Source organism: Haemaphysalis longicornis, unplaced genomic scaffold (assembly GCF_048455015.1).
Source record: "Haemaphysalis longicornis isolate Haplotype H1 unplaced genomic scaffold, Haemaphysalis longicornis Haplotype H1 scaffold_6, whole genome shotgun sequence".
In the NCBI taxonomy this organism is placed as follows: Eukaryota; Metazoa; Arthropoda; class Arachnida; order Ixodida; family Ixodidae; genus Haemaphysalis; species Haemaphysalis longicornis.
In genome coordinates, this window is record NW_027526407.1 from 119,313,763 (window position 1) to 119,457,941 (window position 144,179).

The following is a 144,179-nucleotide window of genomic DNA, read 5'->3' on the forward strand; positions in this document are numbered from 1 at the left end:
CTAGACAGTGGGCATATTTGTGAGGGTAGGGGGTGGCATCAGTTTATGGTGTGCATGTTGATAGTGGGTATAGTTTAGCGTGGGCGTTGGCTCGTGCTAATCGGCGGGCTGCATGGAAAGTTGGGTGCAGCTTGCGAGGAATTGGGCAGATTCGGATGCTGTTACGGATGTGAGGTGGAATGGGGAGTCGCGGGGTTGGGATGGTTGGTGGTAGTAGGTTTATAGAGTTGAGATGATAGTGTCCTTTAGTGGAGGATGGGAGGCGCGTGAGTTGGGAGACGCGGTGGGCGTCTAGGGGCTCCCGTATGGTGTTGTGTATGTCGAGGTCGAGTAGGCGATGCGTTGGTGCGTATGGGGGAAGCAGGAGTGCATGCCTATACATTGAGTATATGTAAAGTTAAGGTATGGTAGGTGGTATAAGATATCGTTGAGAAGAAACCTGCACGAGACGGAGGCGGTCCTGTTCTGTGATGCCGTGGTGTTTGCTGTCGATTCGTCTAATGAGATGCGTGGTTTCGGTAACGTATTTTTTTACGTGTTGGAAAGCGAGTGCGTGTGATCTGTTGTGTGTTAGTGTGAGGTCTAAGACTCTAAGTTGCTGTGTGTGGGGTATTTGGTCAGAGTGTATAAAAAGTTGGATGGGGGGGGTGTTCGAGGGGGCTTCGTGTGAGGGGGCGTGAAAGTTAGGAGAGCAGACTTTTCTGGAGAGCACTGGAGCGTTAAAGGTTCGATGTGGTATATGACTTGGCTGAGGCCGTGTTGGCGTGTGCACTCAATATGTTGGTCGGAACCAGAGTGAACCCACAGGGCAACCCAGGCGGCACAGAAAGTGTGTCCCAAGACCGGCCCGTCTACGGCCGTTTCTGGAATGTTCGGCCAGCATCCACTTTCTGGCAGCCACTGATCATACGATGAGCGGCCAGCATTCGGCAACCAGCACTTCGGTATTTCTCCGGCCACCCTTGTTCAGACGCACAACGGCAGCTACCCAGCTGCCAGATATTCAGTTCACTTTCGGCTGCCGATTTTGAGAAAGAGAACGGCCGAAGTACGGCTTGAGGGCATCCGTTTTTCCTTTTGCAAGCGGCGTTCAGCCGAAGCGCGGCAAGCGGCCGGCCACAGAATATCCGTATTCTTGTGGCAGTTGGTGTTCGAAAGGAGACCGGCCGAAGCGCGGCTGCCTCACCTTTGCTCTTTCAATGGTGAACCACGCGTCCAGCGGCAGAATATTTGTTTTCTCCGGGCAACCGGTGTTATACAGGAGAACGGCCGACGCACGGCCCCAGAATGTACATTTTTCATTCATTGAGCGGTCCTCGGCCAAATTAAGGCAAGCGGACGGCCACAGAATTTTCAGCAACCGGTGTTCAACAGGGGATAGGCCTACGTAAGGTCTCAGGTTATACGTCATTCTTTCGGTAAGCGGCATACAGCCGAACAACGGCGCGGGTCTGGGCACCGAGAATTCATGCACAGACGTGTTTGGAAGAAGACCCGCCGGTGTAGGACAGTTTGTTCCTGGGTGAATAAAGAACCGTTAGGGAGCCGGTTGAAGCAGACGCTTTTTTTATCCGCTCGGTGTTTCTACGTTTGAAATGAACGAACTTAGTTTGTCAAACAGTGCTGAGTGTTCTAGGTGAACGGGCAAGCTGCAAGGACTCTCTTGACATTAGCAGGGAACCTTTTAGGCCATCGGAATGTAATTTGTTGTCACAAGAAGACTATGCCACACCGCCGGGTGAGCTAAGCCTCGCCAGTCATAGCCGCTATTATGCCTCGCCAGCCGGCTTCGCCGACGCATCCCCTCGAGGCTATTCGCCCCCTCAAGAAATGGTGCCATGCCCTGATATTTGAAGAAGCGGCGTGGGTTTAGCACGTAGGGTCGGAGCGGACATCAAGATTATGTGCTTTGTTGGTTCTATTTGGTCAATTCGGCGTAAGGTGGATTCTGGAAGGCCCTTGAGCATTTCTGCTTCAGTCTCATTTACTAGATCCCTATCCAAGATTACGCCCTAACAAGTATTGAGGCTGCGATGCGGCATGATCTTCATGTCAACATCGACCATGCGCGTTTGCTTGAGGAGGTTATTGGATGGTTGTTTGTATTATGCTGCAATCAATACTTCTCCCGATGTGAGTTTCTTAGCCTTCTACGACTTTCCGATAAGGCTTTCGAAAAACTTGGAGATTAGAAACATCGACTGGTAAATGAGGGGCTTTGTTTTACTGAGACAGTGAAGAGACCGACACCCGCGTTACCAGATGGAACACCTCCTGGTTCTGCTTTTTCTTTTATTGCGTGCTCACGCGCATACCGCGCTGCCCGCCCTCTTCGTCCTCTTCTCTAGATTCGGTTGCGAGGCGCATGGCGCTTCCCGCAACTGCTTTCCTGTGGGAAATTCAGCATCCTCCCGGGCCCACGGAGCGGTCGTCCACCTCCAAAGGGTATAAACGCTGAGCAGCCCGCCATACTTGTTGGCCATTTGGGAAGGTGACTGTAAAGTATATGTCGATGCCATCCCTACTAGTAAACGCCTCAACCACTCTGCCAAGCTTCCATTGCAGCACCAGCACGTTGTCGTCCCTGACAATCCGCAAGTCGCCAACACGTAGTCAGGATCATGACGAAGGCGGGCAGTGATGAGCGGAGCGTAGAAGAAACAAATATTCTTCCTTACAACGCTTCCATAGTCGGCGCAGAAGCTCATCTCTGTACTTCACTCTTCATCGCAAGTCATGCGCGGTGGAGCTATGCAAACAGTCGGCAGTTCGTGGTGGTAGTCCCACAGTGCGCCTGCCGGTTAAAAAGTGCGACGGCGTCAGTGCAACTGCATCATCGCTATCCTCGCAGAGTTGTGTTAGAGGGCGGCAGTTGACAATCGCTTCTACCTTGGTCAATACAGTGATCAACTCTTCCTAACTCAGGCTGCTTCGTCCAAGGCAGCCCTTCAACGCATCCTTGACTGTCTGGATGATGCGCTCCCAGAAGCCACGCCACCACGAAGCTCGTTCAGCGATAAATTTCTAGTGGATGCGGTGAGCACCTGCATGGCCCCGGACGGTTTCCGAGAGCAGCGAGCGCAACTGTTTCGAACAGCTGCGGAATGCCTTGGCGGTATCAGAATAAATCGTAGACGGGATGCCTCGTCTGGACGTAAAACGACGAAAGGTGAGGATGAATGCTTGTGCCGTCATGTCTGAAGTTATTTCTAAATGAAGTGCTCGCGTCACTGCACAGGAGAAAACGGCAATGTACAGCTTCACAGACTGTTGTGTAGAGCGGCAGTAAAGGGGTCCGCCGAAGTCTACTCCCACGACGTCGAACGGTGACGTCTCTGCTATGCGGTCTTTCGGTAATAGTGCCACATGGGACAGACGCGGGAAGTAAACGTCGACAGCGACACGGTAGGCACGACAGCAGCACCTTCTTGACGGTTAGCCTTCCCTTTAAGATCCAAAACCTTGATCCAAGGTCCAGAAGCGTAACTTGAACTCCAGCGTGCAGAAGACGGACATGTGTCGCGGCTAGCAAGAGTCGCGTAAACCCGTGTTCACTTGGCAAAAGGATTGGATGCTTAACTTCCTCTGACCCATCAAGTTCCTAAGCAAGCCATCTAAGCAAGCCAAACTCTAAGCAAGCCATCCAGGCCAACATCTGGCCGTAGGGTCAGAACGCTGGAGCATAAGGGCAACGGCTGGCCAGCTTTACGTGCAGCGATCTCGGATGGGAAGACGGTTTTTCTGAACCAGCTGGAGCCAATACCGCTCCGCCTTATGTAGTTCAAGTGACGTCAGTGGCCCAAAAAAGATTGGTTACCTTCGGGTAGCATTGCAAACAAACCTCAAAATCCAGGTGGTTACTTTGAGGAGCCTGGAGAGTGAGCCGTAGTTCTTGATATCCAGCAGTGGAGTGGGCGGACATGCAGATTGCTGCGAGATTGCGGTTGGGCACACGGACGCAAGTTCGGTGGTCAGCTCACTCACTGCTATCGCAGCGCAAGAGGTCGAACGCCAGTTGTGTTCTGGTTCCGCCAACCACAGAGGTCCAGTCCACCACGTCGGTTTTTGTGTTAGAACTACTGCTGTTACTCCGCGCGTCAAAAGGTACGCCATGTTGTCCGCACTCGAACAGTGCCGCCATTGGGTCAACTGCTGAATTTCACGAACATGGTTCCTCACAAAGGTCTTCCAGCGGTTTTCGTCGCCAGCAATCCAATGCAATGCTATGGTTGAGTCAGTCCAAAATAGGCGACACAGGATGATAACTCTGGCATTTTACGAATGTAGTGCCATAACCTCGCCGCAAGAAGGCATGCCAGAAGTTCTGAACGCGGTAGAGAAACTGGCTTCAGTGGGGCAATTCGAGTCTCGCTGATAAGTAGCCGAACGGTAACGCTGCCATCGACTACTGGCTGATGTACGAACACTGCGACGCCGTATGCATGAGGGCTCGCATCACCGAACAAATGTATCGTCGGACTATCATGACCTTGCGATGCCAGTAACAAACAACGTGGAATGCACACGGCGGATAGGACCGGGAGCACTGATACCCATTCCGTCGATGTCTGGTGGGAGAGACTCGTCCAGAGAGACTCGATGTCTGGTGGGAGAGACTCGTCCCAAGCAATTCACTGTCGCCAGAGCCATTGGAACAGCAGTCTAGCTCTCACGTGAAACGGAGCGATGAAGACCAACGGATCGAAGAGCCTGGCAAAGGCTTGGAAAACGGTTCGCTTCGTCGATGGTTGGGTGGAAAGCTACGACAGAACGCCTTGCGTGGTGATTAAGATCTCATATGATGAGCGGTCCCATAGCAAACCAAGGACTTTGGATTTGGAGCTCCGGTATGTAACGTTCTCAAGTGAGAGCCCGTCGTTCAAGAATTGGGTGCAGAGCAACGGTGAATTCGAGCACCATTTTCTAAGCTCCATTCCTGCATCGGTATTAATGGCATTTGCTTCACGGTAAAGCTCCAATGCCTCCTCTTCGGAAGACGCGCCTATTACTGAGTCGTCCACGTAGAATGACCGTTGTAGTCGAGCTGCAATGTCCGGGTGTGTGGTCATCCACGTATCCAGTCGGTGCTGCAGAGTGGATGTCAGGAAAAACGAGCTAGACGACGCTCCAAAAGGAACCGGGGTCATGCGCCATTCGACAATTGTCGGGATGGTATGGTCACAGGTCGGTAATCGGTTAATCCACAGGAAACGGAGAGCGTCTCGGTTTTCCGGTTGAATGCTTATCTGGAGGAAGGCCTTTAGGATATCCGCGGTAAGAACGATGGGGCTGCACCTAAACTCCAGAAGGAGCTGTAGGAGATCAGGACCAAGCTTCATGCCCTTATCAAGCATTTCGTTTGAAGACGGTTTCCCGTACTCATGCGATGAGGGATCAAACACGACGCGGACATTGGTAGTCACGGCTTCCCGTCGGACTACCGCATGATGATGGAGGTAGTAGACAGTCTGTCCGGTGGTTTCAGATGGTACTACTCTCTCAGCATGGCCTTCCTTGAAGTACTCGCTAATGGCGGCGTCCTACTCCTGCAGCAGTTCTGGCTGATGCTCACACCGCTGAACCTGCCTTTTCAGCCTGCATTCGGCTACAATTTGTTTCATGGATAACGTGAGCCCAGGTGTCCTAATCATGAGCGGTACTACGTAGCGACCTTGGCTCTTGTGTACTGCGCTACTAAACTGTAGGAGTGCCCGGTGTTTGTGGACGTCGTGCTTCTCTCCTGCATTGCTTATACCGATGGCGTCCAACCGACACATATCCGACGGGTCTCCCGGTTGCAACTCCTTGCGCATATAGTAAGTACAAGCCAGGAATAATTTTGTCGCACTGGTGGTACGTGGTGTCAGACGATGGCAGACGTCATTGTAGGTTCCTTGAACGACCCAACATAATATTGCCTCCACGGCACACAGGGTGTCGGTGAAGCGGTCGACACGTCTGGTTACAATCCTCCAGTAAATGTCAGAACCGATCAACAAGCTTATCACGGAGTCCTGAGGTTTATCGTCTTGGGGATCGTCGGCTAAGGGTAACTTTCGGTCACGCAGCGTTGCAATAACGGTGCTCTATATGGCCGGGCCCCTCACTGTACACACCTCTGGCACTTCCAGAGCTTGGAGGGTCAGGTCATTTGATTCAAATCGACGACAGAGAGTAATGTTCACCCTTCGGCATTTGTACTGGCGTGGGCGGTTGAACTTGCAAAATGTGAACACTGCCAAATCCTCAGTTTCAGTGCTGGGTAGAGAAGTTGCTGCGAAACATCTTGACGGATGAAGGACCGTTGGCTTCCGGTATCAAGCAATATCCGTACCTGCACGCGGTCGCGGTTTCCTGACGCACACACCGTGGCGGTTTGGAGCAATACGGGTGACGAGGACGTGCTGGTTGCAGGAGCTGTTGTCACCTGCCTTCCTCGCTGTGTTTCCACCTCTCGGTTTTTAGCTCCGATAGGATTAGGTGGTCGTGGAGTCCCCGTTGCTGCTCGTCCCCAAATGTAGCACGGTGTAGAAATATGGCGCCATGAGCAGTGGTCGCACCTGAGCCCTGCTGCGGCTCGGCAATTACGCGCAGTGTGGCCCCGTTTCCCACACTTGAAACAGCAATGCTTCCTCGACAGCCATCGGCGCTTTTCCTCCGCTGACAGTGTGGCCTGGCACCTACGTGTCGCGTGTCCTGGAACGTCACAGAGGGAGCACTTAGTCTGCGAAGCCATGAACGGATCGGCACCTGGCGATGTGGACCGTGCTGCCAGTGCTAGTGCGGATGGTATTCGAGGCGGTGTCACGTCGCGGTTAGCTGGCAACCTCCTTGAAGTGGGTTTCTCGTGTGACACTCGACAGTACTCTCTGCTTTCAACCTCCACTTGCAGGAACTTCATGATGGCCTTGACTTGCTGTTCTCGTGATTCCGCTAAAGCCTTCGCTCCGGCCTTGTCGGTCTTCGTGCGCTTGCTGTACAGGATTGCCAGATCCTATGGCAATGAGAGCATCAGCACCCGGTGCAGAACAACCGCGTACTCTGCAGACGCCATGCCAAGGCTATCCAAACAGCCGGTCCGGAATTGGATTTGCTCATAGAGGTCTCTAAGACGTGAAACTTGAGACGATTATCCGATTGGCTCGATAGAAAGCAGGCTGTCTATGTGGTCATCGATGAGGACATCCTTTAGGCCATAGCCTTCAGTGAGCACCTTGACGGTAATCCTTTAACTTGCGTCAGTCAGGCGTATACCTTCGATTGCCCGATTTGCAGCGCCGGCCAGGCCGGAGGTACTTCCAAATACTGGAACTTTTCAATATCGGTGAGATCGGGGTGAGCGTGTATGGTGGCCTCATAGTGCTCCCAAGCGGCCTGCAATTCATGGGTCTCACCGGCAAAGACGGGTATTTGAAGCTTTGGCAAATTGACGCGCAGACCCGGTGCTCGCGGCCTACCATGAGCGGCGGCATTTTCGCTGATGAGCTCCGTGTGAGCAGATCCGATGGCGTTGCTGGACTCGTTGCTAGTCCCCGCTGCCTCTGTAGCTGGCCTTCACCGACAGGAGCACCAGCCGTAGCGTGCGCGTTCATGGCGAACCGAAGCCTGCTCATCGCGTTGACGATCTTCTCACCGTAATCTATGGCACCCGCGACTTCTTCATCAAACGCCTCACCGTCAAGGGAGTAGGCGATCTGGCTGTCCATCTCAGCGAGCGCGGACTCTTTAGAGCGGAGCCCGTCGATAATTTCCTGAAGGTCGCCCACTGACGGTTGAGTGTCCTCCCGCAGAATATCGCTGGCCACGGTCAGAAGTCGGGTGGTAGAACCACGAAGGATGCTTCGCTGCCTGCGCAGCTTCTCCATGCTCGGCAACGTATCGGTGCGATAGATGCCGGCCGTCTCCCGGGTTTAACGGCACCAGAAATATTGAGACAGCGAAGAGACCGACACCCGCGTTACCTCATGATTCTCCTCTTTCTTTTATAGCGTGCTCGCGCGCATACCCCGCTACCCGCCCTCTTCGTCCTCTTCTCTAGTTTCGGCTGCGAGGCGCATGGCGCATCCCGCAACTACTTTTCTGCGGGAAATTCAACAGTCTTGTCAAGAGATTCTATGATCAAAAGCGCGAGAAATTATCGGGCTTTGGGACCGAGATTGATGACAAAGGAGGAAAAGAAACTTCAGTGCGGCCCCTTTTCAGGGACCGATCACGTTTGGAGGGGAGGAGGCGTTCAAAATATCATATGCAATAGTATACAGGCAGGGGACGGGGGTACTTTCTTCGCTCGGGTTACCGGTCACCCTGATACCGAGAGAGGTCCCGGAGCTCCCTTCCCAGTAGACAGACAGGGAGCCCATACGCCAGAACTTGACCTGCACTCTGACGGCCACCGTTTGTGGTTTCCTGCCCTTCACTTTTAAACCCATCACTACGGTAGGTTACGGCTTAAGTTGGGGGTTCGGGGTCCGCGGTGTCGCCAATACATGCCTTGCAAGTGACGTCACGCAAGGAAAGGGGCGGCGCCTCTTTCCACTTTCGCCATGCTGGTGGTTGGCTCCGCCGTGTTGACGCACGCGGCACGCGGTTGCGCTACGGCCTAGCACATCGCTCGAACCCCGCGCGTCTGTAGAAATTCATTGAAACAACGTGTCCATGCGAATCAACGATGTTGAGCGAGTACGCGCGGAAGTTGCCGGCGTCGGTGCGGTCGCGCTACGCGGAGAAGGTGCTTATGTGCGGCGGCAAGGATCCGCTCTCGCTGTCAGTCGACGAGACCGTGACAGACACGAGCGCGTACCCCAAAGTGGAGGAGTGCGACGTGAAGGACTATCTTGTCGGCAAGACAAGCTTCATCACGCGAGAGCAGTTCAAGGCGCACAAGTCACTGGAATCACACAATTATTTGACAAGTGGATGGGTTCAAGAACCGCGACTGAAAGTCCTTCAAAACAGCGACGTTGTCGTGATTGGCAAGGTAAGAGACTTCCAGCCTAACCATAAGTAAATTGCATGTTGCGGGTGGTTGTTCGCGAAGGCCTGTCAGGCATTCACTGGAGGTTGTAGAACGACTTGGGCAATCCGTCAAACGAGGTAGAAGGGGAGGGGGGGCGGCGGCGGGCAAGTTTTGTACATTCAAGAAGATTTTCAGATGCGGGAGCAGGTTCGACTGGTACATCGGGAGCCGCTCATTGCACACTAGAATATCTGCATGCAGTATCTACATTGAAAGGTTGCTAGATGTAGTAAAATATTTCTCTGTATATTTTGTAGGTGAACCACTCCCAAAGTACAAGGGAAGCCTGCCTGCAGCCATGGGCACTAGTGAAGCAAGACGGTGAAGTTGTTGTGGCTCATTGTACCTGTATGGCTGGTCTCGGGGAGGCGTGCTCTCACATTGGTGCAATCCCGTTCTACCTTCAAGTGTGGGTGAAGCACAGAGACATGCTAACTTGCACCGACAAAGATAATCAGTGGCTTCCAGCATACTGCAAGAACCTCACGTGCGTTCCGATAGCAAAGGTTGACTTCTCGTCTGCAGTAACTAAGAAAAGGCGAATGGATGAGGGAAGGCCATCAACAACTCTGGCACTGCGCCGGCAAGCATCACAGTTAAAACCAGCTTTCCTTTCGTTTGTTGATGGCTATGCAGAGTCCTACATCCCGACAGCTGCAAAGTACAAGTCCGCACTTCTGTGCACCTTGTTCAACGACTGTGCAGCCCCGTCATGGCAAGACGTCTCCGAGGAATGCGACAAATTGGCAAGCGGAATCACAGTTGAACAAGAGGTATGATCTATGGGAATGTGATGTTGGTGACTCTTTCCAAGTTTTTCTCTTTGTGCAGGTTCTGCACCTTATCGACGAAGAAACGAGAGCCCAGTCTTCATGCAGGAAGTGGTTTTCGTTTCGTGCCGGAAGGGTGACAGCTGCATGTGCGAAAGCGGCCTGCTCCACATCAATCGAAGACCCTTCACCAAGCCTGGTGCAAAGAATATGTTATCCCAGTCAAGGTACCTTCACCACAGTAGCGACAACTTGGGGCATCGACAATGAACCCCGTGCAAGAGCACAGTATGTCGAAGCAATGACTAGTCAGCATGAAAATTTCAAGTGTAACGAATCAGGCGTGCACATCAGCTTCGATCACCTGTTCCTTGCAGCTACACCTGATGGAGTTGTGAGTTGTGATTGCTGTGGCACAGGAGTACTCGAGGTGAAGTGCCCATATAGTCTGCGAGACTGTACTATCATAGACCTCACTTGCTGTAAGAGTAGCAGTATCACTCTACCCGATGGAGATGCCCTTCAACTGAAGCGAAAGCATGCACATTTCTGGCAAGTACAAATGCAGATGTTTGTGTGCCAGGTGAAGTATGCAGACTATGTTGTCTGGACAACAAAGGAGATCTTTATTGAAAGAATCCTTCTAGACGATGACTTTTGTGCCAGAATGTTGCTGAAGAGCACTCATTTTTTCAAGCGTGTACTGTTGCCACAGCTGCGATACAAATATACGTCGCATCCTGTACAGCACCAGACAAATGAGAACGTGGAAAATGAGGATGTCTACTGTCTCTGCGATGGGCCAGAGTATGGCAAGATGGTGATGTGCGACAATCCGCAATGCAAACGAAAATGGTACCACTTTGCATGCATCGGCATGAAGAAAGCACCACAGGGTCAGTGGCTATGCAAAGATTGCAAATAAACAAACTGCGTGCAAAACAAAGAAGCAAAATGTTTATTTACACATCATAATTAGGGCTCCCCACTCAAACTCAAAACTGATTTGTTGCTACGAGTTCAGGGGCATTTGTTTCTGTCCAAATACCGTGTTAATTCTCAACATGCATTGATAGGAACACTTAAAGCGTTTTTAGAAGAAAATTGTACCTAATAAGAAACATACCTTTATTGCAAAATAGGGCAATAGAAACAATTGAGACCATGCAATAATTACTCGCCCACAAAAATTAAAACATCACATAAAACACATCATGCCAGTCGTAGCAATCGTGTAAGTGGCCCATGGTGCACATCAACGAGCAATTACTTAAGTTTGTCGAAAATAATTGCGATAAGCAACACATTGTCAATAACTAGTGCGCATATAAGAGCTGCAGCGCGCCTTGAAGAGCACATGAAGTCTGACAGTGTTTCTTTCATATTCACTGAAAATGTCACTGAAACTGCTGTGGGAATACAATACACTGCATAAAAAAAGATTGAATTTTAAAAGAGCCACCAAAACAAGTATGCCAAACTTTGAGAAAATAAACACCGAAAACTTCGAACCCCACATATAAGGCGTTCATTACAGCTCGAAATAAAAAAAAGCGAAAACAAACTATCCACATGCCACATTCACTCTCAAAACAGGCATACACAGCATAGAAATCTGGAGAAGGAATACGGTTCTCGACAAAAAAGAGAGCCGCGCAGATACTTAAGTGAAACCAATCTTCCAAGTCGCACACATGCCCAGAGTTAGTCAAATTGTACAACAGAGCCACAAGCACTCATCAAAGCACAACAAACAAAAACTATCTTGTCAAGTGTGGTTGCATCATCTTCATGAACTGGAGAGAGAATGTCTACAGGCACGATACTCTTAGTTATCATATATTTGTTTCTGAGGAGTCCTATCACTCTTTTCACATGAATACGCACGTTGGCCAGCTTCCTTGTGGCCTCCACTTGCCAAGGAGTTAGCTGGGCTTGTCCCCTGGTGAATGCTGGCATCTTGAGTCGAGCAGAGCAGAGGCCAACTGACTCCGCGATGGTGAACCCTCTGTCAGCAAGGATCAAATCGCCAGGCTGCAGGTTACCGAGAATCCCACAGCTTTCAGTGATGAGCTTGTCACTGGATCGTCCGCACCACCCCCTTGAAATATAAGTGACTGTTCCTTGAGGAGCAACCCCAATTAAGTATTTCACTGTGTTGTGATGCTTGTACTGGCTCCATGTGAGGCATCGGGCATGGTGTGAGGTCGGACGCTCGATGAAAATCTCGAAGCAGTCGAGGATGACTGCGACATCTGTTCCGAAGGCAACGCGGAAGCACATGGGCATGGTCCGCTTCAGCTGCTCCCTTGTCGACCACCTGACCAGCCTCTCCAAGCCGAAGTAGAGGCCGTCAATCCACTTCATCACGATCCTTGAGACAGTCGCTTCGGAGACGTCAAACCTATAATACAGGTCGTTACACATAATTTGAACATGCTTTCTACAAGTAACCAAAATACGTTACCGGAATGCCAAGTCCCGGAGAGGCACATTCAGTCGGAGGCGGATCAGGGTCACCACATGCTCCTGGAACTGAGGCAAGGCGTTAACGGAGCTGTGCCTCACCAGTCCCTTCACAAGCGTAAAAACGGCATCCAAGAGTTGGAAGTTTGGCAGCCCAGTATAGAACTTGGTTAGTTCGTCGTCCCTCTAGAACGCAGCATACGTTAGGCACCGTGCGTTCTGGCTTTCTCGCAGGGAATAGAGTTCCACCCGCAGTCGGTTGACCTCCTGTTTTAGACGGTCAACAATTTCCCGCGAGCCGTCATCTGCCTGCGTTCCTGGAGAATAATCGTCTATTACTTGGACTGTTGCAGGAAGGTTTGGGGAGCACAAGTTAGTGAATGCTATGGTGGTTTGAAACATCCCAACAGTTTGCTGGCAGGCTATCATCCATACCCATCTCGTCCACCTGGTGGCCAAGGGCACTCAGCCATGTGAGGGGCACCCCGTCTTTTTTTAAAAACCAGCATAAAAGGTATGTGAAGGGTTTTTCAGGTGGTGGCGTGCGACAATAACGCCACTTAATGACTGTGCTGAACCGGTGTGCCACGTCGTTCTCCGAGGCAGGCTGCAATAAATGAAATCGAACGCCACTCTACATTTGGCACTGCTGTTGGCTTTTCCTTTCAGCTACCCAGCTCGTAGAACAACACAATGAACTGGTTCAACCCGGTCATGATGGTCACGGCTGTTTGCCACAACCCAAAAAGCCTCTACCCCCCCCCACCTTAGCACTGGCCTTTCATGAAAAAGGCGGAGCGCCTCTTGCATGACTGAGTGCCATTGGCCACTTTCAAATGTGATGGTCAGAAATGCTTAACGTGCAGGCAGCCTGGTCGGACGTTTCATACAACCAGAGTAGCCACAATCTTGATTTCCAACAGGAAACATACCTCTAGGTTGCACAAGCTGCTCAACTTGGCCGTTCGATGGAGCAGGGTTACCGCCCTGTTGACTTTCGACGTCCTCAGCAGGGAGGCCATCTTCAGCAGAAAGGCTGCCCTCAACAAGGGGGCCGTCTTCAGCAGGAGGGTGGTCTTGAGCAGCCGAAGTTCCAGAGCCGCTAGCTGCCGTGTCATCAAAGGAGAAATCCGAACCAATTAACGGGAATTATAAGAGGTGAATTTGAACACTCTCTCAGGAAAGTGAGGTGGCAACATACTTTGCAGCGTCCTCTCACTTGCAGCAGCTCTTCTCGCCTTGCGACGGTTGCATCTGCTTGCGGAGTAAACAGAAACATCTTACTTCGTGCTAATCTTCTTTTAACCGGGATCCATCCTTTTAACTCGCAGCATGTTTATGTACCTGCCATTTTTGTCAGGATCCTTTCCCTTGTACCCTAAATTCAGGCTGGGGGCCCAGTCAGGATGGTCGACGTCAAACAATGCTGAAGGTTTGCCTGAAATTTCCAAACAAATCATTTTTAGATGTTTGAAGCCAAAATGTAAACTTTGTCATTCAGTCTTTAGACAGCGTGAGGAGCCTGCCAGAGATTTTGGTGATATGGCTCACGTGCAGTACATAAGCGATTTATCCAGCACGTAGGACTGCTAGCCTGGGCTGTTTAACGTGCACCACGCAGTAGTGATACAGGACCGCACGCCGCCCCGACGCTCGTTTCCATCGCAAGGGGTAGAGGAGAGTTCAATGTTGAGACCTGGATGAGTATCCTCCCAGCGTGCGGGCGATACTCACTCCTGCCTGTGCCGTCTGGATGAGCATCATGCGTCGTGCGGTTTTGCACCACTGGGTTGCGGGTCCTGCGGTTGCGTTCTCAATGTGACGGCACAAAACGGCGACGAGCAGCGAGATTTGCCATCGCGCTCTGTCACGCGTCTCGTCGCTCCTTTCTAAATTTCCACAACACGGCGCCCGTCATCGCTGCTCATCGCGACGTGCGTCGCTTGGTTTCCACGGTCCGAGCGACAGCCGGTTCTGTCGCGTCGCATTGCGGCTCTTCCGTGCGATTTACGAAGTCTAATATCTTTAACCTGTAGCGCGTCGCAAAGCTTGCACGAACATAAACATGTTATAAAAGGGGCCATAGCACTCACCGCTGACGAAATGCATCCCGCAAACTCGATAGTGCGTGGCCGCATCGTCGAGGTCGACTCTCTTCAGCCTGCTCTGCCACTCCCGCCTTCGCTTTTTCGACAGACGCTCTGCCTCCGGGCTCTCCGACGTCACTATCGCCGGGATACGGTAGAAGCCGCCCTTGAAGCTGCCGGTGTCGTTCTTTTTGTTGCGCGAGCGGTTGTTGCAGCCGAACGCGGCGCAGTTTACCATGGCGAAATGGCGGTCAACACGGCCAACTCAACCACCAACATGGGCGTCCCCTGCGGGTGACGTCAGCCTATGACGTACGTGCAAGGCATGTATACCGTCACCAAAATTGCTCAAGTTGCCCTGTGCGGGGGTGTGGCAAAAGTGTGAAAGATAGCGAAGTATGCTGAGCCCGCACCATACGCTCCTCTGCCGTGACGCATGGTGAATATGTGAGGAGAGGAGGATGAGACATGCTGGGTGTTGGCAATGTGCTGCGAGATGACGCCATATCAGTGCGTGCCGTTGTTCGCTCGACAATAATGTGTGTTTACTTCCTGAGATGCAGTTCGCCGTGCCTTCCTGAGACGCAGTTTCCTGCGCCGACGCAGAGGCTTACCATCGCTGCAGTCGAGAGAACCCCCGAGTGAGTGCTGAACAACGAGTGATGCAAATGCTGAACGTTCTTCGCGCCCTCCTCATTGCGTGGCTCATCCCAACTACGTAACATTTCCGAGGGAGTTTCAAACACGGTTTACGGCATGATCGGCGGCGGCGGCGGCTTGCGGCGAGCTAATGGCAAAGTAGCTTGTGCCGTCGTGCGTTAGCTGAAGACGCGAGCACTTTTTGAGACGCAGCGGTTCTGCGACGTAACTGCAGTTCGCGCTGCACAACAATTTTGCATTAGGGAGTATAGAAATTGTCAGACGTTTTAGGGCGCAGCCCTTTAGCGGCCGTCTCTGGGCTGAGCCGCGCTGTCGGCGTAAACGAGTGAACGGCGGCAAGACCACCCAATGAGCTAAAAAAAACTGTGGTTGATTCCTCTGTCATAGGAATCGGTAAAACACGAAAGTGGAATGTACAGCAAGCTCTGCAGCTGATCATAATTTGCGGTTCGGCGGCTGTAATGTGGGTGTGTTGGTGTGTTGGCGAGTGACCTCCTGCTGGCAGATCGCTTCCGCAAAGGTGTGCTGGCGTCATTTCTGTGACGGATATGACGTGAGTGAAAAGTTGGTGTATTCCGGCATAAAACCTTTTCATGTTAAAATATAAAACCCGAAAATGAACAAGCGTAAGTATAACTTACTCTTTAATAATAAAGGTTGCTTCCCCGCAAGATGATCCTCAGTGCAGGGGTGCACGCTTTGATGGCCGCTTGCTTCATTGTATTGCCGTCAATTTCGTGACTAATATGACGTCGGCGAAATATTTGTGCATCCAGGAATAAAATACTTTCGTGTTAAAAAGCGAAGAATGAAATAACGCAAAGGAGAGAGTGTCGCGAAATTAGGAGGGGCGGGCGGTTCGCCGTGGCGCCGGGTGGCAGAACTCTGAAAAATTGCGGTGGAGGACGATGGACGCAGTATGCTGTCCCCGCACGAGGCGCTGTACGGCGCGGCGTGCGCGTGAGTACAATGTGCGTTCTCTTAAGACGCAGTTAGCGGTCGCTTCCTAAGACGCACTTCGCGCCGCCGACGCTGAGGTTCATCATCGCTCCCGTCGAGGCAACCCACGAGTGAGTGCTGCCTGAGAGCACTGCTGCTTCCCCCAAATATCGCCTCAGAAAGAATCGTAATTGCCAGCCCATTTTTTTATATATTTCTACGTAGTCTCTTACAGCCGTAATGCCTAATGGGTGTAACATTACGCAGTATGGCAGTAATCTTCAAGTATTAATAATTATTTAAAAATTGTTTTAGAAGGCTTGGTCTCAAGCTCGTGTACGATAAAATTGTTGGCTGTGGACGCACGATTTTATTACAGCGAACAGCCCTGAAACGAAAGGACCCTGCGTGTTTGGGGGAGTTGTATGTTTCGCTTTTACCGCTTCATTTTTCGGCGTCCTATGAAAAGGCCGCGCGCTCACCATTAATTGCCAGCTGACGGGATCAGCATAAACATATTACGCGTTATCAGCTGTTGCTTGTTGCGTACGCGAACTTGCAAATGTGTAAACACATGTGTGTTGGAGCTGCTGTATAGGTCCTTCACTGGTCGAAAGTGCACATATTGGTCACATTTGGCGGGAAAAGCGTTCGTCCGTAAATCGCTAGTAATAGTTAGCCGGTGCACTGAAGTTGCTAAACGCTCAAATCAAGCAAGCAAGCTTCTAATACTGGAACTGTTTAGGCACAGCAATAACTGTCCGTCCCACTAGAAAAGCTTGAAATGTGATGGAAAGTCGCGAAGAGGAAAGGAGCCCACAACCTGGTGCTGGAAGTGCGCGCTGCAAGAAAAACAGTGTGGTTGGAGCGCTCCCGGGAATCATACCTGTGATCTTTACGCCGCGAAAACGGCAACCTAACCACTCGGCCACACCCGAGGCCCGAGCGGTACGCGATTAACAGAGGAGGAGAAGAGCACAATAGCATCAGCGGTCAATTGGGAAGACAAAGAAAACGCTTCCCGCGGTTGGAATAGAACTTGGGTCCCCCGGGTTATAAAAGCGGCGTCTATCTGATCGAGCTGTTATCATATTCCGGGCGCGCAGCATTTCCTTAGGGTTCGCAGTGCGTGTGTTTGCTTTGGACTTGCCCGGGGGTTCTTGCGCTTGTTAACGCGGTCCAGTTTAGGAGAGATGCAAAATCCTGCGGATGAAACGATCCGCGCCTGCAAAATTATGCAAAATTATGGAGAACTTTCCGCGGCAAGTTGGGAAATCTATGTGACGTGCAACAGCTGTCCCTCCGACTAAGAGAGACGGGGCCGCCAGTTCTGCTGTTTCTCCAGCTTTAGACCACTCGTGCAAGCTGCGCAAGTTTTTTTTTTTTTTTGAGCGCGGGCAAATAATGCTGTATACGTGAATTTCTTTTCCATTCGGCATTGAAGAAATTGATTTCCTAACATAAGGAACGTGACAATTTTCGCTCGTCCTTCAATTTGTTTTTCATTCTATTTTCATGCAGTAATTTTTGTCGGATTTCCAGCATCAAGTTTCAACCACCCCTGGCCTAATGGCTAAACTTCGATAACCACGCATGCATACCGCCGATTGGAGCCCATACGTAGAATTTAATTACAGAAAGCTGAGGGGCTAACATCCGTTTTGTGGCAGCTTTTCAGTTGTGGCGCTGCCTTAGTCTTCACTGAAAATGTAACGGATAATCCGATTCGACGCTAGCAAGACTTGCGGAACGAGGTGTATCGAGCCATATATCACAGGTAAGGGTGTCCCCGAGGGTGGCTTTCGCAAGCTCGGTTTTGCTCGCTGAGCGCGCAAAAAAAGAACATTGTTTCTGACACAGTTGTAACCGATAAATGCAAACATTTTTCGTTACTTTTCCCCACATCGTCTAACTTGTACCTAACACGACACGCCTGCTCTATGGAGGTCATCGAAACTGTTAGACCTGAAGCTACACTATAGTGGTGCTGGGCCAGAAGGGAATTTGCATGATTTCGTACATTAAAGCGCTTCCGCGAATGTCCTGTTTCATGTCGCGGTGACCCACATGAGCTACGACTGTGTCTAGAGTACTAAATGAGGGCTACCTTCAAAAGTTCCACACGACACACTTCTCAGCGAACAATAGCAGTCTAGCAGTGTCGAAACACTGTCGCAACCCAATAGCAGAGCCCAAACAATGCACTACCCAGCAAGCTATGTCGAAACACTGTAGCGAGTCGACTTGTTTTTATGCAGTGCAGCAAGTAAATGGGACACTACATTGTTTGTATGTTTAGCACATTAAAGTTTTCTGCTATATACAACAACTCCACAACTTGCACACGGACCAGGCCAGTTACGTAGATCGCTGTGTAGCTATGTGGCCCACTTTTTACGAATTCCTGTTTCACTTCATCTCTTCCATTTCTAGGTTTTCCTAATATATCAGAAACAAGATTAGCCGCACACCAAACATTGGTAAACCGATTTGTTTCATAAGGGTATACAATCAATATCCTTGATGCACTTAACAAAGAGCATGATACAAATTTAAGAAATTTCCCTCCAAAGCGAATTGCACACAGTCGTTCACACCGTCTTTATGCTTCCAGTTATCTCGCCTAACAAAACGTTTTAATAGAAAACGAAGCACTTCATTTTTAGGAAACCTGCTACAAGGGCAAATGTGCGTACGTTACGTATGATTACAAAAGCACGATACCTCCGGTGTTTTACATGTCCATTTCATGTGCGTGTCTCAATCGCGCTGTTTCTTCTTTTTGAAATTTCCAGGAGGTTACTCAATTGCATTATCAACCTTCTAAACCATGCAAGTTTGCACGCAAGTAGCCTTATATTGGTAAGGAAACTCCGTGCAGGAGTACACCATTTCAGTTCATAACCTCCCTAACCGCGCACGTTTGCGCGCGAGTAGCCTCCTGTTGCTAAGAAAACCACGCTTTTGAATAACGTGGGAAGGCATTGCACCCGACTTGTTCATAGCGAAAAGAAATTGTTCGGGTAACAATGCCTATGCAATTAAAAGCTAATGAAAACCATGCGAATATGGCTGGGCGGAAATGAAATATTAGGCCGAGCTGGATTAATTAATGCCGGCTACTATCTCAGCAAACCCTCTGGCCCGTATTCACGTCCCTTGACTAACTTCTGACTAGCGGGTGCCTAGCCTACGTCATTGATACAGCATGACACACGACAATCCTTAGTAGCGGTAAATAGCGTTCCTTCTATCCAGAGGTCATGATGAGGGTCTAGTAACGCTGAATAAATATTGCGAGACTAGCAAAATTTTAGCCCGGATCGGGGCTTGTTTTGGTAGTGACTAAATATAGCTTCCGTCTGTGAATATTACAGGGCATGGTAAAGCGCTACCTAGCTCAGCCAATTTTTAAGCGAATTTCTGCACAGCAACGCGCACTACATCCTCCGTGAATGTCTCAATCTACCTAAATTTTCAAATGGCCGTACGTATGACCCCATATGCAGGCTAAGAAACCCCGACAAAAGTACGTTTTGAGGCCGAAGCACCGCTGCGAGCGATGGAGCACAACCAGCGCTGTCAGCATCAGTACTCATTTCTTGACGTGTGCACTGCGATCCAACCTACTAAATCAGGTATCGTACGCAAACCAGTGTTGCACTGAGAGAAAGGTACCACCATCAATGCAGCTTTCATCCAATCGGTGAATTCAGAGGAATGTGTCATCTGCGCCACTACAGCCCCGCGGAATGGGGCTGCACCCTACAGTCAAATAAGGATCTACGCAATCAACCGAATGCTTTCTTTTTGTAACTGGGAGAAAACTCGTCACGGTTCAGGTAAGAGTTTTGACAATTTCAGGGAACAAAATACACACGACACGTTTTCACGGTACGAAAACTCTTTACTGCTTTTGTTGGGTGATTAGGAAAGCAGACGATAACACTCTGACGTCGTTACGGCATATTGATTGATCATTTCAAAGCATAAAACACATCACAAAACTCTACACCAAACGTGAACTCCACCAAACATCATAAAACTCTACACCAAACGTGAACAATTTTTCCTCACCCTCATTGCAAATTTGTTCCACATGGGAATGCCACTGAAATTTGTGTGCACACTGCTTGGCCTTAGATACACACATTGCAGTAATAAAGAGAAAAATTCCGCCAAACTAAATTAATTGTACACTACCTACACATAAGAAAACCTTAGAGACGACAGGTACCGGTATAAGGAGCAATCAATATATAACTCTATATTAACGGCCGCAGTTAGCTCAGAAACACTGACGATGCTCGAAAACAACACGACATCGTTCGTATTACTTTTCACCACCCTGAATTGTCGCGTAAATATCCAAATGTTCCAAACATAAACGAGTCCAGTATTAGCTGTCAAGACCAGGTTATTTGCACAGCAACCTGTTCTACCCACACACCACTGTATCCGAACACTTGCTCAAAGGGAAATGTTCTTCTTCCGCAATAAAACCGTCGGCTGGCGCTTGTTTCAGCTGGACCAACGCGCTAGGAGGTACGTGTTTATACAACGATCTTTGCTCCAACTACTGGTTCTTACTGACTGCAAACAGCATACGCTGAAGCAACACGGTAACTCGTGACACCGCAATAAAAGCAGCAATGGGGCTGCTGAAATGAGAGCATAGAAAAAAATTAAAGCCGTTTCATTCAACGTGAAAGTGACGGAAGTGCAGAGCAGTGATTCGCCATAATGGGCTGCACCGCTGTTACCCGCTCACGGCTACCACCCAGTGCAATTCAAATTTCCCGCCTCTGAAGGGCTCGTGCTCCCCCTACCTGAAACAACGGCAGCGGTAGTTCTGGTCTTTTTGTGCTTGTCCCCCCCCCCCCCCCCTCCCCAAACGTGCCGGCGTTGCACTGCCACTTTTTTGTAGTGTAAGCTGTACTGACAGAGGTTCAACAGTTTCGCGTGGCTCCTGGAGAGTCGTGCTGCGCATGCGCGAGGAGCACTGATGCCTCACGGCGCAGAGCTGGCGCGCCGGAGCCGCCGCCGCCGCGACTGGATCGAATAAAATTGGGTGAAATCGGATGAAAGCGCTTTACCAGCTGTAAGTATTATAATCGGCTAGTCCTAGACAACCAGAAAACCTGAGAATAACCAGCTGAACCTGAACTCACGCCACGTATATCATGGCATAGCCGAGCTATGCCACTGGTAATGTTTTCGCTTACTATCACCAAAACCAACCCAATGAGCGTTCCGTTCTGAACGCCAGTGCTGCCGGTTAATTATATATTTTGCGTCAAATGTACCTGCAGTTGTTTTATGCTAAACAACGGACGATGTACCGCCAAGCCAGCGCTTCACGAGTTTACAACGGTTTTGACTATTAAAACCCGGAAGCCTCGGCGGGACGCCTTACGACGTAACGCCAGGCTCCACTTCGGTTCGTTATCTCGCTGAGCCGCCTGATTCCGGCTGCCGCTTGACATCGAGCGTTACACCGAGCTACGACGACGACGCGAGCCCCTAAAGTGCTCTGCACATAAAACTTCCTTTCCTTCGGCAACAATGCACGAGTCACGGACCTAACGGTCGCCCCATACAGCTCCGTCAGCGATACTCTCAGGCCGAGCAGCGCAGCCCCTGCACTCGAATATGGACTCTCTCTTGGATTACAACAAAAGGGAAAAACGGAGGCTCAATCCACAGAATAAATGGCAGGTCGGTCAGGTCGTGATAGCTGAGAGATACAGAGAGAGGGGGGGGAGCAAGAGGAGCGGGTGACGGAGTCTTCGCCCTTTCTTTTCCTTTGTAGTTTTGTCCGTCCTCAGGCGAAGCGCTATTGGTCGCGGCAACGGAGGGAGTAAAATAAAAAAAATGGCCGTGCATCGGCTTTTTTCGTTTTAAATGTCGACGCAAGACGATAGACTACTGGCGTCCCTTGCAAGTAAATACACCCCTTCCCTCTCTCGCTCACTTCTCATTCTGTTCCTCTCCCGTCTCGTTCCTTCCAAGATAACAGGCAAGAGGTTGAAAAAAAGTGAATCAAAATTTACCGCGTTTCACTGCTCCAAGTCGGGTGCCTCAATGCCAGCGCTGCTGTACGGCGGAGACGCGCGTTAGTTGTGGCCCTTGGTTCCGACGTTTGTAGAACCACGTTGGCCCACTCCGCGACTGTACCGATCGGAACGGGGAATGTCTAGTGGAACCTTTTGTTGGTGGTGCCGTCTGATTTTTTCTGATTCAACCAGGTAGCGCGTGCAACAGCCGGCGATGATTAGTATTTTATTTGCAATGGCGACAATCAAGCACTCGTAATATTTTAATAAAGGAACACTGCAAATACTACTCATGTGTTAATTTTCTGCCCTATATTTGCCGAATGTCTTGTTATTGTGCAGCAATGTTCACATTTATGAACATTTTAAGCGAGCTGAGACGTTCAGATTCTTCCGTGAGTATATAAGACTATTGCGCAGCATGCCTTCACTTTTGGCCGGCTGGCTGAATCGACTGACAAACATACCGACAGACAGACCAAACTTTTCCCGTTCAGGTCGCCCGAGAAAGGCTATCGTCTTTAAAATACACGTTTTTATTGGCGCGTGTACCAAGCAAGCGTAAATTCAATGGGCCTGCCTTTCGTATACAGTGTGTCAGCGCTGATCACTTGCAAAATGCACTCAGCACACGTCATCAGCTAGCCATTTCATTGCAAATTCGAGCGATATAGGCAGGGGTGATTTGGATGGTTTCAAACGGCCAGTTTTAAACTGCAAACGGCCAGTGTGTTCAAAGATTGCGCCGACCATAGAGGCACTCAGAGCCGCAGGCAGGCAAGCACCCCGATTGGAGTTGACGGGAAGCAGACAAGGCAGCCACAGCTGCTGTCTCGTTGCTAGGGGGAAATCTATTTAGCAAATGCGCAGCGTTTGCTTACTACGTCACAGTCACGACTACCACGTGACTACTTAGTCAACACACTTAAGTGGTGACGTGAATATGTTTTCGGATAGTCCGGGCCAACTCAGCGCTGGTTTGCGTAATACTTAATTAAGTAGTGGCGGCTACTAAGTTTAGTCAGCCCCAAGTTATTGACTGACGGTGAATATGGGCCTCTGCCTTTAAATAAGTGCGGAAAAACACATTCCCATGCCGCACATATTATATCAATACGTTATTTCGCGCTGACAAACGACACACTGGGACCACAGTAACCACGAGTGAAAGCATTACTATGCTTGCATTAACAAGTAGGTGGATGACCTGCGCTACGACAAATTTCACTTCAAGTGCACTACCGGTACCAATCTGCACAAAAAGTGGGCTTGTGCAATACTCGCGAGACACAAAACGAACAGAGCCATTCGGTACTAACAAAAAAAGGTGATCACCTGGGCCTTCTTGGCGCAAGAAAACGCCTGGTACACGCCCACACGGGCACTAGGCATTTATTTGGTTTAGTGAACCGCTGAGCGGTCGCCGCAAGGCCCGCGCTTACGTGCGCGGATTCGGCAATTTCTTCCATTTTGAAATTCCGGTGCTAAAAATTACGATTTTCTAAACAGTTTTGCTGTTTAAATACCAACCACCCGTGGAAGTGCGCCTCGTGAGGAGCGCCTGGCATCATCCAGACTTGCGCTTGTGTATGCGCGTAGTGAGCAGCTCGCAAAACACCTACCAAACCTATTGAGTGCATGTTTGCGTGCGCTCGTGAGGAGCACGCGGCGTCTTCCAGCTAGGCCTTCCAGAACACTACGCCCAGCGTTTCCTGCGTGGCGTGATGTCTCGCCTGCTTTTCTGCTCACCTGTTCATGTTCGTTCGCGCTTCAAGGGGGAAGCATAGAGCAGCTGGGTCTAAAGACCTAGAGTTCGCGAAGACGGTTGGCGTCGGTTCTAGCACATTCTAACATGGTCCATTTTGTGCTAAATGTGAAAGACTGAGAACGAAATGATCCATGACTGCTAGTCATTGACACCTTCAGCTGAAAGTTCGAAACCCTCATATCAGGTGCTACAACCACGTCTTTGATGAAGGGTGAGATGGCCCAGCTCTCGTGTTTATGCGGTCTTCCGCTACTAGTGCAGGCTGCGCGAATTTTTTCTTGCCTAAATGGCTACACGCCTTGCATTTTCGATGAATAGCAGTTCGAGATTGCTCCACCGCACTTTGTATTATTTATTGCAGTTTTATTGTTTAATAACGCTGCAAGTGCATTAAGGGGCCGAGCACAGTGCATCCTGTTCCCTCTGTAGTCATCGGGTGGCGTTTAATAAGTTCCTGGGAATTTTGTGCTGTCGAGCTGTGCGGACGTACAGAGTGCGACGGAGGCATCGACGACGAGAACGGTTAAGTGTTTGAACTTTAATATTCTTTTGTTAGAGTGACCACACTTTAGAGAGAGATGTAGATTTCACTAATAGGGTTAGTGGAAAGGAGCGGTAGTTGTTAGCGTAGGGAAGTGACCGAATCAGATGTGTCGCGTGGGGGTCGCACGTGGCGGTTTCAAAGCGTGATAGTTGATGTCTCAAGTCAGTAATTCGTGAAAGAAGAATTGATGCCGTAGGAAAGAATCACACATTACGTTTTACCTTTAGATTAGAGGGGGCGCGCGAGAACGCGGCAGTGAAGTTAGTCAGAGTTGGGCACGCTTTGGACGGGCAGTACCATGCCTCCGAAAAAGAAGCCGGGTGTGGTGTGCACGGGGTGAGAGCATGAATACCTGCTCGATGAGAAGAGGCTGGAGTAGTTCGAGGACGCGGAAGGGCAGGACTTCAGGTGCAAAGTGTGTGTACTATAGTTGATGACAGGGTAAGAGTGCAGCTCCGCCCACAAGCGTTGTTTGGCCGCTAGCTGACTCTCCGCGGTTAGAAAAAATAGTTCGTTTTATTGCAGCTGTTTATACCTAAGATTACTAATATGAGCGGCTGACAGTATAACCATCTGATTATGATGTCGTTTATATATGTTTCATTCCGAAGAATGAACGATTTTCACGGGAAAAAGAAAAAGTCGTCCTCATTTGAAACTGGCTCAGGAGAAAAAATATATTACTCACTAAAACAAAGGTTATTCTTGATAGAAACTATTTCTGGTGTATTTCATACCTAAATCAAAGCTATCTGTAATTGCTTTACTGTTAGACAACAGAAATAAACATATAAACAACGCGCACACGATTTTTTTTGGGGTCTCAATAGTTCAGAATTTCGACCGCTGCACGTCGCTTAGCCGTCGTCTGCTTGGAAAAACATAATCAACATAATGGTCGTCGTTATATTTTCTCGGGCTCGTCGCAGTTCGACTATTTCTTCACTTCGCGTGTCCAATCATTGTCAAGAAATGTAGTCGGTACAATATCTTCCACAGCCATCATCACTGCTAAATCAAGCGTCGTAAACGCAGGGTGGAAGAATAGGGCGGTTCGTCGCCGCAATGGCTGGATGCAGTGCACAGACTGTGTAAGCCCAGGGTGAAGAGGAAACCAGCGGCGAAAATTCATTGGTGTCTTTCAGAAATCGGCCGCGATATCAACGGGCCAGGCATTGTTCTATGCGACTGTTTCGAACGTAGTGACGCACTGCAAACACCTATCGCGGCGACGCACGCAACCGTGGAGGTCGCGATGCCGCATAAGGTGTCCTGTCTTGCGAAATCAGCTGTAGGTGCGAAGAAACAAGCGTTATTTTATTCCGCTTAAACGAGACGACAACACCGTATGGCGCAAGGAGAGAACTGCTGGATGTGAAACGTTACAAGACTAATCATTTCTATTCACGAGACACGCGAGTGGCAAAACGCTCTACGTCAGTTGGTTAGATTGACAGTATACAGTGTCATGCTTTCAATCTATGCGACCATTTCCGAGGTGTTTCCCGGCGATGTAATAAAAGAGCTGCCGGCGTTTCTTTAGTGTCATATCACCACGGCGCAGTTTACAGTGGAATGATAACGCAGAGAACCCCAACTGACGGTGAAAATTGATAGAAAAACACCCTAAAGCACTAGCAGCCGCCTGAAAAAATTACTGTTGCGAGCTTTTATGGAAAAAAAACGAATAGTGACCTTCAAATGCATCCGCCCGAAGTTCGTTTCCAAGTTGTGCTACATTCAACTTTAATTGGCTTTACACTTATGTGCAGCAGCCTACCGTGAAGATATTTTTACTGTTGATGATGCTTTTGAAATAGCACACATAAAGAAAATATTCGGTTCAACATGTAGTTGCTTTGCAGCCATGTCATGTCAAGCTTTTGTGGAAGCATTTTCATTTCTGATAATCTTCCCGAAGCCAATAATCTTCCCCTAAGTACACAAAACAGTGACGTCGAACACTGACTGCAACATACGAAACTTGAACGAACAGCTATACAAGTGGACTCAATTCTTGCTGCACCTATTTAGACAACCACACTCAACAGGTCAAAAAATATGAGTATGAACGTGAGATCTAAGTGAATTATTTAAAAATGTGTCGACATCTCCATGCAAGCATTTCCATTTTATCCACTTCTGCAACCAATCAGAGCACCGAACTGGAACAGGGAGAAGAAATATATAATTCTGACTGCCCCTTGTCAAGGTGTCATGGACTACTGCACAAGCATTTTCTATTCTTACCACACTTTCAAGCCAGCAGCAGCAAAGTGGCACCCTCAAAGCCTGACATTAGATCCATTTTGATTTGCTGCACCAGTGTTTTCAATGCCTAACGCAGCTTTAAAGCCAAAAGCAACAGTGAGTACGTAAAAAGCAGTGACTTCACAGCGTGAAGGTGTGGCATGAATTCATCCTAGAAATTACATAAGCTTCTTCAACTCTCACCACAACTTCATGGCCAGAAACTACAATGTGTGTGCGAGAGAAGCAGCGATTTCATAGCCTGAAAGTGTGGCATGAATTTATCCTAACGTACTATGTTAGTGTCTTCAACCCTCACCACAACTTCATGGCTAGAAGCTACAATGTGTGCATAAAAAGCAGCGACATCACAGCTTGAAGGCCTGGCATAAGCACATTTCAACGTATTTTATTAGAGCTTTCACTTCTTACCATAGCTTTCTAGTCAGAATCAACAGCTCAACCTTGCAAAGCAGTTACATATCATTTTGAAGAAGTGACGTAAAATCATTGCGACCTGCTGAGCACGTTTTTCCAATTTTTACTACGTCTGAAACAGCCTAAAACAGGTGTGCTCAAAACGCAGTGACATGACACTCTGGAGGCCTCAAGTTAAACCATTTGGATATTCCCCATCGCTGTTTTCTATTATTCTTGCAGCTGTATAACTAGAAGCAACAGTGCATGCTTGAAAAGTATGAACATACAATTCTCAAGGGGTGACATACCTCATTTCTACCTTATACACAAGTGTTAGCAATTATTACTGCAGCTGTTCAACCTGAACCACCTTCAGTCACTGTTTGAAGGCTCTCCACAGTTGCTCGAACAATAAAAACATCTAAAAGTGGGAAGCGGTGTTGAATCTAAATTAAAGTATGCTCCATGATAAGACGCTAAAACATGTCCTCCACTCTGTATAATAGTCTATCATGACAGAGACACTGGAAATCTGAATGTCTGCCAATACACTGTAACCCCTTTGCTGAAACTTAAACTGCACAAGCATCAAAATGCAATCGTTAAACTCAGCCACCACTATGAAACACAGCTGCAATAGACAAATTTTTATAACTCATAAAGCCCATCACACAAACTGCATGAAAATAAAGGGAAGATAAACTATTGGTTCATTCTTACTAAACACATTCAGCTATTTCAAAACAACTTTAACAGCTCACGAAACTTATGAGAAATTCCACACTGCACACGAAATACGCAGCCTCAGTACATGCATAGTCAGTTTCTCTGATGCCACTTAGTGTAGCCATGGGAACATACGCACCATAATTTTAGCAGGCATAATAAAAAGCTGCGCGCGTGTGTATTTTTGGCAATGTATAACAAACTACGTGGTCATGTTGCGGGGCCACACATTTCCGGCTTCCTTCAACGGCGTGGTTCAAAATCCACCAATCATGCAGTTTCGATGTTTATTTAGCCCTCTTATACGTTTCAAAAATGCTACTGATGATTACGACCAACCAATGACAGTCAAGAAACGAAACGCAACCACATTTGATTACCTCAACAATACTCGCACTCGTTCATAGTTTTGTATGTTCGATAATGTGCCCATTGGCACAAACAGAACGCCATAGGCACCTGTCTCTCGCAGGAAGGCAGGTTCATACCGATTTTCTTAAAGCTACCCAACCCAGTCTCGGATAATTGTGCACAAACGTTTACTTCTTCGCGAGTCTCTGCAATATTGGTTTAATCATACCTGTTTACGCCAGGGGGAAAAAAACGCCACACCGCTGCTCCGTTCGTACCCCGACATGCTAAAGCAATGCGCGAATCGGTAAGAAAAGATACCTTACATTGTAAGATTTGGCAATCGTCTTAATAACGTGTTCGGCTGTACGAGCGGCCGTATCCAGCCAAAAAACACGCCGCACACGTTTGACGATCCGCGTCGGGCCGGACGGACACCACGTAGGCCTGCGCTCAACATCGGGCGCAGCCTACGCTCACAGCAACAAACGAAAACGCTTGCAACTTGTCACCGGTACTGCCGTAGACGGAAGCAAATCGCACTATTTCTTCACAAAGGTTGCGTTACACCGACACAATTTCCACAATCACTCCAGCAACAGATGCAGCTTCGACGCTTTGTCGTTCTCAGTTCGAGTTCGTTGACGACGTTCCGAGTACGTAAAACAGCCCACCAGTGCCACCACGATTTCCTCACGTACGTACAAACCACGACGCGTCAAGACACACACGGGACAGGTAACGATAAGCGGCTTCTTGATGCACTACAGCACATTCGTAACACAAATCACCTACAGAGCTGTTGGTTCTCGGCAACCTCGTTGTCGCTCGACAGCGCAGCTAGGGTGGCACCCTAGCGCAGCCGCGGTGGGGTAGCGAGCGCGGCCATATTGGAAGTAGTTCTCCTTTCAAACGTACGTCGCAGGCGTCATACAAACGGCGAGACGCCATTGGTTGCGGATGAACACAAAATCCCTTTGATCTTGAAAAGCCGCTGCAGAGTTAAGCTATCACCAACTATAGCGTCGCACCTCAACCGGCTCGAGGAAGAAAAGGAGCAGCTCAGAGTGTAGGTACGCGAGCTACAGGAGGAGCTGAAAGGTGAATAAAAGCAGGGGAAGGCACTCGAAGGAAAGTTGGCGCAAATGGAGGTCAAGCTGGCGACAGAGGGTGACATCCCGAGAAAGAATGACGTAGGTGACGAGCACGTGTGTCGACAGTGTTTGACCCCGAGACGGGAAAGCCGGAGGACAAAGACGCCACGCCGGAAAACGATCCCGGACTAGCGCTACTCAGGCGGTGCGGGAGCAGGTGGCCGCACCAGGAAAAGGAAGAAAGGCGCATGGTGATCGTGGCGGGGGACTCCAGCATGCGCTACTCAGAGATGGAGATTAGAGGACGGGTGCGAGAGGAAGAGAGAGTGCAGATTGGCGTGTTCCTGGGGCAGACGGTCAGGGGGTCAGGGTAGTATAGAACAGTCAAAGGACAATATGTGGGAAACCATGCAGGGGCAGAACCTAGTGATTATCGCAGGAGGACCCAATGACGTTCTGCAGGGAAGGGGCGCTTACGTGCGCCTGCAACTAGAAAAGGGGGTGAAGGAACTTCGGGCTGTGCCCACATCTGCAGGTCGCCGTGAGCACAGTACCCGAGATCATTGGAAGAGGGGTGCATGTGGAAAGTGATGTTGTAGCGATAAACCAAGACATACGGGAGCTGATCAAGGAGCTCAGTTTCGCTGTCGTAGACATCAATAGGTATGTCCGATGGGTGAGCCGGAAGAGGGCGTTCTAGCGTGACGGATTTCATTTCAGCGAGCAGGTGGGAGGAGCCGTCACAAGACGACACGCGGCGCGAACTGTGGCTTTTGAAGGAGGCCACAGGCGTTTGCGAAGATGGTGTAGACAAATGTAAAAACCAAAGGAACATAGCGGGGTCGGTGCACATTGTTGCACGCAAACAAAAGGGACGACGACGGCGTATAAAGAGAGGGGGGAAATTGAAGATCGCATACATAAACATGCAGGGTGGCAGGAAAAGAGAGAAGTGGATATAGATTAGTAAGAAGCTAGAAGAGGAAGATATCGAGGTATACGCTGTGAACGAGACGCACCTACTGGACTTGGAGGAGCCTCCGGTAATTGGAGGGTATGTATGGGAAGGTTGTAAAAGGACGGCTGGATTGATAACAGGCGGAGGAAAAGGTATGTTTATAGGGAAGGGGGCTAATTGGAAGAGAGTGAAAGAAGACTAAAGAACAAGTGTGGGTGAAAGGAATAGTTGTGGGTAGGGAGATGGCTTTAGGTGTGTCGTATTCGTGAATGGGTAAGGATAGCAAAGATCAAAACGAAAAACTAGTGGCGTGTCTAAACAGGACATCGAGGATTTTAAACGTTCCGGAGGGGTCATATTGTTAGGGGACATGAACGGAGATTGAAGATCTAGACGGGTACACAGACTTCAACGGAAATCTAATGCCAGATATGTGTGAGCACCTAAAGCTGATCATAGTACATAGGGAACCGGTCGCCCCGTTATTCATCCATGAGTGAAGGGTGCTCAAGCGAAGGCTTTGGGTGCACGCGCGGCCTGGCTGGACGCGCATTTTATTTACATGTCACTAGTTATTTCGCAGTGAAGTTGTAAACGTTTCTGAGTACCCGTCTGCTGTCACTACATCGTCATCTACGCGAAGGAAAATTTGACATCCACCTCAACTGCAGCCATAGGGCTACATATTAGGTGTATGCCAAATTTGTGTTGGCAGAAACTCACCCTGCGTTACTGATTTCTCCTCAATCTGATCCATGGCCGCCTACTAAGGAAATATGTTTACCGAGAATGGCTGTGGCTTGGTTTAACAAAACTACCCCATATGAAATTGTTTAATCGGGCTGCTGAGACAATGGTAACATCACATAATTTCATCTACTATTCGTAAGTAGGTGTTTTAGAGATGTTTTAAATTTAACTGAACTTGAGTCTAGTCAGTGCATGGCCTTTTAAGGGAGATGAAGGGATCACCCCACTATTCTCTGCAGAAACAAAACCACAAATATTTCACATAATTTCATATTTCGAATAATTCTGCAAAATAACTAAATAGTATAGTCAAGCGGTAATTACAAACGTGTTTTGCTTCGTCTACCTTTGAACACCAACCAGCTTCGCCTATAGTGTTTAAGAGAGTGGACAATCCCCAAATTTTTCTTTCATTCCTCTTGATAATTGTAGCGTTTAACGCGCCGACGCAATGAAGGTGACGAGGCACTCCGTAGTGGAGGGCTCTAGATTAATTTTTACTATCTGGGATGTTTAACTTGGGCAAAAATCTCGTACACACGGGCGTTTTTGCTTTTTGTATCTCTCAGAAAAGCTGCTGCCGCGACCGGAAATCGAACCCGTGACCTCGTGCTCAGCAGCGCAACACCTTAACCACTGAGCCACCGAGGTGGGTTCTTTCATTCCTCTTTATTCACTTCATTTCACTTTGTTTACTGCTAATAAATTATGGCATAGCTAAATTCACTTAGTCCTACATTTAGGTGTGTTACAAGAAAACAGAGTGGTGCAGGCGTTGGGCGAACCCTTCCACAGGAGGATACAAGATGCGGAGATGGCGCTGTGGTAACTCACTCAGATTCCGGCTTGGAGTCTCGAAAGCCACTTCTATAAAAACTCCGATATATATCAAGCCTTCTTGAATGAGATCTAAAGTTTTTGTATAATAGGTGTGTAGCACCTGTTTCGCTAAATGCCTACACTGAGTGGCAAAACATCAGATTTCGCCATAATAAATGCAAATATTGCATTCAATTTTTATATGAAAATATTGCCTGTTTATTTAATTCTACTTCAGTCCCACTTTAATATTTGAACCACGTACATTGCGTTGTAGTTCCGAATTCGCATCACTGAAGTGTATTTTTTTTGGACAATCTATACAAAAAATATTTAACATAAAATTTAAGTATTGCTGTATGCCTGGTGCAGAGAGCGCGTTCTTCAATAAAGTAATTTTTTCTTTCGTTTTGCCCTCTTACTACAGACATTGTTTTCTATTGCCAGTAACATTTATTTTTACTGTTACAGTGTATTTTTTGTCATATAAGCTGCATGCTCGCAGCTAGTTTTGACAAAGGGACCCGATACACACTGAGACATCCCCGTCGTACAAGGCGTGCGCCCTCTGCCACTACTCTTTCCACGCGTGTTAGCACATAATATATTACGCTGTAGCCGAATAAACAAGTACCACGTTGCGAAGAATAGACTTACTCAACAATCATCTAAAAGACATAAAATTGCAAGACGATGTGATGGCATCAACTCATATGATAAATATACACCCTTGAAAATAGCTGGAATTTTCAAAAATCTACATCAGAAAGAGCATAATGAACAATGCTTCAAAGATTTAGCGTGGCTCTGATCAAAAGGGCACACATCATGATTACAAGGCAATGGTGAAGATAAGAGCTCCTAGAAAAGTGGCCCTACAAAGAGGAAAAGTGCCCACTAACGACGGCCCAAGAAAATCGACATGTACCTCGGCAGCCGCCAATTGTACATTGCAGAGTGGTACTGCCCAGTGAATACTGAAGTATAGGCAGCAGCTGTAAAATAAATGGGATGATTCTAGAAGCGATAAATGCCTCCTTGTGTATCACAGAACACTGTGCTGAGCAGTGGGGAGACAAAAAAACCAAAGTTGCTTGTCAAGGCAGTGAAGCAGCAACACGCAAAGCAGCATATTCTGCATCGACTGAAGAGTTACTTGACCACTAGTTTTTGGAACAGGTGTTATAAAATTACAATGCTGGTAACAAATTGTTACAATTCCTAAAATTTCTTCCATTTCAATGGCGCGGCTTTTTAATTACCGGTGCACATCGTTTCGCCAGACACGAAAGCAAACTGCCTAATAGAGGTCTTGGTTGCTAAACCACCAAACTTGGAACCTCAATATTTCATAACTCATCTGTTGAAGCAGAATTCCTTTCCTCCACACAGCTGGTGTTTGGCTGGCAGCACAAGTAAAGGGCTACATTTGTGTTTCAAAAACAAAATGTGATGCCCACCCAACCACTTCATTGATAGATGCCTCAGCTGCATAGCAAATGATATTTCGATAGACCGATGCGTTTTAATGGTAGTGTGTTGCTTTTGTGATGTTACGTTCAAAACAAGCTCTTAATAGTGACGTTGAGTGATTACTCTTTACCGAATAAATCACCTTTACCCTTGAAGACTAAAAATTTTTACTCAAACTTAGCAAAACGTTGCACGCACGACAGGAGACATTTTATCACAAATTTTATTCCCAAACTATTAGATGACAACACAATTATGCTTGCATTTGCTAGATTGGAGATTTTTTCTAGAAAATAAAAAGTTTACCAAAGCACGCGATGCTTTTCACAAGTTGTACAAATGTATCATCAACAGAAGAGACAAAAGGGTACTTTGCTTGAAGAATAGGAAGCAGCTGTACCTGCCGACTTGGTTGCAAAAATTTTAAATACCCTGAACAGTACACCCAAAGTTGCTCGACTGTTGAGCGCATTACTTTAAAAAATGAAAACGTCACTTCAAATCTGCGATGTTCTGCATAAGTTGTCCAAATGGCCCATGAAACACTCCATTCGCTTCTTCCAATTTTGCCAGTCTTCTTTCCAGCTCTGGTTCTTTCCTTGGAGCCAAAAATCTTTTCTTCAGATCCTGTGAAAACGAAAGGAAATACTACATGTAAGCTTTATGTAAGGCCAAATCAGGCCACATTTGAAGGGAATGGTGCATTTTATGGTATTGAGCTTTGCATTGCCTACTTCCAGCGGTGACTGCCGTAACGTCTATGAGAATTTTGACACCAAAGCTCTTTCAACTTATTTACCAGTCACACTATGAATTCATTAACAGGCATTCATGAGAATGTGACAGACGCCTTGGTGGGAAAACGTGTGGGAACAGGGAATAAAAGGAGGTTGTAAAATAGCTTATCGATTTTTGAAGCCCTATTTACTATGCCCGAGTTGGAAAAACACACAAGCACAATAACCATTCTCTAATTTCGAAACATTTACATAGCGTTTAACAAGAAGTAAAACTTAGGGAGTCGTTCAGGCGTAAGACGAAAGTAAAGGCCATTTTTGAGGAAATGTGCTTCATTCATTGTAGTAGTTATGCGTCCCACTAACCTCTTTGTGTGTCATATATTATAAGGCATGGTGATGTAAAGTCATCTACCCGCAGCGTAGCCAGACGTACATTTCTGGGGTTGTTATATGCAACCGAGAAAATAAAAATCTCAGACTGCGCCCCAAGCGAAAACAATATGCCATTTCTCTGTATGCGTAGGATTCGTGGGCTATTCTATGAACCCCTCCCCCTGCTCTGCCGCTGACATGCACAAAAACATACAGCTCTTGCCGTGGCCGTGGGACAGATTGCCAAAACATGTTCTTTGGGCAAACATCTAGTATTCAAATGCCTCAGCTCTTATTAACAGCGATACCGGCACTCATAAAAACACCTCCCTAAATTTCAAAAACGGCCTTAGGTTCCCCTAACTGTTAGATTTATTGATAAATTTAGGTGTCGCCCTAAGAAAATGCGCTGCTTAGGTTTTGGCAGTTTGAACAGTTCTAGTTTTAAACATGAAAACAGTCTTTCCCAATTTTCTTGAAAATTGCACACCTCTGTCGTCGCGATAATTAGAAATAAAATAATAAGAACTTTCTATTGTGCTGTTTTTGTTCTTGCTGATTTCTGAAATGTTACGGCCCGTAATATATTTTGTATCGTTAGAGAAATGACTGGTTTCACTGTTTTAGCACTGCTTGTACAAACACTACATTACCACCGAACGTTCAAATTTACTTAGTTATGTTTTTCTGTGTATCCTATTTGTCAACAAAATACACATCATTTTCGATGTCTATACATGACTATGAACTTAAATTTTTCTCGTCCTTGTATTGCTTTCTTGCGACAAATTTTCAAGTGCAACCTTCGTTTACATAACCCTTTGATGCACAAAACTAATTTACTTGATTAAGGTCGTGACAATATTTTTTATGTACAAGGGCTCCGCACATCCCAAATACAAAGCCATACGTAAATTTTTCTCATTCGGACCGACAAATTGAGGTGTTAAATCTGAGAAACACTGGGCACTTCATGCTGGTTATATCGGTAGAACGAAAATGCTACTTTAACTCTTTCGAGCATGCTGATCCTCCAGGTAACCAACTTTTGATTATTTTTCTCCATAAAGTGTACTTTTTGATAAGTTTTTAGCATGGGATAATATGTTGTATAAGTAGCTCGTACTAAGCAACCTGGAAATGAAGTGGCGCAATAAATAGGACAGAGTGCCATGGCACTTGTATTGGCCACCTTGCCCACCGTCCAGTAAAAACGGGCAGTATGTGCAGGTGCGGTGTGTGCAGTACAATACCCCAGCTTTGAAGACTAACATTGATGCGTGAAACGTGCAAAATCCCCTTGTGCCTATGGGGAAACAAGAACTGTTTTGTGGCCTTCATCCGAAAACGAATGGTAGACCCCTAATGCATGGTGGTTACGTGAGGTGACCACCTCATATTTTCTGAACCAAAACTGCCAACGTTTTTTTTCTTGTGAGGAATGCAATTTCTGACCAAAAGACATCTATTAGAAAAACGTTTTCCCTCCCAAAATGATGTACTGCACATAAAAAAGTCAATCAGCATGATTTATGATTCAAGGGAATACTATTAATGCAAAGTTGGTATTGATATCAATTGAAATAACGAAATTGCACAAATTCGCTTAACTGTCACGAGCCCATCGAGCCGCCAGGCGCGATGTCACAGACTTGTAAACAAGTGCGATTTCTTATCGGCAAAACTACGTGCTTCCCTGGCTTTTTTCCATTTTGAAGGTGCGGGTTCAACTCCACAAATCCCAGGAGCAAAAACATTGGTTCGCTACTTCAGACCTATGAAAGCTAGGTATAAATGATTAACAAGACGCAACAAATGCTTATGCTGAAGAACGAGAGTTATGCCTCCATTGCACCTAAATATTTGAGGACGTTTAATGACTCTTCATTCTGTATTTAATAGAAAACCAATATTGTTGAAGGGCAGAACGTATATGCTGGTATCCTCTGCACGAGACTTCGTTCCCTTGCGGGTACAAGTGCTTTATTTCTTGTACGCACCCAGTCGCAGCTACGGCTTCGCTAGCAAAACTGCTCTCCTTTTATACGACTGCTGAAAGAGCCCCGCCGCCCTGCAGCAGTACGCTAGGGGATACAACCGTGTTTTTCGTAACAAAAAACTATGGTGTAGCTACCCAACGGCAGTATTTTCAAAACCTGATATTTTTATTGCGAACTATTTTCTTAGCACAATTTCGCAACTTCTTTCAGCAAATAAAAGTGAACTGGTATCTCATCAAGGCAATTTGAAGGCACTCTATACCACTTCCCATTGCATAACTAGTGCGGGGGTTGTACCAAACTTAGACAGGAATGCCACATCGTCTTCACTGGACGTTTAAGAGCTGCTTTGACGTGGATTGTCCGCAGCCCATATCACCAGATACACTGCACTGATAGAATTTGTAGAATAAGTATAGCGTAGAAGGGAGCACGTTCCTGCTTTGTTTGGTGATGGCAGGCTGCCTGTGGGGTGTTAATGGCGCGCCTGCGTCATCTCATTACAACCACTCATTCCAAAGGAAGTGTTTTGTGGGTACAAAGGCAAAGCAGCTTTACCAATTGTCGCTGCTAGCCGTAACTGCCTATGATTAGCGTTAAAGTGCTTCGCTATTTATGTGTATGGTACTAGTGTAATTACCTTGCCGAATTTCTCCTGTAGTACTGATTACATGTCGAAAACGTGGAAGTACACAATCCATTGACTACGTTTGTCCTTACTCAGCAAGAATTCTCACCTAAGGTGGTCTTTACATTCCGAACTCATCTTGCATTTCCGAATATCCTCGTTTGTATCCCATCCGGTGCGACATTTCGTATATTTTTTATAATATGAAATACTTGGTTTATGCGAGCCTCACAGAAGAAGGTTGTGTGATGGTTCTATTCGGTGCATTCTTGAATATTCCTTGAGCACTTGGCCAGTTTGCACATTATCGTTAGGCCATTTTGTGAACCATCGGTCAGTCATTTTGCATGCCATTAACGCCAATTTTGCGCCTGAAGTTTTTAACTGTGCTTTCATTGTAAAACGACTAAGTCTCTCAACAGAATTGAGTACAAGGTCAAACGGTAGTATCTTGTATTTCCAACAATACGCGTATAGGCACACAAACTAAACTGCACTAACGGTTGATTATTACGTTTTGACGCTGCTAAAATAGTGTTTACAGTGAATGAATAGGTTACTTATGGCAGCAAATTCAAATAAAACGTCTCTTATAAAATCTTGCCCAAATGTTTTTTCTGAATAAAAATCTAGTTCAAGACCACATAGGTACTTAGTGGTGATTCTCTATTATACACACCTTTATCTCTTCGCTGAGGTCGTCAGTGGTAGACTCTGCATTGAGTCGTAAAAATGCTTCCTCTTTCTGCAAAGAAAATTACATTATTTGAAACAATCCCATCAGAATTATTCACACAAATATTTTTTTAGAATACCACGATTTAGCTGGCTGATAGAGGCATAAGTAGGAAAGAGCTTTCTAGAGAACAATTACGGCAACCGTTACCAGAGCCACTTTAAGGTGCATAATACTCTACTATGAAAAGTGGATGCAGAATAATTTTTTTATATCCGGCCTTAACCTCACGGCTGTAACACGAAACGTAATACAAGTATGGCAGTGTTAGCCCATGGAGTCTTTATACCGATACCCTCACAACACCCTTTAAGTCTGTTCAATGCAACCATCATATGAATCTAATTTCATACACCGAAGCTGTTAAGCAGTCGTTGGTTGGAAAAGTTTCAGACCTAAACAAAAAAACTGAGCCAGGGCCCAGCAAATCTATCCTAAGATGCCAATCGTATGCGTCAGGATAATGAGGCATGCAGCACCGAGCTCACTATTCGTGTAAAGAAAAAACTGCAAAACATGCATCGAAACCGCAAGATAGATAAGGCGCTGGCAAACAATAGAAACCCCCCTTCCATACATTCTCCTAAGGGTTAGGTTTCCATCTTCTCACAAAAAGGGGGGGGGGTTTGAAATGTTCGCCAAATCATTTGGTCCTCGTAGCACAATAGAATGGAATAATCTACCGTCAAACATTGTTACTGAACCGAATACAAGAAATTTACTAATGCTCTGAGCAAAAATATCAATGTGTAATTTCTATCATCTCACTGCATCCTTTAACTCAGTTCTTGCGCTGTCAAATGACGTGTGGTAATATTCCGTGTAGTAATACTCAGCGTAGTTCCTTTTAGAGACTGCACCAATAACTGTTTTTATTGTTTCTACTGATTTTTTTGTATTTGTTTCCTCTCTAGCGATGTAAATTATTTTTACCTTTTTTAGTTATGTTTATTTGGTTTTTGTTTTACTTTCTGTCACACTAGTGCAACCCCCTTTACCATATGTAATACCCTCCCCAGAGGGCAGTTTAGAGTTGTTTGAAATAAAATATGAAAACTCATTCGAGGGCTAGCGCATGCATCAGGCTAGACAGGACCCAGCAGTTCCCCCTGAAGACGCTAATCGCATGCGTCATAAACAAGCAATGGCACCCAGAGAAGCCGAATCCAACCAACCAGCCCCCAAGACAATGAGAAACATTTCATAATCTCGCCCGCCAGCATGAGTAGTGGTTTACAAGATCTGAGCGGGACATCCACTTTCGCAGGGCCGGGGAGCGTCCATTCTTTTTCTATCAGAAATTATGTGAGTAATGCGCTTGGTGCTTGCCCTCAATCAAGAATACACGGCACTCTTTTACAGACCACTGCACAGAACTGCCTATTTGTTTAAGACAGATAGAAGAGTAAATATTTTAGTTAAAGATACAAATGTTATAATTTCACAATTTTTACTAAGATGGTGGTACGCTTACTCAACTAACCAAAAAAAAAAGGATTTAAAGCCCCAAACCACAAACTCCCTTATACAGGCAGACAGCGGTCGAGGCGAGCGTTTCAAAAAAATTCATGCTATTACAGGAACTTCCCCACAAACCACGCGTATCTATTAAAAGTTGCACATACTAAGAAACAAAGGCAACAACAAAGCTTTTATATTTGCCAAGTGTGATAGAAACCGGTACAGGCTCACTAAAGGCCTAATCGATTTCACCAGTTTGTGCAAGCTTTCTCCGATAAAAGATAATTGCAAAAGCCGTGTTCTCAGCAGTTGTGACAGACCTTTTTTTAAAGGGAAAAGAGGTGTAAGAGATTTAACTGGCACTTGTGAATTTTCGCTTTTGCGTTTCAAAACTTTATAACGGTTAGAACTAACTATATATTCGATACACTTACTTTTGATACCCGCACTCGATACCGCCCTCCATTGCTGAAACCCGGGGATATACAGACGAAAGATCGTTTTTTTGGCACCACAGCAAATATTACTGCTCTGTGATAATGACATACTATTTGACCACAGTGTAGTTTGTATTTGGCGATATAAGGTGTCTGCAAATTGTGAAGAATGGCGTATTCTAACGTACCTGCTTGTCTTCCAGGCTCTGAAGCCTCTGCTCCAGCCGTTTTTTGTCTTCAGTCAATTGCTGAAAGAAATTCAACAATAATAATTCACACTTCCGTAGACCAATGATTTACTACTGCCCGACGCAAAGACAGCTGAACTGCTGGCATGTTCAAAATTTGACGTAAAACCTAAAAGGTGCACTGGGTGATTCCACAAGAGCACGAACATGCGTGTACACGCGCAATATTTTTTCTGTATTATATAAGTTATGCTCAAGACACAGATTAGCTTAAAACAGCAATTCCTTTTTGTGTAGTGTGCGTACTTCGCAGGAAAAACATTTGCAAAGGTGGGGTGGCTGACGCGCTGTTTTCGGCAACTGCGGTTTTCTTTTTCAAATTTGGGGATTTCCGCTCGGCGAGGTTTAATTGTTCTGACTAAACTTTGTTTTAAAACAAAAACTACCCCAAAATTACAAACAGGTGATAACAAATTTTGCGTTCTGCAGTAAAGAAAAAATCGAAATTGTGAAATCGTGTGAGACGCTAGATTTTCGCTAACTTCGATGCCTCTTATCTCCGTATCTCAACTTGTTAGCGACAGATAATGCTGAGCACAAATTTGTAAAGATATCTAACATATCGCTTGTAGAGAAAAATATAAATGTACCTCAACTGACATTGACTGCTGTGCTTCTTCCCAATATCCGTAAATAAAAAAACGGTCTCGATTTTATTCATCAAAGTTAGAGAACGAGACTCCTCAAGAGGGTCAACAGTAATGCTGAAATACATTTTGCGTAATTTTGTTTGCACTGAAGTTATCAACGGCTGAAAATCACGCGTTCCAGAGACAGCTCCATGCCGTGTGTCCGCTACTGCTGCTGCTTTCCTGGCTTCGCGCTTTGATAAAAAAGTATCTGTTCGCATCCTGCGGCCGCACTAAGTACATTTCAAATTTTGGTTCGTTGTTAAGAGAAATCCACGTTTTCTGTTTTTAACCTTTTATATAAGCGATGTCTCACTAAATGAAGCTAGCACTACTATGTTGGTGGCGAAGACGAGCGAGTAAACGCGCCTTTGTGTGCTTAACGTTTCTGTTAGGAAAAACAAAGAGCGGGGTAACAAATGAAGGAGTTTTGTTGGAGTGACGACTGCCGTAACTGACTTACTTGTGGGTGGGTTCAACAAAGAGGGTGTATTGATCTCCGTATTTGTAAGTAGAGCGAAAAACTCACGGTTCCTTCCCAACGGGTGAATTCCGGCAGGCGAGGCAAGTTGGGTGCCCTCACATAAAGAAATATCATTTCTCTTCCCCGAGATTACAGGTATGTCGAGAATTGCAATAAGCAATGAACCTGCGCGTGGACAACCACGTGGCCAGCAGCGGCGTTGGCGCGGCCATCCAGGAACACGCCTCTAGCGCGAGAAATTATCGTGAGGCTAGCTAAAGAGTTGGTATTAATAAAAGGCCTAACATGTTGAGCTACCTAAAACAATTGTAGTCTTTATGATGCAGCCCCGTTTATTTTTCGGTTACATAGCACAGCAGCAAGGAGGGCGTTTCATATGGCCCTTTCGAGAATTTTTGTGCGCCGCGTTTAAATGTGCGAACATCGAAGTAGTAACGAAATTTTAAGCATTGCACTTTAATTGTACGGTTAGGATCACGGCTTCAGAGAGGCTTAAAAAGAAAAAAAATATTTGAAATCTCAGCCACGTCATCCAGCAAATTACCACGTTTTCCCGGTTTGTCACTTTAAACGTACCAAAAGGCTCAAGCCTAGGACTTTTTCTGTCAGTTTTCTTGTGCTGTGACCGGAACTCTGTTATAACTACATTGCACAGTGGGCTTTTCCCCGCTTCAGGCGTGTCCTGGCAAATATCGGTGTGCATCCGACATCGAAATCAATTGGAACTTTTTTTCCTAATATTTAAACAAGTGCTAAATTTTTAAGCAAGTGCTCCATTTTAACAAGTGGCCGGCACGGGGTTAGTTGCGGCAGTCAACACACCAAGACAACACTTTTCTTATTACCCTGCTCTTTGTTTTTGCCGAAAAAACATTACGCCCACAAATGCGCACTTCTTGGAGCGTCTTCGCCGCATCCATAGCTGTGTGAGCGCTTATTCAGTAAAACACCGCAAATCAATAAGGGTAAAAGCGTAAGTTTCTCTTTATAAGGACGTCAAAAGTTTAAAACTACCCATAAAGCACCTAGAAAATCAGAGGCAGTTAAGAAGCACACGGCATGGAGTCGCTTGTCGAACGCATAATTTCAGCGGTTTATAACTTTCATACACAAAAATGAATCCAGACGTTTTAACAGTAGTGTTGACCCTCTTGAGCATTATTTTTTAAGCAACTTTTAAGAAATCGGCACGGCCATTTTATTTTGATTTTTAAATTTACGCACCTTTAGAAAAAGCATGGCCGTCAATCTTCTTGTGTACATTTTTTATAGACAAATACTCTTTTACAGATGTGTTTTCATTTGTCTGGTCGACATTACGTACTACAATGTGCTCACATGTACAGATACGGAGATAGCGGGCACCGAAATTTGCGATAATCAAGCGTCTGACGTGAGTTCACATTTTTTTCTAATTTATTTCTTCGCAGAACAATGCAAAATTTGTTTTCGCCTGTTTGTCATGTTGGTATAGGTTGTTTTGAAAAATTTTTGTGAGAACTATCAAACTTTGCCGAGAGAAAAGCCCCAAATTTCGAAAAACAACTACCGTCGCCGAAAATTGTGCGTTACCCGCCCCACCTCTCCAAATGTTTTTCTCGCGAAGGACGCACACTAGAGGAAAATGGATTGCAGTTTCAGGCTATTCTCTGGCTTGCTCATAACTCAATAAACACGAAAAACCGTGCGCGTGTACACGCATATTTGTTCTCTCGTGGAATCACGCAACTTGCATTACAACGCTTGTCTAGCACCCCACAAACCAATACAGGCTTCACAGTGTCCCAATTCGGTGCTTTTCTTGTACAAATACGTAAGCATGTACAACTGCTGATATATACAACAGAAGTGATTGCTAAATTACCAGTTCAAAGATTTGTCCAACAAAATCGCAGACACTCCCCATGGGGAACTCTGGGATAGTGGATTGTGCAATTGCATAGCTTCAAACGTCATCCCTGAGCATGCACTTCAAACCAGGATTGATCCCTATAACCAAGGCGCCAATCCACATAAGAGAGCTCTTTTCAAAATAAGCACCCCCAACTAAGCAGCGCAGGCACAGGGTTGTACAGCACCACACAGTCTAACTGAGCGATGTCGCCGACACATCAACGAATGTGCTCTGGCGGAGTGCAACTTATAGGGTGGCTTCAAATGTCATGTAAATGCACCTGCATACTACCCATGCACCACATCAATTAAGGCCACGTTTGTATAAATGCATCGAGTCAACCACACTTAATAATAAGACTACGATGCTTTCTGTTTTGTTCTGAAGCTTTACGTGCCAAGCGGTAATGCGATGCTATAAGGGAAAAAAAGCGAATGGGCAATGGGACAAAATTAGGGAAGGCCGTAAAACAATGCTTGCTCAAAGCCTAACAAACCAGCTTTATCAACCCAGCGGTAACTTAGTTGGCCATATATTTTCATTGGAGGCTTGCTCTTGAATGTGAGCAAACAGCCAATGAGCCTCAAATTTTCCACGCACTGCAGCTAAATTTTTAATCAATCAGTGCTATCTACATTCCAATACGAAACACTATCACAGCCACCATGTATAATCACTTTCACTAATGACATCAAAACACACAGGTGCACCAAGTACCACCACATGGTAGGAACTCATCGGGGTTATTTTATTTTAAAGCAACATCTACCACTTGGTTTTTAGGTTAGTCTAGTATTTGTGAGGCAACGCACCTTCATATCTTTCGCGGGAAAAGAAACTATATTTTCTCGCCATTGCGCTTCACCTAGCAGTTCTCGAAGGTGCTATCCCTTTAAGCCCAGATTTTATTGAGAAGAATGCTTTCTGAGTGTTTGTTAAAGTTTTGTGTCCCCATCAGCACAAAAGGACGTGGTAGTACACGTAATGTTACTTATTGATGAGGCAAATACTTAGGACATCTGGCAAACAAAAGTTTTGTGTGAAACGAAAACGGCTTTTTGCAAGTTTTTTTAAGTTTATATCTACGTGAGCCTTCAAACAAAACATGAGCTTTGTAGTGCACATATATGTAGATTTACATAATTCGCGCTAAATCTAGAACCTCAATTTTTTACCATAAATGACAGTTTTATCTCCACCGGAACTTTAATTTTGCAGACTCCAGCTAGCGCTATGATGATAATTGTAATGACGCAAAGCAAACGAGGGCAAATAGCGCTAGAGAAGATTTATTTAATGAAGAGAAGTAATTAACACAAAAAATAAGTATGAAAACGTGTAAACCGAACATAGTAAAATCAATTAGAGAGAACGGTGATGGCTGGTGTATAGGGCCACATTTTATTATGCATGATAGAGAACGAGGTTTATAAAACCCAACGTCTGACATATACATATACACGCTTTTCACAGAAACCATGGCATCGTCACCCAGAAAAAACGATGGGTGTAGTGGAATATGTTGTCTGTAGAGTTCTCTGGAATGTTTGTGTCGTGTGGTGTCAAGTGCCTTGCATCGAATGAGTATGTGAACTACGGATAGGGCCCCTCTGCACTTGCTGCACTGGGGTGTTGAAGATCCCGTCAGCACTAATATGCAACAACGATGATGCCTTTCGAAATAGGCATCCTTAAACAATTCCACAGCAAACTAGCAGTTTTGGCTTTGTTCTCTACGCATTATAGGAGCTTTTATGTGCTGAGGTCAATAGACACTGCCAGGGCAAAACTGTTAAACGAAAGAAAATTGTTGCTATTATTAAACATGGTGCTTATGGATGTGCTACAACGTGTTCCCCATTCTATGCTACCCAAAACAGATCCCCAATTTTGTTTGCGTAAAGAACGCATTTACCCACCAAAAAACGCTGAAATGCACTGTGCACTCTGTCCGCGCGCAGATCACTCCAGGTAGCTTGCAGTCAAGTCTTTAAAAGCCCTTTCCCCAACTGCCAATCGCCAGGTCTGGCTGGCTCGGAGGCCTGTTTAAGCTTCCTAATGCAGAAAAGTCTTGCTTTCAAAAAACGACACTGTCGAAATAGATCAGGTGCGGTAACGCAAAATCTTTACTCACAGGTAAAGAAAAATTGTAGTGCCTGTGAGCCATGGTTACTGTTGCGAGTTTACACGCTTCTTCCTCGACTGTATTTTACCGTTGGCAGCTGCATCCGCGCATGGTTTTGTATCTACTACACTTAGCTACTAGGCCCCAGGGCGCGAAAAGATGCACGATGGTTGCCCATAAAAAAACCCGTTGAAATGCTCCTTTTGCATAGAATGCTCCCCGCGTGCATCTTTGTTTCAGAAAACCAGCCTGACAGTCTTTGGTTTCCACTATGTTTCAATATACACCACAATGAAAGCGAATACCTAGTTAAAAATGACCTAATAGAACGTTCAAAAAACATAACACACAAGCATACTATTCGTTCCATAATCAAAAAAGCAGTGCTCTGGAATTACGAGCTTTTTTCAGTTACTGTTGAAGTTTGAAACCCCTCCTCCAAATCCAATACAATCCAATAGTAAAGTACCTATTGTTGCATTACCAACTAAATCGTCCAGGGAACATTTTCTGATACTTTTTACTCAAACTCGTCTTCTAACAGAGACATCTGCAAGCCTAAAATCTTATCCATGAATATTTCTAAACAGTGTCATTGATAAATCATGTTAAACCCCAAAAATGCTATGACGGCATAATAAAATTGAAGCACAGCTGTCATAGTATAGTTCACAGCTGTTTTCGTTTATTAAGCAAACCACTGAAAAATGCTACATGAGGAGAAAAGAAAGCACAAGGAAAGTCACTGGACTCGTCTGTCTCTGTACTCGGCTGCCTTGTGCCTTTGTTTCTTCATGTAGCGGTTTTTCACTGCTTGTTTATCAAGAACTGATTGCTTGATTGTGCATTTTAACGCGCCGGTGCAGCCCAGGCGATGCGGCGTGCCATACTGGAGAGCTCAAGATTAATTATGGCCTGCTAGGGATTTTTGACGTGCTTCAAAATATTTGTTATCAAACATACACCCCCAGTCCCACCTTTATTCTCATTACATTCGTTTTCTCTTGTATGGTAATGGTAACGTTCGTAAGCAGTGTTTCTCAGCACTCATTCGAATGGCAGGTTTTTCATATACAGGGTGCCATCCCGTGAAGGCAAAATACAGGTTACCATGTACATGACAATTTTTTTAAAAATCAATTACTCCTTATTATTAAATTATTGCTTCTTATTAAAGTAAGGACAAGTAAAATTACTCAGTTAAATTAGAGCACAGTTTCGAAGGTTTACATAGTGTGGTCACATTTCCTGGGACAATGTCTGTAGAAATCGCGAAAAATTAAATATAATATGCTTTGTTACCCAGATAAGTACCTCATAGGTTGTTTAAAAATGCCTAAAATATGTTCTTACCTCCACTTTTTCCAACAGGGTGGCAATTGTCTCTATGAGGAGTCTTGCATCGGCGCTACAACTGACGTGCTTCTGCACATCCACTGCTACTCCCTTGAATAAAAATTATAAAAAAGTACAAAAGGAAGATTGTCACACATCACCTGTATGTTCATTGTTTGCTTCCCATTCGGGCATTATTAAAATGACCGCAAAGCCAACACCATGACTGTTCATTTTAAAAAAGTGGACAGCGTAATACGCAGCTCTATTCTGGCCAAAAATGACTAGTTTACACAAAAAAGCAGGAAATTTTTTTCAGATACATCAAAGTCAGGCAATCCGGCAACTACGAAGAATTTGGGCAATGTTCTAGCGCTAACTGCATAGCTAGCAGTGTATTAAGCGTTTGCGTTTTGGTGACATTTCCACCAGAACTAAACATTTCACCACAACCTCAAAGATATCTGTCTTGTCAGTAGCTTTGGTCGGTGGTCATTATTTACACAAACAAGACTCTGACGCAAGAGAAACCGCCGATACATGGATCGGCGTCACCAGTGCTCGATATGTACGCTTTATTTTCTTCTGTATTTTTTGAAATTTGTGCTAAAACTAATATCAGTGTTATCATGACAAAGCAGGTTTTCAGTAAAAGAAACTTTTGCTTCATCACCCTGGCGCCATTTTGAATAAGACAATACCTGGAACTTGCAGCCGAGTTTTTCATAGGGGCATTTCTCCGGCCTTCGACTGCAGACATCCAGGTGCTGGTCTCTGAGCTTAAATGGGTGAGAATAAGAATACAAATTGTTTGTTTTATTATTTCTGTTCTAAATAATGCCTGCAAATCTGAGAACGGCCTCACTAGAGCCATTATCTTGTGATTTTGCTGCCCATTTAAAATAGCATGCTCCATCCAACGAAGTATATTTGCTTGTGCAGACAAATTAATAACCACAAAATAAAAGCTCACAAGCACCTCTGTTAGACATCATTACGTACACTTCCCTGTTTCTAATAAATTCACGAAAAATTTAGAATTCGAAAAACTGAAAGTTGCAACCTATCGAGGAAAACATAGTGCCGTATACTTCGAAGAGTTTTGCCTCTTGTGCACAACCTTTACGTACCGACAACTAATTACGCGAAGGCTTTTTTTAGTGGGACTGATGGCATCCTGTCAACACATGCATTTCCCTACAGACGGGTTGGTTTTATAAAAAGCTTTGATAATGTTTCTGGACACACGGGCTTGTTTGAAAGCTTGCTTTCAATCCTTCGAAATGGTGACTCAAAAATCGCGTAAAAGGAATGGTTTTGCAGATACGACATTACAGGTGTCGATCACGAACGAGGACTACAATAATATACCTTGACATCATAAACGCGACCTCGGTATGCATTTAGGTCGTCGTAGACGTGTTTACTTTGTGCTCCCGATGTCGTCGCATGGGTTTCTTTTTTGTTTGCGGTTTGTCTTTGAAGGTTTGATGATCAATAAAACGCGCTTTCACCAAACGGTGGACGAATTTTACCCGAGGTTTTGAAGCAATTTTAACGCAGCCATGATGTCACAAAGTTTCGCGCTTAAGTGAACTTTCTTTAGGAAGCGGTGATAAAGTTTTTAACGGCAATTCATACTTGTATGCTTTCTCTCTCTTCTCTATGTTAGAAAGTGCATCTGCTGCTGTACCAGCGATCAATACATACTTTTGATATGGTCCTAAAAACAAGCTTCAAACAAAACTATTATGAAAATTTTTATGAAAATGGCTATTTCTAGGTAGCGCAAACTGCACTTCAATATAAATATTTAGGCAATAGGGGCTGTTTAATATGCCTCTTTGCTGATCCCCGGCATCAGCCCTGTTATTATTAGCGGTCGAAAAAGCTGTGCGAAAACCGTTCTGCTGCCAACATTGCACTAAATGTACCCTCCAAAGCACTGATTGGGTTCTGAATGTGTGCTTAAACGTGCCGACGCAACGCACGCGATGAGGCGTACGGTAGTGAAGGGCTCCAGATTAATTTTGACCACCTGGGGATCTTTAACGTCCACCGAAATCTCGCACACACGTGCATTTTTTTCTATTTCATTGGTTTTCCTGCCCTGAATAAGACAAATGGTTGGTACAACGGTTGGGATGAATTCCCAAGAATACATCACTAGCAATGATAGGACTTCGATATAGCTGCCTAAATTTGCGTTTCTAGAACCAAATATAGCGTAAGAAATACTGATTAGTGTGGAATATATAAGTAAATATCTACACTGAGAACAAATTTTACAAACCCAAAAAATGATCATCGCGGAAACAGTAATTTTATTTCGCAGATAAGCCTTAAGCATTCTTTCGTGCCCCTGTCTTCCTCAGGAAATCGTATTTGGAGAACCCTTTAAAATTTCTGCTTGCCAGAATTCCTCTATGATAGGGGAAGGTGAAAGCTTACTTCCAAAAAGGTGTCGAAGTCTTCATCGCAATGCTCACAAGTGGCTGGTCTGTGCTCGCAGTTGTCGAGGTGCTCCTGAAAAATCAATCACCCGAAAATCTGGAATGGTACTGTAATATTATTTAATCAGAATGTGCTTCGTCGAAACTAAGCTTCAGCGTTTGTTTTTAAGTGAGGGGCACTTTAGGGGCTTGTCTTGTCGCCATAGTTCTTCTGGGGTCGCGCTATCTAGTGAGCATTGTTACGCCGCGTCAAGCACTAAAACAGAGGGGTTCCCAACGACACCGTGTCCTTTGGTCGGGATCAAAGCTTGGTCACTGCCATTACTAAGCCGATATCAAATTATTGGGCCACACAGGTGCTCGTTACTCATAAGCAAACTGTTGATGGCGCTATTTGTGCAGTGCCGTTTTATGGACGTTGCCTTCACTAGGCCACAAATAAGTTCACAAGAGAATGAAATAAAGAAAAAATTATTAACGCACAATCACTTCAAATTATTATAAACTCCATAGTCCCTGTAATGTCTTTCAGGAGCTGGGCGCTCGCTTTACACTACTTTAGGTATCAACACCAGGCTGATACTGAAACTAGTCAAGTGGGTGCTACGGCCCCTTCAGGAAATCACTGCACTGCACTTAACAGCTATCAAACTGACTTGAACTTCAGTTGAGTTGAGTTGAACTTAACTTGAACTTGAGTTACAGTTTATCCTTGAAAGATCTGTCTTGTCAAGGGCCGCGGCAGGCACCTGACTGCCTTAGAGTTTGCGCTTACATAAATATATACCTAGGATCGCTGCTTTTTTGGGGCTGTGTGAACACAATCCCTTACTCGTCGTTCAATCGCCCTGATTTAAAAGAAGTTTGTGAAAAAACACTATCAGATAAAAAAAAGTCTATTAGCTACATGTGTTTTAGCTCTTGATCCACCTGTTTTAATGTCAGCCTAACTAATACAAATTGAGAATATTTCTGTAGAATTATTTGAATTAGCTACTTCCAATTATTTCTATGGTTGGTTTTGTAAATCTTGCTGTCCGATCTAGTAGTGCAACTTCTTAAATGTAAATCCCCGTGCTATTTCACAGCATCATAGCAGTAATAACGTCTCTGCAGGTTAATGAGCAGTCTTTCTAAACTCTTTCCTTATTCTGTCTCACACTTGAGAAGTTATAAAGAACATGCTTAGATGTTTGCCTCTCTCACCTCTTGTGTTCCGATAACTTCATTCATTACATAAGAAATGCAAATCGCCGATTGAATGCGTGATTACCAGGAACTTTGAGCAGTTTTCTATAAAAATAAGTCATAAAAGCGCACGCTACTAGTTCAAATACTTGATGAAATCTATTGCCAGCTTCTGTTGTGATATGTCCAGCATTTCAGCCTTCGCACTCAAGTCTCAAGACATCCTCTCCCAATTTCTCCTTACCTCCAAAGTGTTCGCTGTATACTCGTCGGTGCAGTATGGACAATATAGAACCCTGTTCTCACACTGCTTAGATATGTGGTCTGGTAGTAATCTTGGGTGCATTTCTGTTTGGCACAGTGGGCATGCCTTGTTGGAGATCCCGCCCATGTTGCATCGGCGATAGTGATCCTGAAAAAAGTGTTACATCAGGAGTTCGGCGGAGTAACTGTAGAACGAAGTTGTACTTGACTTCCGAGTAATAAGCCGCAAAAGCTTTCAAGGCTCCAATTTATATTATTTTTTCTGTCTGGATGGTGCGGTAGTTTTACACAGGGCGGCATGTTCAAGCTTGTGACTAGTTTTCTTGTGCATTACATTACAAAAAACTAGAATAAAATGAACCATATGGCATTTAAAATAAATGGTTTAATTCCTTCCTTGAAATCTCTGAGCACTCTGAAAGCTATATTTATGGCCAGCGTGCAGCAGAACTGCGTGATGTGCTTGTCGCAGTGGATTCCACTTGAGTTCCTGCTTTGCTTTTGCAGATTGTGTTAAAATTGCTATCGAATCTGTTCATTGCTGCAATAGAAGGAAAGGCGCCCGATAGCCACTACACCAGTGATGGCGTAATTCTAGCGCTCGAGAACGCCAAGACGAGGAGAGAAAAAGACAGGGAGCAAGAGAGAGAAATAAATTTATTTTAGCAGAAAGAGAGCATTGGTTCTTTCGGTTCCATCAGTCAATCAGGAGGTCTTGGTTACTGGAGGTTTCTTTAGCCATCCTGACAAGGCGTAGCAGTTTTATGGCATCATAGCTGCGCAGCAGGTTTTTCCTATGCTCTGGATGTTTTATGTCTAGGGGGATACGGGGTCTTGTTCAATGTTTTTTTTTTTGCATTTCCGCATGGAGTGTGTGATTGGCATTGTTGCCGAAGTGCTTGCACTTATCCGAAAATATTTCTATATGGAAGTGGCTATAGGCCAACGGGTTCGAGCAGGTATTTCTTTGAAGTTGTCTCCGTGCCTCGGCTTGTGCAGCGTTGAGTGCACGGTGGGCTGATCAGATTTCGCACCTGCTATCTTTGTAGTAGTCTGTGAGAAAAATATTTCAAGAAAGTTTTTTTTTATCCGTTGGCTACAGATCAGCGATATTAGCTAAGGTACTTTCCTATGCCCAAATCAAAGTACTGAATGGATTTCAAAAAAGTTAGAAAAAGTGTGAGAAATGTGTGTAGGAACCATGCAACTTGTTTCTCTTACAACTTTGTTTCGTCAAATTAGCCGCTGTTTGTTGACGCCCGACGGACCTTCGCTGAATGCCTGGCTTGGTAGGCAAGGCAGGTAATTTTCCTAGCGAAAAAAACAACAGATGGCTCGCAGGATCCGCGACCGAAAGCAGTGGCGCGGTAGGGGGCGGTAACGCGGGCTCACCTTATCCTGCTGCGGAACGGCATTGGTCAGGAGCCTTCCTGTTCCGAAATATTACATTATCCGTCTTAGCGTTCGTTCGTTTTACTTTCTTCTCCTGTAGTTTTTTTTGCTTCACTTCACTGCCGCCCACCAGTGTAGGTAAAGGAAGTGGCATCTTCATCAGTGTGTAGTTCTCGTTTCTCTCGCTCTCGTTCCATCACGCGGAAACGCCGACTGGCATTCCCCTGTTTTCGCACTACTTTATTTCTGTTTTTGCTTTCCTTTCGGTAACGTGAATGCCGCGCCAAGCATCAGATTTAGTGGTACTGTGAAAAGTTGTCTTAAGGAAATACGGGTGAGGTGATTCGTTTTAAGCGAATGTTTTTAAAGCAAAGTATTATTATACTCATCCAGCGGCTTTTCCGCGGATGCGCAAGTTCACCTTCATTTGACTGCAGGCACCCTCTGTGACACCACCACTGCCGCAGGGTAGCTATAAACAGCTTCGCTGCCAAAAAAATTTAATACAGTGCAAGCTGCTTCAGCACAATTGATGATAGAGAAAAATGAGGGCAAATGAAACCAAATAGTATTCCGCTAAGATTGTTCCAGATGAAGGTGAGAACTATTAGTTTCTTTGTGCAACTTCCCTTATTTTTTACTTTTTGTTACCAGTGCTGCAACTGTGAAATGCAAATCCTTTTTTCAATTAATATTTTAGTGTCAAGATTTGTTATGGCATGTGGCCACATAACAGCCTCCTTCAGTATTTCCCGCATAAACAAGCAATACTAAATGTTAACCCTTATCAGCTACATTTATTATTTGGTGTTGCCAAGAAACCATACTTTTTTAATCATGGTGAATATTGCCTCCTGCAGAATGCGGTTCCTAAAATTTCTGCAAAGCCTTATTTCTCAATCGTATTTTCAGAGCACAGAAATTGAGACCACCAAAATTGTGAACGTACGTATAGCATTGAACCAAGTACTTACAAAAAGATCTCGGAGAGCTGCCTCAAATGTGCACCCCTCTTTCGGACACCTGGCCGTCAGTTGGAGCGCTCGGCTGTAGGCGTTGCTGCATTCCTTCAACTGCCGGATACAGAAGGCAAATGTTCAGATGTATCGAGCATTACACCGAGGAATAAATGAGCTTGTGAAAAGTATTTATTTATTACACTTATCAGCAATAATTTAACCCTTCTGTCCCTGGCGTCATATATATAGAACAAAATCCGAAAGACTTCAAGCAATTTCAGAACAAACCCAAAGAAGCTAGATTTCTGGGAAATAGGTCAAGAATGCCTCTTTCATTCGAAATCACCATTGTTCGTTTTTTTATTTTTACTAAAGCTGAATGCTGCAAATAGGAAGGCATTCCACTGAAGGCCAAAATGACATCTGGGTGACCCAAAAGACCGAATACATGGTTTAGGAAGGTATAAAACTGCTTTCCAAACTTCGTGAAAACAAGCAAAAACATTCTGCTGATAATTTAAATTTGAATTGTCTGATGACCTAAATAGATTTTATGCTTGTAAACATATTGTAAACCTCATTTTTTGCTTGTAAACATATAGGGTCCAGATATTAGAGAGAACACAAAAAAATGCAATCTACTCGAAAGAAAAAATTCAGGGCTGAAAAGGTTTCACTCTATACTTATAACGACTGATAAATTAATGCGGGTATGTCAAGAATAAAGTATGAAGATCAACCGTCAACCTTGCGCTAGAATGCTAAATCAAAGCTACAAGGCTAAGGAAAAAAGGTGAATCACAAAACAAGACATTTTTTAGGATTCAAATTCTTGTTTTTTTTACTTATACTCAGTTTTTCAAGCTTTGTAAGAGCCTACGAGTTAAATATGTTTCTTAGGTAGCCTTTTTCAGTAAGAAAGGGTGTTTTGGTTTTACAGTTTTTTTTGGATATGCAAGAGTGTTGGGCGCGCAATTCATCGGTAAGTAACAGACAGCATTAGTGATGCCAGGCTTGTCACTGACAGTGAAAAGTGTGTGGCACCCGCCAGGTCAAGCGCGCACTTCGCTACATTGGTTTTCTTTTCTTATGTGCGTGGTTGGACATTTTGGTACTTCAATGCCATGTGCATGTTTCTTTTTAGTTGCATGCTAGGCAACTAGGACAAAGCGTTATTTCAAGAGCAACGAACATTGGTTTCCAAGGTACAAATGTTCTTCCTCTAAGGTGAAATGCCGTACAAACCGACAGACCTACCATGTGACTGATCATGGCTGGGCTAAACAGCGGGACTTAGAGGCTTTGCATTTTACGTGCGCGTTACTATGATGGAATAGGGAATCAACAATGCTGGAGGTTTAAAAATTGCCCTCTGATAATGTGTGTCGGGATAAACACCCTTTTGGCTACTTCCTCGTTATCTAGAAAGCCCACAAAATTTCGAACATTTTTGTGAAAAAAGGAAACCCAGAGACAAGTCTCCAAAAAGGAGCAATATTTTCGGCAGATCAAGATTTTGAAAAATTTGAATGTTTTTTGCGCATTCATAAATATAGGTTGGTGTCTGGATGCATCAAATTTGTTCTCGCTGAGAAATATTATCCTCTTAAATGAAGAAAAGTTTCTAGGCGAAGTATCTGCAAGACCCCGCATGCAATTTCGTAAACACAACTTCAAACAAAAAGAAAAGTCCCGCAGCAGGTGGTATATTCGCCCAGCAAGCTGCAGGACCTAGACACGTGAAATTGGAAGGGTATATTGTTATGAATTCGTGGGAGCCCTGCATGGCTGATATTTCCAAAATCACAATATTACAACACTGCAAAGGCCTCACTTGAAAAATTTTTGTTTACCCCACCTATCATTGAGATATCCTACTGGTTTTACTAATGTGAACAAAGTGTTCACTGAAAGATGAAAGCTCAAATTCATGATTGAGGGTCGCCAACCAGGGCATTGCTCTGAGCTTTAAAAGACAAAGTGCGAACTTTTTCAAAGAAACCTGTCTAAAATTGAGTTTGAAAGGCATCATGAAAATGAAAAACCTCGTTACCTGATTTCGGTACGTCGTGAACCTGGTGTCGCCAATTTCCCATTGAATAGTTCCATCGTCGTCGAGCATGCATACACATGGCTCACAGTAGATGTGTCCCCGGCTGTCCTCAAACTGCTTCGACGAGATGTTCTTGCATACGACACACAGCAGTTCGTCGGGAACTTTTCCGGGAAAGCACACCAGCTTCTCCTCGAATGTTCCTTCCGAATCCTTGACAAGGACCTTTTCCACCGTCATTTTCCTAGTTTTTCATGCAAATTTTCTAAAACAGAAATACATAACATCTGATGAGCCGGACGTCTGCGAAATACAATCTCCTCTATGCTTATACAATCTCCTCTATGCATAATCAATTCAGTTTCAAGCGAATATTTGGTAACACATGTTCATTCAATTTATCTGCGCTTCCACGTGCCATTTCATTGTGGAATGATCTTCCAAACGCCATCGCCGGCTTATCAAACCGTGATGCATTTCATGAGCGAATTACCAGCGATTTTTCTTGAAGCTCATTTGCACATCCTAAAATTGATGTCATATTGTCAAACTTTCTTTTCTTGTTTCCTTTGTTTAAACTTCATATTGTATTCTACGTTATGTAATAAACCTTGCTCAAAATTGTATAATGATGTTGCCCCATATTAATGTTTTATGCCAATTCACATTGCTTGTGTTTTAATTTTCTACCCCGCCTGATACCAAGATGTTCATAATGCCCCGTATTCCAAAACTCATGATGCTTCATTGTTGTTTCATTCTTTACCCCAATGTAATTCCAAGGTATTGCGCTGTGTATTTTTGTTTTATTTTGTTCCCCCCTCGCGCAATGCTCTTCATAGCCTGTGAGGTACTGTGAAATCAATAAATAAATAAATAAATTTCTCTGTTGTCTTCTTAATACACGTAGCGAATTTTACAAAAAAAGGAACTAAAAGCGCAAGATTTGTGCAGTATTCACAAAACATAAATTATCTCCTGCCCAGGTTTCTAGCTCATTTAAATTGTCCACAGCTTAAACTGATGGCATACTTGATTCCTCCAAGCACAGGGAGATCTGATTCCGAAAAAATTGCAAATTACTCTAATGCCTAGAATTATATACTTCTCTTCGCGGCCATTGCTATACGGACGATGTCGAATAGTAGGTTGGCGATTGCAATGCTCACAGCACTCAATATTTGGCATTAGTTAAGGAGTATCTGCTCTTTTTCATTGTTTCACGGTTTAAATGTAATTCCTCCTATTTGTGTACAATGACTCTGGGTTGGAGCCTTGCTCATCGAGACACTTTTTTCTTTTCTTTTTTCAACGACAATATTTAGTAAGGTGGTTGTTCGTAACACCCGGAAGCACCAATGAGACGCGCGAACCTCAATAAAGATGCATTGTTTTTACGTCGGGAAGACAGTTTTTGAAGTCGCACTAAACTCTGTAAGGGTAACTGTACAGATTTTCTGCTAATATTACTACCTTTTATTTAACGCTTCCCCCCCTCCGCCCCCCCCCCCCCCCCCCCGACAGGAACGTACAGGCTTCCGCGATGGGTACAGTATACACACATCTCATTCCTGCACGCATTGCATATCAATATAACTAACGAACCATACCTGAGACGTGTGCGTTCTACCAGTTTTACAGTGGTGAGGCATTGCACCGCATTCGAAAGCAAAACTTTTGTAGTGGTGTATAAGGTTACTGAATCCTGCCACGCTGCTCTTGTGAAGTACTGCTATCATTAAAAATACTTGCTGCACACATAAATACCCTGTGTAATTATTACCACGAAAACTAGGTGTAACTTATGCCACGCCGAAAGATGTATATACAGCTACATTCAAAACGTAGAATATATTCCTTCAAACTGTATGAAGCAAACCACCATACCCATAGACCCATATAATTTTTATTTCTAGTCACGTATTGCCACCTTCGTTTTGCTTCGAAATACAATACCAATTAGACTATCGAAAATAAATTAATCATAAACGAGTAAAAAAACCGTCGGCGATGTGCGTCGGAAGCGAAAACGTGTAAGGCGAAACCAAAGTGCGCCTTCGTCACGTTATATGGAAGTAGTTTGTCATGACGTCAATAAATGGGTTATCAGGACAGAATATAAGTATGGTTCTTGAAAATCGTACTTTCTCACAAGAGTCTTAACAATTTTATCGCAAGCTTTAAACAACAAACATGGGTGAAAAATAAAAAAAATCCAGTGGCGACTCCTTAGCCACTGCCAGGTGATTAATCTACCACGTCACAGAATCTGTGTGATTGAGGCCGCCGCCCTAAGCGACAGCCAATAGACATGACTGGCGATTGTAGGGAAGCCTGTAGTTCTGTAGGATGATATCAGTGGAATAAAAACGCGCCGTTAACACAGTCATTACTGTTTTTATTGCTTACGCATAATATGTCATCCTCACCACTATTTACATCGATGGAACAAGAAACTTGAAACTCAAGATTTTTTTTATTTTACTTTTGCGTAAAAAACGTCTTGCGTACTTCGAATGGCGCTTAGTGCTATACAAAAGACTAGATCTCCAAACTGAATGAAGTTGTTTTTCTCAATGGCCCCTTTAATACTGTCTGACAGCAAGAAATGTTGCATGCCCCGGTGTAAGCGTTTCAAAAATAGTACACTTCCAATGGCGGCAAACGGTGCAAGGAATTCTGAGGCAACTGTGGTAGGGCACTTTTAAGAATTCTCATGAGATCCAAACACCTTTTTCAGAAACTGGGGGATTTTAAGTGGGCGTATGATATTACTTTACGTTCAAGGACCTGTAGCTGGCAAAAACAGTGGAGGCTATGTCGCACGTAAGCTAACTACGCCGGGCTGTGATTCTTACAGCAACGGAGAGTACACGCACTAGGGGCCAAAACGTAGCTGCCTGCAAAGCGCGTGAACAATCGTAAACCCATGACAAGTCTCAGCAAGCATTACTCTTGTGCTCGGGGTGCTACACCTTCCAATAGCGACAAAAGGTCACGTCGATAACGCACGCTTCCTCTGTCGCCCGTTGATTAAAGTTTCGTTTTGCAGTGGCGTTATCTGGAACGGCGACGTTGCCATCACGTAAGGAGTACCTCCCGCTAGGCTTAGATATCCTAGCGGCTATAGAAATGCCCCGCAGCAGCCTTAAACAATTCCTAGTACATACTTTCATCGGAGACATTGCCGCTATCATGAAGCCACTCGACAAGGCATCTAGAAATATGGCCGCTTAGCATTACCCATTAACTAGTCGCCTTGAAAAAAAAAAAAAACTTTTAACAATGACTTCCGCCCGCGTATTTTTCGAATAAAATAAATGGTACCTGGATTGCTCATTGTCTTTTTGGCTTGAGAAACAATGAAAGCCGCGGCCGTGCATTCCCAGTATTCGTTTCCATTACCGTCATGGAACTACAGCGGCACCACACAAGACCGTGATCACGGGTGTCCCCTTGTAAAGAAATCAACTCTAGCACACATGGCAGGGGTGTAACTACTATTCCTAGATAACGCCATCAACTATATCTCTTTTATATAGAATGGTGTGGAACCAAATGACCAAAGACTAACCGCGTTTTTTTTTTTCTCGGGTGTCGGGCAGTTCGTACTGTTAGACAGCGCTGGATGCGTGGGCTCTACACAAACGTAGAAAATGTATAATTGAGTTTGAGGACAATCCTAGCTTAGCGTAAATGGTAGCATTTTCCCGGTTAAAATTTACACCTCACGCAAACAGCAGTGAAGATTTTCCCCCGCTTGTAGGCCTGGTGTCGCTGATTTGAAAGGCTTTCGAGGCGGTATTCTACTTAACAGGCTTCTTTTGAATCAAGCATGATTAAGCTCTACCTACCGGCAACATACTTCCTCCAAAACCGGTATCTACGCTTAGCTGCCCTCTCGCCTTTGGATTAAAAAAGGGATTTACCTGAAGTCTTAAAGTCCAGTGCGTCGACACGATGGAACGTCCTCACGAGACGATAACCGAGCAGCCGCCGTTCGCACCGCCGCAATGCCAAAGGGAAGCCACAAAAGAGGGACCAGTGCTCCGGCGGCGCGCCTTATCGGTTGTCCTGGAAACAAAACCGATAATGCGCTGCGAGACTAACAGAAAAAACAAAATGCGACTTCCGCTAAGAGAACCGATATTACATGCGCGGCGCGGAAGCTGCGAGTCGAGCGTAATAGAAAGAAATATGCACAACGAAATTCACACCTTTCGATTTAACGTGGCGTCGTCTGGCTGCCAAGTGCGAAAGCTACGCGCATGTACTGTTCTTCGCCGCATCGGGAATACGGCGTGACTTCAGACCTAACGGCAGCAGGGTGAAGCGAAACTGTATGTAGTATTTCTTAAAAATATGTTTAGAGCAAAAAACCAAAGACAGTGCACAAAAAAGGAGATGGGAGAAGCGCCAACTTTCAACTGAACTTAGCGCTGGTCCAGTCTCCTTTCGTTTCTTTTCTTTTCGAAAATCCTTTTTTTGAGCGTTTCGGTCATTGACGCATATGCGTAATTGTGATACTCTTACAGTGGCGCATGCTGCGCATGCTCCAGTTGTATGTATATTTACCACCTCCGGCGGTGAATAAAGTTCAGTTGAAAGTTAGCGCTTTTCCCGTCTCCCTTCTTGTGTACTGTCCTTGGCTTTTCGCGCCAAACATATTTTTAAGAATCATGAACCAACTATCCCCCTAACAAAGTTGTCAAATTGTATTTAGTACTTGACGGCGGAAAAACACTCCGGGGCACGCCATCGCCGCGCCTGTGACGTTGCATGTCTGGTGCTGAGGCAGCGTGTGCCTGCGCGTTCAAGCGTGCTCGCTACTCTGTCGGCTTGTTCAATTCGAAAAGCGCAGCTCATACATTCCGTTTGCTGCTGTGAGTCAATTTTGTTATCAACACGTCAGGCTGATACACGCTCGGGCGGCCGATAGCGAGGGTTAAATTGGCATGGCCCGCTCTTTCCTCAGACAGATAACACGTTTTGCCCGTCTCAGTGACGACCTTATTCCACAGGCATTTCATAGCGTCCTTAAAATGCTTACCTAAAACATGCCGTTAACTGTGCACTCCAAAGAGCTCGCCAAAACGAAAAATTAACTGAGCAAGAAATAGTTATATTTAAGAAAGCGCGATGCCCGTTCCCATTGCACAGGTGCCGGCACTTTGTGCTTCGGCCACAGCTCCCGTGCTTCTATACTTATGACGGCACCTGTACGTGTACAAAAACAAGTTTGCAAGAGGACAAATACGGGAGCAGAAATCGGCGCGGTCATGGGTTTGGCACAAAATGACAACAACGAAAGGCGTTTCCCAATTTTATACCGGCCCTCAACGCAAATAATAAAGCAACGTGTAAATGAATATGCCCCCAGTGTGAAACCCTGCATGTGATGAGCTTTGCTTCTTGATGTGAGGAAAAGGACAGCGTAGATGGCGCGTTTGAAGCGTGGAGAAGCACGTGCACAGCGAAGTCTGGACACCGTGCACAAGTGCCACGCCAGATGGCGTACCGGTGCATTTGGCCATGCGTTCGCGTGCCCCGGCTGAGTTTTCAACTGCGTGCGCACGTAGTCACTTAAGGGCACAACCTGTCGTATGTGCGGTACGTTTCCTTTGCCGCGATAGGTTGTACTGGATCATCGCTATCGAAAGAGCCGTAGTAGGAAGCTGACATGCCTCAAATAGAAATTACACTTCGGTAACTATTACAAATACCGTCGGCGTGGCTCATGTCGCAGATCTACTTTTATTTGGTGTCGCAGCGGTGCTAAATGCGTAATATTAAAACTATGAACCACCCTCGCTCCGCTGAGCAGGCATTCGATTTAGAATAGCCCTCCATTTCAAACCACCCCAAGAACCCGCACAAGCGCTGTGCTCTAAATCAGACACTCATATCGACCCCCATCATGCCTGTCCATACGAAGTAGCAGAAAAAAATGACACAGCTTCCCCTACTGGTGCAAGGCTGGAGAAACAACAGAGCTGGCGGTCTTCCTGCCTTCGTCGGAGACCCGAATGTTGCAACTTACATGTATTTCCGACATTGGCGCTCAAAATTATCCATGAATGCCAGGCTCCGAGCGTTTCTTCAGCAGGCTTTGACATCAAACCAAAGTTCACAGCGTGAGCATGCGCTAGAATCAACTGTGAAGTCGAAGCCAACGTCCGCGCTAGAAACAGAGTGAACATGCTATGCGCCCCGAATGCGATGAAAGCTGAGTCGGACCGGCGCCGCTTTCATAACGCGAGCGATTCAGGTTCGATTCCGGCCACGGGAAACGTTTTTTTCTTGTTTTAAACGGGCTGCCCATGTTAGTGTTACCCGCCGCTGCCAACCGCACCGGTCGTACCTTTTGTGGTGGCCCAGTGGTTAGGTTGCTGGTTCCATGGCGTAAAGGACCTCCCTATCCACGTTTCTTTTTTGATGCGGGCACTCCCAGAATTTGCCCGTGGGCTCCTTTCCTCCTCGCAACATTCATTCCCACTTCGATGTTTTTTTGGTGTGGATTGACGGTTTGTTTTTCGGTAGTTGACGGCCGGTGCGTTGCGCACCGCTAGAGGCTTGCACTACTACTCTAGCGAGACGAGATTGCAAGAGAGCGCCTAACGGACCCAAATACTTGGACACAGACTGAAACGGTTCTGTGGGCACGCGCCTCTCGTTTACCGCTGATTTCGCGTTGCTGACCGTGCTTGGCTGTACACGTTCTCCAAACAGCACGAGAGCGGTGGCCGGACGGTGCCACACTGCATGCCAGCACGATCAATGAATACATGCGCCGCAGATAGCGATAATGAGTGGCCATACGCAGCTGGCCTTTCTCAGTACTCTCACGCGTGACTGATGGCTGACTCAAGCGAAGGCGCGCTGCAGCTATCCTTGCTCAGCAGGGGGGCTTTAAAATGTTTACGTGGCAAGCTGAGATAACCTACCAAAGCAAATTTTGCTACCTCTACCAGAAAATAGTTCTTTCGGGGCGCGCGGAAAAATAAACTCCCAACGCGGCGGAAGAGGCGCGGGAGAGGTTCACTCCCGCAGCTCACTGTAGATGGCGCGGCGAATTTACCCAGCGCTCCCAGCGCGGAGGACACCAGCGAGCGCGTCAGCGCTACGGCTTTGTGGTGTGCTTCACCGACGGTTGCTTTGGGCTTGTTTTGGCGTAGCTTCGCATCCATTGCGGGATTACTTCGCACCGTTTCATTAACTTTAGGTTTAGGCAGGTAATATACACAAAGCCAAAAACACACACAAACTACAGGCACCAGAAATTGAGCCATCAGATTCCCGACGTTTTGAACAGTCACTCCGCAATTTTAACCATGGCACAAGAGGCTAAATCTGAACAAGGATTTAAAAAAATAATACATATACCTTTTGGAACTACAGTAAAGAACGTGCACTTTTACTTTTTGTTTCTTTCAGAAAACCTAGAGATAATTTTTTTCGCTCTATGAAATCTTGTACTCTAATTATTGTTTGTTTATGACAACTGAGAACGTTTTTTTGTTCTTTCTTGCTGTGACTTCTTGAATTCTACTTATTGTTTACTGAAATGTAAGAGCTTATGTGTATGTTTTTTGTGGTGGAATTTTCACTGTAATTACTGTCTTTCTCAAAGCTGATTTTCTATGTGTTATTTGTGTGCGTCGTTCTGTTATTTTTTATTGTCACAAAGGACGTGCCCTTTCCCGCAGAGTCGTGCCAAAACCGAAGGGGGGCAGGGCGACGTCACCTTGTCAGGCTTTTTATTTTTTCCTCCGTAGCCTTTTTGACCGTCCCCCTCGACAACTATATAGCCTTTCCTGTACATGTTGTCGCAATAAACTTTCAAACTTTAAACTAACTTGTTCGACACCATCTTCTGGGTAACCCGGACCCGACATAATTAAGTGGTAGTACGGCAAGGATACGCTAAGGATTGGTTTGCAGGGCGGGAAAACAAAATGCAGAGACCACCTACAGACACCTGGCCGTTAGTAAGACGCTACCTTTTGCCTGCTGCTTGCCACGAATGAAATCTGTTTTGTAAATTGATGAATACCGATTCGGTTGTGTTTAAGAGGTATTACAAATTGCGGAAGGAGCAACAGGTCCTGCTAAATAGCGAATAAAATGTTCCCAAAGCTTTCTCGCAATTCTCAAACTTTTTTTCATCTATATAGTTTATTGCAGTTTGCAAAATAACCATTATTCGTGTTAAATAAATGGCCTCCACTCAGCTTACCTCCTACATTCATTTCAGATACCAGTATCACCATGGCAGCAATTCAGCCGATACACATATTCACCGTTTTTTTTTACGAATTTATTTATACGTTTTCTTTAACAACGCATGCTATGGCGCCAGCGGGTGGTGGAATTATATTCCAGAGAGTTTAAACCTCATGCAGCAAAATTTCCGTTGCTATAATCGATAAGCACGGCGGGAACAAGGACACGGTGGTTGCGCGTTCCCGATGAAACACAACCCCCACGACGCTAAAGATGAGTTTTCTTTTGCACGCCGGCGGATAGATGTGTCCACAAACCATTGGAAGCGCCCCTGTACAGCAGGGATGGCAGTAACATGGCTTCGCTTTATCCGGATATAAGGCGACCGTAAGAAGTAAGAACATCAGCTGGGCAAGCAGGATGCGCCTACGCACTTTGGCTATCTGCGGTACATCTATTTATAGATCGCACTGCATTGCTGTTCTGCCCTGCCCGGGTACTGCTTTCGCGCTTGTTTTAATATTTGGATCACCTGTACCTGACTGCACTGCTGTGCCAAGTCGTATCAAACACTACCGTTGTGACGGATGCGCCGCCTGCCTTGGCTCGCGTTCGTACGGGTGGCTGGTTGGCTGTTAAAATATGGTTTTTGTTCCTTTCCCAGATGACACTAAGAAGCAACAATATTTTCCGGAACGTCGTTACGCTAAACTAAAAGCGGCGCAGGCAAAAAACGTTTGCGGCATGAAATCGCAATATTTTCAGAGCGCTAAACAATAGCTAGCGCTACAATGAAACTCTCTGACAAGAAAGATCCCGAGCTGATAATCTCTCCCTCATTACGCGAACTTTCAGCAACGTCCATTGCTATAAAACAACCACGCAAAACATCTGACAAAATCACCAGCAACATACCTGCCACGTCAACAGCCACAACAATTACGAGTCATTACGCAGGCGCCACAACAATATTATATTTGTAGGCCTCTCTATCGGAAAATCCAGCGGCGCTGGACTCCGCTTCCAGCGTAACGCCTGATTATGGGACTACCTAACGCTGAAATACGCCGGACGCGGAAACGCTGGAGCGCGCCGGACCCTGGAAGCTGGAACACGCCGGACGCGGAAACGCGTGGATCCGGCGTGCGCTGGAACGTAACGCAGGAACACGCCGGAGACCACGCCGTCTCCCGCGTATAGCGTGGCCGGTGCTCGCACTAGGCCTTTTTTGTAATAGCCGTGTAATTACAAACCCGCATGACTGTTAACAAAAAATGCAGAATTCCTTCCTTCGGGGAAATCTAAGTAGCGCTACAAATATAAACCAGACTCATTTGGGCACTTTTCAGCTGATTTCGCCCTGCTCAGTGCATTGTTTCATCATCTCGTTCCCTCAGTAGCGCTCAATCTGTTCATAAAAGCAAATTTATTATCACGGATAAAAAAAATACTAAACGAGCATCGACAGTAACCGCTCGAAAATTCGTTCCTTATATTTTTATGGCCATTAAAACACAAGTAAACACATATTTCTTGAACCTATTTTATTTTAACACCAAAAGTGAGAAGTAAAATGGAAAGTGAATCCTTCGCTGGGTTCGTTGCCTTAGTGAACCTTGATCCGTTGAGAATGCATTCGTACAGCAAGGCCTGGACGGGTATCCTGTGACGAAAAGCGCACGTTTCCGTGGTGCAGCACTATCTCGAAGAGTACGCGCGCACGATAGCTGCCCAAGACACGCTGGGGTCTTTTCAATTTCAGTCGATCGTCGAAGCACATCGCACGTATTCCAAATCACGCTGCCGCTGAGAGTTGTCGTATCCAGTCGCATCAAAGCGCCAATTATCCCAAGCACCACGGTTTGTCGTCGCTAGAGGAGTCCTCACTTCGAGATGCCTGGAATCCGGACCACTGTTCTTGCTTTTACCACAGCTTTTGTAGCTTCACATGTTGCTGCTGACACTTCCCGGAGACATAAGACGCACGTTTTTACAAAAACGTTACGTGTAACTTCAACTAGGTACAGCGCCTATGTGAAAAATGGACGGGCCACTCAGCCACGCAGCCACCTACGAATTTTGACCTAAAGGCGAAAAGCAGGGAGGAACAAAGTGCTCCCCGGCCGATCACGAGAACTTGTTCCCCGCCGCGACCCCTCCTCACCCGTCTCGATTCTTCGTATTGTGGGCTACCCCGCCCCGCTAGTGCTGTCGCGCGACAGGCATCCGGTAGTGACTGTGCATTCCAAGACTTTGTTCCCAACGGCCGGGCTGGAGCGAAGGCGGGCGTATTTTTTTCTTTGCACTTTTATTCTTTTTTAACACATCTTGGCAATGTAATGGGCTCACTGGCACCATTTCTTTTTCTTTTAACACGGAGCGGCAACTGGTTAGCTGGTTTTAAAATCTTATTTTCACTATTTAAGCCTGATTGGACACATGGTTCGCGTTAAAATAAACATGTTGCTCGCTAAATAAAATAATACAACAGCATGCAGATTGAGACAATGGGGCTCTCAAAGACCCAAAAATACACGTCGGAATGTGAACTGCAATATTTACACCACGTCCTCAAAAAGCAAGTCTTGCTTGCACTTTATGCGTCCGTTTTGCCAACGGGCTACCCTTATTGCCTGATTCTTTTATCAAAGGTTGTCCACGGCACAATATATTCAATTGCAATTCACTCAAACAACCCCAGGAATTTGTGAAATGCTTTATTTATCCATTAGTTTGGTTAGCGGGCTACGCTTAGATGTTCCAACATTACCGTGATTTGCGATCTGTTGCGTTGTAACTGCAAATTTGTAGCGAAGGTTTTTTTCAAACACGACCGGAATGCTAATGACAGCAATACAACAAACTTAAATTACGACAGACGCTTGCAATGCAATTGAACGACATGATCGTCGCTCGTACGGAGCACTGTTTCCGCGAAGCGCACGCTAAAAAAGTGGGATTTTGCGACACCGCACGGGCCGCAAACACGAAGTTTCGGAGCATCTGCGTCGATCGCGGCGCTGGATTACAACGAGTCGACCACGTAACCAGCGCGCGGCATTGCTGTGTCCAGGCAAGCAGCGGGGCCGGGAGAACGTACTGTCCCGTTCGCCCTATCTGAATACCAGTCAGTATCCAGAGGCAACGTTCCCGTGTTATTCGAGTCTTTCCAGCAACTTCCTCGCAATGATGTCGTCCAGCGCGGCGTTTCCCAGTGCTTTCCTTTCTTTCCGGCGTATTCCATTGCTCTTCCTAACGCTGGAAAATGCGGTCCCCGCGTTGATGTCGTCCGGCTAGGCGCTTGATTGATTGATTGTAGGGTTTAACGCGCCGACGCAACACAGGCGATGAGGCGCGCCGTGGTGGAGGGCTCCGGGTTAATTTTGACCAGCTGGGGATCTTTAACGTGAGCCGAAATCTCGTACACACGGGCGTTTTTGCTTTTCGCCTCCATCAGAAAAGCTGCCGCCGTGGCCGGGAATCGAACCCGCGACCTCGTGCTCAGCAGCACAACGCCTTAGCCACTGAGCCACCGCGGCGGGTAGGCGTTTTCCAGTGTATTCCGTTCTTTCCGGCGTATTCCATCGCTCTCCTAATGCTGCAAAACGCGGGGTTTTCCGACACGGGGCTGTCACCATAACGAGGCCGTACTAAGATAACCTTTGGTTACCTGGCGAAAATCACTAGGCATTACTGGTTCATAATGTAGGGGGGTAATTCCTTCGTTAACCACAAAGGAAAAACCGATGCGCCTTTTAGGGCTGTACTCTCTATGCCCGGTTTCATAGCGAATTGCGATAGCATCAGTACAGTAGTTATTGCACCGTACGCGAAAACTGGTGGAGAAATTTGTACTCGTTTATAGAAGCCCTAGCGTAAGGTGAAGCCATCTTGAATCAAAACAGGGCTGCACTCGCAAGTACAGTCGCGTGCGATTTGAAGGTAATCGCGCGAGCGTCCACCCACTACGACGATAACTCCCCCGCGCGGCTTGTTTTCCCTGCCAGGTTCCAAGCGTCGCATTCTTCTCTCCCGCGATCGCTGTTTATTCAAGCAGCCATCACTCCCGGGGCAAAACCAGTAACGCCTTCCTCTTTTTTATCGCACACGCAGTGACGACGTCGAACTTGTAGTATTTTACAGTACCGTACTTACCCGACTCTAACGCGCCCCCGATTCTAACGCGCACCCGATTTTCCTGGCAAAAAAAAAAACGAAAAAACTTGCACCTCCGATAGTACCCTGCACGGAACTTTGTGACCCAGACAAACGAATGCGAGAGAAATTGGCGATTTATTTCCCGAAGTAATCTCACTCATCCCAGTCCTCGCCGCTTTCCGCTGACCACATTATCTCGTCCTCAGTGCCGTCAAGAGCGTTCGGGATGCCACACTTATGAACGAACGTTCAACCATGGTCGATGGGATCGTGGCCCACGCCTCGCACGCCCATCCCGCGAGCTTCTCCAGAGGCGCACGCTTCAGCCGACCGCTCGTTTTGAACGCGTGAGAGCCGCTGCTGCCATTGCTGTTATCAAGCGTGCAAGTGGAACGATTTGACGATTTGTGTGAACGCCAAAAGAAAAGCCTAGGCGCCTATTAGAGTGCCTAGAATATCTAAGTACTATACGCCTATGCTTCCTGCGTTCGAAAAATTGTTGCTAAAGACTTTGGCGCCATCTTGAGATGGCGATGGGTGGGAAGAAATTTCCGCTGTTTCGGCAGTTTCGGTTTCGTATCCGATTCTAACGCGCATGCGATTTTTCGGCCTATTTTTCCGGAAAAAAGGTGCTCGTTAGAATCGGGTAATTACGGTAGTTATCGAAAAGGTGCGCACAAAGACATTAGGGAGATTTAGTTGAGCGTCTTTTACGGTCCGCTCCGCTCCGATAGCAAGCGTAGGCGACATTGCGCATGCGCCGCGCGCTTGTTCGCGAACGCCATTGGCTCCCGCTGCGCTAAGCGGGCCGCCGATACCGGAGCGGAGCGTTGAAAACGGTCAGCTAAAACTCTCTATTATCGGGAAATAGTGGGCATTTATAAGAATCGGTGCTATCACCGCTCACGATAACCAAGAAGAAAGCTCAGACGTGATTACAACCACACAAAATCACCATAAAGCGGAAAGGGAGGTTTCCTGGCCGCGGGAGTGGTGACTGCTTGAAGGAACAGTGAACGAAGGAGAGGAGAAGGCATAAACTAGGTCCCCGGCGCGCTGAAAATGCCGCGCGGGGGCGTTATCATCTTTACCGGCTGAAGCTTGAGCGATTACCTTCAAATCGCACGCGACTGTACTTTTCACCTTTTCGAGCGGCGTCTTCCCGTCCAAGGAAAGCAACCCCGCCCTTCAACACTAATACGCTGTGGAAGCATTTCCTGAAAACGCGCTCTCCGGACGTGCCGTTAACTCTTAAGCGGGTGACGTTTTTCATACGCGAGGTATTATTCATTAGAGACAACAGTCGCGCTTTTAGCTTCCGCATGAGTGAGGGGTTGCGCCGCAGGAAGTCGAACGCCGTACATTGAATACGCACAACGCCACTGCATCGCAAACGCGAAAAGGTGTTCTCCGACCCGACCAATCAACTACCGATAAAATAATTAACAACCCAACACACCAACCACGTTTTCAAAGCCACGTCTCAGGCATCTTCTACTTCTTCATGAAGTTGTACACGGCCGCTGTAGATGGAAGTACGGACTGCGCAGTTCACACTGGATGTGCTTCTGGGTTCAGTTAAAACGTAAGCAGCAACAAATGAACCTTTGCACGGACAATATTGGCACCGTAAATAAATACGAGTAATACAACTTTTTTACCCGCGCGAACCAGCATAGGACTGATTTATTATGCTTTGTTAAGTTTCGGTATATGGAAACCGCGTCCATCGAACCAAACTGGCAAAGCCGTTGCCCCGTACTTTGCCCACACACCTTTTTTTTTCTTCTGAACCGTATGCATTACACCGGCAGTTATAATTTGAACACCTTACCTGAAATAGTAACCGTCCAGTGATTGCACGCAAAACACACCCACTTCGGAGATGATAACCGCGAATCCAACCTTCGCAGCCGCCGCACGACCAAAGGGAACCAAAACCGCACGCAGCCTACGCACAGGGCGCCGTCGTGTTATCGGTTGCCATGGAAACAGAAGCCGATACGGCGCCGCTAGAGCAGCACAGGCAGAAGTTCCTGTTTGCGCGGCACGCGTCTGATAATGGATCTTCATTCCATTCTAGTTTCGAAAGCTTCACCGAGCTCGCTCCTCTTATTTAATTGTTGAACGTTTCAGTATGCCTTTCCCTGTGAGCTGACCACCCGGCGACGAAACAAGGTGGGTATTTTCGATCACGTCTGCAGGCTCCCAAAATGAAAGGCGGGTAAGTTAGGCTCGTTTTAAATGCATCCGTCAACTTCTCAATTCATTCATGGTTTCTTTGGTTTCTTCTCCTCTAATAGAATTTCACACGTGGTGTTGTATCCTAGCATTATTAATTTCCCAAAAATAGCTTTACCCCCACTTAGCGCATTACCCACGGAGGGAAGAATCGCTGTTTTGCTTTGTTTTATTTGTTGCAGTCAATTGCTAGTACAAATCCAATTTTACCGCCATTGATGTATGGTTGTCAAGGGTGAACATAGATGGCTACACTTGCTCATAGCTGCCGTATGTCGAGCAAAGTCTAGGTTTTTCCATAACGCCTATCTAGAACAACGCCAACGGGTGAGCGGACGCGCCAACCGTGTCGCTATAGCCGTCGTTTCAAGGGCGTCATTTACGCTAGGACTGCTTTCGCCGATTGCCTTAGCGTTTTGATCGCGCACCCGTGAGTCACGTTTCTTTTCGTTCATGTTAGTCGTGGTAGTGTGGTTGCCTTAGGATGCAATAACCCAGAAGAAAAAAAAAATACGTGCAGCTGAAAAGGCTGTACTGTTGGGCGAGTTGGTAGTTGATTAGGCTCGACCCGTCGCTTTCTGCTGTGTTTGTTTTTTTCCCGCTGTAGCAATTCTAATGTGTTCGTGATTTAGGCGCACGTTAAATATTCCCGGAAGGTGAAAATATTCCGGAGCCCTGCATTACGGTGCGCCCCATTGCCTCTGCAGAGCCTGCGCTTGAAACACTAAAATGATATCAATCATGTTGCTATTTTAATATTTTAATGCATCTAGGTGGCAGCTAGCTTAGACATCAGACCGGTTGAAAGCTTTGACTGTTGGAAGTAAGAAACTAAATCTTCTTGAGACTACATTTAAAGGCTCGTTGCGCATTCATACTAATACCCATTTTACCGCCATGTCATCAATACTTAATATCTTTACAATCAATGCGCGCACCTGCAGGCTTGAGTAACATGCAACCACATCAGGCTTACGTATTGCCGCTTTCAACAAAGGCATGACAGCGTCAAAACGCTTCTCGTCAATTCAAGTGCCAACTGTTCCGATACAAAGACAGCATTATCGGCAGTGGAAGTGCTTACCACTGGCGCACAACAATAGCTATGTCTTCAGCATATGGTTTCTTTTTAAACGCACAACTTGCAGTGTAAAAAATTGCTGTCGGCATTCCTATTTGTAATAGAAATAACATATATCTTGCTCCATGGTTTTATCTATTGGAAATCCTGCTTTTTCCCCATAACAATCACAGTGTGTCACCCAAATTTCCGAAAATTGTCGAGATATCAAGCGAGTATGTCACGTAGGGGTGATTTTCGGCCACTTTAAAGCAATTTTTCTGACTTTACAGACTCAATTGTTTGTGCCATTCGCGGCAGCCGATATCTAAGCCAAGACCGACGAACAGGCGGGCACTTAATATTCCGGACCACGCGAGCGCGTGGGAAAAGCCACCGATGCGCACTCTCGAGGCCTGGCACCCGTTGTCGAGACCAGCGCGGCGCGCATGCGCGCCGTTCTTTACTCGCAGGCACGCCGATGCTCTCGCTTCCTGCAGCGGTGTTGCAATGGTCACTGAAGCACCGCCGAGCGACGCCTTCGTAGTATTCCTTTCATCCCGATGGTACATTTGCGGCCTAATGTGACAACTGCGCCGGCATTGGCGCAAGTGCCCCTCGCGTCCTTTATCGGCAGCGCAAAGCGAGCTGAAAGATAAGTTCAGTTGTCAAGTAGTATCGCTATTCATCTCGCTTGAATTTCGTTGTCGATAGCGGGACTCCCTGTGAGTGTGCTTCTGACACGCTTCATAAGGCGACGCCACTCGCAAGCCGTTAGCCTCCGCGTGTATAAACGATAAAGCAGAATAATACTACACAAAACATTCTGCACGGGTATTTATCAGGGCGCGAGGAGCACTTGTGGCCAAGCCGGCGCAGTACTCACATTAGGCGGCAATTGCATCATCGGGATGGAAGGAATGCTACGAAGGCGTCGCTCAGCGGTGCTTCAGTGACCATCGCAACACGCTGCAGGAAGCGAGAACATCGGCGTACCAGCGAGCAAATGGCGCGCATGCGCGCCGCGCTGGTCTCTACAACAGGCGCCAGGCCTCCAGAGTGCACATCGGTGGCTTTTGCAACGCGCTCGCGTGGTCCGGAATATTACGTCCCCGCCTGTTCATAACTTGGCTATTGTAGTGGGACCTCTATTTCTGTTTGATCGTATTTATTGAAGCCGAACGTGTTGTTACCCCGCTGAAAACTCTAGTTGAGTGCTGGGCCAAACTGTGTCACTCTTGCGAATTTTGCGTCCCTGCATCGCAAAATTGGAAAGTTTTACATTGTTTCTGAAATTTTGATTCGTCTAAAAAAGGCTAGTTCTTACGGGAATGTTTGTGTTCGACCCAACAGAGGCTAGTTCGTTGAAATTAAAAAAAGGGTTACTTTGTCTTCATGGCCACTGTAAGAGCCACTCTCCATAGTTACTGCAATGACAATACAGAACTTATCTGAGAGTAAAAAAAACAGACGTTATACCGTCGCCCAATATGCAGGTGCAAAGAACCCAGAATGTATACACTGGTACATTCGGAAGCGCCCGGTGAGTGGAAATTGCGGCTGAAACAACAACAACAAAAAAAAAAAAACCTTTCAGTTGCTTGAAGTCGAAATAACGGCTCAAACAATTTAAAAAAAAAACTTTCAGTTGCTTGAAGTTGCAACACCCTCAGATCTGGACACCTGATTCCTATTCCTTTTATGACAGCCTGAAGGGACAGAAAAAGGCGTCGTACCGTGGACGCGGCGTAATTAGCAGAGCGCAGTGCTAGGAGGCGTGCGTAAGGGCGCGTGGAAAAGCGGGAAATGGTGGGACACAAAGACGCTGTCACATCTACTTCAGTTATGGGCCTGTCACGTAATATCGGGAAACTACGAGCCCGCATGGGCCGTGATTTTTAGCCGTGCTTCCCAACCGTGGTAAACAAGCATCCGCGAAAGGGCGTCATAACTGCACACAGAAAACATATGGCTCTAGCGGTAAGAAACAAGTATTCTCTTTACACGGACTCTTCAACGCTACCAATAAACGCTTTCGCTCGTTCCTTCGCGTCTGGAAGCACTGCGAAAACTATAGAACTGAGAAAACTATAGTTTTTGCCAGCACGGAGCGGCACTGCGTTATTTGCTCGTCGCAGCAGATCGGCCTGCCGTTGTGGGTATTTGCTTTTGTGGGTTTCTTTTGAGTGCAGAGCACTTTATGGGCTCACCTTGTCGTCGTAGCTCGCTCGCTGTATCCATGTAGAGCCACACGGCGTTCCGTCGTAGCGGCTGTCGTCGCGGCGGAACCCAGAGGCTTCGAAAGCCAAGCGGTTTTTGTATCATAAGGGTTCCAAACTCGTGAACCGCTGCTGCTTGGCTTACATCTACCCGTTGTTTAGCGCAAAGAAAATCATGGGTACATTCGAGGCAAAGTATATGTAATTTACCGGCAGCGCCCGCCTTCGTTTAGTTAGGAACGATCGTTGTGTTGATTTTTATGATCGTAAGCGAAAAAAGCGGCTGCGCAAAAAAACAATGTCGCGTTCGAATTGACCCAGAAAGGCTCCAGAGGCGGGAGAAAACACTGGCGTATTCGAAGTGACGCAGAAAGGCTCAAGCCTCGTAAGGCAAAAATTACGCAAAACAGCTCCCGCATACGAAATTAAAGCACGCTTAAAAAGAACAAATCCCGCTGGCGCAGTTTCAGGCCGGGGGCGCGCGAACACTGCGAAGGCGGGAAATTTGAAATGCATGGAGTGGTAGCAATGAGCAAATAACGGCGGTGCAGTACATTATGATGAATTACTGCACTGCACATTCGACCTCGTTCACTTTGACTGGAACGGGTTTAATTTTTTAAAATAGCTATCGATAGTGTTCATTGCTGCGAATGAAGGAACGCCGTCCAATAACATGTACACCACTGTAATGACATAATTCCAGCGGTCGAAGAACATATATGAGAATATTTTAGTCATCTGATGGGCATAGAGCAGTAATTTTGTGGCTGAAATGCTTTGCGAAATACTTGAGACTAAGTACTAGATCTGTTGGCTGACTACGTTATGCCAACATTCGAGATTTCAAAAAAAGTTGAAACAAGTGTTGCACGGTCCCTTTCAGTTGAAATGAGCCGCAGCGGCCACTGGAGTGTGGCAGTAGGGATTCGTGCTGTTGGAGAAAGCGTGATTTCAGCAAGCAAGCGCGCTGTGAAGTGAAGCGGGTGTCCTTCCCTCCTCCTCATTGTTCATGTCGATCACTCATTGCTTACGTATGTACTGCCGTATATGCAATTTGTGCTAATGTTTGCCGGGGGAGCAGCAGACGTTTTTATAAGTTGTGTTGGTTTGTGGTATAATATTGCAGCGATACTGGAAGTACCTAAATTGTTGCGAAATGTTTTGCAGTGTGCCAGCAAGAAAAGAAAGCCGCAAAGAACGCGCGTGCACGTTCTGTGGAGTCTCTCATACAGCGCACAGGTCACGATTTGCTTTATTAAAGAACAGGCCTGCGAACCAAATAATTTGTGATAAGCCCTGAGCGCCCTTGATAACCTTGCGAATCACGAAGCGTATTGCACAATCATTTCCAAGAAGAGATTACTGTTCCCCTAGCTACCGCGACGACAGAAGCGGTAGAAGTGGGAAGTGGCGTGACTACCATCACTAACAATGCGAAGCACAGATACCTTTCCTGCATAAGTTATGTGACAATTGTCACTCGTATAAGGTGCCTTTTGACTTACTGTGGGGTGTAACGCACCGACGCTGCTCAGGCGATGAGGCGCGGGGTAGTGGAGGGCTCCGGATAAGTTTGGACCGTCTATGGATCTTTAACGTGGGCCGAAATTTCGAACACACAGGACTTCTTGCTTTTCGCCTACATCAGAAAAGCGGCCGCCGTTTTCAAGAATTGAAGCAGCGACCTCGCCCTCAGAAGCAAAATGCCTTATCACCAGGCGACCACACCCGCCGCGGTGGCTCAGTGGCTAAGGCGTTGCGCTGCTGAGCACGAGGTCGCGGGTTCGATTCCCGTCCGCGGCGGCCGCTTTTCTGATGGAGGCGAAAAGCAAAAAATGCCCGTGTGTACCAGATTTCGGCGCACAATAAAGATCCCCAGGTGGTTAAAATTAATCCGGAGCCCTCCACTACGGCGCGCCTCATCGCCTGCGTTGCGTCGGCGCGTTAAACCCTACAATCAATCACCAAGCGACCACGGCGGTGGTATAAGCTGCCGCTGCTTCGGCAACGTAGATTTAAATACACACCCCTTGCCCCCGTAGCAAACGGTTTTATTCTTGCCCAACAGGGCTATAGGTAGGGTACGGAAAGTTAAGGCTGCTGAAAAGCGGCCTGAATATTGATGAGAAACGAAGAGAATTGTAACGCGAGTGTACCAAACTGGTCTTCTCAGGCTTGGAATGGTCACTGCGGTTCGCGGCACAACGCTCAGTGCAAGACTCGAGAGGGCGAAATAGTACCTTTGCGAAGTCAAAAACGCATGTAAATGGCGCAAGTACCCCTATTGGAATCTTGAAAACGGTGACGAAGCAAGTGCTAAATTTACGGGCCCATTTTTTTGGCCAATAGCGCGAATATCTAGGCGCTGTGAGTGATTGATTCTGGTAAGAGCAATTTGACAGGTAATGCAAAAAGCGGATCAAGTGTGTTGACCCACGTTGTAAACTAAGAAGGACGTACTTATATGCCAAGATAATGCTAACAGAAAAATGTCCCTACTGTCACCGACGCAAGGATAATAATGCCTTATCATCAACAAATATATACCCTATTTTATTGCCGTCGCGGAGCTCCTGGTTGCACTGGAGGTTCTCTTCTTGAATATGAAGCGTCTCGCCAACGGAGGCAGGCTGTGCATGTCTCCTTACCGCTCGTCGAATGCATGATACTGCGCTGCTGAGCACGAGGTCGCAGGTTCGATTCCCGGCCGCGGCGGTCGCTTTTCTGATGGAGGCGAAAAGCAAAAACGAGATTTCGGCGCACGTTAAAGATCCCCAGGTGGTCAAAATTAATCCGGAGCCCTCCACTACGGCGCGCCTCATCGCCTGCGTTTCGTCGGCGCGTTAAACCCTACAATCAATCAATCAATCAATGCATGATACTTCTCTTGGCGTTCTAGCCGTGCTAGTGTTGTTTTACGGATGAATGGGTTTGGTGTTGGTCGAAAATGTAGCCGAAATTGTTACGGTACCCATCACGGTCAAATAAAAGGACCACATTTCTATGTATCTTGCACAAGGTAAAGTAAAATCTTTCATACCATATAGGTAGGTGTAATTGCTATGCAACTGCTTCTGAAGGACCCGAACGGCGGGTAATTGTCGGGAAAGCTGCGTGCCTATAGCTGTGTCTGGTCAATAATTTTAATTTACGTCCCCTTACTGTTTTGCTCGAGTGATCAACAGTCAGTATTTCCACGCAGCAAGCAAGCCATCCCAACAATAGAACCGCCTTTAAGGTAACGGCGTGAGAGCAAAAGCAGAAAAGAAATAAACGTTTCTGTAAGCGATGAAGATCCCGAAATGTCAGTACATTTTGTATTAAGACAATCATGTTTTAAATGCAAAGGAAAGGGAAGGGCTGATGGCCTCTATAATAATATTTGTTTACTTTGCTTATCTTCTAAATGAACACATAAGTCCCAGCATCTCAGGACGTTTGCACGTTGCGGTGGTATTTCGTCGCAGCTGGTAAGGAAATCTTCACTCGTTTACTATAATCTTGGCGTGCTCTAGCGAGGAGATGGGAAACGAAAAGCGGTACTCTCATAGCACGCCCTGTGCAGTTGAGGGTGCGAAGGAAACTCTTGCGGCTTGTCTCATTGTTACATTATCAGCGTGTTGAGGGCATTAATGGTGCATACACCAGCCGCTTAGACAAAATAGCACAGTCTTCTCTCATACTTTACGGCCTAAACAGATATGTTCGTCGCACCTTTTTGGCGGTACAAGCAATGGTATACTAATTTTTAACGTACACTAGAATGCAATACGCGAATTGTTTTTACAGCTCCCACAAAAACTTCGTTCTTTTTGCGTCCCTCTAAGGCAGAAGTATTATTTTGATTACGACGTAATTGGCTAAAAAGTGTGGGTCCGAGCTTGTTGGTATCTTATGATCCACAACAGCCGAGCGCTAACATTTTCAACCAAAGGACGTGACAGAGGAGGGCAGGACTTCCGAAAATAGCGCCTGTCTCTGTGGGTCACACCGTTTATTGCTCTTGCGTGTACCTGTGGCGGATCATGAAATTATGGCAGCAACGCTGTAGCGTCTAGACAGTCTAGGGGTACGGAAAATGCCTCCGCGAGCTCATTGTGTTAGACGGACTTTAAATGGATATATTTAGTACAGATGGCTGTGGTAAATCTTTTGGGTTTGACAAAACGCGTGTGGTCTGACATCTGCTGTTCTCAGATTCTCAGAGCGACGATTGGTGTGTTTTGAATTAACGTGTCAGCCAACTTCCCGCTACAGGAAGAGGTGTGTAAAAAGTGAAATACCTTAAAACATTGTTTCTTTGTTACTCTTCGCTGCTTGTGTACATAACTTCTCCAATAACGTTTTTCAATGAATAAACAAAGGATAAGTGGTTACATGAATTTATTCTTCGAAGTCATGGCCGCTTGATGTACTAGGGACAATCTTTGACCAAGAATTACTATATTTCACACGAAACTTCGTACGTTAGTGAGATAAGTGGCCGAGCATACCTAATGACTGAAGGTGCATTTTGTAAAAGGTTTCGCTAACAAAGACAGTTGTTTTCGGATGAGGATAATTTCAATAGTTTTGTTCAACAGTGGTGCCGCGAAAGCATAATAAAGGGCCAGAATTTTCTTAAGATGGTAGTCTTTCTTGTGCTTACTTAAACCCAAAAATTTTGGCCTGTCTGTCTGTCTGTGACTTTTTTTCTTCTTTATTACCAGTCTTCAACACACACGCACAACACAAAATAACCACACGCTGCACGTGGGACAATACACTCCGATATAAACATACCAGCTGTGCCTCCGGCTAGGCTTTGTCAGCGACAGGATTCAGCTACCCTGCCAAAATAAAACAAGGCCTGCACAACAGTATTATATAGCCACAGGTAAATCTACCCGTGTAAGGCCGGTGTACTGTTCTACCATGTCAACATTGTTCAAGAAGAACAAGACATTACGCAAGTATAAGACAGCAAATAATGCAGAAGTGATATTTGCACTGTTCCTTTATAAAAAAAATTTACATGCTTCGTTTTTGGAAAATTAAATGCCTCATCAACTCAAGAAAAAAATCACTCCGCCGTCGCATGCTCTCGCCCTCACCACTATAGCTTCTGGCGCCGTTTTGGAAATCAACCGCCAACCGTTACAAAAGGTTCCACTAGATAGGTTCAACGTTCTGCTTGGAACGCACAGGGCGCCTCGATTCACGCGCGTCGCCACCGTACGGCAGCGTTGGCATCGAGACACCCGGCCTAGAGCAGTGGAACGCGGTAAATTTAAATTGATTTAAGCAAAACTTTGCCGTCTTTACCTTGGGAGGAACGCGACGCGAGAGGAACAACATGAGAGGTGAGCAGGAAAGCGAAGGGAGGCACTTACGTGGCAAAGGTCGATAAAGTCTACCGTCTTTTGTCGGCATTTGCAACGAAAATAGCAGATACGCGGCTAATTTTTTGTAATGTTACCATCGTATCAGTTAATCATGACGGGTTTCGAACATTACGTTGAAACTAATCATTATTTGACCTTGTAAGTGTGCCGCCAATTTGCAAGATACACCATAGAGGTATTGGCTCTCTCTATCGTTTAAATACATTGTCGCATGAGCTACATGTAAGACGGCGCGACACTTCGGGGCACATCATAGAATTGTAGTTTCCTTTTGACGGGGTGGACTTCTGGAGTTCTAGGTAGAAAAATGCCCAAAATTTCCCTAAACATCTATTTATTAAAAGGAGAAAATAAAAACTAACATTACACAATGAACAGCTTGATTGTAACTAGGGATGCGTCATTATATACTATGTCAAGTGCGGCCTATTTCGCAATTCTCTCATTACAATCAAAATAGGTGTCCGTTATTTAGCGCACATGTCTTTGTGTCAGCAGAAATGGCCAGAAAAAACGCTGGCATGTGCGGGTGAGGAGCGTTCTTCCTTACACAACATTTAAATGGCTCTTCATTACCCCGTAAAAAATGGTGGCAAGATGCGGATACATGCTTTAGAATGTAGAGTGCGATAAACATAATTGTACCGAAGAAGCACGACGGGTCAAGTTTTCTTCCGTCTTTCTTTAGGCGCGTTCTAAGGAATGTCTGTTCTGCTGATTACTGAGGGATATTACAGGAATATTTAAAAAAATGCAAGGAAACGTTGTACTTTTGCTTTCCACGTACGGGTAGAAGCTGTCAGTGGTCGGAAAGCGCATGCGAAAAGCACGGGTTGCCGTCACGCTCTCGTTTCCCACCAGGAAAAAGTTTCTTGGGATACTAAAATCCGCCTACTAGTTGAAAAGGGAAAGCCTGGAGTACAATTGTGACGGGTATGTTTGTATACCCCTACGTTCACCCGTCGTCGCTGCAGTCACGCTATATTACCGCTCATACTTCTTCCCAATACACTTACGTCCACCCTAATCGCAATATTCGCCAAGTTTAATTTTTTGAAACCCAGCCTAATTCGTAACTTTATGTGCCCTAATCCACCCCACTCAAGATTAACGAGACACCCCCAACCGTCACTGTGAATCAATTATGTTCAGTACTCCAATCTAATTCACGCTATACGACCCTAGTTCCACCTGTTGCTATTTGTTACTATTATTGTCACAAACTTGAGCATACGAAGTTTAAAAGTACCGTATTGCTTTTTCATATTAGGGTACAGCGCCTGATTCTTGTCACAGTCGTCCGATTCATTCAGTTTCGGTTGTATTCGCCCTAAGAAAACACTAGAACTCTCTCGAACAAAGCGGCGGTAACTCCGACCACTCGCCGCATCGCCGGCAAGAAAATAACAAAATAAAAGCTCCATCGCTGAACTTTCACCGATGCTTCCAGTTGTTTCTAGGGGGCGAGCGTAGCTTTGCCAGTGCTAAGGCGCTCCAATGATTCCAGAAGGGAAAAAGAGGGAAGTTGTGCGCTCGACGGCAGATGGCGGTTGTGTGTTGTGCCCTCTCTCTCCGCGCCGGCGCAGTTATAAAAAGAGAATCCATGCAGAAGCAAATTAGCTACGTTCGGACGCCGTGATGTGACAACGGCTTCTGCCAGTTTGTGCGCCACAACATCGGAGACACGTGCCTTGGATGCCTCCAACCTACTCCCGGGCATAGAATCAGCGTGACGTCTCGGACGGCTTGGCCTACGACGAAGCCACGCTTCCCAGGTAGCCGAATCGCCTCCGACAGCGGTGCATTGTCCGGCCCGGTCGGTGAATATTGTGGGACTCTGTCTCTCATTTGCATCGAACTGTTCGTGTTTTTTTAGTTAACTGCTCTACTTCGTAATATCTATTTAACTCTCCTGATTGTATCATTTTGTCTAATTTTGAACTGTTTCTTGCATTTGTTTTCATCATCAGTTACCTCTCGTTTACGCTACATGTCCTCGTGCTTGTACCGTGTTTTGCCTGTCCAAATATGTCTTTCTGTTGTTGATTCGTTCAAGGCTCTGAGTCATTCTCGCCGCTCTAGTCGGCAAGAGCCGCACCTGAGACGGCCACCCCCTTCGTCACCTGTGCCCTGTATACTCGGTGGTGTTGTTTGCTCGCTTGAGTCTACAACCCACATCATCTAGCAGCGCACCCAATTAGGAAATCGATGACTATTTCTGACGTAACCTTTTTATTACCTGCAATCATGTGTTCTTATTCATTCTGTACCTTCACATTCTTATCAGGCCTGCTCCATCTCACTGTTATTCCCCTCGAGTTGGCACAGCGGGGACGCCCGTGTGTGCTACATTTTTTGAGAACCGGGTTCTATAGCCACACGAACCAACCTGTTTTATCGGTGGAGTTGTTGTAGGTCGAGACTTTTCATCTGTCTGCTGCACGTCGAACTTCTAGAGTAGTTATGAGGAGGTTCCAATCAAGTCACTCTAACTTAGAAAGTACCGCCGTTCTTTTCTCTCCGCCGCCCCACCGCGAATTCTCGCTATTCATTGGTCCGCTTTGGTGACTGGGTAGGCGGGGGCCACATTCGCTCCAGCTGCTCGGTTTGCCCCGTGAGCGGCGGCGGGGATCGTGCAGAAATCGGCTTGCATCGTCGCTTTCGTGCATGTTGATTTATTACATACGTGCTACAACGCAACAATTGACAACAGAATGTCAGGATGCTGTGCTTTTATCTGCAGAAGCTAGGCTGGAAAGGCATTTTTTCACATCCAAGCGGCAAGGGAGATACAAAGCGACGAGCGATATGGATACACAGGGTTTAGGCGGGACAAATTTATCCCCACAACAGATACAAGACTTCGCGAGGGCTTTACAGAGGGTGTTACAATTGTTTCTTTTGTAGTTACATCGCGTTGGACCCTGATGGATGTTACTGAAGAAACGGGACCTGTTGAATCGTTCAAAGGAGAAAATATTACGTTCATAGAATCGATTACGCAGCTTGCACCAGTTTCATTCAAGGTGCTGTAAATAACATTGCGCCTATTTCAGTTGTGTTCATATACTTTATTCTACCCCTGTCCTTTTTGTTGTGGACCTTCCAGGATATGCCAAAAAATAACGCAGACGCACGATGTTGCGGTGTGCATACTTCTTTATTTGGCTGTTTTTAAACATCACTACGGCAGACCTCAGGGACAGCATGATGAAAGGGGCTGTGAATTCGTAGGCCGATGTGCATACCCTCCGTACGCGGATGGAAACGGCAGTCGCCGCCCCCTTCCTCTTCTCTGCCTCGCCATAATTATTTTATTATGGGCTTTTATTTGCTTTGGATTGAGCCCAACTGAGGCTTCTTACCCTGTGCATAACTTGTTTTAAGTTCTGAACATTTTATTTGATTTAAATATAAATTGTTACATTTGCTCTTCTCCTGTTTTCCCATTTTGGTGACCTCCCTCTTTGTCCTAAAACCCGAAAGAAATTCACTGTGAGCCACTGTCGCATACATATAACGAAAATGTTTGCTGTTATGCGCCCGAAAACTATGAATAAAATCCAGTGTAGTAGATGTTCGCGGGCATGCCTTCTATACACGAGTGCATGTTTTTAAAACTGTCACAAGAAAAGTGGTGGGATCTGGCACCATTCGCTAAAAACAAGAATCTTGTTATAAGCAGGATGTTCACCTAAACTGTGCGTGAAATTTTAAGCCCTCGAGGACCCATTAAGACAGAGCTCTAAGCCGCAGGAAGTAGCGCTGACTTTACGGCGTTCGGGAAAACGTGTTACTTGCCCTTGGCGTGAAATCGTTACCGTGAAACAAAACAAATACCGTTTTATTGACTGTTTATTTGGTTCGAACATTACACGCACTTCTCACATAATCTCACAAAAAGGGGTAATACACCAGCTGTAGAAAAGTTCACACGTTGGTGCGGTGATTTCTATGCGAAGCAGACGACTATGCAAAGCGCCCCAGCACTGGAGCGCTCCTGGCAACAACCCCAATGGTGCCCGCGCGTTGACCTCTGATGTGGGCACTTTTCTAGTTTCAGTGACTTTAGGTTCCCAAGAGAGTCGGCTGCTCTATTGGTGGGCATCGGAACCGCCTCGTTGGCGTTTCCGGCGGTTCCCAGGAGGTTCCGCCGGTTCCCGCACGCACCAACAAAGAAATCAGTGTTCTCGCCGAAGTAGTTCATCTCCCGCCCACTAGGAGAGGAAGATTAGAGGTAGCCTCCTGCCGCTGACGTTTTTTAGTTCTTAGCGTGTACTGTAGAATTAGCGCGGTGATGGGGTCGCCGTTTTCGGGCGAGTGCCCGTTGACGTTCGAGCCAACTCAAGTGAACCACAGCTGCTCCGCTGTTTCAGAGGATTTCCGAGTGGGTGGAACTGGGTTTAATTTTTTCTTGTCTCTTTACAGCAGCGGCCACTTTGATACCATGCGTATTAACAAAGACGACTCCAACTTTTAGTGTTTGACGGTGTTGGACGGTGTTTGATGGTGTTTAGTGACGGTATTTATTGACAGTGATGGTGTTTATTGACAGTGACGGTGTTTATTGTTTAGTGACGGTGTTTGACGGTGTTTTTAGTGTTTGACGGTGTTTAGTGTTTGACTTTTAGTGTTTGATTCGTCTTAAAAGATACATAACCCTCGTGTTTGCTAATTGAAATTTTTCGCATTGCTTAGACTGCCAGAAGGTTGATTACATAACGGCAGAGAAGCCTTCATCAACTAAAATCGGCAGAAGTTGCTCTTCAGAGGTCTCATTTATTTCCAGTCAGTGCTGGTGTTGTGTAGAATCTTAACATTGAAAGCGAGCGCCTTCACTTTCACTCATGATACTGAGATGAGCTACGCACTGTTAGAAGGCTGTAATTACAGTACGTAAACTGGCCGAGAAGGCACACAGGCACAGCAGCTAACTTCTTCAGTTTACGCCGGGCGGTGCACCCACTGCCGTCCTAGTCTTCGTCTAAGTTTCGCCACATACCTTACACGCGTATTCCGCTTCAATGCTGCGGCGTCACTAAGGCGAGCTGTTCCGTAGCAATGCTCTATATCTTATTACTATTATGTGCCATCGACTCATGTCAGGGTTTATTAGTCTCCCACTTCGGCTTACCTGGGTTCTGCTTTATTTGCACACAGTATATTTATCTTGTTCATCCAGTTCTCCTAGCCTTTCGTCCAGCTAAAAACGACTGTATCACTGCCACACTATAGTTATTTGGGTAGTCTAGTTAGAACATTTTTTAATAGTTTACGTGGGGAGTGCATGCTTCTAACTTGTTTGTTATTCGCTTTGCTTATTTCCCACACACCCACGCTGCCGAATGAGTGACGTTCATTACTTTTTTACATGCGTTTTTTTCTCTCTTGTACATGTTGTTCTGTCATTTAAGTCAGAATGATACTGACCTCTGTTTTTAGGGAAGAAGGTTACAAGTAATCCAAGCCAGCTCTCGATCCGAGGTTAAGTGTCTCAAATCCCTTTTTTGCTGGCCCTCTTAACGGGCGTTCACAGAAACGGCTGCTAATGGCCGTAACGGCCCTGCAAATCAACGGTCGTAGCCGTGCTCACGCGGAGCTTGCGATGTTAAGTTCCGTTTGAATGATTTATCCCGTGAATCTTGAAATTTTATCTTGAAATTGCTTGAATTTATTTTAGCGCAGCATGCTGCACAGTGTATTTGTTTTACTCTTAATTCGCAACATGTTTCTGTAACGGCACTCCGGAACCTAATTTTGCTGATCCAATCTGATCAATGGGGTTGCAAATGGCTGTTTGTGGTGGTTTCTTCCTTCGACGTAATGAAGCGTCCCACTTCACGATCCATCGCTTGCACCATCGCTTCCTGTATTTCTTCAATGCCAAATGCATCGCCCGCTTTACAGTTGGGGTGACTCGGATGCCTATTTCGACCGCTCGGAGTAAGGTAAGGCCGCAAGCTTAAGCGGGATACCCGATTGTATCTCAATGCGAGAGCGGCTTGGGCCTGGTTTCCGAGGCAACCTATTCTTGAGACCGCCGAAGTAGCGGTGCTCTGGCTAGCGATAGAAAAACTAAGCACCACGGCTTAGCATGTTTTGCCTATGTTACCGCTTTCCACCACGCGTTACCCCAAGAGCAACCGGTCACGTGACTAGAGCACAGGTAAGGCTATAAATTGGGGGAGAGTAGCAGGAATAGTAGGAAAGGGCTCAGTTGACTGCCCGGGGCTGATGAGTTTGCCATTGAAAAATGCAGGAGCAGGCGATGCTTGTGCTGACTCCAGCACCGCTGTCCTGCCAGAAGTTAATAAGCGAGCGCACCGGCGACGGTGCTCACAGGAAGCGTTTTTGCGGCAGCGGGCATAGGTTGTTTCGGGAGAGGAAAGGTGGGGCTGCCCTCCTGCCTATCTAACGACGGAACGCACGTAGACAGCGGTGCAACAGAGGCCGCGGAGCGGCGGTGGCTCGCGCTGCCCTGGAACTCCGCCTGATGGGTGTGAATTGTAGGTCTCTTTTTTTTGCCTGCTCAGAGCAGCTCTGAGCAGTTCCAGGCAGCCCCAAACTGCTCCCGCCATAGATGTTCTATGGGCAAATAAAATACGGAGCTGCTTGGAGCTGCTCAAAGCTGCTTTGAGCAGGCAAAAAAAAGAGACCAAGTAATTATCGCTTTTGTTAACGGCTGTTGAAATGTCTGTGTAACAGGGGTACCAGTCTTGTATTTCGCGATCTGCCTGTAGCGGGCTTCATCACTATCCCCTATCCCCTATCAACACTACCCCCTTGCTGGTTAGTGATGAATATGAGGTCGACCTCGTCGTCTTCCGGAAAATAAGTGTTCATTTTGGAGCCCAACCTACGAGCCAGCCCCCGGGCTAAAATTATGGTGCACGAGATATTGTATTACAGCTCTCAAGTTATTCAAATGTGGCAAGGCTAGGGGTTGTGAGCAAAATTTACCATTTTTAAACGGTCTTTTCCAGTTAACTCAACACTGACAGAAACAAACAAGGAGAAACCAGCCATAAGACCACACCGGCCGTATGGCAGTTCCCGATAAACACCCCATCAAAGATGTGGGGGGACTTCCTCAAGGCGTTTTGTTGTCGTTTGAGAAGAGGCTCAAGCCAGAGCTAATCTGTTGTACATGTGACGCTGTGACACCGAATGGGCTGAAAGACGGCAAAGGACACCTCTTCTGCCGAGATTGTGCCGGCGTCCAAACGGACAGCTGTAACCTGTTCACATGCTGCTTGTGCGGATTTCAAGGCAATATTGATGATGTAAGTAGTAGTTTTTTTCTTTAATAGATTCGCTGTCCCCTATGTGAAATAGCGAAACATTTTTCATGCAGTCAAGCTCACTCGACTATGTCGCAATATTTGTTTTATGATACCAACCTCATGGAATACCACAATGGTAAGCGACACCGATAACTGATCTTTTCAGTTGATTATTATCTCATTTAAAAAAAATGATAACACTAATGAACCAAATACAGGAGCCTTAAATATTAATTTTAGGAGGCTTTATTACCATGTCTCAGTGCTTTAATGTTGTGTCTTGGGATGTGTACAACTGTGTACTTTGTGTACATGTGTACATTGTGGGATGTGTACAACTCGGCCGGCGCTGTTTGCCTACCAAAGCCAGCATGAGCACACTGAATTTGTCCGTCTGCTTTATTTCCTGAAACAATTACTGTGAACTGAGAAATGCTTTGAAAAAGCTTGGGGGTTACGCCACTAGCAAGGGCGTCAGCACGGGGATGAAAGGCGCAACTGCCTACCCCCGTCCCCCCCAAGATAAACCAGCACGATTGCCTTTCCCACCGCCCACTCCCCCGCAATGAAACGAGGGAATTGAATTGAATTGAATTGAAGCAAGGTTTATTAGATCCTCGTAAATGTCATACAACACAATATACAGAAAGAGGTCCCAAAGTAAACACTGTGGTGGGACCTCTTGTTAGTAAACGCGAGAAGTGATATAAAAAGGTACATAAAATGCAGTCGCGTGTACAGTATACAAGGTGAAAAGTACGACAAACGAGGTTAATAAAATAATATACGTTTGCGTGACAGAAATGTTTTCGAAGACACAATACATAATTATACAGTGCAACAGATTAAAAGGTTGGTCATAAAGAACATAGCCGTAATAATGAATTTTCTAAGTAATCACAGTAAAAAACAGACAACAAGAATTAGAGGGATAAAAATGTCCTGAGTGAGTGTTTGAATGAAGAAATAGGCGACATATCTTTAAGATCAAGAGGGAGGCTGTTAAAGTTCTTTATAGCAGTGAATTCTACCGTTTGTTTTTCATAGTTTGTGCGCACTTTTGGAAGCAGATAGTTGTGTTGAAGTGAGAACCCTGTGTGGTTAAAATTGGTAAGTTTCTTTCTATTGATTATGTATAAGTATTCCGACTTTTTGGTTAAATGGTAAGCAATTATTTCCAGGTTATACAGAACAAGTTTTTCAAGGGTAAGGGTAAAAAGGTTTACTTTCCGAAAAAGTGGGGGCACATGCGCGTTGTACTAGCTGGATGGTATCAGTTGAACCGCTTGGTTTTGAATGTGCTGAAGGAGGGTGAGGTGCGAATGATAAGTAAGGCCCCAAGACAGGATACAGTAGTGGATGTGACTATGAACAAATGCATAGTACAGGAAAATGAGCGTTGATAAGCTAAAATATTGACGCGCTTTTAGCAAAACTCTAATACCATATGCCGTCTTCTTTTTTAAATACTGAATGTTAGCAGTGAATTTAAGGGAGCAGTCCAGTTGAACACCGAGAAACAAGCATTCATTGCTTGAGAATATAGGGTGGGAGTTAACGACTATGGTCACATTATCGTGCCTGAGTGGGCCCCCTCATGACATAATCCTAGCGACTCTCATGGCTACATGTAAAGTTTATTCCAAACAACAAATATGTTGAGAATTCAGACACACAAACCATCTGCGTTTCAAAACTGCGACCGATGGATGTTTTCTGGTGAAGCTTAGACCGAGCCACATGCACCAGTTGATCTAGCACGCTGACACGGAACGCGTGCAGGTAACATCGCAATTGCGCATAAAAGATATCATGAAAACGGGGATCATTACTTTATTTCTTACTTGCTATGGACACTGCAGCATACGGCGTTTCTTTAATTTTTTGCATCGCCTTAAATGGTAAGTTTTTGTACTATTAGATCTGTTTATCACAAGCTTCTTACAATACCACTACGCCTAACTACTTACCATCCTTGCATGTCATTTTCTTCAAAATTGAGATATCCCATGACAACCATTAAGATGAGTGGCTGTCAGTGGTATTCACCACCTCATCGTCAAAAAAAACTATGGATGAAACATTATGCTTAGAAATATGCTGTGGACAGTTCTAGCACAATCGCTGAGCTTATAAGTGAATGTGTCATGTAGCACGCACCCTATAGTGATCAAGACACCCTACTTTTATCTGCCTTAGTCTTGTACGTAAACCTGCTTCTAAATTATGCGAGTGCCATAGAGTGTAACGAGAACACATTGCCATTGCCGCGAACCCCCCAAACGTATAAGGGATCCTTAAAACGTTCTAAGAATGTTAAGGCGAACCTTCCGTTTAGCTGCTATTTAACCTGCTACCGTTTGTATTTTATTACGTTGAAAGTTTTAACAAAGTATTGCTGATATGGCATTGAAGGTCCAAGTCAAGCTTCTGCAGTAGCCATTTGTAAATATCACGCATTTGTCAAATCTTCGTTCCCACTGTTCAGTTCCGTCTTGATGAAATGTGTTTTCTTATGTTGTCAGATGACCGGTAATGAAAAGGAATGGCATATTCTGGAGAAAATGACGGCTGCTTGCCCAAATGAGGACAAGTGCCCATTTAAAGGAACCCTGGAAGATGTTGTGGTAATTTTTTGGTTTCTCATTCTCGTACATTTCATGTAAAATAGAAATCAGCGAAGAATCTGTGATTGCTTTGTTGAGAGCAATGTCGCAATTTGATATCTTTTCGGACACAAATCGCATGCAACCCTAGTATTCATAAGTTTACTTGTAATCTTCTTATTCCACAAAATAAATAATAAACATTTTTAATCTGAATTCATTCTACCCCACTAAAGAGTGCGGGTGAACTCCCGCCCTCGTCGTTGCTGGGGCAAGGGGTATGTGCCCTCAAATCGGGTGGCGACTCCTGTAATTCTGTAAGGGGCTTGTCGTGGGCAGCAATAGAACCCAACTTTTAATTTACGCGAGAGTCATCACTGGGTCGCCGGTGGCCGTTACTGGCGACCGCATAAAGATAAGTCATTGAAGCTTAGCAAAGATTGCAAACAAAATACCTGCGAGTAACTACTAATTTTCAGGTGACGACCAATTGTCAGGTGGCAGTCACCCATAGGTTATCCCATGGTAAACGACGTGCCCTCACTCTTGTGTACCTGGAACTTTTGGGTCTGTGGTCGCATTGTAGCGTAATTAGATTATCCCATGGTTGGTAACTACAAACATGGAGACAAATTGTTACTGGCATCGGTTACGAAAGGGCAACTGGACCCTTCGGTAACTAATTTAGTGGTTTGTGCGGATTGTTGGTAATGAGTTACTGGTTTACGACCCATGGGTGCATAGCTAGTAGATCAGTACCAATCTTGGGGTCAATAGCAGTTGCTGACTCACCATTGTATCATGTGACCTACCTGCGTATGGGCCGTGGGTCACTACAAGGTAAGTAACTTTGGCAGCCGATATTAGATATCATCAACAACTGTGTCACTCAGTGGTAACGCTGAGACACTATCGTTTTTGACTCACGGGCTAAAGTCGTGTAACCAATCTCGCCTCAGAGTACCTGCGGATGACACACAGTTCAGGTATTATTGTCACTGTATTTCACCACTAAGTTTAGGGTAGATGGTAGAATTCGTCTTTTGTGCTGAATCGTAGGTCATTACTATGGTTCTGTAGCAGTTATGTTATAACAGAAATAGTTGTGAGTGAAGGCACTGGTAGCCGTTTGCTTTAGACATCTGTAAGAACACACAGCCTTTCTCTAAGATGATAACTTCTACTCTGTTAATTTGTCGTCTGAGGGGTGGGGATTTCTGTTCTAAAAAAAAGGTTCATGTTACAGAATACACCTCCTTGGAGTGTTAAAGTACGTGCTTCATGCTTTTCTAAACATCCAAAAAAGCAAGGAAACCTTCCATTTCGTGTATCAAAACCTTCAAGAAGCTTAACACTGAAAACTACAAAAACGAAAGAACCACAGGACGAGCGCTCGTCCAGTGGTTCTTTCTGGTGTGTCCCGTTTTCAGTTTAGGGCTTTTTTAAGGTTCCGCCATGCAAACTCATTAACTTGCCCAGCTCGCCATTCTGCTGCAGCATGCTTCCATATCGTGTTCGTGTCCGAAACAAAATCCTGCCGCTACCTCTTGGTAGCGTGATCGTGTGTGCTTTTCTTGCGCCCTTGTGTACAATCGCTGTTTGACGAAGTACAAGGGCCAACGATTGCCACTGTCGATTCTACTGGACACATATTTCTTAACTTACCATTTCCCAGCTGTGGTCAGTGGCTTCACGCTTTCTTCACGTGTTTTCTTTTGGTAACATTTCCTTTATTTCGTTTTATTTCATTTCAGGCGACACAGGTAGCACTATCCGATATGTAGAAGTGTTTTTTATGAGAGTTGTGACCCGCTTCAACTAAGGCTAATGTCTGCAATGTAAATTGCTGAGTTGGCTTTTATGGACAGCAACGCATTCACCAACCTGTAATGCAAAAAGCATAAAACTGGTGCAATAGCGGCTCTTCTTGCGTGTGATTTTGACTTGCGGCTACTGAACATTTGATGGCAAGGTGCTTGTTATTCAATTTATTACCATTTACAGATACTATTTCGTATGTACGGCCGTGTGAGCGAGATTTTGGCGCACGTTAAAGATGCCCAGTTGGTCAAAATTAATCCGAAACCCTCCACTACGGCGTGCCTCATCGCCGGCATTCTGTCGGCGCGTTAAACACCACAATCAGTCAATTATTTCGTGAGTACCCGCAGCTAGTTACTAGTCCTGCGCTGATTTCTTCCATTACTCATAAAGACGAAATGAGTGCGCCTAGCCTGGTCATTATCGACCATGGGAGCGAGATACTGAAAGTATTACGGACAATATTTTGTCAGGTATTCTGATCTTAAAAAAATATTAAGAAACGTTCCTTGACTTCAGTACGAAATACGTGCATCTAGATGCCGTGTAAGTAAATTTTTACTTATGTGTGTACCTAAAATACCTTGCAGCGCCATTACAAGACATGTGGCCAGCAAGGAAAGGTATTGTGCCCTTTGTGTGACTCACCACAAGACCGCAAGACGCTGGCTGATCACATGAACGATGTCTGTCCGCGGAGATTTCTGAAATGCTGCTTCTGCCAGGAAGACGTTCAAGCGTGCAATAAGCTGGTGAGCATCTGAATACAGTTTTGTTTTTCTAGAGCGGTATGGCGAAAAACTTCCTTTCACGTCTGAGTGCCCGTAATTTCGGTACGCGTCATTCATTTCAAACTGGCTCATAGGCGCACATTGCACCCCATTTGTAGCTTTGTGCGTAAATATTCACATTAGGCACCACCAAATTATTCCCGGCAATGGTTACCAGGCATCTTTTAACTGCAGAAACATCTCAAAAACTGCTTGTAGTTAACGTTACCGGCTATTGGAATAATGGAGGTGGTTTCTTTACTTTAGTTTCTTTTAAGGCTTCATTACACATGTGTTAGAAAGGGATGTATTGAAAAAGCAAAGTTTCCACTCACGCCCAAGACTTGAATGGTGAAGCTGTTGCAGGGGACCATTGCCGCACAGGTAGTTAATTTTCAGTATCATGGTTTATTTGCATAGAGACAGGGCCAGTAATCGCTGTGCTGTGCGTCGAAGAGGTCGCCGTCTTCTTCGGGGCGTGTGGTGGATGAGCCATCCCCAGCGTTGTAGACTTACAGCAGCTCTTCATCGTCGACTCGAGGCAGCCGTAGCGGGATCTGCGAGTCTTCCCGGAAAGGGTTTGCTCACTCGTAGCCATGTCTCTAATTATCCAAAATGCCTTCTAGATACAGTTGAAACTCGATATTGCCAACCCAGTTTTACGAATTGCCCGATTTAACAAAGAAATACGGATTTCCCCAGTAGATGCCCATAGCCCTGATGCTTTCATGAACTCAAAATAACAACACAAATTTCTTCATTAAACCCGCTTTAACGAAAAAATCCGCAAAAAAAATATGCATATAAAACATGTTTTTCCAAATTTATGGCGTCTAGAACGCCTGGCAGTGTGCGGACAGCGGAGTGCGAGCACACGACCTAGCAGTGGGCTATTTGCTCGTGTTGCGGGCTCCACAAGCCCGCAACACGAGCAGGAAGAGGCATCGCGCAGTTGTTGGGAAGAGCTTTGTCGGTGTGACGAGGTGAGCACAGATCAGAACTTTGACGACTTTGTGAACGCCGACGCAGACGCGCAAACTGACACAACAGAAGTTCTTGATGACTAGGAGATCGTGCAGCTTCTTTCCGGCGTACAAGAGGAGTTTGGAGGCGCGAATGATCCGGATACTCTCGAAGCTCCCGAGCCCACCACCAAGCCAGGTGATGGACGCCGTCAACCTTCTGATGTGGTTTGCCTGGCCACACAAGGATGTTGAGGGCTCTTTGACTTCACTGTCCAGCTAAGAGAATTGCGTGCTAACGCTGCTCAAAAGGGCGCGCAGGCGAAAATAACAAGCTTTATCTCGACGCGATACATTTGTCGTTCTCTAGAACGAAATTGGTCGTTCTCTTGAATATACAAAGTTCTCGATTTAACGAAAGAATCTGCTGGTCCCGGTGATTTCGGTAAATCAATGTTCAAGTGTAGTGTGTCCCTCTGGTAAGCTTCCCAAGCAGGAGGTCTTTTAATCTTTAATATCAGCGCTGGAGTTTTGTTTTTTACTTGCGCGGTCTCACTTGACGGCAGGCTAGATTTTTTTTCTTTTTTAACACGAAAGTGTTTTATGCCGGGTTACGCCAATATCTCACTGACGTCATATTCATCACAGAGATGACGTCGCTAGAAAATGTACCATTGACGCGGCGGCTTCCGGATTCGAGCCCACGAACTCTCTCACCGTAACGGGAGGTACGAGGCGCTCTGCCAACTGGCTATGAACTTAGGCGTAAACAGCTGTAGGAACGCGCCCTTTATCCTTCCCTATGACTCATTCAGATGGTGCTGCCGTCTAGGAGAGGCGGAGCGAAGTAGCGCATAATGACGCTAATGAGCGCCGACAGTTGGCGCCTCGCTACCAGCGCCTTCGAGCACGGGGGACACGCGTGAATTGAGGCGCCCTCCACTGTTTGCTTCTTTGGGTGTGATGGCCCCCTTGTAAGGAAACCTTGCATTAAGCGCCGCTGAAAGGCAATGACTCTGACGGGTTAATGTCACGTTCGTGACTACTTTTGTGCGATGAGACACACGCCAGCGGGAAGCGAAACCTGCTTACGCGATTACGGTCCAAACAACGAATTGTTCCTCTCGCGTTCTGCAAGCTGAGCTCGTCGCAACGCAACCGTATACCGTACACGCCACGGAGCAGAACATGTTCACACCTTTGCTGAAGCGACCCCCCACCAGGACGCCACTGGCCAAGCACACCCACAAAACAGCCGCTTGCCCAGAAGTGATGCTCCTTTCGCTTCAAATTTCGTTGCACAGTTTACGTTCGTGTTTTATCGATTCCTAGAGATTTATTTTTCGGTAAATCCACTGCACGAGCCGGAGATTCGGCGGTCCTAGCGAGACACGCGCACACCAGCCCACGGCATTTTCGTGGTATGTTTTTCCTGCAACGGCAAACCAACTGCTTGCACAGCAGCTGCGCTTTAAAAAAAGGGGTACACTTTTAAAGCACCTCTAAGCTGCAAGCTGGCAGTAAACATTTCTACATCGGAAGATTATGTTGGTTCGCGACATTTAGAGAGACAATCTGAAAAAAAAAGTGTTTCTCTGCCGCCATCATTCCCACTCATCCAACACTAATATAGCCGCACTTCCTCTGCTAATGTTGTGTTGATCAGACTTTTGCTTGCCTGGGGAGTAGGTGGGAAGATGTAGGAGCAAACTAAAAGTTTTTCCTATACAGCCTCCTGTTTGGGCCCCTCTAATTCATTCATCATTAAATATGCACTTCCAGCTTTCTGTACTGGGCTTTAGTTAAGTGCTAAACATTGCATTGTTTATTCAACAACAACAACAACAGTACAGCACAATAGAGCAGCTCATGGGGAAATTCGACACAAGTGATCGCCTGACCACGCCCGTAGGGCCGCTTCAACGGACACGCAGCAAGATAATTGCAGGCCAATTCATGCAAAAAACATAAGTAATAAAGGAATTCAGATAGCCACAAAGGGTTAGCATCCACTGCACAAGAGAGTCATGGTAAAAACAGCGTCAAGGAATGCACTGTGGTATTTCTAAATCATGTTTTGAAGGAAACAAGAAAAGGAACCAAAAAAAAAAGAAAATAAGACAGCGGAAGAAGGGCCTAAAAATAGCAGAAAGCGAAAACTGCCCAAATGAAGGATTCATATGCTCGTACACACATACAGTGTGAAATAACATGGCAGACATTGATACTGCTGGTGACGTAACGAGGATGTTTCATATAAACTGCAGAAACACACCATCTAATTGTTTTCAAAGTACTTGCATGGATGGGGATATATCTATAACGTCGATTACATTCGGGTGCTGGTTGAGAAGATTTGGAATCGGCCAAGCTAAAAATTTTTCACCCTATTTAGTTCTTATTCTCGGTGTTTTTAAACTATTGTCTTAAATTATAATATCGACATACATTGAGAAGAATGAACTACGGTCGCTTTGCATTTGTGAGAACACAATTTGAGAGAGTCGCAATTTATACAGGTTATGAATTGTAGGGATCTTAAGCTGTCTGAAATTTGCTGTTCTCGCCTAATCGAGTGATCATTGAACTTTCGAAATACATTTCCTCCGTATTGAAGCTGGGTGCTCAGATGATATCTGCCTTTTGAGCGAACCACAATGTTCCCCCTTACGCAAACGCAATGACGCCAATATCGGACAGAGGCGTGTGCACGCTAAAATCAGATCGCATATTGTTCATGCACCAGAAGTCTGACGGAGAGAGTGTAAACAAAATGCTATTTTTATTTGCAGAAACACGAATCCAGCTGTCGCCAGCGTCCCGCCACGTGCCAGCACTGCGAAATGGAGTTTGAAACTGTGGCTGAGGTGACTATTGGTCAGCAGCGTAGTTGCCGCCATTATTGTGCCCTCGGTTGAAATTGCGCCAATTTGTCATATAAAAAACAATTATTGTTAATTATAATGGCGTTACACGTCCTGAGGCGTAAATAAGGAATATTATAACACGGAAAGGCGAAGACGAATAAGTGGCATGACAAAATATCTACGAAATGTTAGTGCCAGTTAGCCTGCTAAGCCTAATGAGGTGTTTCGGGTGCCTCAACGCGGGTGTATTCAATTTTCTTATTGGCTATTCGTACAACTGATCTACTTCTGCACTGCCACTGTCTTTTTTAGCGCTCGTCTCTGTGCCATCTTGACCGTTAGTCCATGTTTGTAGTGCTGTTTTTCCTATCGGAGCAATTATTCAATTTTTTTTATAAGCTCTGGTCATTGTTGCTGAAAAGCGTATTCTCAGCTGTTACAGTTCCGAAGCCTTTAGCGAAAGAGAAGATTAGCGTGAAGAAAAAACCGGCGTGCTTTGTTACGAGTAATTTTGTGGCTGGCGGTTTCTTTTGGCCGTCTCAGGTGTAATAGCAGCCTCGATCTACCACCTGCATAAAGCTCTCGGCGGCATGAAATACTTTAAACAGAATGTATTTGAAACAATGATTTGCGCCATATTATTTCATGTCATTTTTCCAGCTGGAGGATGAGCACTACGAAGTGTGCCCGCAAGTTCCAATGCACTGTACCTTCCAGGCACTTGGCTGCGAATTTTACGTAAGTACCATGTGACTTGCTGTGTTTGTCATATGGAAGGGAATATCCAATTAGCAAATTTTTACGGGCATTAGAAAACAAGAGTAATATATGAACCACTCCAGGTGCATCCCTATCATCTTACCACTTTAGATAAGTAGCTACTAACGATGACAGGCACTAAAATGTTGCTTCTGAATTCCCTACCTACGCTCTACATCCGACCCGCAAAACGTATTTTCATGATTTATAGCGGAAAATCTACACAAATCAATATTCAGTGAACTAGTATAGCAACGAACCCAAGCACTATGCAAGGTGCAAGAATTCTAGGTGTAGTAGCATAAGCGGACACAAACTTCTACAGCAAGTAAAGACAATGAATGATCGTGGTAACAGCGAACGTACACCTAGCAGTTGATGCCACTGAGTCACAAGTGGCTGTGCCCGTATTTTCACAAAAATACGCCTTAATCATCGTAAGGGATTTCTAGGAAGGGTGCAAGAACCTCAAGTAGACCTGGGCAGTTAGGGTGGTTACTCACATAGTAACAAACAAAATGTTTTGCGGCCAATATACTTAAAAAGGTGACTGAGAAGCGAAGGTGTATCGCCAATTTTACGGTGCTACAGTACAAAATTTGCATCTAACTTTAGATAATTTTTCTGACTGCAGAGACGTCGAGTGCAAGACACTGTCATTTCTGTGCCAAGACATGTATCTGAAATTTGATATAAATGTACTATTTTACTTCAAATTGCCACACCAGCTTCGCTGCTCAACCACCTTCACAGACTAGAATGGCCGGAATTTTCCTTCACCATGCGGGTAGTCATTCGAGGTACCCAGGCCTACATGAAGTTCTTGCACCCTTCCTAGAAATCCATTATGAGGATAAATTCGCATATTTGTGAGAATATTGCCACAGCCAGATGCGACTCTTCATCTGTGGATTGTGGCAGAGTGGCACCCTCTGCGACATGCGCGTTCATTGTTACTAGGGCAGTTCATGTTCGCTTCTTGCTTTAAGATATTGTGTACTTGTAGGCAATCACGGGGAGGACTTACGCATTTGGCAATGTCGCGCTTTTGGACCGGCGCGACATTGGTGCTTGCAATTTCCCCTGGGACCGCGTTCGGCTTTCCAGACTTCTGGTTTGACCTGACGGTGACGGTGGCGCGGCGAGGCCCCCCTCTCGTTCTCTGACCTCTCTGTTGCAGGTGTGGAGAAGCCCTATCCGCAGTTCACATAATCATTCAATTCAAGGCACTTGACACAGCGCGACACAAACACTTCCCACAACTAAACAGAATACACATCCCACTGCTCCTACCGTTTTTCCTGTCTGACAATCCCATGTTTTCTGTCAAGCGCGTTCTCAGATATTTAGCAGAAATTCACTTTTTAAACCCAATTTCATTCCATGCATGATCACTCCCTGGCCTTATACACCAGCCATCCTGATTGCCGTTTTCTGACTTTACTTTGTTCTTACTGACTGATCTTAGTGTTTATGTTTTCACCTCTGGTATATAACCATTGTTCTGGCGCTCTTGGCCGCAGTTGGCTGTGCGCCTTAAACATCACACCATCATCATCATCATCGTTCTCTGACCTTCGCATCAAAGACGCGGCGGCACGGTCACATTTCAGACACTTCTCGCGACGTTCTTCCTCGTACGACGCACGGTCTTTTAGGAGACCGCTCTGTTTCCTTGTGGCTCGCTAACTAAGTTACTAATACGTGGCCATGGTGCGGTTCGCCGCGAGAGATCCTGGTGTTTCCTTCTCCGTTGTAGATTGACACCACTTACATTCGGCTTCTTTCTTTCTTGCGCACTTAATGATTCGCAGCGTTTTCTGCTTCGTTGCACACGGGGGGATTTCACCCTGCAATAGGCAGCTTCTCTTGAAAACCTAATGGGTTCGTTAAACTTGTGTGGTGACCGGTCCCTTCCTTCCTATTGAGTGGAGGATTTTGTCAACTAAGCGTCGTAGGCTAAGCCACGTAGTAAATGACAGTGCTTTCGCACTTGACAACGTATCAACGGACCACCTAACAGGGCTGACTGAAACGTAGAACGCCGCAGTCTATAAATACATAGCTCTGTAAGAAGCAAGAAACAGCACTCAGACTACTCAAGTACAACGCGTTCCCACAATCAAGAAGAATTCGGTACTCCTTTTCTGTACTGCTTTGAAGCCCCATAAATAAATTGGCGTATAACCAGGAATACACGGGCACTTTTTCTAAGACGGTGAACGGAACCACTCCACCCCTATTCACATTTCTTTCCTTAGAACGCTAAGACACGATTCTTCTGGAGTATGAATGGAGAAATTTGTTTAGCAAGGAGGGTTAGCGTTTACCATCTAGTTCTGGAAAATAAGCAAACGTTGGCAATATCATTTCTCTTGTCACACCGAGAACGCAGAATAGCACTGTAGGTAGCATTGGTTTCCGCAGACACTGAACGTAACGTTACATTCACGTAATTATCCGCATTTCGCTGGAGTACCTTCCTTGATACAACACGAAAGGGTCGTTTTGGTTTTCGTGATTTGGTTTTTGATGAATTCATGTTGGCGTGCTTCAAATGATGCATTTTTCGAAAAACCTGTATTCGTAGGCAACACGTAATGAGGTCACCATTCATGAAGCCAATGCCAAGCACACCGATCTACTTGTTCAAGAATTGTGTCGCCTGAAAGAGGAAAACAAGGTAAATATGCACTCCAACTAACGAATACTGCGCTTTATTGCGTACGAGCTAAATGCCTTAAAGTGTTAAAAAAACTCCAGTTGCGACCGAGCCCCCTTCAGTCACCGACAGGAATTGAAAAAGCGGTGAGAGCGCACAAAAATGGGGACACCAAAACGGCAACACAGCACACAACCCTGAAACCACGCATTCGCAAAACCCGCTATTACCTTTTACGCTGTCTGTCCATTGTTTTTTCGGTACTACTTTTGGGAGGCTCTATGGACTAGCCGAAAAGTGAACTGGGTGATTTAGGGTAGCGTGAATGGTGAACGTCTTTCGCGTAGGTTCCAGTCATTGCGTCGACGAGGTGCCAGAGGCTCCCTTACAAGTATTCAATTAATGGCGGACGGAAGAACGCCATCAGGTTGCACAAAACAGGGTTATGAAAGGGTTTTAACGCGTGTATTTGGTACGAGCTAAATACTGCACGATAGCCCGCGAACTCTGCGACGCACACGTTGAGGACAGCGAGGTTGTACTGATATTTGCCACACCTCTTACTGTTTTTTAAAAAAGCACCGACGAGCTGTGAGCTACTCCAAGGTAAACGTGAGTTCCGTGACAACGGGCTCTATTTTCAACTTAGTTTTCTTCTTCTGTGGTGGGGAACGCTACCCTTGACGTGAGCCGTCGCCTCTGTGTGGGCTCCTAGAACAAACATTTCTTGTCCTAGATATATGTGTAAAGGTCCGCATGGCTTGAATGACTAAATTGTCGCACGAGCACGTACGGTTGCCGAACGTGGAAACGTTTGCAAGGGCCACGCAGTATTGCAAACGGAGCTTAGCCGCTCCTGCTACCCCAACGACTCGTGCGTTGATGGCAGGCGAGACTTTTCAACGACACTGTGGAGAAACCTCAGCTTCGAGAAATGCTTCAGCCTATTGACGCTTGCTTAAGCTTGTGTCGAAAGAGCTGTAGAAGCATGCGTACGCCACTGCCCGTGAACGTAGTATGCTTAGAAATGCCCCTCATCCTTGTACGCAGTTGTTTCAATTTTAAACCCAGCCATTCTCGTCAGCCAGATCTTGAAGGGGCTGCTACGGCTGGTGTGGTATGGCCTTGTACGCCTGGTTCTTTTCTCTCGCACCTGACACCGCTATGCTAAGGTACAACTTCAAGGAGCCATGAAGACAGAGCACAAGTTTGGTTCATTCGAAAGATGGCCTCGTTAGAATCATACTGACGCCATATTTAACGTAAACTACGCTCAAATAAGCTATATATTCAGGAAAAAAACGAATGGCCACGCGACCCACTCGCTCATTTCGAGCAACAGAACCTATGATGTCATACCAGCCTGCTCTGCGATGGGCGGAGGCCGCAAAAAGCAAACGCAAATACGCTGAGCTTATAAGCTTGCCGAACGAGCTATCGTGCTTAACTTTAGGGCACATTCGTTTTAAAGCAATAAGAATGGTGTCAAAAACAGTGTAAGTTACGAAAGCACATGCAAGCATAGAAGTACTGATGTTACTGCTGTTGGTATTGTGCGCACTATGCTTGGTTTAGCTGCATAGCACTGCGTGGCTATGGGGTTGTCTCTGACGACCCTGGCCGGTTGCCGCAGGCGACGGTGTCTTACGCGAACATAATTGTCGAGCGAGCACAATGTTTCAAGAAACAAATATTTTCTTTAAGAACCAAAGCAAGGCAGAAAACGGCTTGCCGCTGTATGGTGGCATCATCTAGGTTGAGTAACGTAAACAAACGCTCGAAGGCCGCCGTAGGGCACCTCAAAGCCAGCGCCGCCGTTCAGTGTGGAGACACCCTTTCAGCGGTCCCTTGCCGCTGCAGTTGGGTCAACGTGCTCAACGTGCTGCTCTTTTCGTTTCCCACGAGACCCAGCAACGCGAAACATATAAGTTAATTCAAACTTCGCCAGTAAACCGCGTTGCGGCGATAATTTTACCGCAGGGTTGATAAAATGACTTGCTTCGGCGGCGAGCGAGTTACACAAACAGGCGGCTCCAGCGTATACGTGTCTCCACCCTGTACGGCGGAGCCATGAATCAGGGCACGCTAGGCTCCAGAGCCGTCGGTTCATGTGATGTCATTGCAGAGACCACGAAAACATACGATTTAGCGGGAAAATCAAAATCTTAACTGAAATTGAATAATTTTTTCAGTGAATAAAGCATCGTTTGTATCCGGACAAGCGCTGGGGGCACTATAAAACACGAAATCATTCGAATAAAACAAACTTGTATTTTGCCTTCATGGGTCCTTTAAGAACTACCACGGAAGTTGTCCCCGCATCTTGCGACCGCCGAGGCGGTTCCTCTGCGCAGCACAAAGAGAGCGTTACTGCGAGTGCTTTGGACGTGACACGGGTCGTTCGAGTAATTTTTCGCGCTTAATGTTGTCATAAACTACAGCAGCGATGACAAGCTGGGTATAAAAAGCTTACGGCGTCTTAAGCCCAATTTTATTTCAAAACGTGTGGCCGCATTGACATGCCGGTCCGTATCTTCGGTGAAGTCATGCACTACAGAACTTTTGCCGTTCTTAACTCGCAGGTGAGTATAGCTAGCTTCCGCTCTTTGTGGCCGCGGGTCACGACCGGCAAGTTTTTCTAGCAATAAAAGACCGGGGGGGGGGGGGGCGTTGAAGGTGGCGAAGGTACACAAGAGAACGCCACCTGTGTAACATTACCAATCCCATCGGCCGATAATGGCGATACAGACACTTTCCTGTTGTTCTTTCCGGCCCTTACCCGCTCTCTAGCCTTTCAGCATGCTGCCGACCAAAGTTCAGTCTAGAGTTTTTGTATATACTTCCACTAGGTTCATGGAGTTCCTTGTCCATTCGCCACATTGAGTGCCACATCATGCGCGAAAGCCACCCGTCATGCAAGTAAGGGCAGCCGTTCTGGTTGCAGCGCAAGAGCGCAGAAGGCGCGTGCTGGTATTGCAAACTGCGCCGGCCTCTGCGCGGGGGAGCCGCATCCACTGACGTGCGCACAACTGGAAAAGGAATCCATTGTTCAGCAATGAAATGGGGCTGTCCACTCATGGTGGAACCGGGTAAAAATCAGGTGGCAAACTCTCCGAAGCACGTACAGGAACTCTTCTCGTATGGTCTAAGGTTCATGTATTAGCTTAGCCAGATGGAACACGTACAAAAATGTGGCTTGACCGTTACTGGCATCCAAGCACTTTGTTCGTGATTACAAAAGTAAAGCTGGTGGTCTTAACACAAGAGCACTTCTTTTATGCCCTCTTTTTTGGATTTCAAGCGGCTCAATGAGGAGAAGAAGAGGCTGGAGGACAGGCTTCAGTGCGTGGAGCAGAAGGTGGCTAATGGACTGACTGAAGACACGAGGCTGCAGAGGAGGTTGCAGAGCATAGAGGACAAGCAGGTGGGCAACGACTCGGGAAACATACGAGTCTAGTAAAAACCCCTTTACTGGGTTGGGTTCCCGGCCTCGGCGGCCGCTTTTCTGATGGAGGCCAAAAGCAAAAACGCCCGTGTGTTCGACATTTCCGCGCATGGTAAAGATTCACAGATAGTCAAAATAATCCGGAGCTCTACACTACAGTGCGCCTTATCCCCTCCGTAGCGTCGGCTCGTAAGGCCTCACAATAAATAAATAAATAAATAAATAAATAAATAAATAAATAAATAAATAAGTGAGTGAGTGAGTGAGTGAGTGAGTAACTAAGTAAGTAACTAAGTAACTAAGTAAGTGAGTGAGCAAGTAAGTAGGTAAGTAAATAAACAAATAAATAAACAAATAAATATATGAATAAATTAATCCGTTATTCCATCAATCAAACCGCTATTACAATTTTGGGGTCAAGTTGTATCTTGTTGTGAGTGAACAATTAGTTTCACGTTGGGTAGTATGAGATGTGCGGACACACAAGTAAAATTGGTTTAAAGAGTGCTAGCTGGGGTTTCTGTATGGGTCTGAAGACGCGGTTACAGGAGCCATAACGCCAACTAAAATATTGCCTTTTTAGAAAACACTAGCTTTTCTTAACTCAGTAAACGTTCTTGCAGCTCACGAAGGTGTTTTTAGCCGAAAATGAGATAACTATCTGATTTCGTGCTACAAGATGTCGGGAGTGAAGTAACAGGTAGAATGCTGAAAATGTGATCAGTGTTTGAAAGGCTCGTTAGCAGTTCGGTGGCGCAATCAAAGGAGAATGTAGAGGAATGGCTTCAATTGCGCTGGCTTATTTCTTGACAGTGTATTCAGTTATCGTCCGCCGATCCCAGAAATAAGTGGCGCGGCTTATCACGGCTTGGTCAGGAAGTGGCCCCTGATCCGCCACGGCTTTCAATGCTAATAACCGCTGCACCTCTTTTAATATAGTAACAGTTGGTGTTGTTGTTATGGAGAGACATCAGTTTCGTTTAAATACCAAACCTGGCAAATGTAATTATTCGCCTTCTAGTTATCGCAAGCATGTCGAATTTCATTTTGCCTGCACTATAACATAATCGCAGCGAACAACACTTGAACCAAAGCCCGACAACATTGGTAAAATTATTGTTGAAAAAAAAGATAAAGAATATGCCAGCCCTTTTAAACGAAAAGTACTGCACTGCAACATCAAATCATTTACCGCGGCAAGTTACATGCACCTCCTGGCTTTGGAGAAGTAATGGACAAAACGGTTCATATATAACCGCAGAGTGAGAGTCATTCGCAGTCCGGAACATCGTTAGATAGTGGGGAACCCTGGTTCTTCATTTATGCTAGGTGATTGAAACATGGCTATTCACATATATCTGAAACGTCATCTCAGCTGCCTAATGACGTATCTTCCAGCCAGGTGGAAGAAATTCTGTTTTAGGTAGAAATTGGGTTCTCTGAAACGGAGTATTTTTTTGTGCAGGAGAAGCTTCAAATTGAATTTATGTGTACAGACTTGTGTATCAGCGAAGCTATTGGTGGAAACGCCAAATATTTGTAAGCTTGCAGTCACCTTGCAAATCAAAACAAAGAATCACCCCATCGTGGGGGAAAAAATTGCGGCGTGTGTGTGGTGAATGATCTGCGGCGAAAAAAAAGGCAAAACATACATGATTCGCAAGTGAAACAGAATTAAAACGTTGTTCATTGTTGGGGGTTCGTTTTATCAGTGAGGCAACCCTTAGCTACGGAACACGGTAGTGATGTCGATGAAGAAGACCCGACGAGAAGACGACGATGACGGGATAATAACATAGAGAACTGTATTTACAAATGATGAATTATACTGTCTCAGCGATAGACTCAGTTACTGCCTAAGCGAGCAACCTCGGAGATCGACTCGTACGTAGTTACGCCATAAACAACAAAGACAATACGTTTGGGTTACGCAAAGACTCGCTGTTCTATTGTTGTGTAACTACAGCACACTACACTTCATGCGCACCAATTTAACACCTCGCGTCCACTGTGTGTAGCACCGCAGATTTATTCGTCCGTTTAGATTTTTTAACCAATGTAACCGAAACGCAGCCTCACCGCACTCCGCACGATTACCTCCTCTCCAAAATTCAGTGGTCAAAAGAGAAACGAAACACGCTGTGGTGGCCTATTCACAGCACGGAGAGGGCTGTGCGGCCATAAGGGCGTTGCTCCTTCCGAGCATAATACACAACATCAACGACACGCGTGAAGGCCCCCAAGGTATGCGGCCCCAGAAGCCGCCGTAATGCGTTTTAAGTGCATAAAACTTCAGGTATTCGCCTTGTCGTAGTAGCTCGCTCGCTGTATCCTTGTAGAGCCACACAGCTATTCGTCGTTGCGGCTGTCGTCGCGGCATACCCCAGAGCCTTCGAAAGCCAAGCAGTTCACATAGTCATAATAAGCATTCGAAACTCGTGAACCGCTGGCGCTTGTCATACATCTACCCGTTGTTTAGCGCAAAGTAAACTGCAGGTACAAGTTGAGGCAAAATATACGTAATTAACCTGAAGCGCCAGCGTTCATTTATTTAGTAACTCTCGTTGGGTTGGTTTTTACGATAGTAAGCGGAAGAAAGCGGCAGTGCAATGTGCGGGAGCGAAACCAAGCACAAAAAAAAAACTCCCGGTGGAGAAGCTTCTGTCACTGGGAGCACGAATACTGCGAAGGCGGGAAATTTGAATCGAATTGGGTGGTAGCAGTGAGCTGTAATGGCGCGACAGCCTATTATGGCGAATCACTTTCTCTGCACTTCCGCCAGCTTTCATGTTGAGTGGAAATTCTTTATTTTTCGTTCTGTCCCTAACAATACGAAATCCCCAGTAGCTCTGGATTATAATCAATAGTTGCGAGCTGCCTTTACGGACGTGGCTGCTAGGAGGTGAAGAAAGAGGTCGACCAGGTACACGTCTCCACCGCGCGCACGACTTTAAACTCGCACTTATTCTCCACCGGTACGACAAAAATAGCGCCTGGGGACCCACACTTGGCTCAGAAAAAAGATCTTGCTACTCCACTTCAGACGCACAATCGCCGTATTTTGCAACAGTTGGCGTTACAGTCATGTTGTTGAAGGTAAATAAAATTCAGAAATTCTCACTACTCCTAAATAAATGTCGCACCGCAGATATAGACTGTAAACATAGGCCCATGGCTTCCGAACACACGCAAGAGGTAGCTGTTTTATGTTCCTTCCCGTACACCAAGGTTTTAATCTCCTTGTGTAGAATATTTCTGTTCTTCATTGTTACATCCTTGTAAAGCGAATGCCTGGTTTACATTGCAGAACGAGCATGATTTGGTGCTACTCAACGTGGAAGGCAGAACCAAAGACCTCGGCGAAGAGATAAAAGTACGTATATTTGACAGGCGCAACAAACGGCATTTGTATATTTTAATTATCCTCCGTGACCAGTAATCTACTTAAAGCATCCTTTCCGATCATACGGTATGCCGACAAACCTTTGGCTATATAAACAGCGAGTTCCTTTGCACGTCATCATGTTTACAAGAAAGGCCAACGCCTCGCTCAAGCGTTCCAACGGGGTTTTACTCAGTAGACGTCAAACTACGGATTCTTCCCTCCCTTATGATGGCCTACCTTGTAAACGCAAATCCGCAGTCACCAATCAGCGTAACGTCATTACAACTAGGACATAATGCCGCCTGGTTTGGCGCTGTACGGCGAATACCGGTAACCACTTACTTTATCTTCATGGTTGGGTTGTAAGAATCACCCCACACAATCGTGTTTCTTCACAACAGAAGCATTTTTCGATTCCGTCTACATTACGATGCGGTCTTGTTAAAACTAACCAATAAAGCAGTACCGCCTTCAGTTCAGGCTTATTGCTTTCCAATATCCAAGGAAAAAAAGTGTAAGAATGATGAAAATTACGGAGGGAAAATGTGAACACGCCAGTGTATTCATGATTTCGGAGCACGTAAAGATCCCCAGAGGGACGAAATTAATCCGTAGCCCTCTACAACGGCGTGCTTCGACGCCTGTGTAGTGTCTGTGCAATGAACCTCACAATCAATCAATATTGAAAAAATTAGGCTCATATTACTGAACAATTCGAAGTTTTTTTTATATAGAAACGGGTCATCAGCTGCATATGTATTTGTTTTCTCAGCTCAGTAATACAAAAAATTCAGTCCCCTTCTACTATTTGAGGAAGGATGACCAGCGAAGCTGTTGTGCATAACTTTAGTCTTCTTAGCGGCTAGTTGTCGTACAGTGTGTTTCCGGATACTTTAGGTAAAGCGACACTTTCAGACGTTTTCGGTATGTATTTACAGTAGACAGTAGGTCTCCGGCGTCTTTTTTTTACTCTGAAATAACCAAGTATGACAGAAAATGAAACTGGGCGTGATGGTAAAGTCGCCTTAGCGGCTAATTGTCATATAATTTCTGTTAGGATACTATCACCAAATCAATATTGAGAGCCGTTTTCTGTTATTCCACCCCATCTGTAGAGGCCCATGCATTACTGTGCAACACAAAACGTGGAACAGCAATCTTAAAAAGGCCCCGCTCCCTCCGGTCTTGTTAAAGCAGGCCTCTCATCTAAGCACAAGCGCATTGCTGAGAAGATATTTTATTCAGGGGCAGTATAAGCCATCTTGTTTCAACGTACGAAGGCCCCAGGATCTTTATTCTCCAGACAGATTTACACGATGCCAGGAGATACTGGCGTTAGGGCCAGCCCTAGAACTGCTCCACTGTAAAGTGGTCTGGGGTACCACGGTCTTGTATTAGTATGCGATAAAACGCCCATAATAAATCACATGAGGCTGATTCAAGTCAAAGCGCTATATAGATGGGAGCATAGGCAGCCGTCCACGTTGACCCACGTTGGAGATATCAAGTGCTTTGCTAAACTAACCTGACCTGCTTGTGGTGGTAATACATGTACAAAGGTACGATATATTTCCATTCATTTTCGGAATTAATATTCCTGACATTATCCTCAAACTGTAGTTAGTTGTTGTGATGCCGAAAAGGATTTTTGTATGGTTTTCGGTACTTCAGCTTGCATTCACAGTGAATTTTCATTTAGGATTTCTGAAGAATTTTTTTGAGTTGAGGACTGTAGCGGTAATAAAGAAATTTTCATTAATATTTTCTTGGTTAATTTTTGTAATGAGAATCACTTAGGTGCTGATTTACGCATTGTGTACCAAATATGCAGTGGTAGAATTCAAATGCTTATCAATGGCTAAAACGCAATCACTTCTCATTACTTTGCTATTGACAATGTGGTAGCCTCTTACTGGCCATGATATCGCGTTTCCAATGCATTTTCCTGGTCATTTTTACGAACGCGATGCTTAACTTGTAATCAATGTCGTACAAGGAAGACGTTTTCCTTCAAGTAGAATTTTTCTTAGGGTGGTTTGAGTGCATCAACGCTTGCGCGCAGATTTGACGTACGAAATTTAACTTGAGAAAAGAATTCGGCATTTATCGAAACAAAATGGTAACGATATATTGTTCAGATTGGCTGTTACATCTCCTCAAATATGGCTGGTTCCTCGTGCATTGCGTAATGCATGTTAAAAAGCCGAGTAGTGCGTTTTCTCTTACAGCTGATTATGACTAAATACATAGCCTCAAGATTTTGCAGTGCTTCATGCGATAACTTTAGAGGGCAAAATAGTTTTTTTTTTTTAGAAGTACATATTGAATATTAAAAACAACCTAGAAGTGACCGACCACACTTGTCCTCCAGGCTGGAATTCGTGTCACGTCCCTTTCCTGTGGTGTGACAAAGTATTACTTATTTATAAAGTACGCTGTGAGAAATCAGGATGTGGCAGTCTACGCAGCGCTGGGGTTTTTGTGTTCAGATGTTGTTCAGCGCTGTTGTAAAAGTTGCGTACCGGTTCATATAGTAGTTTGGGCGAATAGGTAATAATACGTCTGAACAATGCAGCTTTTAGCTATACGAATGCTTGTCTCTGCACGTATGATTCAAAACAAACGCTTTTTTGGTGTGTGCACAGGATCTGAGGGACAAGGCTGCGGCTCCAAGGAAGGAACCTGAGCTGGAAAGAAGGCTGGCAAAATTAGAAGAAATGAACGGGGTCTTTCAAAAGCCACTTGAGCAACTGTTTCAGAGTATCGCAGGCTTGAAATGACATTGTCGTCCGGTACAAAAAAGCGCGAGTGTCAAGCGACGATGAGTTAAATTTGCTGGCTATTTAAATTCTTTAATGCAATAAAATTCGCAGTAACGATTGTTCTCGCGGTATGCATGCTGAGCGCCCTAGACTTCTACTGTTTCAAGAACTTGTTTTCAAGGAGGAAGGTAAAGATGAATAAACTTGTGTGGAATAAATATCAAATGTCCGCTTTTGGGGATGTAGTGTCGACCTAGGGGGTACCAAAGGCTTATGATGAATGTTATGCGTTTGTCAGGCATGGCGCTTTTACGATTGTAGAATTAAATGCTGAATGGCATCAGTTGGATCATCTTCATGGGTCACTATTTATTGTAGCGCATACGTTATACTGCTTGTACCTTTGAAATGACAGTCACCATTCCCATTTCTTGGCTATTGCTCGGCTTCAGGTAACCGTTTGTAAAAAGGCTTATAATGAACAACGAAGATGTTCTCTCAACTGGGGTATACCGAAAAATCCCGAGAGATGCCCCCCTCCGGAAAGATAACCCATCCCTGGTTTTGGCATGATTTCACATTTGTTTTCGAAAAAACCGAAAGATAACCCACCCCTGACAATGGCATCCTCCCAGCCGGGGTTGACGCCCGCAGAAACGAGGTTAGCTAGCGTTTGTAGGGTAGGATAACAAGTCACAGAAACCTGAAACCTGGCTGCGATAACAGGTCCCAGGATCTAAATTAATATCTGCACGTTTATGGTGGCAATGCAGCCCGCACACATGTAGAACCGTAGCGAAATTCCGAACCCAAAACGCGACCACCACGCATCCTTGAACATTCCGGTCATTTGTCTTTCATCGCGAAGAACAGAAGGATGCGGGAAAGCTTCAACGTGGCGAAGAAAGTGGAGGTTGTCGGATGGCACCGAAAGGCCGGCAACAATGTAAGTAAGACCACACCCAAATTTGGGCTGGATAAGCAAGTAAGGCAGTGGAACTCTACGTACGAAACTCTCCTTCAGGAGGGCCAGGGCAAAGAAAAGCTTGAGCGGTCTTTGAACAGCGGTCGACCTGTGTTTTCCGAGGAGATCGATGGCGGAGTTTTTGAATTTCTGCAAGAAGAGAGGGCGGTGGGCAGGGCGGTTAGTAACCACCTAGTCAACGAGCAAGACAGGAAGCTTGCATCGGAAGCTAAGCTGGGCAACTTCATCACATCGAGCCAATACCTGTCCCGATGGAAAAAGAGATTTAATGTGTCACTTCGCGCCGCGACCAACGACAGCCGGAAGCTCCCGATTGACCATTCGGAGGCGGTATCGGCCTTCTGAAGGACTGTAGGCACGCTGCACCTGGAGCATGGCTACAGTGACTTCTCCATTGCCAACGTGGACCAGACGATGGTGCAAAAGGACCAACCCGCATCGCGAACCAACAATGTCGCCGGGGAGCAAGCATCCGGAATGCGAACACTCGATGCTCCCGTCGTGGGTTTACGGTGGCGTTGTGTGCGACTGCGGCAGGGATTAAGCTCCCGGCATTTATAATCCTGAAAGAGCCAACCGGCCCGATCCCTCCGAAGGTGGTGTTGGCCCTCAGATTTCCAGGTATGATTTAATTTTTTTAATTGCAAAACCATGCATACAAACAATGCTTTTTATTTTGTATACTGAGAAAGTGTTTAGCTCGCTCACTATTACTTTTACTGTCTTTGTTTGGCGCGGTATTTTCGCTTTTTTTCGTTTGCGTTGCGCGTTTTGCGGCATAGCGTATGGCGGGTGGGCCTACCAGCATACTTGGGCCGCTTGGCTCTTCGCCCCATCGTGTCACATGTGTGCTCAAGTTTGTATCTTATCTGCTCTCCAATTTGTTATACTTCAGTCAATGTGCGACTGTCCTTCTATAAAAATGGCTGGATGACATCGGATGTGCTCCTGGAGTGGGTACGACGGATTTGGGTTCCGAACCGAGATGATGTCCGGCCCCTGCTTGTCCTGGACCAGGCCCCAATCCACAACACGAACGCCACACGCAAGGCCCTCGCGTCAAAGGACACCGACATGGTGTTTGTTCCGGGTGGCTGCACATCGATAGTGCAGTCAGCTGACGTCAGCTGGATGAAACCATTCAAAGACAGTCTTCGGGAGACCTGGGCAAGCTTCATTCCAGCTGGGGCAGTGACGCCCAAGGGCAACCTCAAGAAGACATGTCGACAAGATGCTGTGAGCATTGTTTCCAAGGCTTGGGCGGCCGTGAGTGAGGAAGTTGTCGCCGGCTCCTTCAAACGGTGCGGTATATCAACAGCCCTCGATGGATCGGAAGCCAGAGAGCTTCATGAGCGTCTTGCTTCGGCGATCCCTCCTTCTGCTGTCCTGCCAACCATGTGGAACGCCGTGCGTGAGGAGGTAGTCGAACTTTTGTTTGACAGTGAGAGCGAAGGTTCATTCGACGGTTTTGATGACAAATGAATACAGTGCTAATAAACACGTGTTCGTTCTTTGGCAGCGATACATTTCTCAACTTTTTTTTACTTCACACCGAAAGTTAGCCCACGTCATATTTTCACTCAATTTCCTCTCGATCTTAGGTGGGCTAGCTCTTGGGATCTTACTTTAGATTTATTTTTCGGTGTCGCTCTCTCGATACACGTGCAGAATAACAATGAGAGCTTGCGTCTGGGCTAGTTGGTACATTAGTTGTTGTAAAAACACTGCGCTAAATTGAAATTACGAAGACGAAGGAACACACGATGCAGACTTAGGAAAGCGCAACTATCAACTGGCCTTTATTTGGGCGCATGAGTCAGCCCTGTAGGCGTTTTAGGCCCTTTAGGCCCTTAGGCCCTTTTTAGGTCTTTTAGCCCTTTAGGCGCTTTAGGCGCATGCGTCAGCCAGCCATCGGTGATTCTAAAAAACAAGGAAATTAAACTTCTGCGGAAAGATTTTCCCCGTGTGACAGTGAGCCAAAGAGATGGGAAGACGAGCGCACGTGGCCAGCTCTGAGTGAGATAGCGCAAAAAAGAAGTGACGATAACAACTATCAAGAACCTAAAAGATGTTGATTTGTGCGGGGTTTTGAACATTTCTGTTTCTATGTTTATATTTCCAATGTTTTCAGATAGGGTTGGAAAATAAAGGCCAGTTGATAGTTGAACTTTCGTAAGTTTGCATCGTGTGCTCCACCGTCTTTCGTATTCGTACTTTCAATTTAGCGCAGTTTTTTTGCAGAATAACAATAATTAATGGACCTTGTGATCGCACAAATTCATTTACAAAGCATGTGTGGCCATGTCAACAACCAAGATTATGCCTCAACCCATTCCAGCCAGGAAAATGCTCCCAAAACAACTTAATACTAATAATTGTCTGTTAAAGTGAGCAAGGCAACAAGGTTTTATGCCTGCTCACTACAGCTGGCCAGGCCCGTTTAGATACAGGGGGGCAAATTCTAAGCGATGCAGCTTTTACAATTTGTTTGCATCCGGTTTTGAGGAACAATACCGTAGCGTTAGCCCCGCAGACCACTGGCATAGCAATGCAGCATTGGGTTAGACCTTGTCGAGAAGTTGTCGCTCCTTTATGCAGTTCCTGGCCCACACTCTCCGTAGCTCTAATCGGAATTCTGCGTTTACAGAAGACTTATTCCCAGCGCTAAATTCATAGACTTCAGGTTTAAAGGAATGGCTGCCTCCCAGTAGTCCCCACGGGTAGCCTAAAGAGCTATGTGTCACAGCAAGTATCGCAACGTTGGGGTGTTTATGGTGAGCTAAAAACTTCGTAGCTTCAATTAACGGCACCGAGTGATACCCAAAAGATCTTAAGGCTCTGTGGCAACATATTCTGTGCGAGCAGTAGGGTCAGCCCCAAGACCATTCATATCATCGATGGCGCTGCACGGCACACCGTAGGCCACTGTTTCTGTTTTTATTCGAAAGCCTTACATATCGGATGAAAAGCGAAAGGTGACCGTAGTCGTCGTATAAAGTAAATCAACGAAACCATGTTCGTGTTTGTCTTGTGTTTCAACCCGCGTTTCCAGGAAAGGAACCGAGTGCGCTACCGTTGCGCTGACACTGCTCCCTCGCCACAGGGCCGAGAGTTGGCTGGGTGAGTTCCACTGTACAGGCGAGCGTGATGGCACATGAGAAGAAAGGGTGCACCTGGCCACAGATGTCCTTGAATCTGGGGAAACTGTGGCTTGAAGGGCGGCCAGTCTGGCTGTCGGATTATTTCTTGCCATAAGAAAAACAACCTAAGAGAAGCACGTCTCGCAAAAACGGTGTAGCAGGAAAGGTCTTTGATTTTCTATGTGCTTTGGCCTTGAAAATACGCATGAAGACTTCAGTGCCAGAGCAAGTTTCCATCACTCTTCGTACCACCCAAACGCGTACGTAGGTTAACGTTACGATTGTTTAGGCGGGAGTCCTAGGTACTAATTTTGTTATCCTCCATCAAAGTGGTTCCTCCTGAGATCTTCTTGAATTAGGATCCCTGGTATCGTATGACACTGTCATAATAGACGTCGTGCGAGCAAGAGTATACTGTTTCATGCGATACAAACCAGGCCTGCTAACACTTCCACGTATCACTCGAACAAGCTCAGCTTAAAGATTCTAAAATATCTTGTTCAAAGTTCACGGTTACAAAAATATACGGTTTGCCTGGAACTATCCCCTAACGGAATTTTCGTGTTGCATTCCGAAAGTGTGTGCTTACTACCTTTCAATTTGAAAAACCGGTGGGCAAGGCAAGAAGATGTGAGTACCTTGCCATGACTTCATTTATATCTTCGCATTCGGGGCAAATCTGGTTTTCTTTGCAACTCGAAGAATGGTTCTTACAAACGCTGTTTTTCAAAAGTATGCTGAAAGTGGGGCCGCCAAGATAGCTCTAGTTAGAAGTGTTTGGCTTTCTAACTTCGGTGAAATATTTTTAAGTGACTCCAAATAATTGTTTCCTATAACAGGCACCTGCTAAAAGAAAAAAAAGTCATTTCGTGATTTTACAGTACCGCGTGCGTTGCAATTGTTGCGCAGAGCTAAAAAGGCCCTCTAAAGCTGTGAAAACGCAAGGGATCTTTTATAAAATAGATTATTCATTCTAGAACAAAATTTAAACACAAAAGTAACAAAAACTTTCATGTTATAATTATTTATACTGTTATTATTTGTCAATGTGATGTTTAGATTCAGTGAAACGTAATTCCTCCTAAACGAGGATACTGCGCATGTCTATGGCGCAATTCATACTGCCGAAACACTTTGCTACCCATGGAGGAAGGATATTTTGTGAGAACGAAAATTACAACAAGTAGTACAATACTGGTTGTAGAATGAACTGTTACGGGAAGCACAAAAAGGGCACTGCCACATAGCTTAAGGACGCCGACGCCGACGCAGTAGTGTGCGACACGGGCTCAGCTGAAACTGTCATGGCCGCTTGTACGTATTTCATCGAAGTAAATACATCGCAGTCATCGTCCAATATTCGTCACACCTGTACCTTGTCACCGCGTAACAATATTGAACTGAATCAACCTAAAGCTCTGTAACTGTCTTCTCTTATACCTGCGCGGTAATGTTTGCTCTCTTCCGAAACAACAGCGATGGGTTTAGGTCACGGGAAGTATATTGCAAGAAATTGCGTACGCAACTACGCTACCATTGCTGGAAGATGGTCGCCAACTCAACATATTCGCAGATAAAGTGTGTAGCTTGACGAACCATTCGGCAATATTTCTGTCGCTATTTTGAAGGCGCGTTTAGTTTCAGATAGTGTTCAATAAACCTGTACGGTATAATTGAGTTGGGAAACATATTTGATGCCAGTATAAATAGCTCTATTCTAGTTACAAAAATAAATTCATGTGCTCCACAGACCCCAGTTTTGCCAATTGAAATTAGTCCGATTTCGTATCTGGTGGTAATCACGATCTTGGGTTTTGGTACTTAAAAACCGGCTTTCATGAATCCGTACAGAATAAGATATTTCACAGTGCCTTGCCACGCCTACCTAAAAGTTATTCGGGACAATTAGGCGCGCATTAAGATGGGAGTTATATGTCTGGAGACGTTTACTAGAAGCTTTAGTGTATTTAAGCACGAAAAGGACGTTCTGAAATAGCTGGGCAAGCACACCCTTCTCAAACGACGACGACCAAGGGAGATCGAAGTGGGCAGAGGGGCGGTGGCTTATCGGTTGGCTTAGACACGAAATCTGATATTGCACTGCTTGCTTGCCAAATAGAAATAGTTTCTGTTTGAGCTTTTGGGTCTCCATAAGTTGTCTCTGTGCATTGTTGTTTCGGAAGGTACGCAAAGCCCGCGCTCTCGAATGTTTCGGTATATTTGGGCAGTCAACCGAGCAACCATCGACTAATAGAGGTGAGTAAATACTATCACTGACAGACACAAAAAGTAAAACAAAAAGTTGGGAGTAGGTAAAGGGATCGATTTTTTAGCATGCATGTGTATTTTACTGAAACCAGGATTTAACTGCTTTTAATAGATCGGTTGCATCTCTAACCATTTTAAAGCATGTAATGGCTGCGGAATTATACCGCTCCTGGAATCTATCATTGCTGCAGCCATTTTTCACTCAGGTTGGGAGAAACAACTATAGACCGTGTACAGTGAACGGTTAGGGCCGCCATACCCAGATGGCGCCAGCAATGCACTAGCCACTACTGGCGTTTTCCAGTTTCGGTTCGCGGTAGGTGCTATTGTCCGCTCGAAGTGCGTCCTGAGCAAAATTGGTTGGGCGCGAAGAAAAGACACAATAATTTTACTCTGGACGCAGCCGGAGCGTGTGTTGGTCGTCGCAAAGTGGAAGAGAATATTCGCGGAAGCGTTCTAATGTACGGAAGCATGTGAAGTCTGGGGTGCGGCACCACCAACCGGGATTAGGTCACTCGCTCCCAAAAGTTCAGGTTCCCTCAATAGGCCCCATGTGTAGCGCTTATTGCGACGTGACAGGTAGGTCAGACGAAGTGTGCAAAAGCAGAGAAAAGGAAGTTATAGATAATAGCTGCGGCTCTGAACGTATGCTCAGGCTGTGCCTTCAGCAAGCCTCAAGTACCTTGCGAAAGGCACACTCGAGGGCACCAATGAAGGAAATACCGAACGATACATTTCGCTGCGGGAGTCGTTGAATTAGATTATTCTAACAGTACATTTTAAATGTATTTCTATACAGAGCCCCAACTGAGGCTGCACAAAATGAAAGCTCGCCACTTTTACCCTCTCCAAATAAATCCCATGTAGGGTTTCGATCGGCGTCATACATGGTTATCGCAATAAAGTGATTACGTCACGAATAAATTAAACGTGCTGCAGAAAATTTGACAAGCAGTAATGCACGAATTCATACTCCAAAGAAAAACTACGGACATACCAAACATTTTTGATGTCGCATAGGCTACCAAACCAATCATATAAAGCTTTACGAAAACTACAAAACATGCTCATATCACCAGCCTTATTTGCCAACTCGGGAAATATTTGTATGTGTAACAAAGCTTGATCACGCGATTTGAGCGTTTGTGAACTTCAATGTACAAGGTAAGTATGATTTCACTATTTCCGCGCCAGCGCGCCTAATGTTAACCGCCGCGCATGTGTGACTTTTCCGCCCACTGTGTGCACCATATGGCAGTTTCAACATGTGTGTTTCCATAGCCGCAAGTTAGCACATACCGAACAGGCAACAGAGGCTAATTCGGAACAGGTATACAATGAAGGCAACGGCAAGTTAAATGTCATTCGTTAAAAATGATATTTCTTTGCTGCCACGCGAGAACATGCAATGGCCCTCGATTAGAATGACATTAGCGACCTTATGAGTTTGCGGAACCCATTCGACTGCGTTCTACCAGCAAATGGGTTCTAACCGCAAATAATCCCAATAATCCCGATACAAGCGACTGTGTGGGAATGCCAACGGAAAACAGACTACTAAAGTATCAGTAGCATTGTAATAAATTTACATCATATGTTTTTAGTCATTTATTTATTTATATGATAGATGCTGAATATAGTTGTAATATAGGATACTGCTAGTTTCGCTACCAGGGCAGCCTGAGCCGGGGCGGTGGGCGCAAACGGCCATGTTTGTTTTTATGTTTCATGCTCGGGCGACGGCAGTGTTTAATCGTGTGCAATAAGTCGCTGGCTGCAGCAGTGCTTAAAGTGCATTCAAAAGTGCAGTGAAGGTGTTTAAGCTCTTTTCGCGGAGTTCTCGCAAATGTTGAAGCGCGTACTACAATATTTTCTCTACGCGAGTTTTTACTCGTCCCACCTGCCATCATTTCCAAACAACATTAATTTTGGCCGTGTAGGAGCTCGTCAAGAAAATGACATTAAGTTGAGCGAATGACATTCGATGGGAACGACATTTAATTTGCCGTGTGGCTAGGGTATACGCCTCGAGCGCTGCCTGTAGGGGTGACACTGAAATCCCCCAAGCGACCCGTTTTGAACGCAGTCGCGGGAGTCCCCGGCCCGCACACCACTGTCGCCGTTGCTTTTGCGGCACGTTCGCGACTGATATTTTCCGTTTGTAGGCGTTGGAAATACATGTTTATGTGGTACAGTCACTCTCTTCGCAAATATGGTGTATTTACGCGAGTGTAAACGCTTTGGACACGATCTTAGTGCGGTACACTCGGTCCCCATAAGTGACAGGTGTGTATCACAGGCCGGCGTCGCGAAACCGGCATATGCATGGAGGTGACTGAAATTCCAATGCCCTGAAATTCACTAACAGCGCCTCCGTCGGCAGAGTTGGTTTATATACTCCTGCTACGGCTATACACTACGATGTAAATCAATTTCGTGTGCCTGCATAATCTAGCGGAGCACTGATACCTGACAGCATGCTGGTTACGCTTCATACCTAGGATATGTTCACTACCCTGAACAAGCCATTGTGGCGTAAATTTCATGAACATTCTACACAGTAAGTTGAATAGATAACGCAACATTATGTGCGGGAGTCAGCCCACGACAAAAAATTCACTGCTTGGTAGTCTTGTCCCGAGGTGAGCCCTCGCAAATATCCATCATTCGCAAGATACCGCCTTTACTCTAGTAATGATTGCACTTTTCTTCCAGAAATGTGAGGGAAATTTAGGGGTGCGTTCATTACGCGAGGTAAATTTTTCGCGAAAAAAGGTTCAGCACCGAAAACGCATGTTGCAGGTCAAAATATTTGCGATAAGTCTCAAGAACACAGTAAACATCACAAATAAAAATATAATAAACACTCAACCGACCACCGACTGACCACCGAGTGAGGCAAAATGCAGTGTTTTCATTACGGAACGCACAGGAATTACGGAACTCTCCGGAAGGAGATTGCTGCGAGGTGAGAACAGGTCGACCAATAAGTCGCGGCTGCTGTCACAGTGTGGGACATTAAGAAACGGCTGCCGACGCAACAAGCCGAGCGCGTTTCTTTATGTCTTGCGAGTACATTATGTGCATTTAGTGACAGTTCCTTCTGCACCAATAATGAACTCATGTTTGCCGATATCACTAATTTCGTCAAGTCCGTGGCAATAACGTAGCCGCGTCCGCTTTGAAATAGGAGGAAACTAAGGTAAGCACGACAATCGTCATCTACAGTGGGCACACTTACGACTTATGGCTCATGCAAGTTCAGTTTGCGATCATTGCGCGGGAAATAAAAAAAGTCATATTTTCGCGACAAACTTCAGGGGTACGATCATTACGAAAGTGCGTAATTGTGCGAGTAAATACGGTATAACCACCGCTTATATCCGCGTCCGCGACTAAACGATTCCTCGAAACATCATCATATGACACAGCGAGCCTGCAGAATCTACCCCAAAAGTGAAATCAGAGCGCTTTATCAGATACAATACTCTCCAACGACGCCTTTTATCGCTTGTGAACTTACTGTATACTTCAAAAAATGGGTCTGCCGAGTGATGAGCCGTTCGTTAAAGTCGAAAAACAAGGTAAAAGTGAACGCGCAGCTTGTGTATGTGGTTACTAAAACGGTCATTCCTTGATTTCGCTCAGCATTTGTACACAAAGATAGTTAAGCACCCCCTCCATCGCCCCCCCCCCCCCCGTCTAAGATTGATTGATAAACCTTTATTTGCGAGCATGAGGCGCAGATGTTAGGGTATCAGTGCATTTCACATCCAATCGATCGCATCTCATGAGTCCTACCTTGCTTCAGTTAACACAAACGTCTCTAGCATTTCGGAAGCTTCAGTGAGTTTTTTGTTCATTCCCGTACGAGCTATACTGTTTCTTCCGGAATTACACACCATTTACTTTCCGTTGTTTCAATAACTTTCCTTGGTTCTTGCTATCAGGAACAAAAACAAAGTGGCACACATTTCCGTACGCAGAGCATTTTAATATATTTAACATTTCTCGTGGCTTATATTCTAATAAAAGCGGCAACTTATTGTGAGGTATTGGTTAATCACATCCCCGAAACATATTTTTTCCGGCGTATATTATCAAAACAAGGCCGCATTTGTTGTCGAAACGAAACCAACCTCTCACTGTGCCAGTATGAGGTCTCGACGACTAAACAACAGCATGCACTTGCGCCTGACGTATTTTGACGAGACAGTGGTGATATGCTGCTGCCGTCGCCGACCCCCGTAAGAGCGGCAAAGAAGCGCGCAGTTCCGCGTCCCCGGATAGCTCTTGTTGGCGTTCGAGTACTCTGTCAGGACACAGCTGTTTTTTCAAGTGACCTAAACGTACTATTTGCTCACTGACATAGCCATAATAAGTTGTTTAGGGCGCGGAAAAGCAAAAAGCCAAAAGCAAAAAGTTCTGTCCTACGAGAAGTGTCCCTAATGGACTGGCCTGCCCCGGTCGTCAGCGCTGACGCCCGGGGTAGGCCAACGCTCAAAAAGTCTCTACAATGAAGTTCCACATAATTCGTCCTAATACCTTTATTAGTAAACAATACCGCTGTCATCCGACAAGTCAATACCACAACTACTTCCTAGTTGTGTCCTACGACAAGTGTCTCTAATGGCCTGGCCTACACCGGTCGTCAGCGCTGATGGGTCGCACCCTTGAGTGGCCGCGACTCGGCGGTAGCGGTACTCGTCTCTTGTTGATTCCGGCTTTCGTTGCGCGTTGTGGTTCCTTGGACGGCGTGGGCTCCGCGCGGCCTGACGTTTCCTGTGTGCCTACCCCCTGGTAACCGCTGCCGTTGGAGATCCTACGTAGTCTCAGTAGCACTGTAGCCGTTCGGGGCCGTCGAAGCGAAGGTCGACGGAGCGTGGACGTTGGCCGCAGGTACCTGACCGCCGCCGCTTGGGCCACAAAGACACAAGTTCGTGGTGCGCCTAGGATGCCGCCACCGATGAGAAATAGGCCCGCTCTCGCCCAGGCTTGGTAGGCATAGTCGGTGGCGTGGCCGCATCCCCCTGGCTCGTTGCTTGAAGCTAACGCGCTCGTTACGCCTCGTGGTTTATCGCCTCCCCCTTCTCATTGTACGACCACCTTTTAAACCCTCTGGGCTTGATCGCGGCGCACTCTCATTGGCTCCTTGCCTTTTCATGTCCATATATGGTCATCACCCGACTGGTCTCCTGCGCGTAGTTGTTTGATTGGCTGACCAGTGCGCTACCATACTTGACCATGATGCCTCAGTGTTTCGGCGCGGCGTTTCATTGGTTCGCTCCTGACGCACCGTTAAAATAGGCGTTTCAGTGGTCTTGTTTTCTATTTTTGGCGGGTTTTGATGCATCACCTGTCAGGGGGTGCCCTGACACAATACACTGCCCGCAAGGTCCTTGTTTAAATCTTGTATTGAAACATTCCCTCATTGACTGAAATCCTGGTGTACACTGAAGGCTCGTTTACAGGTGATGCGCTCCTTTCACAGGTGCGTTTCTGTCAAATGATAGGTGCCCTTTGGTAATCATTTGGCGTAATAGCAAGCCACAACACTGTTGGAACTACGCTTTGTTACAACCCAACAAAAAACTCAAATATTGAACGCAACCCTTTATACCCGAGTTCTTTAACTGCCGCACTTAAGATATGTGCGACCATTGTCTGCTTTTCACATACAACAAAGCGATGTATTGACAGCAAATAGGGCCTCATTCTGCACAACACGCTATGGCGTTACAACCGCTCTTAGCTTCGAACAAACCTAAATGGTTTACAGAGTGTTGGCATGTGCAAACCATGTTTCCCTTCTCCAACTTAAAGCCGCTGCTGCTGCTAGATATCGTTCTGTAAGGGGCTTCCATAACAAGCTCTCAATTGAAATTATGGGAAATGCACACCATGAGCATAGACGGTAATGCCTTTGCGCTAAGACGAAATTCACAGACATTACCCCTCTGCGAAAAATTGTACACCGCGCCAAGCTGTGCGTTTGTCTCATTAAAAGCTCCTGTGTGTTTGTAAGGAATTTAAAACTCTGCCGTAAATCAAAGTATGAAGGCGGATCAATTAAAAAGTATTTAGAAAACGTTTTTCAAAATATTACTTAGAGAGTACCTTTACTGTGGCTGTTTTTGTTCTTGAGAGACGGTAAGGAAGAGTTTACGATTATTTTTTTACATGCACAAATCGCGCTTTGAAGGGGGTAGTCTGCCGCCGCAGCCACTTAAATCCCTCTTTTCTGTTTTCTACATACCTCACATGCCCCTCCTCTCTCACTCCTCCCGCAATAAATGCGGTGGACGTTTATCAAGTCAGTTTTTCGCGTTTCTTTTTTTCTCTTTAATACATCGGAGCATACGCTCAGACGTGAGAGTGCGAGGACTACATTGTCAAGCAAACAAAAAAATACACTGTAGTTTGGAAGAGTACGAATACGTCAAAATTCAGGTAAGCACACATAAGCGTTCGAAAGCGGGAGCCAGTCAGGCGGTGGGTCAAGTGTATTATACAAACTACGTACAGATTCCCAGTGCCACAGTTTCTCGGAAAAATGACTTTGTTGATCTTGGTGGCTCAGCATGCTTATCACATAGCCGACAGCGCCACAGACTGTACAAACCAATTAACACAAATATGTAATAAGGTGGCTCACCAGCATAGTCGAATGGCACAAATTGGATCGAGAAAGGGGTAATATCCATGTCTTTTCTGAGCGTTCGCTTCAAAATGTCCCTAAAAAAAAGAGCATTTCTGCAATCTACCAAACAGTGATCAATTCTCTCTGGTCGAGAAGAGAGCCGATAGACTGTCAACCAATCTGCAAACAGACCCTGGTCTTTCATTCAAGTTTTAACAGGGAGCGTGGCAGAGTGTAATTTAAAGAAAAATGTTTTAACACCTTGCGGAACACACATTTTACACACCGTAGTGGGGACATCCTGGTACGGGCACTGTAGGCACAGACACGATATAAATGTATAGGAAAAAGCCCACAAACCAGGTCATCGGATGTAGACTCGCGCGAAACATTATATATGTAGTCAAGGCTGAACCGAGCCTGTAAAAAGTGAAAAGTGTCAACCATTTCTTTGAGGAAACCCCGAGTGCTTCGGAATGCTTCCAAAGACACCGAAGACACCACAATATCAGGGACAAAATGTGCAAGATGCGTTTGCAGTACAGCTTTCAAAAAAGGATGTTGAACGTCTAGAAAGCACAATAAACGAGAAACAAGCTGCCAAGCAAAAAGTTGAACAAGCCGAAGTCGCCGTTTCCCAACCGGAAGAGAAAGGTTATTGCGACGCAGTGGCTCACTACGCGAACACCAAAGGAAGGTTTCAAAAATCTAGTGAGAAGCCTGTATCCTGAGTCGAGAGCAATGTAACACCTGAAGGACATAAGTTGGGTCACACGAAACGTGTTACACGCCCGAGCACGAGAAAAGATAGACAGCTGCCGTCCCCACCAGTCATTGACTTGGGCGCTGTACATTCACCGTCTGCTCCAAAAAATGCGAGTCAGTGTGCAACACTGAGAAAGGGGTACCCCTAAATACACCACATCACTATTCCAATTGACCTGTTCGACTGCTCGCGCGACATCTATTACACCCATTTGTTGCTGTTGAACTTACGGTGCCTCCAAGAGGTCAAGGCTCGAACCCGTGTTTTTTTTTTGTTTTTTGGGTCAAAAGAATGTTTTGCAGGTGTAATTTTCCGTTTCTACGGAAGATATCAAGTGCAGATCTATTTTTAATTTTTTTAATACACCCTACCACCAGAGTATGTAGTATATGTTGGGTTTCAATACGGTTAAACCTGGATGTAAAGAAGCTCTTTGTAATAAATTCCTGTATTTTGCAAGGCTTTTTCATTATCCTTTGCCACCCCCTTGAAGCCCATGTGTTTGTGACCTCTGTGTAACGAAACGTCGCGGCGGTTAACGTTTATGTAACGAAGTCGGAGAGCTTATCAGTCGTTTTTTTTGTTTGCACTTTTACTCAAAAATTGGCCGGAGAAATGGACTCATTTGCGAATACTAGCACTACAATGAGGATCCAAGAGCAATACAAACGTCTGGAATCGCCTAAACACGAAATTCATAATGATGATGAAGATCATAAGCGGAGGGGCAAGCACCATCCGGTGGTCAATGTAGCAGTCACTCCTGGTTCTGCTTGCATAGCTTGACACCACACCACCAAGCCTGAGTAACTACCCTTCACCTTTTTTTTCCGCCCGCACCATTAACTACCCTGCGTTTTCAAGTGTGAAGGCGGTTCCAGTGACGAACATAAAGAGGTGCTAGGCCATGCTGTCGGCGTACAGTCGCGCGTCTCTACTTCTATCCGTATCATTTCGTCGTTGGTGAGTGCTGCTGCCGTAAAAGGAAAAGCTGTGTCTTTACGAGAAACCGCACAATTTTAAATGCCATCTGCGCTGGCTAGAAAGAAGAATGTCGCCACTTGTGTATCTCAGCTCAACAATCTTCTGGGCGGTAAAGAGCTCCAAGTTCGCAAAAAAGCACCTTTTCAGCGTAAGTTTGGTTCTTGTACCCTGTTATGGCGCCGAAAAGTGTCAAACGGCAAAAGTTATATTTAAGTTACTTTTGTTGATAGGGTAGGTGACCTCGCTTCTTGCCGTGGTGGCTCAGTGGCTAAGGCGTTGCGCTGCTGAGCCCGATTTCGCGGGTTCGATTCCCGGCCATGGCGGCCGCTTTTCTGATGGAGGCGAAAAGCAAAAAAGCCCGTGTGTATGAGATTTCGGCGCACGTTAAAGATCCCCAGGTGGTAAAACTCAATCCGGAGCCCTCGACTGCGTCACGCCTCATCGCCGGCGTTGCGTCGGCGCGTTAAACCCTGCAGTCAATCAAATCAAGGTCACCTCGCTTCTTTGAATCATCGTGTAGTGCCTAATCTCGTACGAAAGTGGGAGCCACAGCTCACAGTTTTTCGCTGTGATATAAACCCACAAAGGGTGAGTTCACATTTACCACCTACGTTTCTTCTTCATTCCCCCAAGCCTTATCTCAAAAACTGCATGTAACAAAAAACTGGAAGTAACGAAAAATTGCGAAGCCTTCTCAGCTTTTTTACATCCAGGTTTCGCTGTACGAACAATGTTTTATTTTCGTCAAGAGTGCGGACAAGTAATAACTATCTTAGAGAATCTGTTTATCGATTTAAACCTCTGTCTGCAGAATTATTGCCTTTTCGAAGGACGGCTGAATTGAGGGTGAGAAAGCTTAACGTAAAGGCCGGCCAGAATATTTCAGCTGAAGCAGCCCAAGAGAGATTATCGTCTTTAAAAGTGGCAGCCAGAGATCCGCCCTTTGCGCTCGCCAACGCAAACGGGAAGCCGGGGTTCACGGAGTGACGGCGTCTTATCTGTCGCCCTGGAAACGAAAGCCGATAAGGTGCTCCTGGCCTAGCATGTGAGAATAGTTCCTGTCCGCGCTGCTCGTCAATCCATTCGTGCGGCGGAAGCCACATAGGGCGTGAATTCCTTTAACATCATGTCGTCGTAGAAGGTTCGACTACCATTCGGCTTTCCACTGACCACGAAGCGAGGTGAGCATTCCGCATTAACTATTCAGATCGGAACGACGGAAACAAACGCTAAAAAAGCTTCTTGGCTGTGTGTGCGTGAACTGTTAACGTTCTTCCTAGTGGGGTTTCGTCTGACGGAACCGTATCTTTACTGGGTGTTTCTTGTGGCGTTATCTTTCTGCTGGTAATGCTATCGCTATCACTCGGCAGTTCTACGTGCCTACGTGCTTGCAACAGACATTGCTCTATGGTTGCCACCGACGACCAGAGATGGCGTCACTGTCATCCAGCTGCCGCTCCTGGCGGAATGTCAAAGTTTCTGTTTACCGCTTATCTGATACCTCAGGCAGGGATGAGATGACACACCACCCTTTTCGTTAGCCCTCGTTTTGAACCCCACCAAATTTCACAGCGTCGCGTTGCATCAAATCCTTATAGTCCAGCGGTTGTATTCGTAAGTCAGCTTGGGTTTGGTTACCTTTGTGTCTTGTGGTGTTGGCGAGTTAGTCTAGCGATTTCGCGAAACAAACGACAAGGCTGACCTGCCTTGAGAGTAAGTCTTATTACGCAAACTTTCCCTGTTACGTCCTTTTATGACCCTTGTTAGTACCGATAACCATTTAGTTGCCATGTTGGGAGTTTTGAAACTCTTCATTCTAAAATCTTTTCCGAGTGTTGGGTGTCCGCAGCAGACGCATATATCTGGAACAAAAATGCAAGCCTTGGTTTCAGTGCGTATTGCAATACGCGTATATGGCGGAACGGCTCCTCGCTATTGGATTTGTCAAACCTTAAGAAGAAAAAAGAGGCCGCAACTACCGAAGGCATTTCTTCAAAACGGGAATAAAGAGGAAACGCTTTGTTTTTCTGTATGGTGTCATTTATTACGCCATGATTTGTGATGTGAAAAATCTCGGCCACGATTCGAAGTAATTATCAGAATAAGCGACCCCCGTAAAAACTGTAATAAAAGGTACAGCGGTTGCAGCAGTTAAATGTTCTCCGCCATAAAATCTAAAACAGTTCATTATTTCACGTGCCTCAATATGACGCTTTCAACTAAGGAATTGTGTAGTGTTCACGTTAAAAGTAGGCATGGGGCAGACACCGCAGCCGAAATGCTATCTGTGCCGTCTGAGATCGCCGACAACAAATACCGAGTAGGAGATAACCCGTTCACGGCGTCCTATGTGGTTCATCTTCACTGTTTGGCTCTTTCGGGCTCGCGTTCCAAAAGGAAGCCTTCCGAAGGACTGTCGAGATTTTGGTGCATCTAATGATTCTAACCTGCTGTGTTCATATTATTCAGTACCCCTCCCGTACGGTGCGCCTACTCGCTCATTTGCAGATTCATAATCTTCTCATATATAGGGTTAGTATCTGCAGTGGGGATGGTCACATTGCCGCTTTTTACCAGATACGACTGACCGCACCCCTGCAGTTACCCCACCGCAGTTCATGCAATACAAAAAGCATGTTAACTCGTCCTCCATAAAGGGCCATTTTACAATTCTTGCTCCGGGGCGTCAGCGTATTTCGTCGTGGCGGGTTTCCTGCGTGTTTGGTAAGCCCTTTTCAGTGCACAGCAGGAACAAAGAGGGGGTTAGGGTGTAACGTCCAATTTCTGAATAATGATATTTTGTGTAAACAAACACGTATATGTTTCACCCATGGGCGTTGATCCATGTAAACCGAGGAGAAGATTCTTTTCTGGGAAACGTTAGAGCAATATGTAGTACATCGTTGCAAGCTTGTGAACGGGGACAGCTTTGCCAACTTGCCCCCGCGCTCATCCAATTCTCACATATGGAGGCATCACTCCAGGAACGCCACACTTAGCTCTTTGTGACCAGGCTGTTCGCTTAGGTGTATCACTAGCTATTTATGTGTGTTCCAAATATTTATAACAAGTTAGACTGGTCTTGGAACTTACTCCTACCAGACCGCTATAGTGACCCTAATTGGGTGTACTGATGTAAAATTGTTCCTGATAGTTGATGGTAAGCAGCCGTTTTAGCTATCCTAAAGCAAAAGTTTTAATTCAAGGGGCTCGATAAAATATGTCGGGGCATGAACTAGAGGGGTGTAGAAGTTTCCGACCAAGAAATAAAAAATTGTGATATTTTCTATACGATGTAACGCAGCCAGTCATTTCGTTGATGCTGATATTTAATGTGGTATTGATGGTATTCACACGATAGTACCGAAAGACAAGCGGGTCAATTTGGTCGCGTTGCATGAAGTCACTTTCGATTTCCAATGGTTACTGAAAGTTCCTTTAATCGTTAGTACAGTCGTAATCAGGGCTCTCTAGAGCGCTCGAACAGCCAGCTTTTGGCTGCACGAACGACGCCTGTCGATAACGCCTGGTTCGAGATAGTCTGCATTTGCGCCGCCGCACTGACGATACTGCCCTCGGTTTTATGGCCACGCCTGGGCCGGTACGCAGCAAGGATCACAAACGATCGCCGGTGGAGGCGCTCCAGGCCGTGGTAACACGTCTCGGCGCGCACTGCCACGAAACGATTGCGCGCAGGAACTTTAACGCGCACTTATCTTCTGCGATGTGCCAGCATTTTTAGGTGCGGAGTACCTTAGGACCGGGCAATGTCCGTTCGCGTCCGTGCGCATATCATTTTCGAACGCCAAATATCCCACAGGCACCAGCAGCATTCGAGCCTGCGTCTGGTAGACCAGACAGAGTTCGTGTCAGTCGTCTTGCCCATTGTGCTACGACCGTGAGTTAGTACCCGATAGTCCAACGGCTTACTCCCTCGCCTGCAACGACGCGGAGTACCTTAGGACCTCCCAATGTCCGTCCACTTTCGTCCGTGCGCACACCACCATAAAGAAAATCAAGCGAAATTTGATTTGAGCCGTGAGTTCCACTTTCATTTAGGGAATTATCAAGGTGCAACTCATGGCTCGAATTGAATGAAGGTCACGGTGCAAATGGGATGTCACTCGGGGCGCAACTTGGATGTCATTTCGAGTCCCCGTACTCCGCACCCTCGTTAACATCCAAGAAGTGGAGATGGTGCCATTTTATCGTTGCTGTTCATGACCGGCGCGTTCACTTCCACCACAGCGGCCGGTGATTTGTCGCAGGTGAATATTATGCATGTTGTCGCACACTGTCTCGTGAAGCACAATGATTTAATGAGCATAACTAATTAAAAAATGGGCTAGTGGGAGTGGCGCCATCGACTTTTGCGTTTACAGACACCATTTCAAAGGACAAGTAGGTATTTACATGGCTTTATTCAAGTCGTACACAGGCTGTCGGGAAGCTGGGCAAAAGCGCAATGCGAATAAAGCATGCCGAAAGAAACTTTCCTTACAAAGTAACGGTTAAAGTATAGGATGGCCGTATTGAAAGTCTGTTGTTGCTAGGACCTAATCGCTGCTCCTCCGGTTAGCTTCAAACTCCGGATCCTTTTCGGGGGTGAGTCGTAAAGTGCTGCTGCAATCGTGAGATCACGCCGTAGACGTTCGCACTCACCTTGAATAGCCTTCCAAAGCTCCTCCGAGTTCGTAGTAGCAAGGCCGCATTGTCGTAAAAGTTTCTTTTTCATTATCCCCCACACCGTTTCTACAATATTAAATTTGGACTCCTTGCGGCCAAGCTGAAGTATTAATGCTGAAGCTGTCGAAACAGTATAGTCAGTGTGGACAGGAGCCCCATCCTGCTGAAAATGCAAGAGTCCATCAGGAAACGGTCTATCCAGGACGTGGGGGATGAGGGCAGTGTGTATGATATCTGTGCAGAAGTAGCCGTCATCCTTCTTCTGATTTTATGCAGTGGCCCAACTCCTACGTAGCTTATTGCCCCCCAGACGCTCAGCAGACGACAGAGAGGCGTCTGCCGCCTCATGCGGTCAGTGCGCATGTGCCGGCTGTCTCCGATTCTAGCCACTTCTCGGCGGTGGCGCTTCACGGATCGCAAGCCTCCACGCGCTCGCCGTTTCCCTTTAACAGTTGGCCCCACTGTAAATTGGGGTTACAAGAAGTAGGAGAACGGAACGCACACCCTACTTAGCATGCTGCACCACCTGGCTGCTAAATCGGTATACTGTGCGCATACTGAGTTCTAATAGAAGATTTGAGTTTGGTCTGTTTTTAGGGGAAATGCTCTATCAAGAAGCGACGGCAGTCATTTATTCCTAGGCGCCTTTTCGCGCTGTGATTACACTGAACAGGATGGGGATTCAAGTGCTTTGTGTGAGGTGCAATAAGCTCATTGAACGCCTGACTCCCAAATGTATTAGACAAGCCCCCGTAAGCGCACTTGCGTCGCCAATGAGTTGGCTTGACGACATAAGTGCTTTTGCGAGTGAAAATTGATAATGGAGGCCATTTTGCATTTATTTATTGTAAGTTTGAATGCGCCCCCGCAATGCAGGCGACATGGCGGCCCGTCGCAGAGGGCTCCGGAATAATTTGGACCTCAGCATTTCACACATGCGCCAAAATGTCCTACACATGGGAGGTTTTGCTTTTCAACCCTTTAACATTTACCCATTGTATAACGCAGGTTAAAAAGAAATTGTAGCACTTATCAGCTAGGCCACTGCCCTGAACAAGCAAAATGTTGTTCAAACAACCGATTGGAGGCACTTTAGTATAAGATCTTGTCTCGTTTACTATGGCTAGTCGCAGCGCCACTTGGGTCAAAAGATTTCAAATTTGTTAGAACTTGAGTGCCGCCAGTTCTTCGCTTGTTATCTCCCTTAACAGAGAAAATGAATTAATATGTTTTGCTTATTGTGAGTTTCATGGCCCCTTCTTGCGCTGGGGAACTAGCACTACACAACAAAGCAGTTGTGTAACCCTGCCCACTTCGCCCCTTGTCCAATGTAACCCGGTCATCGCGGTGAGCAGTCTGGACATGCATCTTGTCGGCTAGGGCCTACGAAAAACAAACCCTAGAGGCTACCGGCGTCTTACAAGAAGTGCGAACAACGGATCACACAGCCTCCGACGCATGCAGCACCATCTCTCCATACTGTAGCTAAACTTCGCGCATGCGTACTTCTTAGAGGGCGTCTGAAAGTGTGGCCTATGTTTACGGGAAGTGTCACATTTTCACGCTGCCTCTCCACTGAGCAGGATGATCGTTTCAGGGCATCACGCACGCTGCGGTCAGCATGCTGCGTGCTTGGCTCCCGAACATAGTATAGAACTGATTGCTGAGTGGTTACAGAGCATAAAACGACGCCTCAAAATAAATTTCCGGCGTCACTCCTTCGTCAAGCATTTTCCTAACATTAGCCCACACTCTCAAACGCTATGAAAAAACTACGCATGCGCGCAGTTTACTGACAGTGCTGCCAGACGGTGTGGCATGCGTCGGAGGGTGTGTGCTCTGATGTTCGTATTCCTTTAAATGCCCCTTGTACACTATAGCGAGGACAAATTGTAAAAGTTACATATCTGCTTAGTGAAGGCCGTGCCTAATTGTAAATCCGGCGCACGTCTTGGTCTAGACGCTCCGTGGTCTAGACTGTGCTGATGATGAACGAAAAGCTTTGTAGCTAAACTTACTACAAAAATGAAGGAACTTCACTTGAACGCGTAAGACTTGCAGGCAGCGAATCGGTATGCAAACTTCATGACCATCAAGATAGTAGTAATCCCGCAATTGCAGCCGATTTGCTTATGCTTCGCAATCGCAACGAGCTTTACTACGTCTTTGTTGGAGTAACGGCGAAAAAGATTATAAGCAGAAATAACGAACGTAACGCGCACACTTATGCTAGACGGTCGCAGGTTCAACGTGTACCCTATCAAGTGTTCTTTGTCGTGCAGGTGTCTTGTTCCTCTTCCCAGTCACAGCCTAAGGATTAAGGCGTCTGACTCGCGGGCACTAACTCTCGGACGTAGCAGAGTGTTAGGGTAAGGCGACTTCCTTTATCTCCGTTGATCCTGCAGACACAGGTTTGAATCATGCCTGTACCAGTGATTTGTTTTTATGCTGTTCAACTGAGTTTTCTGAAACGCTGGAATCAGCTAATTGCTAAACGCTTACTGTTAATGACGACATGGCTTTCCGTAGATAAGCCTTTATTCATTCCTTCCTGCATTGGGCAAGCTCTTTTAATGTTAAATGCCCGCGTGCCAGCCAGGGACCACCATGCGGTGTACCAGTCATCTACTATATTTGATAGCGAAGCGCGCGGCAGGCTTGTTGCAGCTAGTTGTCGCCCTTCAACCGTCATCCTAACCAGAGGCGACGCAGCAAAACGAGTCAGTTTAAACATTCGGCCTCGCTTCTTGACAAAGCCTTTTTCGCAAGCCGTTCAAACATTCGAAAACACACTCGAACGCTGTGGAAGAATTGCGCATGCGCGCAGTTCGCTGACTTTGCAGCCAGATGATGCAGCATGCGTGGGAGTTTGTGCGCTGCGTTGTTCGCCTTTCCTTTATGCAAGCGCATTCGCCTTGCACGCGCCCACCAAGGCTAATGTCATTTTCCATCGGTGTTCACATGCCTTGTCGCGACAATTAGATTTGAGATGTGATGTTTACAAGCGCTCGCGGTCACGGCATTTAAGCGCGCACCCCAAAACATTGTTTTCTTTTTACGCGTGGCAAAATACCTAATTCTAGACAGCAAAAATTATAAAATAGTGGGCCATTCCAGATAAATTTTTTTGGTAAGAGAAGTACTTCGGGTGAAGGCAATATGAGCAGAAAGAACATGGTTGCATTTTCAGTAAAAACACTAGTAGCTATGTTACCCCCAAAGCCCTTTAGTTATTTGAGAATGGTAAGATTGAAGAGAAAGGAGCCGTATTAGAGGATTATTCATATATAAACCACAGAATATGTTTGTTTGTATACCTTTATTAAGGGATTTTTTATTTATTAATAAACAACGCAATATGTTCTTTTTATTTGTTTGTATACAAACACAAATACAAGGTATTTAGGTTTGTATACGTTTACAAATAATTAAATTTGATTGTGACTTTTGACTTTTGGAATGTTCGTCTTTGTGTATTTTAGAACTAGGCAGTATCCTCCGCAATGTCACATCTTTGTAGATGTATCAGTAATTTAATGAGAAGAATGAATAAAACAATATAGAACCTCAACTTTCAAAACGCAACACCGCTTTCATGATTCAAAGGTTCAATACATAGAAAAAGAAGTTATACATGCATGCATATATACAGATGAGGGTTCCAAATCCACAAGGCTGAAACTGGACCCTCGGTAGTTCATTACTAACGTAGCATGTAGACACAGCGAGCAAAATTATTATTCCTATATAACTACTGAAATAAATGCAATACTTCAAACATTACCAATTTCAACAGTTCAAATTGACAAGTACATCAAATGGATCTACCATACCTACTACGACGTTGAGAATTACTACAAAACGTTTTGTTCTTTCGCAAAGAACATTGTACCGTGTTTGTTTTTATACCAAGGAACAAAGATTGTGCAAATACATCGGTAAAAACATATCAAAAACATCTAATTGCACCCTAAGAAAAATACTTTAGTTCTTGTTTAAATACAGGTAACCACATTGATGATTTCAGAGTAAGAGGCAAGCTATCCCAAAGTTTAATATCGGTGAAGTGGGTACTTTTTCCCGGAAATTTAAATGAAAAATGGGTACTAAAATTATTAGGGGAAGCAAATCTTGTGGGGTTTCTATTGAGTACAGAATGAAAATCTATCTACAGAAAAGGAAGTTTGTTGTTGAAAAGGTTCAATAACGTGTTTGCACGATTGTATATAAATAATTATTCAATGTATAAGATACCTAACTGGGTCGGCGGTAACAAAACGTCCGCACTAAAATGGCTTGTGGTAATATTACGTATCGCTTGGATCTGAATATGTTGAACCGATTTTAAGTGACAATGTTAATAGCCCTTATTCATCAAGGGATTACACGGAAACCTATTTGTTTTTACATCTTATGGTTGTAGTGCAATTTTTAACAGCGTTCAGGAAAGATAAGGAGAAAGAATTAAGAGCTTCGACTGGATAACGCACGTGACTGATAAGAGACCAATAAGTAGCAAAGCTCGTTTGTATAATTTTTTCTGCGTTAAACACTGAAATGTAGTAATATCCGTCGGAAAAACGTGGTTTAGTGTCAAAAGTAACAAAGATTGGGAAGTGCTCGGTAATATCAGTTTGTGCTACCCCAGTTACTGGAATAGATGGCAAGTTCGGTTAAACATGGTCTATAAGGGTTTCGGTTCTATGGGTCGCGTGACTAGTGGGCGAGGTAATTAATGATTCGTATCCGGTGCCCGTAAACCAGTCCTTGTAGGTGGCATTTGTAGTGGAAATAACATCTAGCAAGTTAATATTTACATGTCCTATAATTGTCACGTTCTTATTTTCCATGGACAATTTATTCAGTGTGGCAATAAGGGCACCAATAAATTGAAAACTTTGTTTAAAATATTGTCCTAAATCGCAAAGATCGCCCGGGAAACGTTCATTTCCGTCTTCTTCAAGCGTTCCCTTGCAACAGAATAATGTGCTCATTCGTTGTATAATATATTATTATATTATCGCTTGTTCGCCTTAAGGAATGCCGGGTATAAATCCGCAAGTTTCGAAAATGTCTACTTTATGCATTCGACTCTAAGGTAACGAGTGATCACGCTTGGACGCAGACAGTGTAGAGAACGTGGTGCCATTGCAGTAAAACGGAACTGAGTGTAAGATAAAAAGCTATCATCATGTTTTAATTGCGCTCATGAGTTAACTTCGTTTTGAAAAACCAGTTGTGGCAATTTTCAAGTCGCTTGGTTTGAGCCGCTCGAATTCGCAATTAACCCTGGGCATCTGTTTCCAGGCAGTGGTCAATTTCTCCACGTTGGAAAGTTTATAAAGTGAATGCCCCATATTTGCTCAACAATATACAGCCTGTTCAGCTAATCATCAAACGTCAACTGTCATGGCGGGGAATACTTGGTTACCTCTTCGCATTTACTACTCCCAACTTCAATATCATCCAAGACTAAGTTTACAGCCGTGTTGCATACAGATATACACCAGCGCTGGTCGGTGTCTTCCAGTCTATGCGACGCGTCTACACAAATTCTGCCTCCCAATTTTCGCGAATGCTGTGTAGCTCTCAATCTAATTTTGGTGTATCGAGAACAAAATATGCTGATATTGGTTGCTGCGATATCACTAAGCCGATTTTATTTTCGATTAGACGACTCGGAAATTACTCCGATGTATGCTCACTTTTTGAAATTATATTGCATGCAGTTGTAAAGGTTACCTTATTCCCGTGTGCCCTGAATACATAGGTTTTTACAAAAGCGGAACGACAGCCCCATACTTATCCTGTACAATATAGGTGTAATTGTACTATGTTTTATTGAGTTAGTTAACAAGCAAGCGTTTGCAATGGCTAATTTTGGAACAAACGTTTCTTTTGTGCGTATAACCGTCGAATAAAGAAAAAACACCACTTCTGAGCGGCTGGTCTTTTTTAAGAGCGTAGGCGGGCCGAAGAATTTCTCGACGGATCATTTGCTTCCGTTTCTGATCAAATTGCTTGTAAAAAATACAAAGCTGCATTATTACAGAGGAACTGCAAAAAATTACCCGCCACGGTGGCTCAGTGGCTGAGGCGCTTTGCTGCTTGGCCCAAGGACGTGGGTTCGATTACCAGCCGCGGGGGCCGCGTTTCTGGTGGAGGCAAAAAGCAAAAACGTCCGTGCGTACGAGATTTTGGTGCACGTTAAAGATCCCCAGGTGGTGAAAATATTCCAGAGACATCCACTACGTCGGGCCCCATCGCCTGCAGTGCCTCGGCGCGTTAAACTCTACAATCAATCAATCAAACTGCAAAAATTACATAAAATTATTTCTTCCTTAGTTAACTATTGAAACCTCCACAATCCGAACCATCTCCGCACCATCCAACACTAAACAGATAAAGAAGCACCACGGAAATGGGAAGTGTGATTCCCTCGTCGAACAGTCTCACGAGTTCGTTTCGGTTTCAATTTACATGCTGCCTTGTTCAGGAGGCGGTGTGATTTTGCATAGCTTTTCAGCAAAGCTGTCTATAGCAGTGATTTTGTGCTTGTTTGATAGGTGAAGCCAAAAACACCTAGGTGAAAATTTTAGTTATTTTAAATTCTCAGCCGAGGACGACAGTTTCTCTTATTTTTTCAAAACTTTCTTAATGCGCCTAAACCACAATTCGCCGCAAAAAAACGCTCTTTCATTTCGCCGAGTTTCATTTACTTGTCATGATTTGTTAGTATGCACAAAGGTTGTGAGTCAAAAAATTTCGTTTGCTAACAATAGAAGGCCGTCTACGTGAGAGATATGGTTAGAGGTAACGCCAGTAAAACTCTATTTGTCAAACCATCTCTCAACAAAATATGAGGCAATTACGCTCTAGGAAGACTATCACTATGCGAATTTCATCTACCTTTCGTAATTTAGCGTATCACAGTGTAGTTCTAAATACCGTTGAGTGTTGATTGCTACGGGTTGCTACGAAAACATCGAAAGCCCTATAGTTGTGCCCTGTAATATACTTCCAGTATTTCCACGTTTCTTGTACTCAAACTCAATCACTAACATACCCTAATTCCGATATAAATTAATACGTGCGAATTTTGTAAGTTTATGTTCGATGTGGTGCCCGTGCTTCTCCGCGTAAAGTTACGTTAAAGTGCAAAGTCTCTTTTTACAAGGTCTGTTTTTACAAAATCATTCAGTGTATCTTAAGGTGTTTCGAAAGTTGTACACATGTAAGCTGGGTGCCTTGCTGTGAAGACGTTCCTCTGATTCTATCTTTTCCAGGGTACAAAAATCTAGGAGGAAATCGATATTAAACGGCTCAACGACCAGTACCTCAAGATGGCCGTCCCAAAAAAATATCTTGTCAAAGACGTAGACGGGCTTCCTAACGGCGTGCTCTTGTCGTTTGAAAAGAAGCTAAGGCCAGAGCTCGTCTGTTGTTTCTGCAACGCTGTGACGCCGAAGGGTCTCAAAGATGGCAACGGACATTTCTTCTGCCAAGAATGCGTCGCTGTTGATACGGACAATATGAACCAGTTCACATGTTTCTTTTGTGGGTGTAGAGCCGACATTAAAGACGTAAGTGGCGGTATTTATTATGTTTCTTGCCTGTATGTTGTCCCTGTAGCACAGTTTGTTTCTGTGCGGCCACAAAGCTTGCACAGGTGGGCTGCCAATTTTAGTTAACACCAAGAACCATCCTTTTGGAAGATGCATAAGTTGGCGTTTTGGAAACTCTCAGTGGCATGACATGTTTAGGCTCTGGATTCGCATTGTAACCATAGTCACATAGTTGAAGTACACGGCTGAGTTGCAACTGTTGCGGGATTTGGGGTTTGGGGGGATTGTGGTGTGCATATTCAATTTTCTTTGTTTGTAAGTAAGAGAAACGTTTTGGAACACATTGTGCGGTATAAGACGCATCTGTCTGCTTATAAGATCGAATTAGGCGCATTTAGCGGCGCCTAGCCAGTACGACACTGCACGCGGTCAGAGCATGTCACCTGCCGCAAGTGCTTCGACGCGCAAAAATATTGTCACGGAACACCTACGTGGACAACGCCCCTAGCGCCATAACCCGTCACCGAAGACGACGAAGAGGATGCGGCTCGCCCGAGCGATCATGGCCGCTTGTAAATAGATTGCATCGCTCTGCGGCAACATCTTGTAAATACATCACTTCATCGTCGCCCATGGTTCGCCTCATCATTGTCCTGCCGCCACGTAACATTTTGGTGAATGGTGCGGGTTTTCGTCCCATCCCCGCCCCGAGCTTCACCCCGTCTCGGCTCATGAAGCAGTCTCATACTGGCTCCTGGAAAGCGTCGGTCCGGCACAGCCCCGGTGAGCCACGGACGCGACATTCCCCAGCCCCGTGTCCCCTGCCCATGCCCCGCCGAGACCAGACGAACTGACCAGCCACGACCAGACGTATAGCCGACGACGCCCCCCCGCCCAGATCTCCGGCGCTTCTCCGAAAGCTTTGGACGCTGCCTCGTGGGGTCGGCGGTGGTCACAGCTGTTCCGGGGCGGTGCTCATCGCGACCATCACCATCATCAGTGGCGGCAAGGACATCATTGTAGATGTTCTCATCGCTTTGCTCATCCGCTTCGCCACCCTGTCTTAACCGTGCCCTCGACCGGGACGGTCGTCCTCCGCCGGGGGGGGTGATGTCACGGAACACCTACGTGGACAACGCCGCATAGCGCCATAACCCGTCAGCGAAGACGACGAAGAGGATGCGGCTCGCCCGAGCGATCATGGCCGCTTGTAAATAGATTGCATCGCTCTGCGGCAACATCTTGTAAATACATCACTTCATCGTCCCCCATGGTTCGCCTCATCATCGTCCTGCCGCCACGTTACAATATTTTAACTATTGCTCGCTCACTATTGGTACATTACTGAGCAACTACAAGAATGCATCAAGCATGCAAGCATGTGTACACATGCCTCCTACTTGCTTTCAAACTATGTCGGCAGAAGCTGTGTGTAAAAACCCCAGCTCCCGTCATACGAAGTGCTCCGAGAGCATTAACATGTCATACCAGCGGGTAATAACACATGGGGACTGAAGAAGGTTGTCTGAGGAAGGTTGCTTTAGTAGTGATGCAGTATTGTAAACCCTGAATACGCCGATTGTTCGTTTCCTTCACAGTCATCCTCAACAGACTAGTTAGGTGCAATGCAGGACGCTGGCCTCTCCCACTAACTTCTAACCACTCTCTCCTACGTTACTCGAGCCCATTCTTTGCCTCCCATCGCCCTTATTTGATCTCTCCATAGTGATATTGGCTTCTTTCACCTCATAGACCCGTATATAGTTCAAGAAGACTGTGATTTAGCCAAGTTGGTAAACGTTTATGATTTAAAATCTCGTTCCTTCTCTTGTTCTCGTTCTTCTCGTTCCTTTTTTGTGCTGTGTTTTTTCGGCGGTAATTTTCAATCATGAAGACCCGTATATAGGTCTCCGCTCTTTTATCCTGATGGTCCACATGTCATTTCGCCTCAGTATATCGCCAGCCCAGACCAATCCTATTTCTTTATTTCGTCTATGATATCACCCACTGGAGTTTGTTGTTTGCTCTCGGAAAGTTGCTTCTATTCCTAATTGCCAGTGTTATCATTATTGGTTTCTTCTTTATTAATGAGCTTTGCATTTTCGAACTTCGTTTATCGCTCTTTCTCTAGCATACCAGTAGGCGTAAAGTCCTTTGGTTCCACCGTGCCTTGAATTTTCACACATTGAGACAGTCCGAGCCCAGCCCTAAAGGAGTACTGACACCAAACTTTTGTGTTACGTTTTTTTTTCGCGGCTATCGGTGCCTACGAGTTCACGAATTATAGAATGGCACATTGGATGGTCGAAACGGAGCATATATAATTACTTACAGATCTGTTTATTCGTGCAGTTTTGGTTTCGTTGAAGCGAGCACCGAGACAGCTGCAATGAAGGGAAGGTGCAATTGACGCCACTGTTCTTGCCCCACCACAGCACATGCCGGTCTCGGAGCTCGCGTGCCCGCCAGTACGGCCCGACCGGCCACAGTCGCTCCTGACGGCAGTTTAGAAAACTGTGATGTGATCGAAAATGCGGAAAAGCGCGCGCCAACAGCACTGCCGCCGCTTTGACACGTTATGGGAGCCCTGACGGAGGCTGTTGGAGTCGATGCGCAGATAACGTCATGAGCTGGCTCGATGGCGCGGATGAGCTTTTTCGTGTGCAAAAGGATTAAAATGATTTAAAATATTTTCTAAACTTGCGAGGGGGTATCCGAATATACAAAGGAAGCTATTTGCATAGTTCTTTACATTTGAAATTTTGTCTCAATGCTCATTTAATATGTGTGCGCATCACTGAAACCTTAGAGCCAAGAGCCAAATTGTTAAATGTACGTTATTGTAAGGAAACGACCCCGTATTAACAAACATACCCGAGGTTCTTGTGGCACAATTACTAAATTCAGGTCTTAAAGCTGCCTGAGTAAGAGAAAAAAGACAAGTTAGATATTTCACCTTCCATCGAACCCGCTTCCATAAAGAAACTGGTATTAAAATTTCGTGCCTATATATTTGTTTATTCAGTACCTTACAGGCCCAGCAGGGCGTTGGGTAAGGGAAGCAAGAAGAGCTGACAATCACAAAATAAAAACAAATGTTACACAATAACTAGACATATAATACAGCAACAAGTCAGTGCAAAGGGAAAAACGAATATCATAACAGCAAGCGTGGCAAGGGAATAAATAAAAGCAACAATAGCAAGGGAGGTAGCCGTTAAAGGAAGCAAAAAACGGAAAAAAAAGATAGATAAACGTCTTGGTGCTCACAGGATGGACCCACTGAAATACTTACCACCTCGTGTACAGGAAAATGTGCGAAATGTTCTACACATACCTAGCTTTCTCGCTCAAAATTACAACCTCTCGGAAACCTAGAAAAACCACTTTAGGAAAATGATATTTGGCGTAAAGGTAGAAGTTAACGTGAAGATTAAAACGCTAAAAGAACATTTCAGGTTTCTGAATATGATTTTGTGTAATTCGCTGTCAAATCTAACTCCCAATGCATTTCTATGGGATAGTTCCCATGGCTCAGGAACCCAGTCGCGCAACGTGCGCGACTTGAAACTGTGCACAAAGCAAGTACTCACCTCAAATATTAGCTGTGCAAAATAACATTTTCATTTCGCTAAAAACTTGCAGAGTAATTACTGTTGAAAGGACTGCCGTGAGCGGGAAAGATGCACATGATGAACAATTCGGGCTTTCGCGCGGGAGCTGCATTTAGAATACCTGGGCTTTTCGCATATTCAGAGATTGAGTCGTAACGGCTGGTTTTAAAGGGAAAACACGGTGATGTAAGTGATGTAATGGCAGCGAAAGTGTCTTGTTCAACCTTGGTCCTTCACACAATTTTTTTCCATTGCTGAAGCAGTTTAGGTCTACATGTCTGCTATCGTTTCGTATTTGAGTCACCCACAGGAAGGGCACTATGTGTAAAGTGGAATGCTAGCTGTGGGCACTTGTATAAATTTCGTTTCAAAGTTGTGTTCAAAGCTGAGCTGCACGTCCTGGATTGTCCTGATCGCCTGAAGTACCTATTTTTTACTCACACGTTTTAGTCCTGTATTGCATGAGCAACATCCTGCGAGCAGAATATTGCTATTATAACAAGGTGTATCTGCTTCTCCGTGCTAAACGTCTGCCAAATATGACAACAAACAAGATCTTTCACTGTTTGCCGATTTGATGTTTCAAACGCGGTCTTTACATATGAGGAATTTGTCCGTGTAATAAATACTGAACTGAATCTCTGAATACCGATGTGCCTTCAGGTTTTTGCTTTGGGAGCGTAGTTATGTAATTTCATTTGTATTTTCATCGCCTTGTCTTCTAGTTTCTTTCTAGGTATAGTCAGATAATCTGCATTACAATGCCTTGATTGCTTGTCAGCCGTTAAGTAAAAAGCGTGCCTTCTACAATTTTTCCGTTTCACATCTCCTAAGGGGCATTACCATACCAATCCTTTTCTTTATTCTTCTCAAACCCGTAGATGACATGGAATGAAAAAGAATGGGAAATGCTGAAGCAGATGAAAGCCGCTTGCCCGAATGACAAGACGTGTCCGTTCAGAGGAACACTTCATGATGTCCTGGTATACCTTTTGTTTTCTTATTGATAAATTTGTTTGTCACAACAATAATCACTGGCCTACTCATGCGTGAATCTGTGTAAAAAATATCAAAACATGTCGCCGTTTAGTGGCCTGCCTTGGTGGAACAAATATTTTTATTACCATGCTCGATGTTGTGTGCATTTGCTGAACTTTGAATTAAGATTTAGTTCCAAATTGTTTATTAGTCAATATAAACACCCTCGGGAACCGGGTAACATGTATGTGAAAGGCTTAATGGATGATTCTTGCACTTTTTATGGTGTTTAGAGAACTCTGGGGGTGAACAACCAGTACTTCACTAATAGGATATATTAGAAACTCATGGGTGACCGCTTGTTTCATTCATTAATTTATTCATACTGCAGGCCAAGATGCTGGCCCATGCAGGGAGGGCAGTACAGAGCAAGAATTCAAAGAACGCATGAACAGGATGCGACCAATAACATGTCACAAAACTTCCAAATACTCGACTTAGCAAACCCGCGACATAAGAACAACGCAATGAATCGCATTGGGGCAAAACGCCTTGCCCCAAAAACAGTACTAATACAACAAAACAGCAGGTAAATTTTCTTTTAGCGTACAAGTGGTCACAAGCCTAGGTTTAGTATATTCTAATTCATGAGGCAAGTAGTTTTCTAGTTCTTGTAAGACATTTTCTGATTGTAAAACCTCAAGGGGGAGGTAATTCTATTCGCTAATTGTACGCACAAAAAACTATTCGTGTGAGAATTTGTATTAAAAATATTGGCGTATTGTTATGTCTGTGTCTTGTTTTTAGGGCTTGAAGAAAAGTTACGTAACGAGGTAGTTGAAGTCCGATTTTTCCACTAATGATGCTATAGATAAACTGGCGACGACTATTTTTGCGCCTCCGTTCTAGAGAACTCATTTTATTTGTAAGCATTAGTAAGGATGGGGAATCCTGTCTTTTATATTTTCGAAAGATTAATCTAACAGCCCTGCTTTGTACACGTTCCAAATTCGTAGTGTCCTTTTTAGTATGAGGGTCCCAAACAACCGCCGCGTATTCGAGTTTCGATTGCACGAAAGTGTTCTGAGCTAACAGTTTGGCATGGCCGGCGCCTTTCTAAGTTTTCTCTTCAAAAACCATAATTTGCGCAATTCTGCTGAACACGTAACGGAAATATGGTCTGAGCAAGATAATTTATTACTAAATAGAACATCTAAATATTTGTATTTTTTAAGTTCAGTTATGATTGTGTCATTTAGAACATAAGAAAATACACTCGGTTCTTTTTTCCGTGTTACCCAAAGCAAGACAGTTTTTTGAATGTTTATTTCCGTACCCCAAAGTTTACACCAATCGGAAATTGCCATAACTGAATTTTGAAAACATGAGTGATCGTTTGGTGACCGTGTTTGTTAAAAAATGACAGTCATCTGCAATTAGGTTATTATGCACATTTTCAGGAATTTCGTTAGTTATATCTTTATATATACCAGAAATAAAAGCGGTCCTAGTTACTCCCGTGTTATGAAATGCTTGAAAACTAATGTGTGACTCACCAGCAAAAGCTGTATCCGCGGTGGCCGAAATTTCGGTGGTAAGAGGGGAGCTGTCTGGCGCCGTCTTAAATTGGATGAAGTCGCCATCGGCCGCACACTCGCAACAACCGGCGCTGTCAAGCAACATTTTGCTTCCTGCAAAAACGTCTTGCCGCGTAATCGTTTCTACCGACATCAGTATCCAGTGCAAAAGCTTCGGTCGATTCACAGTTCCCTCCAGCGCAAGATACAAACATAAGGCAATCCTACAACTGCAGCATTGCATGACATGCGCAATTGAACGTTTTCTTCACTAAACCTAACCTTTATTGCATTGAAGCGCACATACAGACCGCCACCAATAAGGGAAGCACTAGAAAGTGTACCTAGCGGTGCTGTCAGAGTCGTAATTCACACTACTATTCTTTGTTCTAGCACTCCCGACAAAACAGGTACGTGGTCAACAAAATATGAGAATGGGCTCACCACTAATAAGAGGCAGGGGCTCACCATTCATGTTCAGTTTCTCACGCATCGGTGAATTCAGTCAAGATGGGGGTTCATCTGCAACTGTGTGGCTGTCATCCCCGTAACCTGCCTTCGCAAGATCCAGGTGGCCAATGACTCCGTAGATTGCATTGGCAGGGACCGGGTCACCTATGTCCTCGTAGCCCACATTCTCTGGTACCGAGAGGACCAAGATACCCTAGCCTACGTTGCCAGGGAATGGGTGGCCCACTGATCCATAGCCCGAATTGTCAGGGACCGGAAGTTAGGAACCCGTAGCCCGCGTTTTTGGAAGCGCTGGAACGGTACCACTTCGCTCCATTCTGTCGGTCCCTTGGTACATGATCTGTGGTCAGAATGTCTTTTCCTGGGAGGGGGGGTCAGTTCCAAGGACGCCTCGTATGGAGGTGGAGGCATGTATTCGACGGCAGCGAGCAAGCCAACCTCAACAGAAGGAGCATGTTTTGCAACTACCTCAATACACAGAAATCTGCGAACACAAAGGTGTCACATAAACCCAGGATCGGGAGGTCGTAGAAGTGTCTCTACGAGCTCGACTCTGGCATTAGGAGGCTTGATCGGTGTTACAAGTCTTGCAAAGCTCGAACATACTCCGGAATAGTTTCGTTAGGATGATGTGTTTGAAACCTAAGTTCACAGATTGTATGGCATTCATTCCCTGCAGGTAAGAATTCGTTGCGGAAATGCCGGCAGAACTCGGAGGTTTGTAACAGAGCCTGCACGCACCACCAACATGATGCAGATAAATGAAATATGGGCGGCAGAGCTCGGTTGATCGAAAGGTTGTTCGATGCCCCGACAGCTGCTTGGCACACCGTGTTGGTCCACAAGGTGCGCAACGCTCTGCGGATGATCGCAACTGCCGTAGTTCGGATTCCTTGCTTGCGCTGTTGGAGCTAAGTTTTCCATGTTAGGTGGTTAGTGACAACGTCACAAAGGCTGGCCACTATACCAAATACGAGATCTGCATTCCTCATCACAGCGAGCAAAAAAAACAGTATTGAAAACAACCAACACTAGCGGTTACAAAACGCAACAGAGAACTCTGGCACCCACTGCTAAAACCTAACACAGAAGCCGGTTGCGAAACCACGTTGGGTGGCACTGAACTACCAGCAAGGAGGGTACGATGAAGCAGCGGATGTTTTGCAGCTCACACCAATTGAGGCCTGACGGTTGAATACCAGCGCCAGCCATGATCTTATAATACGGGGTAGTCCTTCCCGATTTTCGACGACGACGCGTTTATGGCCCGCGCTGGCTGCCACAATCTGTATTTGCCGGGCCTCTGGCCAGAAACCATGCGTGAAGAGGAGTAACGTGGAGAACAGCTCCCACGGCTCGGGTTGTGAGGCGGTTTTCCAGTGCCACAAACGACCTCGTGAGACCGAGGGGGTGGGGAGGTTCTTGGAGAAAGCCTAAGCGTGGCAGGGTCTCATCCGTAGTTGCTGATGCTCGTGAGGAGTGTCCGGTCCAGTGGTCAGCCACTGTCTCTGCCAAACGAAGAGCTATTGGCAGGCTTGCACTCCTGCTATAAGCAATTATCGGCACCCCCGCTCACATTCTGCGGAGCGGTAATCGTGCAACGGCTTTCTGGCGTTCTGGAACTTCAAGATAAGTTGGCAGGCTGTTTACGCACCTTCACCAAGAAATAATTCGTGCTCTTCCACTCTGCGCAAACGAATGACCTGCGAAGGTGTACGCCCTCCACGCTGTGCATTAAAGAAGAAATTTTCGTTTGTAATTTCCTACTGAGCATACTTTCAAGCTAATTAACTGAATGACAGTTGCAAAGTCCTGAGCATTCATTAATTTTAATTTTTTCACTTATTGTCACCTTAAAAGCCCTAAGCTATTACATAGGGCGGTGGCAATAATAACAGGTTGAAAACAGCACACAGTGAACACCGAAGAATACAAGGGACAGAAAAAGTGATAACAAAAAAAATGAAAACAAAAAATGAAAATAAATATATATAGAAAATACAAATATCGGAAAAACGTATAGCTGTCTCTTTCCCTTCCGCGTCGCGGGCATCTTTTTGTTTGTTTCACACGCCAAGCCAATCCACTCTACCACTGACGACACCTGACCGGTCGCACTGGGCCGCTTGATAGCCATGTGTAAACCCCGCGCCAACACAACCGACATGTCATCGGTGAGGACATAAAACCTTTAGATGCACGTCCCCCTCCCCCCCTCCTAACCAGTGCACGAATTTAACCGGCAATCGGTCATGAGCGGATGCTTAAAAGTGAAAGGCCCTGTCGAGCATGTCGCTCTGAAAGCCCCACAAACTCAGCAAAAGAGATAGGCCCACGTCGGTGTTTTGAGAGAGCCAGTTGCTGTTCATACGGGAGGTATTTTTAGCTACTCGACAACCTGGAACCTGAGCCTGCAACGACGGCGGCAGTGGCTTTCTCTTCTTTTCACCCACATCCACGCTTCTGTTAGGGTAGACACTTCTTCAATATCCCCTCTTCATCCTCCAAGCGAACGATATGCGTTCGTCTCTTAATGATTAACACCTCGAAGGCCTCGACCTTAATTCTAGTGAACACATAGGTGCGTGTCCCTTTCGATTACCAGTGGTAGGCATCTTATCGTTTGCGCGACACACTAGCCCAAGCCCAATCCGCTCGTAACCGGAGTAAAGCTGGCAGGGTGCATTGAGCCATGACACTCACGTATTTAGGTCTCCCACCAGCACAATGTGCATGGAATCTGCTGCAGCATTAAGCCCTGCTGTGCGTGCATGCCCCCTCCAGCCAACCCCGACGTGTGCACACCTAAACCGGCAGCCAGCGACGGGCCATAGTTAGGCGCGAAATAGACGGCCAAAGGGAGAGAGAGAAAGACTTTAAATGTGGCAAGTCTAAGGTGCATTCTTATTCTTCCGCCAGAAAAGCTATGACAGCTGGTCAACGAGGGCCGCCGACGCGACAATGTCGCTCGGCGTGGCTTTCAACCTAATTATGTGCGCACGCCGGCGTTCCCGTTTAATCGGCAGGGAACCGAAACTATTGGTCGAAGTGGAATTTGAGGTGGCAACGACCACGGCTACATTCTCGGCAGTGGCGGTGGTTTCGCGTGTATTTACACCCATTCGTCCTGCTGTTGATTACGTGATCATATGATCACGGCACTAAGGCCGTCGTCAGCCGACTGGGCAAGCCTGTGAAAAAGGCATCGCAGGTGGCGAGATAAATAACCATTCTAAAAGAGGCTTTGGTGTTTGGGAGGAGGGCCCCCAGCGGCGCAGAGTTAATTGGCTTCATCCCAACGAAAAGCGACGGGGGGCGGGAGGTGATACATATACTGCTTCGCCATAAAA

At 45.7% G+C, this 144,179-nt stretch overlaps 5 protein-coding genes and 1 long non-coding RNA gene across 8 annotated transcripts in view; 3 read left to right on the plus strand and 3 right to left on the minus strand.

Moving 5' to 3' along the window:
• Positions 1-8,545: 8,545 nt before the first annotated feature.
• On the plus strand, positions 8,546-9,926 carry LOC144143222 (uncharacterized). Its single transcript, XM_077675008.1, has 3 exons — positions 8,546-8,977; positions 9,274-9,503; positions 9,848-9,926. Exons 1-3 carry the CDS (start codon positions 8,669-8,671, stop codon positions 9,924-9,926), a joined length of 618 nt encoding a protein of 205 aa, XP_077531134.1. The 5' UTR covers positions 8,546-8,668.
• A 1,564-nt stretch (positions 9,927-11,490) lies between these two features.
• Positions 11,491-12,681, minus strand: LOC144143223 (uncharacterized). Its single transcript, XM_077675009.1, has 3 exons — positions 12,661-12,681; positions 12,254-12,438; positions 11,491-12,190 (listed from the first exon to the last, which is right to left on the minus strand). Exons 1-3 carry the CDS (start codon positions 12,679-12,681, stop codon positions 11,491-11,493), a joined length of 906 nt encoding a protein of 301 aa, XP_077531135.1.
• A 525-nt stretch (positions 12,682-13,206) lies between these two features.
• LOC144141915 (uncharacterized) lies at positions 13,207-14,532 on the minus strand. The gene is made up of 3 exons (XR_013316745.1): positions 14,346-14,532; positions 13,454-13,690; positions 13,207-13,358 (listed from the first exon to the last, which is right to left on the minus strand). It is a non-coding gene; the product is annotated as an uncharacterized LOC144141915 (long non-coding RNA).
• Positions 14,533-33,352: 18,820 nt separating this feature from the next.
• On the minus strand, positions 33,353-68,965 carry LOC144141136 (TNF receptor-associated factor 6-like). Its single transcript, XM_077672669.1, has 11 exons — positions 68,761-68,965; positions 58,475-58,619; positions 54,546-54,810; positions 52,508-52,606; positions 50,122-50,289; positions 48,688-48,762; positions 46,938-47,015; positions 46,255-46,347; positions 39,710-39,769; positions 37,567-37,632; positions 33,353-33,774 (listed from the first exon to the last, which is right to left on the minus strand). Exons 3-11 carry the CDS (start codon positions 54,783-54,785, stop codon positions 33,640-33,642), a joined length of 1,014 nt encoding a protein of 337 aa, XP_077528795.1. The 5' UTR covers positions 54,786-54,810; positions 58,475-58,619; positions 68,761-68,965; the 3' UTR covers positions 33,353-33,639.
• Positions 68,966-68,973: 8 nt separating this feature from the next.
• Positions 68,974-107,385, plus strand: LOC144141135 (TNF receptor-associated factor 2-like). 2 transcript variants are annotated; one of them, XM_077672667.1, is made up of 10 exons: positions 68,974-69,104; positions 84,817-85,116; positions 87,642-87,743; positions 90,134-90,295; positions 94,068-94,142; positions 94,803-94,880; positions 97,492-97,584; positions 100,865-100,987; positions 104,316-104,381; positions 107,039-107,384. In XM_077672667.1, the coding sequence occupies exons 2-10, from the start codon at positions 84,877-84,879 to the stop codon at positions 107,171-107,173; spliced, it is 1,074 nt and encodes a 357-aa protein (XP_077528793.1). In that variant the 5' UTR covers positions 68,974-69,104; positions 84,817-84,876; the 3' UTR covers positions 107,174-107,384. The 2 variants fall into 2 exon arrangements, with proteins under 2 accessions (XP_077528793.1, XP_077528794.1); XM_077672668.1 differs by lacking the exon at positions 68,974-69,104 and adding an exon at positions 69,474-69,597 and having other exon boundaries at positions 107,039-107,385.
• A 15,649-nt stretch (positions 107,386-123,034) lies between these two features.
• Positions 123,035-144,179, plus strand: part of LOC144141137 (TNF receptor-associated factor 3-like) — a 115,566-nt gene continuing 94,421 nt past the window's right edge. The window contains exon 1 of one of the 2 annotated variants that reach the window (XM_077672673.1): positions 123,035-123,119. The gene's annotated coding sequence lies outside the window, so the exon portion shown is untranslated. The remainder of the gene's footprint in view (positions 123,120-144,179) is intronic. The other variant, XM_077672672.1, reaches the window with a different exon arrangement.

Coding starts and splice junctions, on each gene's coding strand:
- LOC144141135 (XM_077672667.1), top strand. CDS start 84,877: ATGGCAGTTCCCGATAAACACCCCATCAAAGATGTGGGGGGACTTCCT. Junction 87,744..90,133: donor GAACCCTGGAAGATGTTGTG/GTAATTTTTTGG, acceptor AATACCTTGCAG/CGCCATTACAAGACATGTGG. Junction 97,585..100,864: donor GCCTGAAAGAGGAAAACAAG/GTAAATATGCAC, acceptor TTGGATTTCAAG/CGGCTCAATGAGGAGAAGAA.
- LOC144143223 (XM_077675009.1), bottom strand. CDS start 12,681: ATGATAGCCTGCCAGCAAACT. Junction 12,439..12,660: donor TGATAGCCTGCCAGCAAACT/GTTGGGATGTTT, acceptor GCTGCGTTCTAG/AGGGACGACGAACTAACCAA. Junction 12,191..12,253: donor CTCCGGGACTTGGCATTCCG/GTAACGTATTTT, acceptor CCTGTATTATAG/GTTTGACGTCTCCGAAGCGA.
- LOC144143222 (XM_077675008.1), top strand. CDS start 8,669: ATGTTGAGCGAGTACGCGCGGAAGTTGCCGGCGTCGGTGCGGTCGCGC. Junction 8,978..9,273: donor ACGTTGTCGTGATTGGCAAG/GTAAGAGACTTC, acceptor TATATTTTGTAG/GTGAACCACTCCCAAAGTAC. Junction 9,504..9,847: donor GCATACTGCAAGAACCTCAC/GTGCGTTCCGAT, acceptor CTCTTTGTGCAG/GTTCTGCACCTTATCGACGA.
- LOC144141136 (XM_077672669.1), bottom strand. CDS start 54,785: ATGACGGTGGAAAAGGTCCTTGTCAAGGATTCGGAAGGAACATTCGAG. Junction 48,763..50,121: donor ATACAGCGAACACTTTGGAG/GTAAGGAGAAAT, acceptor TTGATTTTTCAG/GAGCACCTCGACAACTGCGA. Junction 37,633..39,709: donor AGAGCCTGGAAGACAAGCAG/GTACGTTAGAAT, acceptor TTTTCTTTGCAG/AAAGAGGAAGCATTTTTACG.